The following is a 144,179-nucleotide window of genomic DNA, read 5'->3' as shown; positions in this document are numbered from 1 at the left end:
ATAAAGGCAACCATTTTGAGCTTTGAATTGTTGAATTCCGACAAGTTTCAGTTGAACACCACAAAATTCCAGCTCTGATTCCTCTTTATATGGAAGCCTAGAGTGAATTTGGTTGGTATAGGGGTGATGTACATCACCCCAGCTTTCATTTGATATATGGATCGTGTCATTTGGTGGAGTTTTATTCTCTGCAAATTTTGGCCGGCGCCGGAAGTTGGCCGGAGAAGACGGTGGTGCACACCACCGTCTGGTCTCCAGATTGAATCTCAACCGTGCATTTTGTTTTCCAGATTTAATCATAGCCACTCAATGTTATGACCTAATTAATGGCAAGGTGTGATTGCATTGACTAAAGAGCATGGTAGGCGCGCGCTCAGGAGCCATGTGATGTGCCAACTCAATTAATGAGCTTCATCCAACGCTCCACGTTTTTTGGCCTTTTTTATTTTCTGATTTCATTTTCTTTTATTTCTTTTAATTTCATTTCATTTAAAAATTCATATCTCTTTCATTATTGGTCCAAAAAATGTGAGACCAATTGCATTTTTCTTCTTTTAATTTCTAGTTTCTAAAACTGATTTTTAATATTTTTTATTTTATCATTTGATATTTTTTTATGAATTTTCTCTTTTCTGCTTATTTTTAATTCATTTTAAATAGTTTTTGATATTCAAAAAATACAAAAATATTTTTCCAACCTCTTTGAATGATGATAGATCTATGAAAAATATTCTCATCAATTTATTAATTGATTTGAGATTAATTTGAGATTTTAGTTCAATTAGGTTATTTTTTATGCATTTTAATTGATTAAAAATAGTTTCTGACTTCTAAAAATGCTGAAATTTTTTGTTAAACTTTGTTTGACCTTGTTGAACTTAGGATAATTCACTTGGACTTTTCAAAGTTGATTTGAAGTGAATTTGAAGTTTGACCTTTCTTTATTATTTTAATTCAAGTATTATTTTAATTTTGAAAAAATACCAAAAATATTTTATTTGTTTCTTGACTTCTAATCTTCATCTTGTTTCTGTTTACTATTGTTTGACCTTGATCTCACATATCTTTGGTTAATGCTTGTTGATTATCTCATTTCATTTCCATTATTGCACTTTATTATTCATCTTCTTCTTCTTCTTCTTCTTCTTCTTCTTCTTTTTCTTTTTGATCAATGAGTTAAAGTTTGGTGGTTAGCCTTGATGTATGAGAGGTTTAACCTTCCTTGATTCAAATCTAATTCATCTTGATCATGGATCAAGTGAATGGCTTTGCATTAAGGATAGGTTGCTTCCTAATCAAGCAAAGAACCTAAATCAATACAAGATCATTTCTCTTCTTCTTTGGGCATGGCAAGTTGTGGGAGCTTGATTCACTAATCAAGATCTCTAACTTGTGTTGTTGCCTACATTATTATTTACCGACCTCAGATAGTTGCGACTTCTAAATAAGTCCAATTACGATTGCTTAACATAGCGCTAATTTGCCTTATGGCACACTAATACTGACCATTAACCATTAACATTTAATTCTTGCACTTTACATTTATGCAATTTACTATTCTTGTACATATTATTCATTTTCTTTTTCCCTTTGCTCATTGGAGTACATGTTTATGTTAATGCAATTTGCCTTTTGCTCACTTGATTACATAATTGTGTATATACTATTGTGCTTGTGTTTTATTTTGATTGTTGTGAACCAAATGCAAAAATGGAAAAAAAGGACTTAGACTTTAGGACATTTCCTATGCAAAAATGGAGTCAAAGAGCAACTAGGCCTTAGGCCTTTAGAATGCTATAAAAGTCAAAGAGCAACTAGGCCTCCTGCTTTTAGAATGCTTAATGTTGAAGAGGAATTGAAAGAACCTATTCTCTAAACCCCTTCTTGTCTATTCCTTGTTTGTTTTATAGAACTTTTTGATGTGTGTGTTCTTGTGCTAGGGATTCCAACATTGAGCCTAAGTGAAGAACCATTGTCATGAGCTTCTAAGGAGAGAGATCTAAGAGTCATTGGAGGATCTTCTAAGAGGTTGCTTGATTGATTGATTGCTTGAGTATACACTTATTTGCTTGCTTATTCCAAAGAATGGGAGCTAATTGGATCATCAATATGATCTCAAGAAGGGAACTCCAATTGTGGTCTTATTTCTTCTCCTTCATCTCTTGTATGATTAGGACTTAGCCATTCTTCTTCTTCCCTCCACTCTAACCCAAGCCAAAACTTTTATGCAAACATTAACACTTCTTTTCAAACATTAGAAACCTAAGCATTATGCTTTTGATTTTCAAACTTTCTTTTCATAACACTTATTTTGAATTGAATCCTTAAGTCAACTTTGACCATATTTTGTAAATACTTTTCATTGGTAAATATAACCCATTCTAATGCTTTTGTGGTTTCAATGGCCACCTCTTATCAAAAACTTTTCATAACCTTTAGCTATTAGGTTTGAGTTATCCTTGAGGTAGATATAATACTCACCTATATCCTTAGTGATGGACAATGAGCCTTCCATGCTTATTATAGGGTTAACCCCTCACTAGCATGTTTAAGCTATCCTCACATGGTGGATTTGTGGTTTTAAGTTGAGTTTTCTCCCTTGGATAACAAAAGACCTTAAGGCTTTTGGACCAGTCAATTCACCAACTTGTTTTGAGATTTTTTACCCCGAACTATGAGGTTTTGATCCTAATCTTTTTTAAGATGGTACGTAGGCAATAGGTTTATCCATTCAAACACAAAATTGTAAATAACTTGTATATTCTCTTCTCATCTCCCCAATCATGTTTGCACAAACAAATTTTCACAAAAATATCAATCTTACAACAAGTGTGAAAAGGGCTCCCTAGGAGTACCTAGGATGTTTTGGGTGCTTAACACCTTCCCATTGCATAACCAACCCCCTTACCCCGATCTCTGACATTTTTATTAGTTTTTGATTCGATAAAATTTCTCGGTTTTTGTTCGCTTTCTAACCTTTCCTTTGGATAAATAGAAGTGTGGCGGCGACTCGACTTGTATGGTTTACTTTTGATTTAGTCAATAAATCTAAAGGTAACGAATACCCCGCTACAAGCAGATAACACAGATAGAAGCTTCCCATGACGTTGCTTGAAGTCCAAGGGATCTAATACAAAATATGATAGCTTCCTTAACTCTTTCAAATCCGGACATCTATAAATGTACTTCTTAGTGTTCCTTCTTCCATAATCCATGGTCTAAAAATATTTGTGTCATACCCCAATTTTATCCGGCCATTTGTGGTTTACCCATGAGATCTTTTTGTTTCAAAGGCCCATTTGCAAAAGTGTGTTCATAATCTAAAATGTGGTTTGAATCTTTTTACATTACTAATCCAAAACCTATTTTTTCTATTAGTAAGTATTAAGAGCCATGTTATTATTTCTATGATCACTATTTACTAGTCCATTTACACATCCAAAATATTTATGCCAAGTTCTAAGTTCTTCATAGGTGTCCAAATTAAATCTGCATTTTTTGAGGCATGTATGTGTTTGTTTTTAAATTAAAGTACCATATTTAGATTTATGTGTCGAAATTAGAATATGTGTTATTTTTTTAAAATTAAAAGTCTCATATTTAGATTTATGTGTTGAAATTAGAATATGTGTTGTTTTTTTTTAAATTAAAAGTCCCATATTTAGATTTTTATGTTTAAATTAGAATATGTGTTGTTTTTAAATTAAATCACTATATTTAGTTTCTTTGTACCTAAGTTAGAATTATGTTGTTTTTAGATTAAGTCATTATACTTAAGTTAAAAGTGTGTTGTTTTTAAAAGTTGAAATTGTTTAGCATGAATAAATATTGAGTTAAGTTTTGAAAGCTTAAAAGGTCAAAACCAACAAGTTACAATGGCCATGAGACTTCAAATCCAACAAATTGCAAATAGCCCAAATACACTTTAGTAATTCAATTCTTTTCAAATCCAACAAGTTACAATGACCATTAGACTTGTAATTCAATAAGTTACAAATACACATTTGTCTTTAAAGAAAAAATTAAGTAATTACATTTCTAATTAAATGAAAAAAAGTGTTGCTAATGACCAAGACCAGCGCGCCTCCAAGTTGGCATTCTTACAAGCCACCTTCATCAAATCATTTCAGAGTTGTAATCTGCAGAGAACAAAAATAACTTATTTTAAAAGCACTTTTCAAAAGCACTTAGAAAACTGAAAAACAACTAAAAAATTACTCAGATTAAAACTTTATCCATAAGGTTAACCTAAACATCCAAAAAGCACGTTTGGCATTAGCTTAAAACAGAACAAACCAAATCCCACATAATCTGGGATGAGAAATTCAAAAAAGGGAGAAGTTTTTCTAAGACTTAAAATTCTTCATAAACATAGAGAAGATAACAGAGTGTTTAATCATCAAGAACAAGAGAGCAAAATATTTTTCTCAAAAAAAACCAAACAAGAACCACACGGTAATTTTTTCAGAAAAAATCCTAAAGAACACAACAGCAAACACAGCAAGAACAACATAAACATAACAAAGATTTTTTTCAAAAAAACCTAAACCACAACAACAACAGCAAGAACAACATGACATTTTTCTAAAAAAAACCTAAAAACAAAAAAAAACAGAAGAAGGAAGCTTATCTGGAGACGGGAGAGAGAAGGCATCATCGCCGGCAACTTCATCCTCTTCTCCTTCCAACAAATCGTTCAAACACCTCTTCAACCGACTCCGACAACGAGTCGCTCTCGATCTCTTCTCGTTTCTCGCTTTACTCCTTATCTTCAAGCCACGACCACGACGATTTCTCACGACCCTCTCTCGATTTAGAAAAACCTAACCCGATTTCCATCCACCGTAATACCATCCTCACCGGCGCAACCTCCACCATTCCGACAACCACTTGCCGCCGCCAATAACGGCCTTCACCGTCGTACTCTCGCTCACGCCGTTGTGGAGGTCGGTTTTTCTCCTTCTCTCATTTCCTATCTCATTTTACTCCCACTCTCTGCAAACCTAATTTGTGACGTGTAACTTTGGAGTGGTTGATACTGTTTTTTTCATTTACCATCATTATTATTATTTTTATTTATTTACTTAAAATATGATAGGAAGAAGAAACACACAGGATGGGTTGATTCATTTTTATGAGTTTTGGGCCCAATCAATAGATACACCCCACTTCATTATCCATACCCCCCATACGATTGGTTGGTTCTTTTTAGGCCCATACTGATTGTTTTAGAATGTAAATTAGAAAAATATTTTAGAATTTAATTAGATTTCCTTTTTTAGGAATTATTGTAGATTAATTAGAATTATAAAGTGATTTAGAATTATTTTAGAATTTTTAATTTAATTTAGGATGATTTTAGAATTTAATCTTTGTTAATATTTTAGAATTTAATTAGATTCTTTTTTAGAAATGATTGTAAATTAATTAGAATTATAAGGTGATTTAGAATTGTTTTAGAATTTTAATTTAATTTAGAATGATTTTAAAATTTAATCTTTGTTAATATTTTAGAATTTAATTAGATTTCCTTTTTTAGAAATGATTGTAGATTAATTAGAATTATAAGGTGATTTAGAATTGTTTTAGAATTTTAATTTAATTTAGAATGATTTTTAGAATTTAATCTTTGTTAATATTTTAAAATTAATATTTTGGATAATAATTTAGAATCGAGATTTTCGATTGTTTAATATTGTTTTGAGTTTTAATTTAATGATACTTTTGTTAATTGTTTAAACTTTAGTTATTTGTTTTAGATTTAATATTTTTATTGCAATTCTCTTGCTATTTCATGTTGATTTCAATTAACACATAACATTTAACGATTAACTCTAATTTTTAATTTTCGCAATTAACATCTAACTCTTTTAAATTCCGCTTCTAACATTTATTTATTTTATATTTACTTTACTTCGCTTTATGCTATATCATTGTACATTCTTCATCTCATCTTAAAATGAACCTAAAAATGATAAAGACTTAAAAATACAAAAAGATTATAATTCCCATGCCATCAATTCAAACCAATTTTTAAAACAAATAGAACTTCTCGATTCAAAGTCGAGCCCATTTTAAATGCCTTTGTAAGTCGATCGCTTGAAAAAGCATCGCCATCAACCTCACATGGCTTACTCTTGGGCTTTCTTACAATGAGACCTATTCGGTTTTAATTAATCGATTAAATGGATTATTCATCAAATAAATTCAATTCATTCACAAGAATGCAAATTTTAAAACCTCGATCCGACATCGAAAGTTAAATTAAAATACTTAATCACATTTAAAACAACATTTCATTTGAAAATGAAAGTGGGATGGTTTTGAGTTTTCAACTCCTCTCCTCGATTATTTGAATACGAGTTTTCTTACTCGGTTAGTCAAATGGTCGTCATTTCTAATCCATTTAAACATAAGCAAGTCAAACCCTTTTATAACAAGAAACCAAAAGGGAGATAACTTTGAGTCTTCAATTTTTTCTCCGCGACTACTTGAATACAAGTTCTCTTACTTGGTTAGTCAAATTATTGTCGTTCCTCTACAAACTTCCAAACCCGATTAAATCAAATTATTTCCATAATAAGCTAAATGAAAAGGGAGATGACTTTGAGTTTTCAACTTCTCTCCTCAATTGTTTGAATACGAGTTCTCTTACTCGGTCAGTCGAACAATTGTCATTTTTTACAAACATACAACTTAATCAAATCATTTTCATAACAAACTGTACGAAAAGGAAGATGGTCTTGAGTTTTCAATTCCTCTTCTCAAATGCTTGGGTATGAGTTGTCTTACTTAGTCATTCAAGTACTTGTCGTTCATTCTAAAATACGTCAACCATATACAACCTTATTTCCATAAATATTCAGATGAAACAGAAAGCGGTCTAGAGTCTTCTATTCCTTTTCCCGATTATTAGGATACGAGTTGTTTTACTCGATTATCCGAGTATTCGTCATCCATTCAAAATACCTTAATTATTATCAAATCCTTTCTATAATTAAAGATGAAAAAGAAAGTTGGTTTAGAGCCTTCTATTCCCTTTCCCGACTGTTCGGATAACGAGTTATCTTACTCGACTATCCGAGTAATCATCATCGAAACCAATCAAAACATTCAACGCAATAACTCAACTCGTCACCCCCGTGTGCCCAAAACTCTTTTCAGAAAGAACATTATTTAATCCTTTCTAATGCGCACAACAAACTAGCGCTTAAGCCTCCGCCGAGAGTAGACAAGTCAACGTTTAGCCTTTAGAATGCGACCTAAATATATGTTCACTAAAAAACACCAACCAACCGTAGTTCCCCGAACTACGAGTGCTCTGATTTCCTTATTGCACCATAAGGATACGTATGCAGGAGATTGATATATCTTCGCGAGCACACTAATAAAAAACCTCCCCTTTCCTTTTCTGAGGTTCCCATCCATTTCTATTCTCAGTATATTTATAACCCAAAGATAACAAACATAAATCAACACTCGAAACACAAATTAGAACTAAAATGTTCCCGTTGAGTACAACGGACGCAAGGGGTGCTAATACCTTCCTCTTGTGTAATCCACTCCCGAACCCAAATATGGTTGCGACGACCATTATTCCATTTCCTAAAGGTTTTATCGATATTTTCCTATCCTTTTATTGGGATAAATAAAGTTCGATGGCGACTCTGTTCGAACATTAATTTTTTCCGCGACCATCGCGAGGAATCGTATTTTTCGAGATGCAACAATTTGCAAATAAAACCTTAGTTCCTTGACATTATTTTTTGTGTGATGAATGTCATGATGCGCATGAATACATGAATGCAGCAATCACAAATAAGGGATCACACACAGGGCAAACAAACAAAGGTCAATGGATGAATCAAGTCATTGTCAAGATCAATCATCCATTTTGGTGGATTATGGTTTTCACCTTATCAACACTCAAGTTCCATTGATATTGACAAGACTTGATTGGATAAACCAATAATCAAGGGTTTATGGTGAGTCACGAGCATGGAGTCGGGTTAAGGACCATCCCAAAGGAGTGAACTAAGGATAAAAACCTGTAGATGATGTTCTAAAAAGTTCTCAGAGTCTTAATTCCATCTATCAGATATTATAGGTTAGGATGACTGACTCATCAACCCATAATATTCTCAAGAGAAACTCGTCTGAGTGTAGTATCGTGTAACAACTGTTATCAAGTCTACACTTGAACAGTCTCCGCACTACGTCCTAAATACGCCAAGTTGGGTTAAATGTTCTACGGTCCTCAGCTTCTCGGACCCCAAATCAGAGAAAGTAATGTCTAACCACAAATAACTTGTGTGACATTAATAGCTCCAAAAGGGTCTCCACTGAGTAGATGGGTCTCAAGCCAACTTGTTAAGGACTACTCCACACAAGTTCAGTTTAGAACTTATCTCACCACTCAGAGATCACCAAGAATAAAAAGAAGATTATATCATACAAACAAATATACAAACACCAAATATACAATTATATACACATAAAAAGTAGGTTAAACCCACTAGGGACTACTCTCCAACAGATTCTTCACTTAATTTCTGTAGCGGTAAATTTATGGCCATTAAGTTATGGATAAACTTAACGTCAATAAAACCAGAGTCACTACCGTGCTTTTATTGTTTCCAAGGGAAAAGGCAAAAGTATGAACAAAACCCAAAGATAAGAAGTTTTCAAATCAAAAATAATAAAAAGGTAGAGATTACAGGTAAGGGGGTTGGTTACACAGAGGAAAGGTGTTAGCACCCAAAGTATCCTAGGTACTCCTAGGGATCCCTTTTTTATGTGTGTATGTGTTTTGGTATAAAACATGTTTGCAATAAATAGAGTGTGGGGATGAAAAAAGAATTCATTAATTATATTTTTGTGTTTGACAAGACCTTCGGACTTGTGCCTACGTACCAACATAGAATGAGGGATCAAAACCTCGTAGTTCGTGGTATCAATTTCAAAGTGAGTTAATTGCTTTTCTTTTTAACAAAAATTTAAGTTTAAAAGAGGAACAAAAGACCTAAAAGAGTTTGAATGAGTGTTATTTCTTTTTGTCTTTTGAAATTTTAAGTCAATATGATTAGATTCATTTACAAGTTTGATTAGGAAAAAGAGTTTGAAAATACAATGGCATAAGGCCAAAGTTTCTAATTTGCAATAAAGTCAAAGTTTAAAAATCACAAGTAAATAAGATTTTGAAAGGGGGAAGAGATTTGAAATTAAAGAAGTGGGAGGGGATGAAGAGACTAATCTTAAGCAAAAAATTAAAAGTTAAGAGTTGAAAAGATCTGACCAATGGGATGCAATCCAATAGACAAGAATGTCATATAGAACCCCAATTTTCCCTTGGACTTTGGAATCAAGCTATATCAATACACAAATAGCAAGATGAAGAGCAAGGCATCAAATAAAGATAGCCACATCCAAGCTAGCAGCTTCATAGTCTTCTTCTTAAGCTCCCATGTATCAGATGACATACTCCTTGAATGGCTCAGAATAAGGCATTAGACATAGGTTCAAAGTAACATTTGCATCAAGACCATGTAGCAGATGAACTCAAAAAGGATCTCAATACTTGCATCAGATGAAAGTTCAATTCACAAGCACTTGGTTTTTGAAAAGTTTGCATTGGCCAAGTCCTTTTGCATAGGGAATGTTGCCTAATTCTAAGTCCAAGTCTCAAATCAAATCCAACAGTCCACACAAACATTTTTTAAGGGTTTTTGTTGTTTATTATGTATTTCAAGGTCAAAAGACCACAAACACAAACAAAATACACAAACAAGTATATACAATCACAATATATGGCTCAAGTGAGCAAAGTGAAAAATGGCATTAAAATAAACAAGTTAAATGGGATGTATAATGTCAAATGATAAAAGGCTTAAATTTAAAGTGCATAAAAGTAAATGGCTTGAAATTAAAAGTTAGTCAAATGTTAGTTGGTTAGAAGTTAATGGAGTTTTGCTTTTTATTGTTTAAGTCATTCTTTAGAGAACACTCGACCCTCTATTCACAAGCATGGATTCTTGAACCAAGACATCTTCCAAAGGAAGGAAAAAAGGCCAAGTTTCCATACAATACCATGAAAGGGGGGAGACTTACAATCTCACTTACTAGAATGCTATGCTTCTGGGTCAAAATTTAGTGTTATGTTAAGCAATCGTAATTGGACATATATAGAACTCACAACTATTTGAGGTCGGGAAATAGAAATTTTAGTGTTAATGCATGTTAGATATGTGGTATAATAAACCACACTCCTAAAACATACCACACTTAAAAAGAAAATGGCAAAAGGGTGGACCTAATCTTGTCCATACTTATATTGGTTTATGAACCAATTAGCCTTAGGATATAGAGATATGATTGGTCAATGGAATGAATGGGATAAAATGGGATGGAAGATGAAGAGGGAGGGGAAATGGAATAAACACAAATTCGTCATCGAAGGAATTTTATCAAATTAAAATTATTCATTCATTTTGGGAGATGAAATGTACATTTCATCAATCCCCTAAATCCAATGATTTTAATCCAACAAAAGTCAACAAAAATGGCTCAACACAATTTATTCACAATTAAACAATAAAAAAAAATCAATTAAAAATGCATTAAATTAAATTATGTTTGATCAAAAACCTAAAACCTCTTCAAAACACCAAGTAAATGGCCAAGATATTTATCATAGGTCAAACAAGGTCAAAGGACCTTTGAGAAAAAAATTCATTATTTTTGGAGATTCAAAAATATTTTAAACAATTAAAAATTTTCACAAAAACAATTAAATCATGAAAAATATTAATATTGATCCAAAAAATGATTTCATTCAGAAAATGAAAGAGAAAAATATTTGAAAATATTTGGTGAAAGTCCCATATTTTTTTGGATCATTATTAAAATTAATATGAATTAATGAAAATAAAGCAATTAAAATGGAAATTCAGAAAATCAAAAATATGTGGACCATCTGATCTCCCTTATTAATTGAGGTGGCAGATCAGATGGTCCCAAGCGCGCGTTCCATGTGGTCTTGAGTCAACAGCGCAGCAAACATGGTAATTACAATGGACGCTTGAGATTAAAACAATTTGAATGGATCATGTGGTTTAAAGACCAGCCAACACATCGTCGGAGCCAGAGCTATGGTCTTCTTTTCCGGTGGACCTCATCGGACTGGTCCACCTTCAACCATCACCAAAATGAAAAAGCAAGACATGGATTTAAAGAAAAAATGCTCAGGAGCTCGAATCTGACCTCAATTTTGTCTAACTCCAAGTATATAGGAAGATACAGGGAGTTGAATTTTGAGGATCATGATCTGAGTTGCTTCGATTTGACCTCTAAGCAACTCAATCTTGTTTCCTACATTGGTAGGACTTCAGACAATCAAAAATCAACAAGAATAGTGGTGAAATAAGAGAGAATCGAAGAGTGGAAAATCTGGAAAAATAAACTTAAATGTAGCTTCAGATTGGCACAATCTTGCTCTCGATTATGCTTGGTCTTGCTTCAGATGCTTGATGAAGTGAAAATGGATCCAGGAAAGGGATGGACTCTTGGAGTTTCAATCTCAAAACGGTGGGAGATTTCAAACTCGATTTTCAAAGAAAATCTTCAAGCTTATCCTTTAATGGTGAGGGTTTAGGATTGCTGAATCAAAGCTTGGACATCAGGTCCTTATTCCTGAGCAAGAGGGCTTCTATTTATAGGCCAATGGGACTGATATTTGCACATTTCCATTTTTGGAAAAACTTGCAAATCTCTCTTGCATGCTGGCATAGGTGTGTGATAGGCCCATCAAGTGATGCACTTAGGTCCAAAATTGAGTGTAAGCAATGCTGAAATCATGTTGTCAAGCCATACATTCGTGTATGAAAAGTGGAACTTGAAATCTTCCACATGGTCCTTCAACTTTAAGCCATGCGCAAGTGCCTCATACTTTGTCCAAATGAGATGACTTTGGACTTTTTGGAAAGGTTAGATCAAGAGGAACAACTTTCATGTTGAACACCTTTTCGTTTAAAGCTTGGATTATGATGAATTTTGAGGTGGAAGTTTGGAAAATCAAACATATAAAAAAAACTCTAAGTACCAAGCCATATGTTCACTTCTTCCACCTGGAATATCTTTTTCTATGGAATTCAAATGAGAAACGGTCCATCATTAAAGTTGTAGATATTCAAAATCCCTTCAATTTGGTCACAAATTTGACCTCATTTGGATTTATCATGAAGGATTTATGCATTTTAGAAGTTGAGGAAAATCACTTATTCAATGGTATTGGCCCAAAATGACCTATAATGTTTCCTCTTGGCACATACATTTTCAAGTTGAATTTGAACTTTCTCCAAACATAAAATTTGAAGTATACACTTTGAATTTGATCATGCAACTTGAATGGATTTCATATCATACAAATTGAGCAAGTTATGATCTTGGGAAGTTGACCTTCAAACTAGGGTTTAGACAAAATGACCTATAATCTTTCACCATAAAAGATTACTTTCCAAGCAAAAATAGCTCTTGACTTCAACATGAAAGTTGTTTGGAATGTCACTTAGAGTAATATTTCTCTTGGAATCATTTTCATATGACAAAATATGTAGGAGAAAGGGTATAGGAAACCCCAGTTTTGACCAGTTGACTTTCTCTGGTTAACCACTATGAACCAACTTGCTAGCTTGACATTCTCTTGACTTTTGGTACTCATGGAGGATCATATATGTGTTGGTGTAAGCCCCAGAGGCCAATATTTTTGGTACTTGTATCGAATTATTTATTAATAATTAAAAGGTTTTTTCTTTATTATGTTTGATTAATAAAGTCCCTAGAATAGCTAGTCCGTTTAATGTATCAAGTATGACTTAATCATGAGATCACATTAAACATAAGGACACTATTCTTAAAGTATCCGTAGTCGAGCTTTATTGTGAAGTGGGGATAACACTAAAGCATTAAGACTATTATGTTTGTAGACTGATGATCACATCTCATGGATCATGGATAAAGAGTTATCAAGTCTTAAACATAGGTATGAATATTAAGAGTAATATTTATATCGGATTGACCCGCTATGAGAATACTATATAGAAAGTTATGCAAAGTGTCATAAGTTATTCTCATGGTAATAATGGTGTATACCACTCTTCGACCTGAAACCACTATGGATCCTAGATGTAGAGTCGAGTGCTTTGTTGTTGATCCAACGTTGTCCGTAATTGGATAACCATAAAGACAGTTGATGGGTACTCCACGAAGCATGCTGAGGGACATGAGTGTCCTAGATGGAATTTGCCCATCCTGCGTAACAGGATAAATATCTATGGGCCCAATATTGAACTGGACAAGGATGACACGGTCTATACCTTGTGTTCAATATAGACATAAGGGCAAAGGGGTAATTATACACATAATTATTATCACAGGAGGTTTTGTCAGATCACATGACATTTTCGTGACTTGGGTAGCAGTGATGTGTTGCTAGATACCACTCACTGTTTATTATGTTAAATGTGTGATTTAATATAATTGCCAACGTCGCGAAAACCTACAGGGTCACACACAAGGACGAATTGATGAGAAATAGAGTAACTAAGGAACACCGTAAGGTACGGTGCACGTAAGTGGGAGACGAAATATGGTAAGGTACCAAATACTTAAGTGATTTTGGCATATTATGAGATATGGGTCAAAATACACTTAAGTGGGCTTTTTAGCTTGAAGCCCACACAAGTGGTTCTATAAATAGAACCCTTGGGTAGAAGCATTGTCACTAAGAGTCAACTCAAGTGAAGACTTGGAATTTCATTTCCCTCTCTCTCTCACTCAAAGCCTTCATTCGTACCAGCTAGCACTGAGATTGAAGGAATCTGTTCGTGTGGACTGAGTAGAGACGTTGTCATCATTCAACGTTCGTGATCGCCACAAGAGGTAACGATTCTATCACTGGTCATGCCCATTCATAAGGATCACTAAATGGAGAAATTTTTAAATTCCGCTGCGCCTTGGATGGCAATTCTCCTTCAATATGCATAAGATGACGTAATATTAAGTATACCTTGAAATATTTGATCAATTGGTGAAGAAACTTGTTGAAGAAGTCACATAAGATACCCAGATGAATTAGGGTTTTCAAGGCAAACCAACTCCAAACTCTTGGTGATTTCTTCATCAAAATGACATGTGAAGATCATGGGGATCCATATATGGTAATTAGAGCCAATGTAGACCAATTATTGATTGAGGTCCTTGCATTAAGGGTGTTAAACTCTAGATATAAGCTTGATAGAACATATGATAGCATGTACACTACCTACAAAAGAGTTAAACTATATAATGACATATTTTTGGTATTTTGGTTAGTAAATAATGAAAAACAAAGTATGATACAATCAAATGTGCTTGGTGATCTCTCCCAATGAAAACTCAATGAATGAGGGGTAAGGAGAATGTCAAGGTGTGATCCTAATGCTAATGCGTATGATGAGATAGCATGAGGGATCTTAGGGTCAAAATTGGGGTCTTACAGTCAAGATTTCATTAGAGGCATTGTTTGTATTATGATGGGGAAGGTATTAAAGGTTTAGTTCTATAGTGCTTAACAAATTATTTAGTTACTCCACTGGCTCGTCCATCATGTTGGTCTTTATTTTTGGTTAGGTTAACCACCTCAATGTTGGGGTTTGACGGGTTTGAAGGATCATTTGTTTCATTTGCACGGGGGTTTGTGTTTGTCTTTAACTTGCATAGAATGCATCTTAAAGTCTCCCTTAGATGCCTTATGTTTATCCTGTTTTTTCTTCAAATCTTATTCACCTCTTGTAATTATCCATGGTGTGACCAATACAAACTTGGAAGTCTTTCATATTCAATTTCTACAAAGAGGGAAAAACCCACATGTTCTACCAAAATTTTATGGCCAAAAAGATATCAAAGGAAAGCTTATTGGAGGTTGAATCAATTAATATGGGTGTACATATGCTACTAGAAATTGTAAAAGTAATCTTCAGTCTCCAGTATTCTTGTGAAAGACCATGAATGTGACCAAACCTGAGCTGGAGAGTTATTGATCATTGAAGGTATGAAGCTCTTGTCCATGGAATAAGCTTAGACACTAGTGGATTTCGATTCAATTAGCTAATGAATCTAACTTTGTGGATATCCTCGATGCTTGAAAAAGAGAATTAGTAGATTTCCTTTCCTAAAGAACTGACTCCCCATTCGAAAATAGACGTCGAAAGTACCACAAGTTTTGCACGCATACTAACAATCGTGAATGGGTTGGTTCCTTTGGAAGATATGATTCTTCCATGTAGGTTCTGCTTGCAAGCTTCCAATAATTTATATTCATCTTCAGAATAGTGATTGTCAACCTATCACTTTTGACACATGGCGTAGGAAACTGACTGAGACATATGATATAAAAATTTATGAGTGATTAATGGTTTGTTTGGTTTGAGTGTTATATTTGGATTTGAAAGTGGTTGCGGGTTCATGTTGATACAGCTTTCCAGAAATAGCAAGGCATCCCTGATGCAGGACCGCTTTTGGGCCTGTTCAACCTGGCACGTTGTATGAGGCCTCCAAAAAAACGAGGACCTCGAACTTTAAGTAATAGGTTTTACAAATATAACATGATAATAATATTTTTTTTCAAATAAGATAATAAGTATTTAAAGTAGCCTACATGTAGCTTGTGAGTTTTGGGCCTAAAGGGCCTGGGTTCGAGCCTTCCTTTCTACATCTTTTAGAAAAGAAAGTTTTATCTCATACCCCTACCATTGTTCTTATACCCCTATATTTTATGAAAAATACCAACTTTGTCCTTGTATATTTTTAAATAATTAAAAAAAAAAATCACTTTTATTTTGTGTTCCGAAAGACTTTGCAAAAGAGTTCCGGTAGTCAATTTTTTAAACATTTTTTATTTTAATTTTGTATACCAGAAGACTTTTCAAAAGAGTTCAAGTGGTCGGTTTTTAACATTAAACTTTTATTTTGTGTACCAGAAGACTTTGCAAAAGAGTTTCAGTAGTCAACTTTTTAACTTTTATTTTGTGTACCGAAAGATTTTGCAAAAGAGTTCCAATAGTTTTTTTTTACTTTTTTTTGTGTACAGAAAGACTTTACAAAAGAGTTCCGATAGTCAATTTTTTAAATTTTATTTTACGTATCAAAAGACTTTGCAAAAGAGTTTTGGTAGTCATTTTTTACTTTTATTTTGTGTACCAGAAGACTTTGCAAAAAAAATCTGGTAGTCTGTTTTTTAAAATATTTTTGAACTTTTATTTTGTGTACCGGAAGAGTTTGCAAAAGAGTTCTGATAGTAAGTTTTTTTACATTTTTTAATTTTTATTTTGTGTATCGAAAGACTTTGCAAAAGAGTTCTGAGGATAATTTTAAAAAAAATAGCTTTTATTTTATGTGTCAGAAGACTTTGCAGCAGAGTTCTGGTGGTCAATTTTTAACATTCAATTTTTAACATTAACTTTTTTGTGTCCTGGAAATTTTTGAAAAAGAATTCCAATAGTTAATTTTTTAATTTTTATTTTTTTGTATGGAAAAACTTTCTAAAAGAGTTTCGGTAATCAATCCTTTTATATTTTTGATTATATTTTTTAATTTTTAATAAATTATTTATATAAGGGCATTTTGATAAAAAAAAATATAATATAAAAATAGAGGAATAAATGATGGGATATAGGGTCAAATTTTCTTTAAAAAAATTCAAAAAAAAAAGTATGTTTTCTTTTGGAAAAAAAGTTTGCACAAAAGCTATGAACAACCAAAACAATCAGATTTTCAATGACAGACTATTTTTTAAATGGAAGTTTATTATGGCGTTCAAAATCAAGATTTTCTCTTAATTAATATTTATTGTGAATATAAGTGATAATTATTTTTTTCTACCCATTAGTTCTTAAAAAACCTTTCAATTTTATTTTAATTGTTTTGATACAAATTTTAAATACTATTTATTATTAACATATTTATCACACAACTATTGAATTTATTATTAAAATTATGATAAAAGAGTTGATCTATTTCTTTATTTTATAGGAAAATATGTTGTTAAATTTTATTTTATAATAATATATTAAAACGTGGACAAGATTAATATTATTTTTAAGTCATTATAATTAAATAAATAATAAATTAATATATTAAATAATTAGGTTTAAATTATTAATTCATGAATAATTTAAAATTGGAGAATAAAATTGTAATTTACTCTTGTTGAATTGTAATTCTTTGTGTCGAAGCAGGTTGCTCGATAGAAGCAATGAAGTGTCGAATCACCTAGTGTGTTGAGTAGTCTTAGCTATTTTGGGCTTTTATAGTTTTGGGTTTTGACTTGAGGTCCAAGTTAACCTAAATCTATAAATAGAGGGAGTAACCATTATCTTGTAATAGAAGTGAATAGAGTATTCACAACATATTGTATTCACAGTATTTTGCAGTTGCAAAGTGAATAACAAGTTTTTTACAGTTTATGGGTAGAGAGAAACTCTGCAGAATTATATTACTCTTTTCCTTCATCGTTTTATACACACTCTCTTTCTCCATTGTTCTTCTCTTTTCGCTGTTACTGTGTGGGTAATTACAATCTTGTTCATCAAGATTGATTGAAATTCTCCATAGGTTTTGGGGGATTCCCAACATCTGGTATCAAGAGCTCCGGTTGAAACGATTCGTGAGAAGAAAATCACCATGGCAACGAATCATCCAAACGGGCATTTTCCAGCAAATCTTTTGATTCTCAAGAACAACAATTATGAGAATTGGTGCAAACAGATAAAGGTTGTGTTCTGTTATCAAGATCTTTGGGATCTCGTGAAGGAAGGAGTAACAACGCTTGCAGAAGCCGCGACGGATCAAGAAAAGGCTGCACATAAAGAACTGAAGAAGAAAGATTATAAAGCTCTCTTTATAATCCATCAATGTGTTGATGCAAATGACTTTGAAAAGGTTAGTGGTGCAGAGTCAGCGAAAGAAGCATGGGAAATTCTGGAGAAATCATTTGGAGGCGCGAAGAAGGTGAAAGAGGTGAGGTTACAAACTCACAAGAGAACATATGAATTGCTTCAGATGGAAGACAATGAAAGCGTAACTGATTTCTTCACCAAGATTGCGAAACTGGTGAATCAAATATAGGTATGTGGAGAAGTGTTGACATCAAGATCTGTTGTTGGAAAGATCTTGAGGTCGTTGGCTCCAAAGTTTGACCACGTGGTAGCAGCCATAGAAGAGTCGAAGGATATGTCAAAACTGACAAAGGAAGAGCTTCAAGGGACGCTTGAATCTCATGAACAAAGAATGATTGAAAGAGCTGCAGGAAAGTCGAAAAGTTATATGGCTTTGCAGGCTCAATCAGCGAAAGAAATAAAAGGCAAAGGAATCTGGAATGACAATAAAGGTAGATGAGGTTACAACAATTCGACTGGTCGAAATCAACAAGAAGGAAACTGGTCGAATCAGAGAAAACCCTGGAACCAAGGCAACCAAAGAGGTGGTGTTTGTTGGTACAGGGATAGAGTATCGGGATTTGTTATCGTCTCCACAGGGATTATGTGATATTGCCACCGTTCGACAGTTGTTAAGTTCTTAACTTATAGTGACAAGGGGGTTTTAGTTTTCGGTTACGGTAGCTTGCATAAAAAGTAAGAAATTGCGGTAAAAGTTTTGGTTTTATAATTTGAGAAAGATTGTCAAAGTTAGGGTTCGACGATCACTTTCCATGCATATGTTCGATTAAACAAAACTCATAAACTCCATTAGATGATAAACACATTCACAAAATCCTCTCAATGTGTTTATTTCTAACACACATTGTGGTTTTTCCCATTTTGATCCATTGTTGATTTCTCACACAATCTATCAAAATGACAACTTTTAGGTTCAACATTTTAGTGAACAAACTCATTCAATACTATCTCTAGCTAAAGAACAAGGATGGATGAAAACCTAGGTCAAGAGTTGGAAAACACCTTTCAATCATAAACCAACACAAAGAGTTATCAATAAAACAAGGTTTTCACCATACATTCATCATCAAAGAGTTTACAAATGAAGATCATCCCATATACATACAAAGCTTATGATCATCTACGTCTAACCTTGACAAAATGAAGGACTTAACTACTCATTTTCATGGTAGCTTGAACAACAAGTTTCGGTCGAAGGTTGATCAACATCCGAGTCGAAGAATCGAGATTGGATGGGAATCCACATTCTTTTTGTAAAATATTGTCAAGAGAAGAAGAAGAATGATAAAAATGGTTTCTAGGGCACAAAAATCACCCTTAAGCCAAAAACAAGTAAAAAGATGATCCCAAGAAAAATGAAGATAAAAAGATGCTGTTCCAAAAAGTAGCCCCTGCTACTTATAGTACTGGTTACTGAGCTGTCATGCTCGCTAGGCGAGCATAAAGGTTCGCCTAGAGAGCCCCAAAATAAGTCCAGAATAGCCTGCGTCCAGAGGAATCATCCCAGAAAAGTTTGCATATGTTCGTTAGGCGAACAATCCCTCGCTTCTCACATTCGCTCCAGCGAGTTTTGATGTATTTGCTACTGGAATTGCTCGCTACCTGCTCGCTGGATGCTCGCCTAGCAAATACTTAGCTGCTTCCCTCGCCACAGCGAGTAATTGATCTTTTTGGTTCTGTCCAAGTCTGGGAGTGTTCGTTGACATCTCGCTGAGTGCTCGCCTAGCGAGCACTTCGCTACCTCACTCGCCTGGCGAGCTTGCTAATGTTTGCTTTCTTTCTTGGTTCCTTTGCCATCTTTCTTGTGCCTTCATTTTCTACTCTTTCATGCCTAATTCCTGCACAATAACACACAAATTAAAGGTACCAAGATCATTTCCATAGTATTGCAAATCAACAAAAGCAAGGGCGGTTTCGAACACTTTTTCGACAAAAAGGAGTGAAAGATGCCCACATTTGATAGCTCAAATAAGCAAACTTGGGCATCTAACAACTCTCCCCAACTAGATTCTTGCTTGCCCTCAAGCAAAGTATGCCTCTTGAAGGACAAGAGGATCTGCTTAAAGAAAAAGATTTCTCCGAAATAGGATAAAATGGCTCAAACACAAGAGAATCAACCAGACACAAGTTCCCAATGGTTAGAATAACATAATACACAAGAACTAAAGCCTTATAGCAATGCAAAACATGTATCAATCCACAACAATGTTATCCTGAATGAATCACCCTATCTCTCCTCTTTGAATAAGGATTGAAGAAATTACGCGTTTGCAACCGCGAGGATAATCTCACTCTCCAACAAATAATGCAAAAGTCAATTCAATTCATACAATTTCTAACAATTATAAATGAAAATGCGGAAGCACGAAGATCACTAAGGTCTTTTCCGGTTGTAGCTTGGTCAGGTTTACAAACAAGGGTCATATCTAAGGCCATTAAAAACGAACTTGCCGACGCAAAAGAGACATTCACTGTACAAGCTATTCACACATCTCAACTTCGTTCCATTTGTTTCTCATTTGAAACCTTCACAACTCTTATTTCACAACTCAATTTTGTTTTTCACTATTTTTCTTCCAAGCAAGCATTCATTTTCATTTTCTCTATTTTTTTTTCACATCGTATTCAAAAAACAGATGTTTCTCTTTTCTAATTTTTTTTCAATGCTTGCTCGGTTATTCAAGAGTTGTGGCACCTACCGATTCTCATTTTCGTTCTCCCCAACTTATCTTGTACTCACCCTAAGTGAATGCTCTTGACTTTTTACGGCAAAAGAACAATTATCAAAAATTTCAGGGTTTCAAGAAAAAAGATTTTGACATCTCGCCTTATTTCAAGCTGAGATTCAACTGTTTAAGCTCAAAGGGGTTTACGAATACTCTCTGCTCACGAATAAGTTGTATTTGAAACTGGTTGTGCTCGAAAGAAAACAAGCGCCTTGATCATTTCTAATTGCTTCCACAAATTCACAATAATAAAAGACAAAGCATGAATCAAATGAATCAACACAGTTTATTAGAATCCAGCATTTTAGTGTACAATGGAGGTTTCCACACAACTTGTGGTTCTAAGTCCTAGGTGAATCATTCATTCAATTATGTTGCAAAAAGAACAATATTCAATTACGAAAAGAGTAAAGTTCTTAATGCATTCAAAAATTCTAACCGGAGGTAACCATGTACCTTAGCATTATTCGCTTGTTTATTTTTATCATTGCCATCCAAGCTCGGATGCACCTTCATTGGATACTTCTTTGAGGAGCAACCAACCTAGAAGGTTTGACCCTCAACAACCAAAAATTTATTAAACAAAAGAAATTTAAACCAAACACAATAATTTAAAACATAAACAACAATCATCACTTCAAAATATTAAAATGTGCGTGGGGGACAAAACACCCCAAAAAGTACATAACCAAAATACTAAATATCTGAAATACAAGAAAATAAAACATAACATGAAAAATAAAAATTATTCCTCATAGGACTCAGAACTCTCTTCACTACCGGCCTCAGAACCGGAACCATCATCATCATCATCATCAGCGCCACCAGAAGCACCAACACCCGCCCCCTCTCCGAAAACAGGCCTGTCCTCAGGCCAGCTAGCATGTTGCAGGAACTGCTCACGCGTCATCATAGGATGCTCTCTAGAAGGGCCACGTACCTGCAACTGTAATAACTGCATAGAGTCATGAATATCAATCATGGCGCGCTGAGTTGCCGCCATCCAATCCCAATTGTAATTACAAACAGCCTGCTGGAAAGGATCAAACCCCTGAGCAAAACCACCAGGACCATCAGAAGCCCCGGTATCATCAGCAGCTGTACTACCTCGGAAGTTCTTCGGCTTACAGTACTTGGCAACATATCGATCATCGATTGCGGACGGAATCCTTACCTGACTGCGGGAGGGTAGCTTCACCCTCGACTGTTGGCACAAAGCCATGATGAGACAAGGAAAAGCAAGGGGGTAGTTAACTCGTGCCCCCGACTTCAGCCCGCTCTCAATCACAGACTTCATCTCAATCGCAATGATTCGCGCCACATCGATCTGTATATTAGTAAGAATACAGTGGACCAAGTGTGCCACTAGGATCGACACGATTGACGTGTGTGACTTGGGCTTAATGTTAGTTAGAACCAGCATCAATATCAGCTGAGCCAAGGGAATCATATCCTCCCGATGGTACCTCACAAGAACCCCAGATGGGTTCACCTCAACTGACTTTCCCTCAAATAACAGGGCCGCAAAAATAGAATCAGTGTCCCTGTGGAGCCTCAGATCTCTGTGGTATGCATCCCTCTCATTAACTCCCAGATGGAGCGGTTCACCAAGCACTCGGTTAATAGCATCCCGATCAAAAACGACCTGACATCCTGACACTCTTGTAGTCCAAGTGAAAGGCTCGTTGTCATTTGGCAGCGCGTTCGCATAGAACTCGCGCACTATCTCAATATCATAGCTTTCGAGTGGAGAGATCAACCTGTCCCATTTCTTGCTATATATCAACCCTGCAAATGTCCAATAATCGCCTTCGGGGTTGATCAAAAACCTTTTCTCAAGTAAGATCTTCCTTTTCTCCAACGCCACATAACGTGTGGCTTGCTTCGGCCCAACGAATTTGTCGGTGTCAAATTGAATTGGCACAGTGCGGGAAGTGCTCTCGACCTTTCTCTTTTTTGAAGCGCTTGACCTGGATGCCATCTGTAAAATCATAGAAAAGAAACAGCACACAACCACAAAACAGATTAGAGATCAAAACAGAAAAACCAAATACTGTCATGGTCGCTACTGCTTCGCTTAGCGAGGACCCAGCGAAGATTCGCTACGGGTTTGCTTAGCGAAGTGGTAGCGAACGCTCGCCACAGATTCTCCTAGCGAGGATGCTAGCGAATGTTGCGAGATTCTGAGTTCTCCATTGTTAACAATCCAATTTTAGAAAACCCTAAGTCTAAGGATAGCCATTCCATAAATAAAGTAATTTAACATGCTAGGAATCGTTCTAAACATACATGCAAACCTAAAATTCAACCCAATCTCCCAAATTCAACCCTAATGACTCATTCTTCAGAATTTACAACATTGAAAGCACAAAGGAAGGGAGAAAGAACAAACCTGATTGAAGAGGTTGATTGATTTTAAAATGCAACAATTAGGGTTTGCACAAGGATGATTCTCAAAGAGATTGTGTGAGATGGAAGTGAAAAGTGTGAGAGTGAGAGTGAGTTCGTGAGGTTCAGACTAAAACAATTTAAAATGGTTTTGGGCCCAAATGAGTGGCCCTCTGAAAATTAAATGGGTTTCTGCCACGCTCGCTACTGTCTTCGCCTAGCGAGTAGCTAGCGAACATGACAGGATTTGGTTTTTTCAAAACAGCATGCACAACACATTTCAGCAAGGTTCCATCAATTTGAACACCAATACCACACAACACAAAGCTGTAAATACTTACAATGTTGGGGTGCCTCCCAACAAGCGCTTGTTTAACGTCGGATAAGCTCGACGGTTCGAGATGCTCACAGAGGAGCATCCAAGCAGATTGCACATCTTTCGCGATCCACAAGACCGCCAAGATAAATCTTCAACCGTTGGCCGTTAACCGTCCAACTATCTTTCTTCTCCAAGTCCTCAATGACAACAACTCCATACTCTTTGACTTCTTTGACACGATATGGCACGGACCATTTAGATTTCAATTTTCCGGGGAATAGCCTCAACCTAGAATTGACCAAAAGGACCAACTGTCCGGGCACAAATTCCTTCTTCCTAAGCTTTTTGTCATGATACTCTTTCACCTTTTCTTTGTACAACCAACTCGAGTGATATGCGGCATTGCGTATTTCTTCCAACTCAAGCAATTGCACTTTTCTTTTTTCACCGGCCAAATCCTTATCAAAGTTCAATAATTTCAGAGCCCCCAAAGCTTTGTGCTCCAATTCGACCGGCAAATGGCAAGTTTTACCAAATACCAATTGAAAAGGAGTTAGCCCAATTGGAGCTTTAAAAGCGATACGGTATGCCCATAAAGCTTCATCCAATTTTTGTGACCACTCTTTTTTAGAATTTGACACGGCTTTTTTCAAGAATTCTCTTAATCTCACGATTAGAGACTTCGGCTTGCCCGTTTGCTTGTGGGTGATACGGAGTCGCTACTCTATGTGATACATCGTAATGTTTCAAAACGCTTTCTAACGGTACATTACAAAAGTGAAGACCCTCCGTCACTAATCAACACACGGGGGGTTCCAAAATGGGAAAAGATGTTTTTCTTCAAAAAAATTATTACCGTTTTAGCATTCGCCCGAGGTGAGGCAATCGCCTCAACCCACTTAGAAACGTAGTCAACCGCCACAAGCATATATTCATTACCATATGAGGGTGGGAATGGTCCAACAAAGTCGATATCCCAACAATCGAATACTTCAACCTCTTGGATGTTTTAGAGAGGCATCTCGTCTCTCTTACCAATCCCACCACTTCTTTGGCAACTATCACAACTTTGCGCATGGGCATTTGCGTCTTTGAAAATAGTAGGCCAATAAAATCCTGACTGAAGGACTTTAGTGGCCGTTCTTACCCCATTGTAGTGTCCGCCGTAAGGCGAGTTGTGACAATGCCAAAGAATGCTTTGCGCTTCATCGCCAGTAACACACCTCCTCAAAAGGTTATCACCACTTAATTTAAACAAGTATGGGTCATCCCATACGTAGTACTTAGCATCCGAGAGAAATTTCCTTTTTTGGTTCGAAGTTAGGTCGGGAGGCACCAAACCACTAGCCTTATGGTTCGCAAAGTCTGCAAACCACGGCCTAACTTGAACTTTGAAAAGTTTTTTATCAGGAAACTCTTCCCGGATTTCCTTCTCGGAAGCGGTAACCTCGACATTAACTAAGCGAGATAAATGATCCGCCACCAAATTTTCCGATCCTTTCTTGTCTTTGATTTCAACATCAAATTCTTGCAACAAGAGGATCCAACGGATGAGCCTTTGCTTCGAGTCCGGTTTGGTGAGCAAATATTTAATCGCCGAGTGGTCGGTATACACTATGACCTTGGAACCAATAAGATAGGACCTAAATTTTTCAAGCGCATACACTATCGCAAGCAATTCTTTTTCAGTGGTGGCATAGTTAACTTGAGCCTCATTAAGAACTTTACTTGCGTAGTGTATCGCATGAAAAATTTTCTCTTTTCTTTGGCCTAATACCGCTCCGATTGCATAGTCGCCCGCATCACACATGAGCTCAAAATTTAAATTCCAATTTGGAGCGACTATAATCGGAGCGGCAACCAATTTTTCCTTAAAAATTTCAAAAGCTTGTAAACACTCATCAGTTAAAAGAAATACCTGATCCTTAGCTAGCAAGTTACTCAAAGGCTTAGCCACCTTTGAGAAGTCTTTGATAAAGCGTCGATAGAAACCGACGTGCCCCAGAAAGCTTCGGACTCCCTTCAAATTCACTGGAGGAGGCAACTTTTCAATCACTTCAACTTTAGCACGATCAACTTCAAGCCCTCTTGAAGAGACTTTATAGCCAAGCACTATCCCCTCGGTCACCATGAAGTGGCACTTCTCCCAATTAAGAACAAGATTTGTCTTCACACATCTTTCAAGAACCGTTTCCAAGTTGTCCAAGCATAGACCAAAGGAACCACCAAATACGGAGAAGTCGTCCATAAAGACTTCCATTGTTTTCTCGATAAGGTCGGAAAAAATAGCTTGCACACATCTTTGGAAAGTCGCCAGTGCATTGCACAACCCAAAGGGCATTTTACGGTATGCAAAAATTCCAAAAGGACGTGTGAAAGCCGTCTTTTCATGATCGTCCGGGTCAACCGCAATTTGGTTATACCCGGAATAGCCATCTAAGAAACAATTGTATTGTTGCCCAGAAAGTCTTTCTAGCATTTGATCCATGAACGGGAGTGGAAAGTGATCTTTTCGAGTTGCGGTATTCAACCGCCTATAATCAATGCACATATGTCACCCCGTTGCCACTTTTGTCGGGATCAACTCATCCTTTTCATTTTGAATTACGGTAATGCCACCTTTCTTCGGAACTACATGTACAGGACTAACCCATGGGCTATCCGAAATCGGGTAAATCATTCCTGCATCCAACAACTTAACAACCTTCTTTCTAACAACTTCCTTCATAGTAGGATTTAAGGGGCGTTGCGGTTGAGCTACTGGCTTAAAGTCCTCTTCCATTAAGATCTTGTGCATACAATAGGAAGGACTAATTCCTTTGAGATCGGAAAGAGTCCAACCCATGGCTTCTTGATTCTTTTTCAAAACATTGATCAAACGGGCTTCTTCATTCTTTGACAAAAGATTGCTTATGATAACCGGCTTTGCTTCGGTCTCGTCGAGGAATGCATACTTCAAATTAGAAGGTAACATTTTCAATTCAATCGGCAATTTTTCTTCATTAACCTTCTTCTTCAATACATCCTCCTCAACTTCCCACGGATGTAACTCTTTTAGACTATCAAGTTCCCTTAGGCATTCATCAAGAGCTTGCTCTTCTTCAACTGTGAAAACTTTAAATGAGTCATCAAGAGCTAACTCCATAGGAGATATCTCATGAATATGTTTAGAAACTTCAAAAGTTGCCTCTTCGATCACATCAATGTGAAAGCTATCACGACTATCCTTTGAACGCTTCATTGCTTCGAATAGATCAAAAGTAACTTCTTCATTCTGGACCCTTACTTTCATCAAACCGTCGTCAACGTCAATCATCACGCGTGCGGTTTTCATGAACGGTCGGCCAAGAATAAGCGGAGCATCGTCATCCTCTTCCATATCAATCACAATGAAATCAACCGGGAAGAAGAATTTGTCAACTTTAACCAATACATCTTGGGCTAACCCATGAGGATGTGTAGTCGACTTATCGGCCAATTGCAAAGTCATCCGGATGGCCTTCATTTCAATGTTGCCAAGTCTCTTCACAATAGACAATGGTATTAGATTAATGCTTGACCCCAAATCAATTAGCCCTTTTCCGACATAGAAATCACCAATTGTAACCGACAAAGTAACTCGTCCTGGGTCAACCTCTTTTCTCGGAAGCGTCCGTTGAATGATTGCACTATAACTAGCATCTAGGACAATTGTCTCCAGTTCCGTGTACCTCCGCTTTTTAGTAAGTATGTCTTTCATGAATTTCGCATACTTAGGCATTTGCTCCAATGCTTCGGCACACGGAATGTTCACTTGAAGTTGTTTGAATATATCCATGAACCGGGCGTAATGCCGTTCATTCTCCCTCTTAGATGGAGCATGTGAATACAGAAGGTTTTGGATTGGAGTAGCGCCCACTACCTCATTTCCTTTAGAAACTCTAGAATTCCTCTCTCTTTTCTTTTTTACTCCCTCCACCTTCACTTCATCACTCTTTTTTTTTCAACTTCCACACTTTCTTTATTTTCTACTTCACCATATTTTTCATTTTTTTCAACTTCTTCCTCACTCCACTCCCCAACTTCAACATCAATGCTATCCTCTATTTTTTTCTCCTCATATTTTTTCTCATCCTCTCTTTTTTCACTCTCATCTCTTTTTTTACTCTCACTAATCAACTCCCTTCCACTTCTCGTCGTTATCGCTTTACAATGCTTTTTTGGATTCGTTTGCGTGTTCACCGAAAAAGATGGTCCGGGTTGTTATTCCGCTAGTTGTTTAGCAAGTTGACCGACTTGAGTTTCGAGATTTTTGATTGCCGCATCGTTGCTCTTTTGATTAGCCATCGACAATTGCATAAATTGTGTCAATGTCTCTTCTAACTTTGAAGTCACGACCGACGGTTGTTGAGGTTGGTAAGGATTTTGACGGCTAGAAGTACCACCCCCATAACCTTGGTTATGGTAATAGTTAGCCCTTGGTTGGAACCCTTGATTCCCTTGAAAGTGTTGTTGTTGATTTTGAGGATGTTGTTGATACGGTTGTTGTTGTTGTTGCCTCGGTCGGTAGTCTCGTTGATTCGCCATGTAATTCACCTCTTCGAACCCGGGAGGTGGACAAAACCCGGTGTCATGATCACCCTTGCAAAGATCACAACAAGCTATTTGTTTCGCTTTTGAAGGCTCTCTCAACTCTTTTATTTGTTGAGTTAAGAGTTCAAATTGTTGTGAAATGAGTTTATTTTGGGCAAGAATAGCATCATTTGTCCCAAGTTCAAGCACTCCCGGTTTCTTCAAAGTGTTGTCTCTACTTTGACTTTGGAGGTCATTTAGAGCCATACGGTTAATGATATCAGTAGCTTCGTCGGAGCTTTTAGACAACAAAGAACCACCCGAGGTAGCATCCAATAAAGTCTTGCAATTAGGTTGAAGGCCATTCTTGAAAATGTGGATTTGCGTCAATTCGTCAAAACCATGCCCTTTGCACTTTCGAAGCATGGATTTAAATCTTTCCCATGCCTCATTCAATGATTCGTTGGCTCCTTGCAAAAACACAGAGATAGCCGTTTTGGATTCCATGAACCGGTTGTGGGAGAAAAATCTTTCAATGAACTTCTCTTCCAACACGTTCCAATCCGTCATGACTGCAGGTGTTTGATCCAAGTACCAATCTTTTGCTTTGCCGAGCAAAGCATGAGGAAATAGTCTTTTGAACAACGGTAGCTCTTGAGCTTGATCAACTCCGGCAGCCAATGCTATCTCGTAAAATTTGGTGAGAAAAGCAAAGGGGTCTTCATGGTCCATTCCGGTGAATGGACTTCCGTCTAGTAAGTTAAGAGTTCCCGTCTTCATCTCGGCTTGCCTTCCCGCGTGGTTGGCAAACTGAGCTGTATTCCTCGGACTGTTGACACATGGTGTGGAAACGGGCGGTGGTGGTGGTGGATCCATGATAGGTGTGAAAGGTGGTGGGTGTGTTGCAGAAGAACATTCTCCTTGTTCTTGTCGTTGTCTAGCTTGTTGCCTCCTTCGTCTCGTTCTACTATTCAGTCTCTTTGCGGTTCTTTCGATCTCGGGATCAAAAAGAAGTTGGTCCTCAGGAATCTGCCCTCGCATAAAACAAAACCTGCACACTAAACCAAACAAATTAACAAGCACAAGTCAAAAATTCGGAAGTTAAAAATTCAGCAACTATTGCGATGCTCGCAAAATCAATTCACAATCCCCCACAACGGCGCCATTTTGTTGGTACAGGGATAGAGTATCGGGATTTGTTATGGTCTCCACAAGGATTATGTGATATTGCCGCCGTTCGACAGTTGTTAAGTTCTTAACTTATAGTGACAAGGGGGTTTTAGTTTTCGGTTACGGTAGCTTGCATAAAAAGTAAGAAATTGCGGTAAAAGTTTTGGTTTTACAATTTGAGAAAGATTGTCAAAGTTAGGGTTTGACGATCACTTTGCATGCATATGTTCGATCAAACAAAACTCATAAACTCCATTAGATGATAAACACATTCACAAAATCCTCTCAATGTGTTTATTTCTAACACACATTGTGGTTTTTCCCATTTTGATCCATTGTTGATTTCTCACACAATCTATCAAAATGACAACTTTTAGGTTCAACATTTTAGTGAACAAACTCATTCAATACTATCTCTAGCTAAAGAACAAGGATGGATGAAAACCTAGGTCAAGAGTTGGAAAACACCTTTCAATCATAAACCAACACAAAGAGTTATCAATAAAACAAGGTTTTCACCATACATTCATCATCAAAGAGTTTAAAAATGAAGATCATCACATATACATACAAAGCTTATGATCATCTACATCTAACCTTGACAAAATGAAGGACTTAGCTACTCATTTTCATGGTAGCTTGAACAACAAGTTTCGGTCGAAGGTTGATCAACATCCGAGTCGAAGAATCGAGATTGGATGGGAATCCACCTTCTTTTTGTAAAATATTGTCAAGAGAAGAAGAAGAATGAGAAAAATGGTTTCTAGGGCACAAAAATCACCCATAAGCCAAAAACAAGTAAAAAGATTATCCCAAGAAAAATGAAGATAAAAAGATGTTGTTCCAAAAAGTAGCCCCTGCTACTTATAGTACTGGTTACTGAGTTGTCATGCTCGCTAGGAGAACATAAAGGTTCGCCTAGCGAGCCCCAAAATAAGTCCAGAATAGCCTGCGTCCAGAGGAATCATCCCAGAAAAGTTTGCATATGTTCGCTAGGCGAACAATCCTTCGCTAGGCGAAGCCCTCGCTTCTCACATTCGCTCCAGCGAGTTTTGATGTATTTGCTACTGGAATTGCTCGCTACCTGCTCGCTGGATGCTCGCCTAGCGAATACTTAGCTTCTTCCCTCGCCACAGCGAGTAATTGATCTTTTTGGTTCTGTCCAAGTCTGGGAGTGTTCGCTGGCATCTCGCTGAGTGCTCGCCTAGCGAGCACTTCGCTACCTCACTCGCCTGGCGAGCTTGCTAATGTTTGCTTTCTTTCTTGGTTCCTTTGCCATCTTTCTTGTGCCTTCATTTTCTACTCTTTCATGCCTAATTATTGCATAATAAACACAAATTAAAGGTACCAAGATCATTTCCATAGTATTGCAAATCAACAAAAGTAAGGGCGGTTTCGAACACGTTTTCGACAAAAAGGAGTGAAAGATGCCCACATTTGATAGCTCAAATAAGCAAACTTGGGCATCTAACAGTGTTGCAAGTAGAGGAAGAGGTGGTGGTAAAAAGCCAAACAAGAGTCACATTCAGTTTTACAATTGTCAAAGGTATGGTCACTATTCTAGTTATTGTCCATAAAAGCAGAAGAATCAAGAAACTTATGCAAAGCTAGCGAAACATGAAGAAGAAGAGACGTTGTTGATGGTTACAACAAGAGAAGAAGAGAGATTCAAGGACAAGTGGTACTTGGACTCAGGATGCTCATCACACATGTCTGGAATAAAAGATTGGTTTGTTAACATAAAGACCTCAATGAAGAACATGGTAAAATTTACAAATGACAACACTCTAGCAGCTGAAGGTGTTGGTGATATTCTGATTATGAGGAAAGATGACAAGAGGTCAGTAATTTCAAATGTGTTGTACATACCAGGCATGAAGAGTAATTTGCTCAGTATAGGGCAGTTGGTCGAAAATAACTACAAGGTGTCGATTAAAGATAAGATGATGAGAGTTCTCAACTCAAATGGAAAGTTGATCTTGAAGGCTCAAATGTCTCAAAATAGAACCTTCAAGATTGAACTAAATGTGATGGAGCATTAGTGCCTTGCAACAGCAGCCAACAGAGATGAATGGATATGGCATTACAGACTTGGCGATCTCAATTTCAAAGACATCATAGATTTGAAGAGAAGAAATATGGTTTCAGGATTACCAGAAATCGACATTCCAAATGAAGTGTGTGAAGAATGTGTGCAGGCAAAGCAGCATAAGAACAACTTCAGTAAGGATGCAGGAAGCCGGTCGAAGGCAATTCTTGAAGTCATATACTCTGATGTATGTGGTCCTCTCCAGGTGGATTCTATTGGAGGTAACAAATACTTTATTACATTCATAGATGAATTCAGTCGGAAACTAAGGGCTTACCTGATCCAGAAAAAAAGTGAAGTGATCGAGGTATTTTCCAAGTTTAAATCTATGGTCGAAATACAGAACGGTTGAAAGATCAAGATTTTGAGAACTGGTGGTGGTGGAGAATATATGTTAAAAGACTTCGATGCATTATGTGTGAAAGAAGGGATTGTGCATGAGGTGGTGCCACCCTACACTTCACAGCAGAATGGAGTCACAGAAAGAAAGAATAGAACCATTATAAATATGGTTAGAAGTATGTTGAAAGGCAAGCATCTACCCAAAGAATTATGGGGAGAAGATGTGTCGACTGGGACATATATTCTGAACAGATGTCCGACGAAGAAGCTAGAAGGAATAACACCAGAAGAATGTTGGTCTGGTGTCAAGCCTAGCTTGAGTCATCTGAGGGTGTTTGGATCTATAGTACATAGACATGTGTCAGATCAGATGAGAAGAAAACTTGATGACAAGTCCAGTTAGATGATCCTGATAGGATATCATTCAACTGAAGGATATAAGTTGTTCGGCCCAGTGAATAAGCAAGTAGTGATCAGCAGGGACGTGATCATAAATAAGCTTAAGGAGTGGGATTGGATTGAGAATGTCAAGAAAGATTCAGTGAAAATCTTTTGTGATGGACTAGCTAGTGAAGTCGAAAGAGAAGTTCAACAGGAGGAAGTCAGAGGTGAAGCAAGTACAAGCAGACCTCAAAGAAAGAGACACATGCTTGCAAAGTTGCAAGAATGTGTGATTACATCAAATGATGGGGTTGATGAAGAAGGTGAGCTGGTATATTATGCTTTCTACGCAGATGTTGAACCTGACAATGCAGCTGAGGCATTGAAATATTCGAAGTGGATGAAAGCAATGGACAAAGAGCTGAAGTCAATCGAAGTTAACAATACTTGGTCACTTGTCGAATTGCCCCAAGACAAGAAGGCAATCGATGTGAAGTGGGTATACAAGGTGAAGTTGAATCCCAAAGGAGAAGTGACTCGACACAAGGCGAGACTTGTGGCGGAAGGATTTCTTCAGAAAGAAGGAATCGACTTCGATGAAGTTTTTGCACCTGTTTCTAGGATCGAAACAATCAGGTTGGTTGTTGGTCTAGCAAACATGAACAACTAGCAGATGTGTTAGATGAATGTGAAATGTGCATTCCTTAATGGCCCCTTAGAAGAAGAAGTTTATGTTGCATAACCAGCTGGGTTTGTGAAACATGGTCGAAGCAAGCACATCGAAATGAGGTTTCATTATCTTCAAGAGCAGGTAAAAGATGGGAAGATGAACGTGGAACACTGCAGAACTGAGAATCAGATTGCAGACATCATGACGAAGGGAGTGCAGGTCGAAGTGTCCAAAAGACTAAGAGCTATGATGAGTATAGATAGCTTAGACACGATGAATTAGGTGGTGTGTTGAATTGTAATTCCTTGTGTCGAAGCAGGTTGCTCGACAAAAGCAAGGAAGTGTCCAACCACCTAGTGTGTTGAGTAGTGTTAGCTATTTTGAGCTTTTATAGTTTTGGGTTTTGACTTGACACTACGCCAAAAACTGGAATAGACAGCGCCCCTTAGAGGGCGCTTTATTACAAAAGCGCACTCTAAAGTGAAGAGAAAAAATAAGGAGCATACTATTGGAATAGACAACGCACTTTAGAGGGCGCTTTTGTAACAAAGCGCACTCTAAAGTGAAGCGAAAAATAATGAGGAAATGGAGGGACACCAATAGAGGACGCTTTATTGAAAGCGCCCTCTAAGGGTAACCTTAGAGGGCGCTTTTTAAAAAGTGCTCTCTATGTCCATGTACATTTCCAGTTTATAAGGCGCTTTTGGAAAGCCTTAGAGAGCGCTTTTAGAAGCGCCCTCTTAGGCCCCCTTTAGAGGGCGCTTTTGTAACAAAGCGCCCTCTAAAGTGAAGCAAAAAAAAATAATGAGGAAATGGAGGGACAACAATAGAGGGCGCTTTAGTGAAAGCGCCCTCTAAGGTTAACCTTAGAGGGCGCTTTTGAAAAAGCGCTCTCTAAGTCCATGTACATTTCCAGTTTAGAAGGCGCTTTTGGAAAGCCTTGGAGAGCGCTTTCAGAAGCGCCCTCTTAGGCCCCCTTTAGAGGGCGCTTTTTATACAAAAGCGCCCTCTAAGGTCCCCTTTAGTAAACATTAAAATTATAACATATACTGCATGTCTCTTTATTTTCCCTCTCTATAAGCTATTTCGTTTACGTAACTGGGTTTTCTCTCTACTGCGATTACTCTCGTCCTCCATTCGTTCTCCCTCCCTCACCGTCATCGTCGCCGTCGCCTTTTTCTGCTGCTGCGTTCACGTTCACTGAGTTATCTGCGTCCACCGTCACTGTTCACTTTCTTCTCCATCGTTACCGTCACCTTGAAGGTATTTCTCTTCTCCATCGTTACCGTTCACTTTCTTCATGTGTTTGATTAGGGCATTTTCTAAACTTAGTTTTACATTTTGTGCATTATGTTGATTAATGTTGTTTAGGGCAAACTGAGTTTTTTATTTCTGATTGAAAACTGATATCATTTGAAGTGTGTTTGAGCTTGTGCTTGGAAGTTTGATGATTATGGATGCAAGTTTGTTCATGTTCCAAACACCATAAGTTTGCATTGGTCTTTTGCATGCAGTAGGTGTGTGTGAGTTTGTATTCAATAATGATAAAAAAAAAGAGTTTAGATTGTTGTAACATGAGAGAAATGGAAGGTATATGAATGTGTTCACGTATTGAATCATTGTCTTACTTGGGTCTTATTGAATCATTTCTATATTACAGATAAAATGGCTAACCAAGACGATACCCATGTCGCGAATGGATCACGTAACAATGTTGAAAAAGAAATCAAACGAGGATTGACTGTTATGAAGTCAATCATTCGTGCAAGAGACAAGGGTGTAAAATTTGAAGTGCATTGGAGTGCTGAAGACCAACTAATTGAGCCTAACGGTTCAATGTTGGCAAGTTACATTGGTTTCCTTGTTCGACAACATATTCCGATTACATGTGATAATTAGAGAAGTCCGGACTTGAAGGTTGGCAAAGAAAAAATATGGTCGGAGATACAGGTACTTACCATATATTGTTATATGTTTTTTTTGTTGACTATTTGTTGACCATATATTGTTATAATATTACTTTATAATAACACACTCCATTTGTATGTTTTTTAGAGATCCTTTCACATCGATGAAAGCCGGCAAAAATATTGTATTCAATTGGCCGGAAAAAGACTCCGAGGATTTCGATCCTTTTTGTGCAACAAATTTCTCAAGGAGGGGGAAGGAAAATTTGTTGAAGGAGAACGGCCAATGAAGTATGCCGAGATTATTTCAGCCGATAAATGGGATAACTTTGTCGCCAAACGAAGAAACGAAAAATTCCATGTAATGTCTATTAATTATGGTATTATACAATTGTTAAGTTACTTGGTTCTAATATGCCTTAAACTTTTTTATCCAGGAAGTAAGCGACAAAAATAGGAAAAGGGCATCAAAACCCGCGTATCCGTACAAAAAAGGGCGTACGGGTTATGCACGGTTACAACAAAGAATTGTGAGTATATTCAAATGCTATGAGCTTATACATTGTCACAATATGTTATAATTGATGATCTTATAATCTAATTCAATGTGTAGCTAGCCGAGGAGAAAAGTGACGCAACATCTCTTCCGGAGCACGTATTATGGAAGGCTGCTCGGGTTGGGAAGGATGGGGCTGTCGTTGAAGCGGTCCAAAATGTTTATGACGAATGTGTAAGTATATGTAACATTATTTCTTTAATTATATCGAAAATTTTATTAGACATATAATTCATTTTTAATCTCCTCTAATAATATTTCAGGAGACTTTATCCCAAACCGTACCTTCAACCGAGGTCCAGGATTGCAGGAGCGTACTTAGTCGAGTACTAAATGTTCCTGAGTATTCCGGTCGTGTGAGGGGTAAGGGTTTTGGTGTGACTCCGTCGTCATTTTATAAAAAACCAAAAACAAAAAATCCTACCAACAAAGAGGTGATGGAGACCTTGGCGGAGTTAAGGGCACAAGTACTCCAACTGCAAAACGAGAATGCAAGGTATAGAGAGGAAAGGTGCGCTTCCGAGGCAAAAGATACTAGTGCCCGAGCTAGTATCAATTATCAACCGAAATTTCCCGAGGTAATTATATATGTTATTATGAAATTAAAATAGCACTTTTTTACTTGACACATATACACGTTAACAATAACATTTATTATTGGTTTAGGGCATTTCACCTTGTCAGCTGTATCTATCGTCACCAACTTATCGCATGGTTGGCAAGGGAAAAGTGCACAATACTTCGGGTGAATTACTTCACCATAATCCCCTCCCGGTGGGATTTATGAAAGTTTCAGTTGACCTTGTATTAGATACGGACGCCGTTCTACCATTACCTGACGTTGTTTCAGAGACAACGTTGATGCGAGATGCAGTCGGATCCTTTGTTGGTTGGCCGTCAGATCTAATTTTCCCTGATGCCGAGGTATATATGTTCTAAATGATTATGAATATTTAGTATTCACATTTCAATTCAGCTACAATTATGATATTTAATCAATCCTTATTACATGGTAATGTTAGACTCCTACAAGACCCACACATAAAGTTGGTAAAGGGATTTCAAGACGCATCGAGTCGGTTGCATCTCAAAAAGAGGTACAAATATATATACCCATTGAATTATATACGCAACGATTCTGTTGCATCACAAAAAGTCATGATTTATTTTATATGAATTTTTAGGTTTCCGGTCGAAAGTTGAAAAGCGCTGCTAAGGATATTCCAACGACGTCCGGGACAAAATCTCAAATTATGATGCGTCTTGAGAAAATGGTGGATGAGTCCGATATTATGCACGGGGCCATTCGTAGTATAGATTTTGATGAAGGTGTTTTCGGAGCTGCTCATTTCGAAATAATTGCAAAGGAGGACCTCCAACAACTTTTTGAACACGACGAATTGGGCATCGCTGTCATTCATACATACATATGGTACTCCGATCAATCTATAATTTACTTAGTTGAACAATTTATTTACACATTTCAATGAGTAGTCTAAAGTTTATTATGTTTCTATTTAAGGTATATGTATGTAACATTGATGCAGGGAACTGAATTGTGTAACCGTTTCAATTTTATTGCTGCTTCCCGTATCAACGCAACGTTAATAACGAAAAATCCAACATCCGTAAAGAATGATCTAGTCGATAGATTCATGGCGGCCGGCGATAATACTACACCCAGTTTGTATTTTTTACCGTTTAATTCTGGCAACGGGTTAGATTTTCTTTCTAATAATTTCATTCTAATCTATGTATATCTTTTACGTAGAAAATTTGCATTCATCTAAATTTTTGTTTTATTTTACAGTGGTCACTGGGTGTTGGTTGCTATGGATCTTTCGAGACTAATAGTGTATTATCTCGATTCGTTATCGGGTGATTGGAGTAAATATCCGAATATGAAGAAGACGGTTGACGCGTAAGTGAAATTCCCCTAAATATTCGTGTGTATTTGTATATTTAATTATGTCTGTCAGATTGATCTCAATATACGTTTTTATTTTGTTAGGGCAATAATAAAATTTAGATCGAAAAAGAATTACCGCAATAGGAAGGACATTACCTGGGTCAGAGTTGAGGTATATATTAAGTATCTTATTTTTGCTTATAATAGTTTTTGTTTTTTTGCTTATAATAGTGTTTGTAAGAAATTAACTATATATATATTGTTTGTTTTTCTGTGTAGTGTCCTCAGCAAAATAATTCGGTCGATTGCGGATTTTTTGTATTGAGATTTATGAGAGATATCATTGCGTTGAATTGTATAGACATCCCAAAAATGGTATGGAATAATAACTTAGGGTTTATTTTAATATTATCGGATATTTCATCTAATTTGTTACTAAATCATGAATATGTTTTATTCTCTTAATTGTAGTACTTTGAGGAATACAAATCTTACTCAAGAGCTCATTTGGATGAACTGAAGGATGAATTGTGTCAATTCATTGTTGATCAAAGAATCATATAGCTAGGTTGTATATTGTTGTACATATATGTATGGAATGTTGTTGTTGTATGCTGTTGTTGTATATATGTTGTATATTGTTGTTGTACTTTTACTAAATCATGAATATGTTGTTGTATATTGTTGATCAAAAAATCATATATTAATGTTGTATATATGGAGGATTAATGTTGTATATAAATGGATTCATGTTGTATATATCAATGGATTAATGGTGTATAACATTGGATTAAAGGATGAAATCAATATGAATTTTACACTTTTGCAGCATGCGAACAGGTTACCAATTAAATATCCACTGTTTTTCAAATAAATTTTTTTAAAATAACTAACACTTTAGAGGGCGCTTTGTCCAGAAAGCGCCCTCTAAACACTTTACATTGACAACTTTAGAGGGCGTTTTTTCCTGAAAGCGCCCTCTAAACACTTTACATTGACAACTTTAGAGGGCGCTTTTTCCTGAAAGCGCCCTCTAAACACTTTACATTGACAACTTTAGAGGGCGCTTTTTCCTGAAAGCGTCCTCTAAACACTTTACATTGACAACTTTAGAGGGCGCTTTATCCAGAGAGCGCCCTCTAAGGTGTCCCTTTATGGACCACTCCAGAGGGCGCTTTTTTCTGAAAGCGCACTATAATATGGCCACTTTAGACAACGCTTTCTCCAGGAAAACAAAGCGCTGTCTTTATCTATGCCAACGCCAGATTAGAGGGCGCTTTAAAGCGCTGTTATAGGCCAAAAAAAGCGCCCTCTTTTCCCTTATTTGGCGTAGTGTGAGGTCCAAGTTAACCTAAATCTATAAATAGAGGGAGTAACCTTTATCTTGTAATAGTGGTGAATAGAGTATTCACAACATATTGTATTCACAGTATTTTGCAGTTGCAAAGTGAATAACAAATTTTCCACATTTTGTGGGCAGAGAGAAACTCTGCAGAATTATATTACTTTTTTTCTTAATCGTTCTATACACTCTCTCTTTCTCAATTGTTCTTCTCTTTTCGTTGTTATTGTGTGGGTAATTACAATCTTGTTCATCAAGATTAATTGAAATTCTCCATAGATTTTGGGGGATTTCCAACCAATCTAAATCTTATTTATCATTTTAAAGATCATTCTATTTGAATTATCTGTTATCCTTATATTAAAGGTCAATTTCTTAAATTGAAACAAGACTTTTAAGTTGTTTGAAACGGCTCTACCATGATGGCAGTTGGATATCGGGAAGTATAATGAGTTAGGTCAATAGTAGTTCACAATAGCCATTCTCTCATGTTATGTAAAAAAAAAGAGTAGGAACTTTAAATACACCACCAACCAGAAAAATCACAACACTGATTATGAAATAGGAGCTAATATATCGAACAAAAGTTATGCATAAGCAACTTTGTAAATTGCAAAGCACAAACTTTTAATGCCATTTTATTGTTCACTCGTATTTTTTTCCTGTGTTTTTCTTTGGATTAGAATTAGGATTCTAGATATTAATTATTGGCTCACAAGAGAAATAAAATAAAGATGGAGAGAGAGAAAAGAGATTTTCTTTTAACAAATTCTAATAAAAAATGATTTCAAAACAGCTGCACAATTATTTAAATACGCAAAACGAAAATGTTACTTAGGCTAAGTTAAAAAACTATAAAAAATGAAATTACATGTTGTGTAAGTTTATAGTGATTTTACTATTTTGTCTACATAAAATGATATTATGAGACTATACTATAAATGCAAAGAAATATCATAATAATATAAATATATTTTTGATATATTTAAAATAAAGCGAAATGAACATAGCACAATATACTAATAATAAGAACAATAACAATTATCTTATACACAATATTGTAATGTTAATTCAAATAATTTGATTTAACATCACTATCCATCAACCAAAACAATACAATAATATATTTTTAAGTTATGCTTAATTTATTATTGATTTAATAAAAAGAAATTGAGGGAAAATTGTGCTAAAGAGTCTCACCTTAATTTTGATTGGGTTCTAGTGAAGACAAACACAACAATAAAAGAAGAAAATAATGAAGACAAGTACATCGACAGAAAAAGATAAAGATGAAGACATCAATTAATCAAAGATAATTGATAAAAATCTTCAAAATTTAGATTGAATATCTTAATCTTTAAAATATCATAATTAATTTTTTATATCACTTAAAAGTTCAAAAAATATTTCATAAACTTAAGCTAACATGTTTTCAAATTTAAAGCATAAAAATCATTGAATCATAATCTTTAAAAGTGAGTTTAGGCTTGATCTTTAAAATATCAAGATTCATCTATTATATAACATAAAAGTTTAATATCACATAAATACAAGCTAATATGTTTTCAAAGTTAAATAATAGAATCCATTGAAGTCGAACCTTTAGAAATGTGATTTTTCAAAACAAATTTTGGAAAGTTTTTAATAAAGAAAATAGGTCATCGATTACCATGATGGTGTAATCGAAAACACCATGAACAAATGCATTTTTCATGTATCAATGCATCTGAAAAGGAATGTAATGGTTCATGGTTCCTTTACAAAGTGTTACTTTGTTTCATGAAGATTTCTATGTGTCTATAGATATTGTTTTACAACAGAAAATCAAATAATAACTTCGAACAACTTTATAATCAGATTTCTAAGAATCAACATATCACTTTTAGATGATCCTCAATTTTCAAAGTGTTTAAAGCTATATAAACTTTAAAAAAAACAGAACAAGTTTATAAACATTAATACTTTATGAGCATTTAAGTGATATACATTTAAGAGGTGATACAGGTAAAAATCAACAATCCTAGTTTGGTTCTGATTATTGTACGGTGTACATACATTCTTCTTTTCTCAACAAATGAGTATAACTAGTTACACCATAGTGTTTAGTGAAGATCATCATAGTATTTTGTGTTTGTGGAAAAAGTTCTTTGAGCTGGGGTAATTTAAAATCCCCCATAGTATTTTTTTTTTGCTTGTAAAAAGAAAGTTGTGTACTTTATTATAAAGGAGATAAGTGTTCTTTATAGTGCTTTGTGTTTGACTGGTACATAACATTTTATCATAGTGGAAAATCCTCTAAGAAGATAGATGAACTGAATATACCCTTAAGTTAGAATGAAGAATCTAGATAAATATTTGTGTCTTTTTGCATTCTACACTTTATTTTGCATCACAACTTAGTATAATTTTTGAACAAGTCAACCAATCATAAACTCTCTTCTCACAAAATAATAGTTTCTGAAATTAGAAAATAAACTCATAAATATATAGAAAAGTTAATTCACCCCTTTTTAGATTGCATCTAATATTCACAGTCAGTATCAGAGAGAGACTTGGGTAAGTTATTCCTATATCCACTATATATGGTTTCCTCTAAAACATTTTTAAGAGGAAAATCTAGTATAAATAGACCACCATGCATCATCGGTGAATATTATGATTTCTATAAATATACGAATACAAATGTCCATTGAATATCATGATGTAGAAGTTTGGAATGTGGTTAAAAAATGATCCTTCATTTCTACTACTAATGTTGATGGTGTAGAACAAACAAAGCCAAAAGATGCATGGAATGAAGATGATAAAAATAAAGGTCAGTGTGACAAAAAAGAAAAGAATTTTCTATTATCATCCTTAGAAATGGATAAACTCTTTAGAGAATCAAATTGTAAAACTGTTAAAGAAAATGAGAAATTTTAGAAACAACATATTAAGGAACAAAAGAAGTAAAATGATCTAGACTAAACATTATTTCCCAAGAATATCAAATGTTTGGAATGTTAATGGGAGAGAGAATTCTAGATATACAAAAGAGATTCACCCACTTAAAAAATCATTTAACGGATTTTAGAAAAGAGTTTACAAAAATGATTTAATTTTTAAGGTTCTTAGATCATAAACAAGAGCATGGAAAGCAAACATGATGACCATTTCATAAAATAAGAGTTTATCAAAAATGAACTTGGTTGCATCATTCGGAGAATTACAAGAACTTGAAATGGAACTTGATCGATTGGAAAAATATGAAGGACATGAACATATTTAGTCAAAGATTATGATGAAGAAGAATTTCAATCTTATAATGAAGAAGATGAAGAAGATATAGAAGTACTAGTCAAGAAGTTAAAAAAATTCTTAAAGAGAGACAAGACAATAAAATTTAGTCAAGGAAAGAAGTTTGTAAAGAATGATCAAGAATCAACTTCATGACAAAAAAAAAATCCTTTGAATGTTTAAAACAAGGACATATTAAGATTGATTGTCCTTTTTCTCCAAAATAAGAATGGATTCAAAAATATGAAGGATAGAAAGTAAAAAAGAGCATATATCGCTTGGGGAGACAATGATGTTAACACAATCTCAAATTTTGAAACTGAAGCATGATTACATCTATTTGATGATTTTATGTCACTTTGATGATGATGAGGTTAATAATTTTAACCCAGGTGCTAAACATTCTAATGATGAATTACAAGGTGCTTTTAATGACCTGCATGACAAATATCTAAATCTTTAAATATTATGTACTATGAAAAAAAAAATTCATCTTTAGAAAGTAAATCTAAAAGCATGCAAGATGAGTTGGATAACTCTAAATTAGTCATTCAAGATAAAAGTAATAAATGTACATCTCTTAAAAACTAAAATAGATTTTCTACAAATACGAAAAAGGAAAACATGGTATGGATATTTTTCTAAGTAATCAAAGATATTCTAATCATATTAAAAATTAGAATAATCTAGTTAAATCAAAAAGATTATCTTTGTTAGTCTAAAAATACTTATAATAATATTCAATCAAGAAAAATATGTGATAACGTGCAATCTAGAAAGGCATATAATAAAAAGTATTTATATGATAAAAAAATGCTTAATATGGCACCTACTTAATTTATTGTAATATCATAGGACATATCCCTAAAACATCTTATATTAGAAAATTTGGCGTACCTAGTGCTAAATATATGTGAATTAAGAAAGGAAGTAACCCAAAATGACTCAAACAAAATTTGGATAACTAGAAAAAACTATTATTTTTTCCTTTTCAGGTTTACTTTGAAACCATATTCTAACAACATACAAATTTTGGTTATTCAGGACACAAAGAAAAACAACCAGTATTGGTAAGACTATGGTTGGATTTTAAAATATTTCAAAAATCTAACACATTTCAATCAACAAAATGAAAAAGAGTTTATGATTCAAAATATGTTAGTTTGATCGATAATATAATTGTCATAGCCTTAATTTGTATTCAAGCAAAGTGTATACTTTATCCCTAGATTAGTTTTTATGTATTGTATTATTTTTCTCTCCATTATATTCCCTTAGTTATTCTACTTTTTCTTCTTTTTAATGATGTCGAAAGGAGGAGAAATAGTAGAGAAATGTTCTTTTTATGTTTATGATATTTTCAAGGAGAGAATGTCTTAAATTGCAAAACATTAAAAACATATAAGATAAGGAGTGTTTCTATTTGTTGAACAAATTGCAATATTCATAATTATTAAAGCAACTCGTTGATGATCAAGATATTTCAAGAGATGTTTATCATCATAAAAAAGAGGATATTATAAAGAAGATCCCCTCTTTGACCTTGTCTAGGATTTTGATAAGGACAAATACATCAATAAAAAGAAGAAAAAGAGAAAGACAAATACATGAACAAAAGAAGATAAAAATGAAGAGAATGATTGATCAAAGACATTTGAAAAAGATCTTCAAGGTTTAGGTTAAATGTCTTGACTTTAAATTATGGAAATTCATCTCTTATATCACTTACAATCTCAGAAAATATAATATAAACTTAAGCTAGCATGTTTTCAATGTTAAATCATAAAAACTATTGAAGCAAAAACATTTAAAGTGAGTTTAAGCTAAATATCTTGATCTTTAAAATATCATAAGTCATCTCTTATATCATTTAAAAGTTTAGAAAATATAACATAAATTAAAGCTAACATGTTTTAAAAGTTAAAGCATATTAACCATTGAAATAGAACCTTTAAAAGTGTAATTTTTCAAAATAAACAATGCAATACTCAATTACCAAGAAGTTGTAATCGATTATCAGTGAAATTTTGGAATTCTATAACAGAGGAAATAGTTAATCGATTACCACCTGAATAAATGCATTTTTTCATGTATCCGTGCATCATAAATTATTTATAGTGATTTATGGTTCCTTTTCGAAGCGTTGCCTTGTTTAATGAAGGTTTTTATGCATGTATACATTTTTTTTATAATAGAAAACGAATTAATAACTTGGAACAACTTTAAAATCAAATTTCTTAGAATCAACATATCACTTTCATGTGATCCTGATTTTTCAAAGTGTTTGAAACTTTTTGAAGTTTCAAAAATCCAAATAAGTTTCTAAACATTAACACCTTTCGAGCATTAAATGATACACAGTCGAAAAGTGACATTGATAGTAATCAACAATCCTAGTTTGGATCTGATTATTGTATATTCTAGATAAGTTCTTATTTTATAAACAAAATGAGTGCAATATATTTCACCATAGGGTTTGGTGAAGATGATCATAGTGTTTTATGGTTGTGAAAAAAATTGCTTTAATTGGAGTGATTCAATGTCCACCATAGTATTTTGTGCTTGTAAAACGAATGTGGTGTGCTTTTTAGTCGGGAGATATGTGTTTTTTAGAGTGCTTGATGTGAAACTTGTAAAGAGCATTTGATCATAGTGAAAAATCCTCTAATGAGATAGAGGGACTGAATGTACCCTTAAGTTTGCAAGGGGAACCAAGATAAATATGTGCGTTTTTTACATTCTCCATTTTATTTTCAAGCACATAACTTAGTATAGTTTCTGAACAAGTTAAACAATCATAAATTCACTTTGACAAAATAATAGTTTCAAAATATAAACTCATAAATATACAGAAAATCTAATTCAACCTCTCTCTCCCTATTTTTTAATAGAATATCATATTAATAGAAAATGATTTGTTACTATTGCCTCATATTAATAGAAAATGACTCTGATCTCTATCTCTCTTGGTCCGCTCTATTCACCGTGCAAGTAAGTGTTCACAACATGCTTGATCACATCATACCACCTATTGACGAGCAAGCTCGTGCTGAGGCAGCCACCGTCAAAGCCAATGATCCCGACCTTTGGAATCGTCTAGATGTCGTTGTGTTGCAATGGATGTATGCAACTGTCACACAAGATATACTCCATTATGTTCTTGTGATTAACGACACCGCCGAACTATGTTGGAATCGTATCGCCGCTATGTTCAATGATAACATGCACTCACGGGCCGTTCAACTTGAAAACCAGTTTAGTAATACCAATCTGGCATATTTTTCCTCCACCAAAGCCTATTGCAACCGTCTCAAGCTCCTCTCCGATCAACTCGCAAACGTTGATTCTCCAGTCACAAATACTTGTTTGGTATTAAAAATGATCTCCGGTCTCACCGAGGCTTATGACGGGTTCGTAACTTACATCCAACAACACGGTCCTCTTCCAACCTTTGCAACCACAAAATCAAGACTTGAACTTGAAGAATCTACGATGCTTCAGCGAGCCGCTCGTGACTCTGGCTCTTCCTCCACTCCGGAGGCACTCATGGCCAAAACTCCACTGCCAAATGATGATGTCCCTCGCCATTCCTCTCCTGGTTACACTTATCAAAACCGTAACCCACCATCCAACACCTCTCGCGGAAACCGAGGCAAAAAGAACAACTGCAACAACGGTGGCCGGAACTACGGGACGGGCGATCGGATAGGTCCCAATCATTTCAACGACGGGGGTCGTGGTCAGGGTCAACAACAATGGCAACAATGGATTCCATGGCAATAATGGGCTTCATGGAATATACCACCTTACCCTTATCCATCTTACAATTAGAGTAGGCCCACTAATGTTACACAACCTCAACAAGGAGGAGTCCTTGGGCCAAGACCACAACAGGCTGCTTACAATGTTAATGCACCCAGCCCAACTGATATTGAAACTGCTTTACACACCCTCAATCTTGCTTAACCTGATCAATCTTGGTATATGGACACCGAATCCACTTCTCATATGACATCCTCGCAAGGTAATCTTTCGTCTTATGTTAAATTGAGCAAAAATAATAATATAATTGTCGGAAGTGGCCACTCTATTCCAATTTATGACCTTGGAAGTGCACACATAAAACCCCCACACCCCCCTTTTGTCCTAAACAATATACTACATGCTCCAAAGTTAATTAAAAACTTAGTATCGGTTCGTAAATTTACCACAAATAATAAGGTTTCAATTGAATTTGACCCGTTTGGTTTTTCTGTGAAGGACTTTCAGACGGGGATGGCTCTAATGAGATGTGAGAGTCGAGGTGATCTATACCCCATCACAACCAACACCAACTCCAAAAATAAATCCAAGCCTAATCTTTCTCTTGCAGCTTTATCACCTTCTCTATGGCATGATCGCTTGGGTCATCCGGAGAACACATTTTAAATTCTCTTAGACAAAATAAATTTATTGAATGTAATAAATCTAGACAAATACATTCTAGTTTATGTTGTTCTTGTCCTCTTGGTAAACATATCAAGTTCCCTTTCATGAATTCAAATAATCCTAGTTTTTTGCCGTTTGATATTTTACATAGCGATGTATGGACGTCTCCTGCTGTAAGCTCTTTAGGTCACAAATATTATGTTATTTTCTTGGATAATTACTCAAATTTTTTGTGGACTTTTCCAATGTCAAACAAATCTCAAGTATATTCTAATTTTCAAAAACTAAAGGCTTACATCAACACCCAATTTTAACGAGAAATTAAAACAATTCAATGTGACAAGGGTAGTGAATACGTCAATAATAATTTTCGAAACATGTGTGATATTAATGGAATGTCGTTTCGTTTGTCTTGCCCTTATACATCATCTCAAAATGGCAAATCCGAATGAAAAATACGCTCCATTAATAATAGTATTCGAACTTTATTAATTCACGCGTCTTTACCACCTACTTTTTGGCATCATGCTCTTGAAATGGCAACATATCTCTTAAACATTTTGCCAAACAAAACCATAAATTTTGAGTCACCACTTAAAATGTTATATCACAAAGAACCCTCTTACTCACATTTACGAGTGTTTGGTTGTTTATGTTATCCTCTATTTTCTTCCACTACGATACATAAGCTCCAACCTCGATCCACTCCGTGTGTCTTTCTTGGGTATCTGAAAAATCATCGAGGATATAAATGTCTAGATTTAACATCCAATAAAATTATTATTTGCCGCCATGTCCTATTTGAAGAAACTCATTTTCCATATGCAAAGTTGCACACCCCTAACCTACTACATATAACTTCCTTGAAAACGAGTTGTCCCCCTACTACATAAACCACATAATTACCCAAACACAAAATAACCCACACAACCATACAGACCCACCTCATCCCTCAAACCGGTCCACCTCATCCCATACGGACCCACCCACAACCATAACCTCGCCCACTCGATCTCACATCCCTATTCCTCCTCCACAACAACCCACCACATTATCAAATACAAACTCCCTCTCCCCACACCTCACAACAACAAATACTGAATCCATAAGTCAAAATACCATTCCTGCAATTTTCCAGCCCACCTTACAAACAGATACAAAACCTGTTACTAGAAGTCAACATGGAATTTTTAAGCCAAACCAAAAATATTATGGCCTCCACACCCATGTTACAAAATCTCCTATACCTAAAAACCTAGTGTCTGCACTTAAAGACTCAAATTGGAAAATGGCCATGGATGATGAATATAACGCTCTAATTAAAAATAAGACGTGGGATTTAGTTCCACGACCCACCGGTGTTAATGTTATTCGATCTATGTGGATTTTTAAACATAAAGAAAAATCTGACGGTTCTTTTGAGAGCCATAAAGCCCGACTTGTAGGTGATGGTGCAGGTCAACAGGTTGGCATCGATTGTGGAGAAACTTTTAGTCCCTTGGTCGAACCAGCTACTATTCGTACTGTCCTTAGTATTGCTATTTCAAAATCTTGGCAAATTCATCAGTTGGATGTCAAGAATGCGTTTCTCCATGGAGAACTAAAAGAAACGGTCTACATGCATCAACCGTTGGGATTTAAGGACCCAGTGAATCCCCATCATGTCTGTCTTCTCCGCAAATCACTATATGGGCTTAAACAAGCTCCTCGAGCTTGGTACAAGCGATTTGCAGATTATGTTTCTTCTATTGGCTTCTCTCAAAGCAAGTGTGATCACTCTCTTTTCATCTACAAGAAAGAACTCATATGGCTTACATCTTACTGTATGTTGATGACATTATTCTTACTACTTCTTCTGATGCTCTACGAAAATCTATCATTTCACTTCTTAGTTCAGAGTTTGCTATAATAGATTTGGGACTCTTGAGCTATTTTTTGGGTATTGCAGTCACCCGCCATCAAAGAGGTATTTTTCTCTCCCAAAAAAAGCATGCCAAAGACATCCTAGTACGCGTCGGCATGTCAACCTGCAAGTCTTGTCCAACCCCAGTTGACACAAAGCCAAATATGAGTGCCACACATAGCACTCCATATGAGGATCCATCACTTTATCGCAGTCTTGCAAGTGCTCTTCAGTATCTCACCTTCACTCGGCCCGATATCTCCTATGTCGTTCAACAGATATGTCTCTTTATGCATAATCCAATGGATGCTCACATGCATGCCCTACGACACGTCTTACGCTACATTCAGGGCACACGAAACTACGGTTTGAATCTCTATCCTTCATGTACTACCTTCCTAAAATCTTATACAAATGCCGATCGGGGAGGGTGTCCTGATATTAGGCGCTCTACTTCTGGTTATTGTGTGTTTCTAGGTGATAATTTGCTTTCTTGGTCATCAAAACGTCAACCCACTTTATCACGATCAAGTGCTGAAGCCGAATACCATGGTGTTGTTAACGTGGTTTCTGAATCTTGTTGGCTACGCAATCTCCTTCTCGAGTTACATTGTCCTATTCATAAGGCCATCTTAATTTACTGTGACAACGTAAGTGCAATATATCTCTCCGGTAATCCAGTTCAACATCAACGAACGAAACACATTAAGATGGATATACATTTCGTTCGCGAGAAAGTAGCTCGAGGCCATGTTCGGGTCCTCCACGTTCCCTCACGGTATTAAATTGTAGACATTTTTACCAAAGGCCTTCCATTAATACTCTTTTAGGACTTCCGGGACAATCTCAGCGTCAGTCAACCTCCCGCTTTGACTGCGGGGGAGTAATAGAATATCATATTAATAGAAAATGATTTGTTACTATTGCCTCATATTAATAGAAAATGATATGTCAATATCTCTATATATAATTATATTCATGAAACATCAATACCTTTCTAAACAGAGGGATTTGATAACAATTGTATATATTTATGATATCACATCAATGAAAAGCATGCAGTAATATTTCTTTATTCTTACGTTGAATCTAATATTTACAAAAACATCTAAAAAATTGTATTAAATTGTTGATTAAACTACTATAAAAAAATATATTAAAATTTGAGAGAGAGAGAGAAAATGTGTGGTAAGATTAAGTAAAAAGATATCTTATCAATAAACAAACTTTAAAAATACATTTAATTAGTATTTAAAAAAGAACGAAAATAGATAAATTATAAGTTTTGAACTATAGATTTTTTTAAATAACAATAAAAATATTATAATTAAGTAAATTGAACAATCAATGCATGAAAAAATAAATATTATAAAAACAAATATGTTAGTGTGTTTGTCGAGTAGATTATAATAGTGCAAAATACAAATAAGTTACATATTGAAAGAGAGGTCACAAGAAATATATTGGTTTTAAAAAATAAAATTATTAGTTTTTATAAAGAAAATTAGCAATAGATGAAGTGATAAAAAGGAATATCCAATATCACATCCAATAAAATTAAATCCATCATTTTAATTCATCTATCCGTTTACAGTTTTATTATTCATTTGGTTTTACTTATAAGAAAAAAATATTAATTTTCTTAATATATTTAATCTAAGTATTGTGTAGTTACATTAATTTATTTAATATATTTAAAAAATATATTTTTTTTTCTTATGGAGAGAGTATCGATCATTGCATCGACTTAATTAACCTTAAATCCTCCAACCACATTGTTATTCAACAAATATCTCATGATGACATCAATTGATTTGCATTTTCTTCATCTTCTATTAGTTTTTTATTAACACCTTATATTTTATATTTTGACAAAGTGATAGTGTACAATAGATGTCATGCGGACAACATTTTTTTTGAAATAAATAAATACTAAATTATAAGATAAAAATAATTACAAAAATGGAGGCTAGACCTCACCGTTCCCAAACAAGGTGAGTGATTCATTTCATGTCAAAGAGCTCAATGAAGAAAGAAACTCAAATGTTAGTCTGACACAAAATCCTCTCCAAAGATAAAACTGAATGATCTCTTTCACTTCAATGAGCAGAATGGTCCATGACATTCTTAGAACCAGTGCAACATATCAGATTATCATTTTTAGCCTGCTTGTTATTTTTTCTTTTTGAAACATATTGATGATCTCCTTCATGTCTGTCAAAATTTGTCTAATCACTGAATGTCATCTTTCATATATTATGCTATGTGTTCAATATATTTCCCCTATAATAATGGATCACTCCTTGCATGTTTCAACTGTGAGTCATTAGATTCATTTTCCGTTGAACGCAATTCAACAAGAACCTAATCTCCTTTCTTGTAGGCTCTTTTTGGGGAAGTATAGGTATGTCCCGGAGAGTGATCCTCCTTAACTCTGTCCTTAATGATATTCTTATTTTTTTTTTATCTTTTATTGAGATGCTTACTAAGGTTTAGAAGAAGATAATGAAGATCGAGCGAAGATTTCTTTGGGGAGGAGTAAAAGGGAAGTCTAAAATTCTATGGATCAAGTGGGTGTATAGGTTGGGTGTATAGGCCAAGTGGGTGAATGTTTGCAAGCTTAAAAAGCTTGAGGGCCTTGGGGTTTATGACCTTTGGCTGATCAATTTGGCTCTTGTGTGTAAGTGAAGGTGGCGCCTTCTTTGAGGGACTTATGGTATTCATTATAAGAAAAAAAGGAGACTTATCACACATGAGTCGTGACAGTTTTAGAAACTGTCCCCCTTCTTTATCTGCGATGGTTGTCATGGTGGTTAAAGTTAACCGTCGTCGATTCTTTGTACAAAATTTGATGTCTTCTCTGAAAGGGTTCAAGCAACATTTATTTGGTTAATTGTTGTTCACAAATTAATGTCTTCTCTGAAAGAGAAATACAAAATAGTCAAATCCCGGTTCGAATGGAACAAGAAACATTCAATAAAATAGTCAAAGGGAAGAGGCTTTTAACTGATCTAGGTTGCAACATTCATAAGGAATTAGATCAAATGAAATACAAGGCCCAACAAGTTGTGATCCAAAAGGCCCATAGCAAGGGAGGGGAGAGAAAATCTAGAAACCCAAGTAGGAGTAAAAAGGATTTAATCAGAAGAAGAAAGTATGAAAGCTCACATAACAAAATGGGAAAAAAGTCTAATTTGGAAGAAGGGGATAGAGATGAAGATAAAGTATAAGAAGAGGATATCAAGAAGATTCAAGGGATAATAAAAAAAAAATCCTATTTCATAGTGTTTATCCCAAACAAAAATAATAACAAGCAAAATTAGATCCTCAAATCTAAAGAACTAGCCAACCATCAACATTAACATCTAAGGATTCATCTTCACACTTTTTTTTTGGGGGGGGGGGGCATTCTATGTTGGAAACCATTGATCTATTCAGATGTATTGCGAGGAAACAAAAGATTTTGGGAAAGATTGAATAAATGAGTAGCAGAGAAGGTGTGGAACACAATTACTAAGTTATGTATTTTAATTTTAAGAGAGAAAAGAGACGAGATCTATGTGGAAGCAATCAGGGGTATGGACCAAGAAAGAAATAGGATATACGGAAAACCTAATTTAAAATCAAATTATTGTCATGAACAAAATCAAAAATTAAAAACATTAAAAATTAATATTTATGTTTATTGATAAACTAACAACAAAGATGAAAATTATATATGCAAAACAAAACTTAAAAAAAAAATTAAAAAAATATCAAATGAATACAACAACACAAACAAATAAGCAACAACATAAACAAATAAAGGGTAAAAATTAAATGAGGATTACAACTATTTCCATAATAAATTTCATAATTTCAAAAGTAAGTGTTAAAAAAAGTGTTACAACAATTCTGACAAATACCCGATTCATTACGGCAGTTATAACCGTCATTATTACAATATTTTATTTAATAACTTATAAGGTACACTAATTTATCGTACCATTATTCACTTTTAGTTTCCTCTAATTTTTAACTCACTAATTTTTTACTTTCCCTCTATTTTCTTCTTCTTTGTGTTTTTTATTTTAATTTTGTTTCCACATTAATTGTTGAATTGTAATTTCTTGTGTTGAAGCAAGTTGCTTGACAGAAGCAAGTAAGTGTCGAATCACATAGTGTGTTGAATTATATTAATTTGTCGAAGTGTCGAAGCATGTTGCTTCACACAGAATTTCGACTTAGGCTTATTTTAGTAGTCTTATCTATTTGAGACTTTTATAGTTTTGGGTTTTTGGTTTAGAGAGTAAGTTAACCTAAATATATAAATAGAGGGAGTAACCCTTATTCTTGTAAGAGAGAACTCATAACAATGTATTCACAGAATTTTACAGTTGCAAAGTGAATAAAGAATATTTTCATAGGTTGTTGGCAGAGAGAAAACTATGCAGAAAATATTCTACTTCTCCATCGTTCTTTCTTTTTTTTCTCAATTGTTCTTTTGTCTTTTCATTGTCATTGTGTGGGTGATAATAATATTGTTCATTAATATTGATAAAAATTCTTTGTAGGTTGTGGTAGATTTCTAATATCTGGTATCAAGAGCTCTGGTTGAAACGATTAGTGGAAAGAAAATCATGATGGCGATGAATCATTCAAACAATCATTTTCTAGCAAATCTTTTGATTCTCAAGAACAATAATTATGAGAATTGGTGCAAGCAGATAAATGTTGTGTTCTGTTATCAAGATCTTTGGGATCTTGTGAAGGAAGGAGTAACAACGCTTGTAGAAAATGCGACGGATCAAGAAAGGGCTGCACATAAAGAATTAAAAAAGAAAGATTATAAAGCTCTCTTTATAATCCATAACTTTGAAAATGTTAGTGATGTAGAGTCAGCGAAAGAAGCATAGAAAATTATGATGAATTCGTTTAGAGGCGAGGAGAAGGTGAAAGACATGAGGTTAAAAACTTACAAAAGGACTTATGAATTGTTTTAGATGGAAGACAATGAAAGCATAACTGATTTTTTTCACTAAGGTTACGAAACTGGTCAATTAAATAAAGGTATGTGGAGAAATTTTAACATCAAGATCTGTTGTTGGAAAGAGATCTTGAGGTTGTTGGCTCCAAAGTTCGACCACGTGGTAGTAGTAATAGAAGATTCAAAAGATTTGTCAAAACTGACAAAGGAAGAGTTTCAAGGGACGCTTGAATCTTATGAACAAATAATGGCTGAAAGAGTTGAAGGAAAGTACAAGCGTGATATGGCTTTGCAGGCGCAATCTGCAAAAGAGAGGAAAGGCAAAGGAAGTTGGAATGGCAACAAATGCAGAGGAGGCTACAACAATTCGACTGGTCGAAATCAGCAAGAAGGAGATTGGTCGAATCAGAGAAAACCCTGGAACCAAGGCAACCAAAGAAGTGGTGTTGCAGGTAGAGGAAGAGGTGGTGGTCAAAAGCCAGAGAAGAGTCGCATTCAGTGTTATAATTGTCAGACACATGGTCACTATTCTAGTGATTGTCCAGAAAAGAAGAAGTATCAAGAAACTTATGCAAAGTTGGTGAAACATGAAGAAGAAGAGATGTTGTTGATGGTTACAATGAGAGATGAAGAGAGATTCAAGGACCAGTGGTACTTGGACTCAGGATGCTCATCACACATGTCTGGAAGGAAAGATTGGTTTGCCAATATAAAGCCCTCAATGAAGAACATGGAAAAATTTGCAAATGAAAACACTCTAGCAGCTGAAGGTGTTGGTGATGATTTGATTATGAGGAAAGATGGAAAGTGTAACATCTAAGGCCAGAGAGGGCGGAGAATGGTTACATGTAATACCCGAGGGCGAGAGAGTGGATGTCGGTGCATGAGGTATGACAATGAGACACTCCTAGCAACTTCTAGGGAAAAACCGAATTCACGTCGGAATGAGAGGGATATTAAGGCTGTGCAGGTATGAGACTGCATGGTTGAAGAAAGGCTTATAAGGATTAATTGGTACTACCTATACCAACAAGATGCATCTTCTTTTCGGTAACTTAATAGATAAGAACTCCATAGTTAAGCGTGATTGACTTGGAGTAGTATTTGGATGGGTGACCTTCTGGGAAGTTTTCTGGAAAGCGTGTGAGTGAGGACAAAACATGTCGAAAAGACCCGTGTTAGTTTGTGGGGTCAGTCAGTAATTCCAAAAGATGTCTAGGGCGTTACAATTGGTATCAGAGCCAAACCTCTCCCAATACGATGTGGTTTGGGGACGAACCAAGTGGAAGCTGGTGGACATGTAACATCCGAGGCCAGAGAGGGAGGAGAATGGTTACATGTAATACCCGAGGGAAAGGGAGTGGTTGTCGGTGCATGAGGCATGACAATGAGACACTCCTAGCAGCTTCTAGGGAAAAAACGAGTTCACATCGAATGAGAGGGATGTTGAGGGTGTACAGGTATGAGATTGCATTTTTGAAGGAAGGCTTATAAGAATAAATTAGTACTACCTATACCAAGAAGATGTATCTTCTTTTCGGTAACCTAACAGATAAGAACTCCATAGTTAAGAGTGCTTGACTTGGAGTAGTATTTAGATGGGTGACCTTATGAGAAGTTTCCCGGAAAGCGTGTGAGTGAGGACAAAACATGTTGAAAAGACCCGTGTTGGTTTGTGGGGTCAATCGATAACTCCGAAAGAAGTCTGGGGCGTTACAGCAAGAGATCAGTAATTTTAAATGTGTTGTACATACCAGGCATGAAAAACAATTTTCTCAACATAGGCCAGTTAGTCGAAAATAACTACAAGGTGTCGATCAAAGACAAGATGATGAGAGTTATCGACTCAAATTGAAGGTTGATCTTGAAGGCTCCAATGTCTCATAATAGAACCTTCAAGATTGAGCTAAATGTGATGGAGCGTAAGTGCCTTGCAACAGTATCCAACGGAAATGAATGGATATGGCATTATAGACTTAGCCATCTCAATTTTAAAGAGATTAAAGATTTTAAGAGAAGAATGATGGTATTACCAGAAATCGACATTCCAAATGAAGTGTGTGAAGAATGTGTGCATGCAAAGCAGCACAAGAACAACTTCAGTAAGAATATAGGAAGCTGGTTGAAGGAAATTCTTGAAGTCATATACTTTGATGTATGTGGTTATATCTAGGTGGATTCGATTGGAGGTAACAAATACTTTGTTACATTCATAGATGATTTCAGTCGAAAACTGTGGGCTTATCTAATCAAGAAGAAAAGTGAACTGATCGAGGTATTTTCCAAGTTTAAATATATGGTCTAAAGACAAAGCGGTCGAAAGATCAAGATTCTGAGGACTAATGGTGGTGGAGAATATGTTTCGAAAGACTTCGACTAATGGTGGTGGAGAATATATGTCGAAAGACTTCAACATATGATGTGTGAAAGAAAGGATTATGCATGACGTATTGCCACCCTACACTCCACAACGTAATGGAGTCACAGAAAGGAAGAATAGAACCATCATGAATATAGTGAGAAGTATGTCGAAAGGAAAGCATCTACCCAAAGAATTATGGGGAGAAGTTGTGTCGACTGCAACATATATCCTGAACAGATGTCCAACGAACAAGCTAAAAGGAATCACGCCAGAAGAATGTTGGTCTGGTGTCGAGTCAGATGATCCTGATAGGATATCATTATACTAGAGGATACAAGTTGTTCTGCCCAGTGAACAAGTAAGTGGTGATCAGCAGAGACGTGATCATAGATAAGCTTAAGGAATAGGACTGGACTGAGAATGTTAAAAAGGATTAAGTGAAAATCTTATGTGATGAACCAGCTAATGAAGTCGAAAGAGAAGTTCGACAAGAAGCCATAGGTGAAGCAGGCCCAAGCAAACCTCAAAGAACAAGACACATGCCTACAAGGTTGAAAGAATGTGTGATTACATCAGATGATGTGGTCAATGAAGAAGGCCAACTGGTACATTATGCTTTCTACGCAGATGTCGAATCAATCAATGCAGCTGAGGCATTGAAAGATTCGAAGTGGGTGAAAGTGATGAACGAAGAACTGAATTCAGTCGAAGTCAACAACACTTAGTCGCTTTCCGAATTTCCCTAAGTCAAGAAGACAATCGATGTGAAGTGGGTATACAAGGTGAAGTTGAATCCCAAAGGAGAAGTGTCTCGACACAAGGCGAGACTTGCCGCAAAATAATTCTTCGAAAAGATGGAATCGACTTCAACATAGTTTTTGCACCTGTTGCTAGGATCGAAACAATCAGGTTGGTTGTTGGTATAGCAAACATGAATAACTGGAAGATGTGTCAGATGAATGTGAAATGTGCATTCCTGAATGACCCCTTAGAAGAAGAAGTTTATGTTGCACAACCAGTTGGGTTTTTGAAATAAGGCGAAGAAACAAAGGTGTACATGATGCATAAAGCCATGTACGGACTTAAACAAGCCCCAAAAGCTTGGAACAAGAAGATAGATGGCTTTCTAAGCGAGAAGGAATTTGTGAAGTGAAAAACTAAACATGGATTATATGTAATAAGAAGCAAGAGCATATTTCTTATACTATGTCTCTATGTCGATGACTTGTTGATAACAGGTAGCTACAAGAAGGAGATCGAAGACTTCAAAGTTAAAATGTCAGATCTGGGTGACATTTCATATTTCCTTGGAATCAAATTCTACAAGAGTGGTATAGGTTTCATGATGCATCAAATAAGGTATCCATGAGAAATACTCAAGAGATTTGAGATATAAGATTGCAACCCAATTTCGACTCCAACTGAGCCCATATTACAAATGTAGAAAGATTCAGATGAAGATGATGTTGACCCAATCCAATATAGAAGACTTATTGGGTCACTTTGATACTTTTGTCACACAAGGTCTGACTTAGCAAATAGTGTAGGTATGGTGAGTAGATTCATGCAGAAGTCAAAGGTATCACATCTAGCAGCGAGGAAGAGGATACTAAGGCATGTGAATGGAACTCTCGACTATGGCATTTTGTTTCCTGTAGATAATGAAGGAAAAGAATGCAAACTAATGGGATACACTGGCTCAAGTTGGTGTAGTGATGCTGAGGATAAAAAATTCACAGCTGACTATGTGTTTATGCTAGGTGGTGCACTAGTTACTTGGAGTTCGAGAAATGAGCCAGTAGTGGAATTATCATCGTGCGAAGCAGAATACATAGTTGCTTCCCTTTGTGCATGTCAAGAAACGTGGATGGTGAATCTGGTCGAAGAGATAATAGTGAAGAGTCATGGAGAAATTACCATGAAGATCGACATCATGTCGGCTATTAATCTGGCAAAGAATCCGATAACACATGGTCGAAGCAAGCACATAGAAATGAGGTTCCATTATCTTTGGGACCAGGTAGCATATGGGAAGATGAATGTGGAACACTGTAGAACTGGGAATCAGATTGCAGACATCGTGACGAATGGAGTGCAGGTCGAAGTGTTCAAAAGACTAAGAGCTATGATAAATGTAGATAGCTTAGACATAATGAATTAGGTGGTGTGTTGAATTGTAATTTCTTGTGTCGAAGCATCTTGCAAGATAGAAGCAAGGAAGTGTCAAATCAGCTAGTGTGTTGAGTTGTATTAGTATGTCGAAGTGTCGAAGCATGTTGCTTCACATAGGAACTCGACTTATGCCTATTTTAGTAGTCTTATCTATTTTGGAATTCTATAGTTTTGAGCTTTGATTTAGGGAGTAAGTTAACCTAAATCTATAAATAGAGGGAGTAACTCTTATTCTTGTAAGAGAGAACTCATAACATTGTATTCACAAAATTTTGCAGTTGTAAAGTGAATAAAGAGGGTTTCCACAGGTTGTGGGCAGAGAGAAAACTCTACATAAAATATTCTACTTCTCCATCTTTCTTTCTTTTCTTTATCAATTGTTCTTTTCTTTTTATTGTCATTGTGTGGATGCTAACAACCTTGTTCATCAAGATTGATAGAAATTCTCCATAGGTTGTGGTGGATTTCCAACATTAATATTACTGTTGTTAAAAAATGTGAAACATTCATTCCATTTCCTCTCAAACCCTAAGTAGTCATCGCCACTTCCTCTGTTTCCTCTCAAATCTTACATCTCTGTCGCCACTATGTTTCCTCTCAAACTCATGACCATTTTGTTACACTCTAATTATTTAGCTATTAGAAATTCAACAACGAATGTCAATGAAAAAACATTTGCTATGAAGAAGCATTAATGAATAGTTTTAAAGAGCATTAATGATGGAGCATCGACAGACTAATAACGAGGTGTCGATCGAGTTGTCGACACTAGGAAATATGGTTTGGAGGAATATCATGGATAAATCCCCAAGACGAGAATCGCTTGGAAACATGTCCAGAATTTCGAAAAGGGAAGTCGACAGAGGCCTTTATTTCAACAAGAAGACCAGTCGACTGAACCACGTAAGGTGGACGACTTAGTGAATTTACAAGTACAAATTCCTTGATAGGAAACGCCGACAACATGTTAGCATGGTTACCATCATGGATTCATGAGAAAGTCAAAAGCAGTTACAACTCAACATGGGTTTTAAATAGATAGAGTCGTGGATGACACGTAAACACGTTAGTGGGAGCCTGAAGATTGAACGTGGAGTAAATGGAGCAGTCCTCTAGTAGTCATAACTGTCGTCGATGGTTACATGGTACGTAGAAGAAATAGAAGACTCGTACATGGTATCAGAGGTCGCAAAATTTCATGCATACTCTCCATACCATTGGAGCCCCTGAGTCAAAGAGCGAAACAGTTGAGTGAGAAACATGTATGAGTCTGCATCGAGTCTCTTCATTAGTTATTTGTCTCCTTAAACGAATCATATACTTTAACTTTTTCTTTGTTTAGTGTCATTGACTTAATTTTTCCTTGTCATTTATCACAACTTGACTTCATTTAAAGTATATTTTCTATGTCGTTATCGTTAACGCGATGACTGCATTCAATTTACACGCACATGTGTTCACACAAATATTTTGCACAAATTGCTTTGGAGATTTTTCGAGTTAATTTCACAGACTTTCTAAACTCGTGATTATTTACCAAAACCATCAGTAAACACATTTCAACTAACTCCTCGATTATTATTAAATTAATGGGTAAAGTGACATCTTTTCATGAAGTCCTTCGTTACCTCATCTCTTTAATCGAGATTAAATCAACTTCACGTCTGAGGTTACATGTATTATATATATATATATATATATATATATATATATATATATATATATATATATATATATATATATATATATAGAGAGAGAGAGAGAGAGAGAGAGAGAGAGAGAGAGAGATCTATATCTATCTATCTCTCTCTCTCTCTCTCTCTCTCTCTCTCTCTCTCTCTCTATATATATATATATATATATATATATATATATATATATATATATATATATATATATATTATATATATATATATAATATTTATTAAAAATAGAATATATTATATATGTATATTTAAAACTAAATAAAATAGAATATAGTTATATTTTATTTATATATTAAAATAATAATATTTTAATTAAAAAATGATATGAAATAGTTTTTTTTTAAACCTAACTTTTTTTTTTCCAAATGGAGGCGTAAATGGCCATATGGAGGCGCAACAACGTCAAATAGAAGCAAGCTGACATGGAGAAGATGAAGCGGTAATTTATGCAATCAGAAGGGAGTGATAATCAATCATTTGGTGAAAATGAAGGAGTTGGTGATCAAGAACAAATGGATGACGAGGATGACGATAATCTTAAATTTGACGAGATTTTCGATTCCCATGATACATATGATTTATTTTTTTTAAATTTTAAATTTTAAATTTTTGTAAGATATTAATTATTCATTTTAGTATATTATTAATTTATTATTTAAAAATTTTGTTTATATTTATTTATATTTTAAATTTGATTATTAATTTTAGTATATATTTAAACGTAATATAATAATTATAGTTTTTAATTAAAAAAAAATTATGACGTGATTTTCACTTTCATAACTTTGTCACGTGAAAATCACGTCGCAAGTCACTGTCACCTTTTCTGCCATCCGTACTCTGAATTACAGCAGATAAAACTGAAAAAACGTGTTGTGAAGTGATTTTCATGTGATAAAGTTGCGACATGATTTTCATGACGCAACAAAGTTGTCACCCGTGCTCCTGCCGCATGAAAGTTCATGTCACCAAAAATATGTTGTGAAGTGATTTTTCACGTTGTGACGTGAATATCACGTGGTTACATACAATTTTTTTTGTTGTGAATATTAATATGTTGGAATTAATATATATATAATTTACGTAAATATTTTAAAGATATATTTATAATTGGTCTTTTTTAATTATTTTTTTCAAAAATTGTTTAAATACTTTTAAATGTTGGAATTGTTTCTTTAAATATATAATATATTTGATTTATATAAAAAAAATTAAGTATTTAGATTTATATTTGGTATTTGTTGATTTCTTTTTTGGAAATATTGTACAAATATTTTTATAAGTTGAAATATATTATTTATTTTATTTGTGTAAACATTTTAAATGATATAGTAATCTTATGTCTTTGTTGAATTATTATTTTTTAATTTGTTTAAATATTGTAATATGTTGCATTTGTTTATTTAAGTATATAAGACATTTAATTTATATAGGAAGTTTAAACGATATATATTGATATTTGGCCTTTTTTGAATTGTGGTTTTTGGCAATTATATTCTATTTTTATAAGTTGGTATTTATTATTGTAATATATTATATATTTGATTTGTGTAAACAATTTAAATGATATGTTTATATATGGTGTTTGTTGAATTTGTTTTTTTTTTGCATTGGTTAAAATATTTTTATATGTAATATATATGATATTTGATTTATATATAGAATTTAAATGATATTTTTTTAGTTTCTCTTTGCTGAATTGTTTTTTGGTAATGGTTTTAATATTTTATATTTTGGAATTTATTTTTGTAATATATAAGATATTTGATTGATATAGACATTTTAATGAAATATTTATAATTGGTCTTTGTTGAATTGATTTTTAGAAATTGTTTAACATTTTTTTATATTGGAATTTATTATTTAAATCTACAAGATATTTTATTTATATAAACATTTTAAATGAAATATTTGTCTTTATTAAATTGTTTTTTTTCTTCGCAATTGTCAAAAAAAAAATTTATCTTGGAATTCATTATTTTAATTTATAAGATATTTGATTTACATAAAGATTTTAATTGATTTATTTACATTTTTTTATTGAATTGCTTTTTTAAAATTGTTTAAATATTTTATATATTGGAATTTGTTATGGTAAGATACAAGATATTTATTTTATATAAATATGTTAAATGATTTATATATATTGTGCCTTTGTTGTAATGTCTTAAGAGCCAAACCAGAGCTCAAGTTGACAAGACATATAGTTGAACTAGTTGAAGGTTCATTTGATTAAATCAATTGAATCTAATGGTTAAACCGTGTTCTAAATATATAAATAAATAAATATAATCATAAGACGAGACTACATTTCATAGACGCGTCATACACAATTAAGTCTAGGTTTACAATTTAATAAATCAAAATTTCTAAAATCCGTAATAATTACAAAAGAAAATATCCATGACAAATGATTTAATCCATAACATAATTACAAAATTAAGCATCACAATAACCGTGAGTTTTAAAACATAAATACAAGATCCTACTATAGCTTAATAATCATTGTATAAAATTTGTACAAGGTTTTTTATGCATTGAAAGTGTTTTTAATAGCTTTCTTTTCTCTATGCATTACATCATACATATAAGAAAGTAATGGCATATCATCTCCATGAACATTCCTTAACAATCGAATAAGTGGTGCAACAATCTTGATAATAATAACAACATCTTTCTAATATCTAGAATCTAAGATAGTAGTAATTAAATCTCTAGATTTTGGTTCTCTATAGTACCTAGACTCAATAAAAGTTATGCTAGTTACCAAAATTTGAAGATAACGTTGGTGTTGGTAAATACTCTTCAATGTTACGAAGGTTGTAGAAAAACATGTTGGATCGTGAAGTTTAATATATGTCCACCATTCCTTCTTCCTCAACAAACTAGCAAAAATTTGTGCTTATATACAAACTGTGTAATCAATGATGCACGTTTTTCTAGACTGTTCCATTTTTCCTATATTGCTTAAAATCATATTTAGGCAGTGTGCAGCGCATGGTGGCCAACAGACATTAGTATCCTTATCATGTATCATTCTTTTGGTGGCTTTATAATTAGATGAATTATTTGTGACAAGATGCACAATGTTCTTTAGGCCAACGTATTTAACCAACTTAACAAACAGATTACGAAGAGTGGTCGCATCCTTAACAACATTTGAAGCATATATTTATCTAACAACATTTGAAACATCTATTTATCTAATAAAACTTATTCCTTCGGGAAATATACTGGAAAATTAATCAACTTCTTATTTTTTTTATCTTTTCATCCATCACCCGTGATAGTAAATCCAGTATCAACCCAAAGACTACGACAATAATCTACAAATGATTCAACATTTTTTTTCATATCAGACAATAAATTAGTTCTAATAGCATGATAGTTTAGCCCTTTATAACTACGTTCAAAATAAGTAATTGCATCAATCATCCTCTAATAAGATTGAATTAAAAACATTCATAGGGATGCATTAATAATCTCATATCTCATCATTCCTAGTGTAGGTTCTCCTATCTTTGTTACATCTTCCTTTCAATCTTCTTCTTCAACATCTTTGTGATCAAGTCAACACATGGTAGACATATCCCTTTTTTTTTCTAGCCAACATGTGTTTTATTTTTATGTTAAACGAAAGTGGTTCTAGATCAACACTCGTCTATTCCAAATCGTTATCGGAAGAATCAGATATGCGTATTAAACCGTATGAAATGAAATTAACGTATTTTTTTTCAAAATAATTTTTGAATAATTTTACACTTTGATATTCGATTTCCAATGAGATTTAAGAAACAAAAATTGACTAATAAAATTTATCAAACCCTTGGATTGCAATGAACACCAAGCTTATTTTTACTTTGTGTTGTTGATGTGAAAACCAATTATAATTTTATAGATTGTAATTATCTTACAAAACAGTTTGAAATATTTCAACACAAAAAGAATTATCAGTATATTAAATTGTACAGCAAACATCTAGTATATGTATAGTATATGGGATATGGAATGTGAATAAGCAATTGAAAATTCAGATCATCCTTATCACACCTTATAGTTATACAAAAGATTCAAATCACACTACATTCACACCAGTACTCAAAACATTAAAAAGGACATTATTCAAGTACAAACAAAGCTTCTTAGTTTCAATTCTCATAGCAATCACAACAAAGCAAACACCTCTAGAGATGAACACCCTTAACACTTGGTGGTGGAACCTTCTTCCAAATAACCATAACAAGATCAACAAATAACGAAAACTGCACAGCTGCATATAATATGATAGGCAAGGAAATGGAAATATATAAATAGAACACGATAACTCTCTTGTTATATTTATCACTAAGCACAGAGAAATGTCCTGCACAGAAAGAAACAAACATGGCAACAATAGACACGAAGAGAGAACTCAAGGCGAAAAGAAGCTTCATTGGCAATTTTTGACGAAAGTCTTCGATTTCTTTTCGAGAAGAGAGTATAGAAAGGAACATTATGAGTGCACCAACAGAGAAGTAGAGTCCAATTAATGAAGATATAGTGAATCCTTCAACTGCTAGATGTCCTTCTGATGTTGGATCACTTGTTTTTTGATCTCCACTAGGGGCACTAGCTGATGTAGCAAAGGACGCACCGGCAATGAGAGTCGCTACAACCGAGTTTGACTGTGCTGTTTCATTCATCCATTTAATACTCTTTTCAAGGAGTTCTTTGTGTTGCTCCTTAAAGATTTGACTTGGAGTTTTTCCTTCTACGTTGAGTCTATGATTGAAATGCTCTGGTACTAGTCCTTTTATGTACTATACAAGAAAATATATGTTAATGATACTTTAAATCCGTAGAAAAAACTATAAATTTAGGGTGTAACCTAAGTTGCACACCCTTATAAATGTACCTTGTACCACTTGATGTCCCATATAAGTTGCATGGCAACACCGGATATCCTCCAATTATTTTCTCTTTGGATTGATGTATATGCTGCCAAGTGTAATATGGTATTCTCATTTTTATCAACTTCTAGATTTAGTTGGTGAAAAACTTCTTTACGTAAACTCTTCATCAACCATTGAATAACATGTGGTTGCCTGTTCTTTACAGCCAAATGAAATGCATTTTCTTTGTTAGAGTTGATATCATGGATCACACTTCTTATCCGTGATTCAAGTATTGTCATCATCTCAACTATTCCATGACTTGCTGCAATCAAATATGCTGTGTTCTTTCCATCAATATTTGTTGAATCTTCAAAGTTTTTGTTTTCATTTTTCTCTTGCGTTGAAGTTTCACCTGCAAATATACAATTTCTGATTACTTTATTCTTTACATATTAATTATATATCTTCATTAATTTTTTGTACTTACTATTATTTACCTTCTTCCCGTGCGGCAATAATAAACTCTGAAAAACTTTCAAACTCATCGTCAATGTTACTTATTGATTCAAACCCACCACCAATGTATGACTCGTAAGGATTTTTCATAAATTCATCCAAGAGCTGACCACCATATATGTGCTTCTTTTTAATAGCCATTGTTGAATTTAAGCCTGCAAAATTAATTGAGCAAGAGAGTAATGGTGACTTATTGAATGAGTTGTGCACTATAAATGTAGACACAAATCAAATCATATAAAATTAGAGTAACAGGAGTTCAATATACATACATGATAGGATTGGCCATCTGAATACATACTTTTGAATGCGGTTACATAAAATCTTAACACGACTAAAAAAATGTAGTGGAGCAGCAGTATGTTGTACATTGTATGCCTTTTCTAATTCCTCAGCATGGTATAAAGGTATTGATACTTCACCAAAATCATCATTTTCTGCAATATTGTTATTTCCATTCATCAAAATTCTCAGAAAAATGGAAGAGAAAAAACTCGGATATGTTCTGACCACTATTTTCAAATTAAATACTAAAATAATCATATTTTTAAATTATTTATCAAACTAACAATTTAAAAAAAATAATTACACCACAAAAACAGACGTCACTACCTATGGTGCATGCATTGCTTATTTGCACTAAAGCGCCACTGCCTATGACACATGCATGTACAAGACTAATATTGTATGCATGCGCCACTCCTCTTGACGCTACTACTTATTATTTTTTATAAATATTGCATGCATGCGTCACTCCTCCATTCGCATGTTCAATATTATTTTGCATGCATGCGTCATTCCTCCCTTTACTACATGCGCAGTGTATTTTTTAAATAATTAAAAAAATAAAGCATGTGCCACTGACAGTGGAGCCTGTATTTATTAATAATGTGTATGCATGCGCCACTAGGGTTGACGTCTTAGTATAAAAAAACATACATGTGTCATAGACAATGACGCCCGCTCTTGTCGTATAATTTGTTTTTTAAATATTTAATTTAATAAATAATTTATAAATATGATTATTTTAATATTTAATTTAAAAATAAAGATTATTTAAAAAAAATCAAATAGTGTTATTAACTACACTCTCTACTATTAATGAAACATTAGTATCTTTTAATAGTTCACTAACTGAAACAATAAATAATAATGGAAAAGGGATCATAAGAGATATAAATTATTATAAGCATACCATTCTGTAATCTTCTTATAGATATAGCCTTCTTTCGATACAACTCCATGGTAGTTTTTGCATCCTGGTTGCTTACAGAAAGACCTTTGACACCAAATTTATATAAAGAACGTTAGACGTTTCTTTCATGACATTTGACAGAAGAGTAAAAATAATGGAAGCAAATATCATATAAATTTTCAAGAGAGACCGATTTAACCGGTGCTTCTTTACTTTATTTCACCTATATGACCTTTTCTTTTGAACAACAAACAATGCATGAATATTGTTAGAAAAACAATCAATATAAACGTTCTTCAAAGGTATCCTAATGGTAGAATTTGGACACTTTTGAACCCAAATCTTAAACGTGGACCGAACATGAATAATTGAAGTTGTACAACAAAAAAAAAGTTAAGGGAGTTATCGTAATTTTATTTTAAAAAATGTTATTTTGACATAAAATTTCTAGTGTGCAAAACTTTGCTTAATTCAATGAATAGTTTGGCCAATATAGTATAATAAATTAATTAATATGGTTTTTATATAATTGTTTTTATAGCCTAACATCAGAAAACAAAATCTTATGTGGTAAATTTAGTTAATGAAATATATAGATTGATTAATATAGTTTATAATTTAGTTAATGAATTCGCAAACATAAAAATAAAAATAAATAGTAAAATAAAAGTGGTTAATACATAATTAAATAAATTTTCAATTTGGTCTCTTATTTTTAAAATATTGTGTTTTAATAACATCCATATGTATCTGTCACTTACAGTAGTACAAAATTTGTTTCCACCATGATAGCCTAGTTCCACTCTTAAAGGCTGATGTTCTAGTAGCAAGAATTTCGAGAGGAATGATATCATCATTGTCCTTCATATAGATAAGACCTTCGTAGCAATACATTATTATAGTTGCCAAATCTGTTGCACAAAATACATATATTATTATGTTGACAAGATGCAATGTTCACTATTACTTTAAGTTCAATCAATGTGATTTAGCTAATCGTTTTAATTAAAAATGTAAATGTTTCAAAATGACAAAATTATAACGACAATTGTTTAAATGAACATATAATAAAAAATATCAAAATTTAGTATTTCATTTGATAATTCAGTATATATATATATATATATATATATATATATATATATATATATATATATATATATATATATATATATATATATATATATATATATATATATATATATATATATATATATATATATATATATATATATATATATAATATATATATATATATATATATATATATATTATATATATATATATATATATATATATATATATATATATATATATATATATGCACGATGAAAAACACTACCATATGGTCATTCACTATAAGTAATACTCAAAATTTAGATTTAGTTTTGAATAATTTTTATTCATGGTTAAATTTTATCAACATGTAGAGTCTCTACAAGAAAAACATTGTATAGTTAGGGGATTTTGTCGGGGGTAAAACCCTTCACTAAAAAAACAACGTTGTTTGGGGTTAAATCCCTCGCAACACTCAAAATATAAAAACAAAATTATATTAAAAAAAACGTGGGGTTACCCCTTGCAAACATGGAAGAATTTTTTTTAATTTTAAAATTGCACTATGTTACGGGTCACCCGTCGCAAACAAAAGTATTTCTGATGTCCTGTTTAACTGAGGTTATATCCCCTTGCAAATCTTTGTTTTCTGATGGATTTTTTATATTAGTGGGGGGGGGGGGGGGGGGGGGGTTAACTGTTGGTGTAAGCCCCAGAGGCCAATACTTTTGGTACTTGTATCAAATTATTTATTAATAATAAAAGACTCTTTTCTTTATTATGTTTGTTTAATAAAGTCCCTAGATTAGATAATCCGTTTAATGTATCAAGTGTAACTTAATCATGAGATCCCATTAAACATAAGAACACTATTCTTAAAGTATCTGTAGTCGAACTTTGTGGTGAAGTGGGATAACATTAAAGCATTAAGACTATTATGTATATAGACTGATGATCACATCTCATGGATCATGGATAAGGAGTTATCAAGTCTTAAACATAGGTATGAATATTAGGAGTAATATTTATACTGGATTGACCCGCTATGAGAACACCATATAGAATGTTATGCAAAGTGTCATAAGTTATTCTCATGGTGATAATAGTGTATACTACCCTTCGATCTGAAACCACTATGGACCCTAGATGTAAAGTCGAGTGCTTTATTGCTGATCAAACGTTGTTCATAACTGGATGACCATAAAGACAGTTGATGGGTACTCCATGAAGCATGCTGAGGGACATGAGTGACCTAGATGGAATTTGTCCATCCTACGTAACAGGACAAATGTCTACGGGCCCAATATTGAACTGGACAAGGATGACACTGTCTATGCCTTATGTTCAATATAGACATAGGGGCAAAAGGGTAATTATATACATAAGTATTATCACAAAAGGATTTGTCAGATCATATGACATTTTCGTGTCTTGGGTAGCAGTGATGTGTTGCTAGATACCGCTCACTGTTTATTATGTTAAATACGTGATTTAATATAATTTCCAATGCCACGAAAACCTACAGGGTCACACACAAAAAGGATGGATTGATGAGAGATAGAGTAAATAAGGAACACCGTAAGGTACGGTGCACTTAAGTGAATTGTAGAACATCATAAGGTACAATGCATTTAAGTAGAATACGAAATATGGTATGGTACCACGCGCTTAATTGATTTTGGTATATCATAAGATATGGGCCACATACACTTAAGTGGTATTTTTAGCTTGCATCCCACACAAGTGGTTCTATAAATAGAACCCTTGTGCAGAAGCATTTGTTCAGTTGAAATTTCGTTTCTCTCTCTCTCTCTCTCTCTCTCACTCTCTCTCTCTCTCACTCACTCAAAACCTTCATTCGTAGCAGCTAGCACTGAGATTGAAGGAATTCATTCGTGTGGACTGAGTAGAGGCGTTATCACCATTCAACGTTCGTGATCACTCCTTATATCGACATCAAAGGTTTCAATCGCCACAAGAGGTAACGATTCTATCATTGATCATGCCCATTCGTAAGGATCAGTAAAGGATAAAATTTTAATTTCCGCTGCGTTTTGGATCGCTATTCTCCTTCAGTGGTATCAGAGCCACTTACGAAACCATGTATCTGATAACTAGTTATTTTATGTATTTTCTGTATTAATACGATTAAAATATAGAATGAATCAAAGAATAAACGGGTAATTAAATTTGGCATCATGTGTGTACGATTTGGACGATTAATGTTGACTATGCTTCGGAATCAGACGTTAGTATGGTGAAACAACGACACATCGATCGTCCATAGGTTACACAATTGAGATCGATCAAGTTATATATATGATATTAGTAATTCTGATGCAAAATATGGTATATATGATATACTGTTTATCTTTCGTTCATTCAAACACTTAATGGTTGTTTTCCTTTGAGCGATCAATGGTCATTTGCTTTGGAATCCGACGAAAGTATGGTGAAGCAATGACGTGTTGATCAATCATACTGAATTAACAATCGAGGTGTGTTTGACGATATGAAATTGGTGCATTAGGGTTCATGACGGTACAAGGGTTGTACTGTCAAAGAGTTGTGTGATTAGGGTTATGACTACGCAAGAGTTGTGCTTTAAAGTATCAAGTATTGATGCGAAAATCGAAGTCGATTTCAAATGAATTGTTCATTAAAATTTTGTGTCGGGGCGTTGCCCCCTTGACCCCTGTCCGCTGAACGGTCAGCGGAACCCCGACTAACTCTGCGTAATGTGATCAGTCGCTGCAATTTAATTTGGTTTATTTAATTAACAAAATTTAAATTAATAATAATAATAATTTGTTTATTATTATCTTGTGGTGATCGGTTATGACCTTAGTTTTCCTTTATTTTGTTTTGGGATTTTAAAATACGACCTGCGTGTCGTGCCTCTCTTTTAATCTCTTAATGTAACTTCTTTTCTCATCTCACTCCTTTGTATGTAAAACAAGTTTCTTTTATGTAATATAATATTATGAAGAAAGAGAAGAATACAATATCAAAGGAGGACAACCTTGAAGATCTTGCTTGGAGAAACGTAGATCGTTATTTGGTTAGCTTAGGTTCTCTCATTGGCTTGGGAGAACAATTGCGCTAGGGGCCATAACTGTTTCATTTTGTATGTATGTTGATGCATGTGAATGTATGTTGATGCATTTGAGAGACAATTTATATGATAAATAAGCTGGTGAGATCAGAATAATTGCAAATTCCCTCAAATTAAATATTAAGTTTATGCTTTCCAAGTTTTAGCACTCATGAAGACTAGTATCGAATAATGTAGGTTTCGCCTATGCGTGGTGCATATTCTATATTAGTAAGGTGCGATGGGATAATTGTAATATCCAATTGCTAAAACAATGGGTCAAACTTAACTAAACAAATTATAATAAGATTATATACGTTTAGAAGCATGAGTTGGAAATGATCCATGTGATGGATTGGAATAAGGAGTTATTCGCCCAACTAAAATATTCGAGAGTTGTATTAGATATAATTGGAAGGAGCTCCTACCTAAATAACCTAGTTTTTTGTAATCTTCCTATGTGAACTTAAAACAAAGTGAAATGTGGATCTCGACCCACTAGAAAATATTCCAACGGGATTTTCCGATTCAAATGGTGAGGGTCATTTGTTTTGAGTAAAATAGTGGGAGCATATTTAATTAAAGCCCTAATTAAATATGTTATTGATACTTATATTTTCATTATCTTCATGTAGATTACCATGACAACAAACACATCTAACAACATTTTAAGATCAATCCTTGATAAGGAAAAATTGTTTGGGACAAATTTTCTGGATTGACGCCGAAATCCGAGGATTATCCTCAAACATGATAGAAAGTTGTATGTCTTGGAGAAACCTGTTCTTGAAGAGGAACCTCGTAGTTCTGCACCTAAGAAAGAAAGAGATTCTTATAAGAAGCATGTTGTTGATGTCAATGAAACTGCTTGCCTCATGCTAGCTACCATGAACTCAGAGTTGCAAAAGCAACATGAGAACATGGCAGCGTTCAATATGATCGAACACCTAAAGATGCTCTATCAAGAGAAGGCAAGGCATGAAAGGTTTGAAGTTTCAAAAGCCCTTTTTCAAGGCAAGTTAGCTGAGGGAGCCCCTGTAGGTCCCCGTGTGCTCAAGATGACTGGGTATGTGGAGAACCTTGAGAGGTTGGGTTTTCCCCTCGGAAAGGAACTTGGGACTAATTTGATCTTGCAATTTTTTCCAGATAGATTCAGTCAATTTGTCCTTAATTTCATTATGAATGATATGGACAAATCTCTTCCTGAACTGCTAGTCATGTTGAGAACTGCTGAGCTGAATTTAAAGTCAAAAGGGAAGTCCATTCTGATGATCGGAAATGGAAAGAGACAGAATAAAAGACCCACCAAGCAGGGTGATAAAGGGAAAGGTAAGGAAGTTGCCAAACCAAAAACCCACTGCTCCTGCTTTGAAGCCTAGTGGAGGCATAACAAAGAAAGGCACCTGCTTCCATTGCGGTAAGACCGGACATTGGAAGAGAAACTTCCCAAAGTACCTGGAAGATAAGAAGAATGGAGTAGAGACTTCAAATTCAGGTATTTTTGTTATTGAAATTAATTTATCTACTTCTGCATCATGGGTATTAGATACTGGATGCGGTTCTCAAATTTTTACCAATGTGCAAGGGCTAAAAAGGAGTAGAGATTTGGCAAAAGGTGAAGTTGACCTACGAGTTGGCAATGGAGCAAAGGTTGCTGCTTTAGCCGTAGGAATTTATGTATTGACTTTACCTAGTGGTTTAATAATTCAGTTAAAGAACTATTATTATGTACATGCAATTAGCAGGAATATTATTTCCGTTTCTTGTTTGGACAAGTTTGGTTTTTCATTTATAATAAAGAACAATTGTTGCTCCATTTATTTGAATGATATATTCTATGCTACTGCACAAATGAACAATGAACTATATGTCCTTGATCTTGAAATGATTATTTATAACATTAATACTAAAAGGATGAAACATAATGTGTTAAATACAACTTACCTTTGACATTGTCGATTATGCCACATAAATGAGAAACGTATTTCCAAACTCCATAAATATGGACTCTTGGACTCTTTTGATTATGAATCATATGAGACATGCAGATCTTGTTTAATTGGAAAGATGAAAAAATCTCCATTCACAGGAAAAGGTGAAAGAGCTAATGATCTTTTGGCCCTCATACATACTGATGTATATGGACCACTGAACATACCAGCCAGAGGAGGTTTTTAGTACTTCATCATATTTACTGATGATTTCAATAGATATGGTTATGTGTATTTAATGAAACATAAATCAGAGTCCTTTGAAAAGTTCAAGGAATTCAAGAATGAAGTACAAAACCAACTAGGTAAGAATATTAAAACTCTTCGATCAGATCGAGGTGGTGAGTATTTAAGCCTAGAGTTTGATGACCATTTGAAAGAGTATGGGATCCTATCCTAACTTACTCCTCCTGGAACACCCCAATGGAACGGTGTATCTGAGAGAAGAAATCGAACCTTGTTAGACATGGTCCGATCCATGATGAGTCACGTCGATCTTCCAAAATCCTTTTGGGGACATACACTGTTGATAACAGCTTACACACTTAACCGTGTTCCATCCAAAAAGGCTGAGAAGACACCATATGAAATATGGAGTGGTAAGAAACCACATATGTCTTACATGAAGATATGGGGTTGTGAAGTTTATGTGAAACGACAAATTTCAACTAAGCTTGAGCCTAAATCTGACAAATGCTTATTTGTGGGATATCCTAAAGAAACAAGAGGGTATTACTTCTAAAGCCTTGATACACCTGTGGAGGAATTATAGCAGGAAACACAAGTAGTTGTGGAAGAGCAACCTACTCAAGTAGAACAAGACCAGTGTAGGTCAAGCAGGATACGTCACCTACCTAAGAGATATGGATATCTCATAATTGATCAAGGTGATGTATTACTCATGGATTAAGATGAGCCTGTGACCTACCAAGAGGCCATAACTGGTCCCGAGTCTGAGAAGTGGCTAGAAGCCATGAAATCTGAAATGGATTCCATGTAAACAAACCATGTTTGAACCTTGGTAGAGCCTCCTGTAGGAGTTAACCCTATAGGATGCAAGTGGGTCTTCAAAAAGAAGATTGATATGGATGGTAAGGTACATACCTATAAGGCAAGACTGGTTGCAAAAGGATATAAACAAATTCATGGGGTTGACTATCATGAAACCTTTTCACCAGTTGCAATGCTTAAATCTATTCGGATTTTACTTGCTATCGCTGCATATCAAGATTATGAAATATGGCAGATGGATGTCAAAACTTCTTTCCTTAATGGGAATCTTCTTGAGGATATGTACATGACACAACCTGAAGGATTTGACATACCAGAAGAAGCCCAAAAGATATGTAAGTTACAAAAATAGATCTATGGATTGAAGCAAGCTTCCAGAAGCTGGAATCTTTGTTTTGGTGAAATAGTAAAACAATATGGATTCATCAAGAATGAAGATGAGCTTTGTGTCTACAAGAAGGTTAGTGGGAGCATGATCGTCTTCCTGGTATTATATGTAGATGACATATTACTCATTGGAAACGATGTCCCTACCCTACAACAAGTAAAGTCTTGGTTGGGGAAATGCTTTTCTATGAAGGACCTAGATGAAGCAGCCTATATATTAGGAATCATGATCTATAAAGATAGATCACAAAAACTGCTTGGCCTAAGTTAGAGTACGTACATACACAAAGTGATGAGACGCTTTAATATGCATGATTCCAAGAAAGGATTCATACCTATGCAACATGGCATGTGTCTGTCAAAAACACAATCCCCTTCAATTAAGGAAGAAAGGGATCGCATGAATAAGATTCCATATGCATCAACAATAGGATCTATCATGTATGTCATGGTATATACTCGACCAGATGTATCATATGCTTTAAGTGCAACGAGTAGGTACCAATCTGATCCCGGTGATGCTCATTGGGTAGCCGTCAATAATATCCTTAAGTATTTTAGAAGACTAAGGATCATTCTTGATATATGGAGGTCAGTAAGAGCTTGTTGTAATTGGACATACCGATGCTAGCTTCCATACAGATAAGGATGACTTTAGATCGTAATCTAGTTATGTGTTTTGCTTACACGGTGGCGCTGTGAGCTGGAAAAGTTCAAAGTAAGATACAATTGCTGATTCTACAACCGAGGCCGAGTATATTGCTGCCTCAAGTGCAACACAGGAAGTTGTTTGGATCAAAAAGTTCATTAGTGAACTTGGCATATTCCTATAATTGTGGATCCCGTTGATCTCTATTGTGATAACAATGGTGCTATCGCACAAGCTAAAGAGCCTAGATCTAACCAACGATCCAAACACATACTTAGGCGTTATCACCTTATTTGAGAGATAATAGATAGAGGAGATGTGAAAATATGCAGAGTACCTACACTTGACAATATTGCTGACCCACTGACAAAACCTCTTGCGCAGCAGAAGCATGATGGCCATAATAGATCTATGGGCATTAGGGGTATGCCTGATTGGCTCTAGTGCTAATGGAAGATTGTTGGTGTATGCCCTAGAGGCCAATACTTTTGGTACTAATATTGAATTATTTTTTAATTATAAAATTTCACTATGTTACGGGTCACCCATCACAAACAAAATTATTTTTGATGTCCTGTTTAACTAGGGGTTATATCCCCTTGTAAATTTTTGTTTTCTGATGGATTTTTTATATTAGTGGGGGGTTTAACTGTTGGTGTAAGCCCTAGAGGCTAATACTTTCGGTACTTGTATCGAATTATTTATTAATAATAAAAGGCTTTTTTCTTTATTATGTTTATTTAATAAAGTCCCTAGAATAGATAGTCTGTTTAATGTATCAAGCGTGTCTTGATTATGAGATCCCATTAAACATAAGGACACTATTCTTAAAGTATCTGTAGTTGAGCTTTATTGTGAAGTGGGATAACATTAAAACATTAAGACTATTATGTATATAGACTGATGATCACATCTCATGGATCATGGATAAAGAGTTATCAAGTCTTAAACATAGGTATGAATATTAGGAGTAATATTTATACTGGATTGACCCGCTATGAGAATACCATATAGAATTTTATGCAAAGTGTCATAAGTTATTCTCATGGTGATAGTGGTGTATACCACCCTTCGACCTGAAACCACTATGGACCCTAGATGTAAAGTCAAATGCTTTATTGCTGATCAAACATTGTCTGTAACTAGATGACCATAAAGACAGTTGATGGATACTCCACGAAGCATGCTGAGGGACATGAGTGACCTAGATGGAATTTGCCCATCCTACGTAACAGGATAAATGTCTAGGGGGCCAATATTGAACTGGACAAGGATGACATGGTCCATGGCTTATGTTCAATATAGACATAGGGGCAAAAGGGTAATTATACACATAAGTATTATCACAAAAGGATTTGTCAGATCACATGACATTTTCGTGTCTTGGGTAGTAGTGATGTGTTGCTAGATATCACTAACTGTTTATTATGTTAAATACGTGATTTAATATAATTGCTAATGTCGCGAAAACCTACAGGATCACACACAAAAGGACAGATTGATGAGAGATAGAGTAAATAAGGAACACCATAAGGTACGGTGCACTTAAGTGAATTGTAGAACATCGTAAAGTACGATGTACTTAAGTAGAATACAAAATATGGTAAGGTACCACGCGCTTAAGTGATTTTGGCATATCATAAGATATGGGCCACTTACACTTAAGTGAAATTTTTAGCTTGCAGCCCACACAAGTGGTTCTATAAATAGAACCCTTGTGCAGAAGCATTTGTTCAGTTGAAATTTTGTTTCTCTCTCTCTCTCTCAAAGCCTTCATTCGTAGCAGCTAACACTAAGATTGAAGAAATCCGTTCGCGTGGACTGAGTAGAGGCGTTGTAACCATTCAATGTTCGTGATCACTCCTTAGATCTGCATCAAAGGTTTCAATCGTCACAAGAGGTAATGATTCTATCACTGATCATGCCCATTCATAAGGATCACTAAAGGAGAAAATTTTAATTTTCGCTATGTTTTTGATCGCTTTTCTCTTTCATTAACCACTAGCTAAAAACACTTTTTCTTGTAATGAGTTGTGGAGGGATATCATTTCATGTCTCGTAATGGAAGAATAAAAAACCAAAGTTCTTCTTTCTAAAAGTAAGTATTACTTGTGTATTTTGACATTCTTTTATTTTTGCTAATGTATTCCTTATGTTTTGTTGTGTAGATATATATATATATATATATATATATATATATATATATATATATATATATATATATATATATATATATATATATATATATATATATATATATATAAAGTTATTGGTAGACACTGAAACAACCAACTGACATTCGTGCATATACTATGTTATGAAACATATGTTGGATATTGAATTCAGGGGTATTAAAGATTCATGGGTTAAGGTATTATATTTATTCATATGCATGTAAATTGGTTATGTTAGTCGTTAGGTTAATGTTGTTGTTGTTAGCTAGTCAAACGTTTAAGTTAAAAGGCTTATGTTTTTTTTGTGTGGAGATTAAATCTTTAATGTTGTTGTAGAAAGGTTATCCTAGTTTTTTTTTTAATTATAGGTGTTTTATGACCTAACATCATTCCCATAAGAAGATATACTTGACATCCGTTCACATTTGAGCAGTTGCTTCCTATCATTTTATAAACCTTAATAACACTAGTTTCTCGTGGTTGTTGTCAAAAATCTCTATGTTTTGTGTTACACATATTATTTGAATTTTTCATTTTGAATCTGTTATCAAATATGTATATTGATTCTTGTGGTGTGCCATTTTGAGTATGTGTATATTAGGTTATGTTATAAATTTTATAAACAATGTAATTTGGTATTCTGTGTATATTAGGTTATGTTCTGTTATAAAAAAATATTATGACTCTGTCACAAAATGTGTATATAGATTATGTCTAAAAAAATACATCTGACTCATAACGGAACCATTTGTCTTCTACCAAGTAAATTTCCCCCCAACAAAAGGAAGATCTACGAGATCACTCCTATCGATAAACTCTCTAAATTCCCTTATTTCGCCTATTGACAATCAAACTTCTACCTTTCCTCTCATTCACCCTTTTGACAGAGTTGAAATCGCCACCATTACATAATTCTCCCATAACAAACTTCGCCTTACACTCCAACAACTCCTTCCAAAATAAGCATTTCGAGTTAAGATGACACGAAGAGTATACATTCACAAGGTAAACAATAATATCCTTCCACACAAAAGAGATACCAATAAAACATTCCCCAAGGAAACTGAAATTACTTAAGAACACACCTGCTTTCCACATAATTAATGATCCTCCAGCTCTACCAACCGCTGCGTTAGCCGACCACGCAACATCCCCACCCCCCTAAAACACCCTCACCAAATCATCATCACACTGATCCAGTTTTGTTTCCCTTATAAAACAAACACCACATTTGTCCTTTTTAATCAATTTTCTAATCGCTTATTTCTTCAAGGGGCTAGCGATCCCTCTAATATTAAGAGAAAGACAATTAATTTTCCACCAATTGATTTAACATTCCCCTAATCATCCCTAACTTTAATTATTCTGATAGCATGTAAATATGCTTCAATCTCATCACGACTATTAACCCCCAAAGTTTCCATCCTTTCCAAAATTTGAATCGCCAGTCGCTCATTCTAAGCATCCAAGAACCTCTTATTCCCTTGCACCACATCGTCATCAAAAAATTCTTTGCAACATAACACACTACATCTAGATAAATTAGTAGAAGAAGAAATGAATTGAAAGTCTACAGAGAAATGATGATTATTTACATAACTGACTGGAGGTCTAAGTGGAGAGAAGTATGATTGCTTACCACACCCCTCATCCCACATCTTCGTAATTGTTCCCTCAAAACACATTTAGGCTTCACAAGTTTCTACTATCACCACCCCCTTCTTTGAAACCACACCCAAAATGTGATCCCTTATGGCCCACCAGCTTGCCCAAATGGTCATCAAAGGATAATTCGTTAATCACCTTTGAAGTGACTAGTAAATGAGTAACTTTCTTTTAACTTAACCTTCTTGGAAACAACATCCTTTCTTACTTAACATAATAGCTTATCCATCCCTCTAACTTCCATATGATCACAAAACGTTGACTTAAAAGAATTAACCAATTCCCCTATCCCATTTGCATCAACACACTCTACTTTATCACATTCATTCTAAATAGCCACATGCAAATCTTCTTTATTCTGCACAAACCATATACTCTCTTTCCCACCATTAACCTTCAAACAAGCTACAATGCTATTTATTTGACCTGACTCATCCACTTCATGCGTCAGTTTTTAAATCCATGTCTTAGAAAACCTAAGACATGAAACATCACCATCACCCTCAAGCAGAAAACTCGAGGTATCACCTTCCTTTTCATCGAAAAACTCATCACCTTCACGATATCAGAGCATCTGTCGTAATCCGATGATTCAATTGGTTGTTTTTGTTATCTTGGTAAATCAACTCTAAGAGGACCATAAAAATCTTCCATAACCTTTAAATGAAAGATAGTGCCATCAATACGAACTTTCAAATCCTTATTCAACATCATGATGCAGCTAGTTCTCACGAACAACCTTACGACATCCATTTTTACTCAAAGTTTAATGCCTTCGTCAGCACACAAAAACGCTCTCACCGACTTAGAAATAAACTGAAAGAATTTAGAATTTCAAGCATGTCAAGGAATCTCTTTGGCACGCAACCAAGTAATCCTCTCATTGTCCACCTCCAAAGGCTTCCATCTTCTAATATCCTTAAACCACTTACCTATCCAATAACGTCTTCATCTAGATCATTGAGAAGCGATAGAGTCACCCCCTCTTGATGATGCTCTCCGGAAGAGTTAATACTTCGATAGTCTCAATTTCCTTCTGCATGAGACCTTCCCTAACTAAGGACCTGGTCAAAGGATTTGGACCGTCTAAAACCTTCCTTCGCCTCCATCCTTATTGTCTTCCTCTGCAAAAAAATCTGAGAAGGGACCCCCTTCACCCAGGCGCTTTCATTTCCTTTCTGACTCTTAAACTTAAAGAGGACCTCGCAAATGTAGGGAGGTTCAACTGAATCTCACATTTCCCAAAAAGATGTTGTCGAACTCAGTCACCAACATCCTTTCATCAGTCACCCAGAAGGACCTAACAAATATGTACCTTCTTCCACTTACATCCATCTTTATCGGAATGGTTACCTCATCCATTGCGCCATCGCTCTTGAATACATCGATTAACTCCCTAACCCTCATTTTTTCAAGAAAAGATGTGAAGAAGAAAGTTGAAACCGCCACATCCCTCTCATCTCTTGACTTCAAATTTCTTGCATTATCCCACGCCTTCCCCCGCTTTGATTTGACTGCGTTCCACCATCCGCCATCGTCCCCGCTTAACCCCTCGGTTTACTTCATTGTATAACTAATGTCATTTAGTATACTTTTAAAGCTTAAAAAACTTAACTAAATTACTTATCTTATCGCAAATAAATAAGTGACATCTTGTGGGTTGATTTGCAACTCATCCGTCAAAACTATCTCAATACATTTTACCATATATATTCTTACCACACTCGGTCATTATATATTTCTTTCCTTATCAGATATCACCCGTTCTATATTAAAACAATGGAAGAATTTCACTTTTTCTTTGAATATAATTATTTCCTTTTCTTACTTTAGAAAACTATTTTAAAGAAAGTCCAAAAGAAAAAAAAAGAAATGAATAAATAAATAAATAGAGTAAGAGATAAAAGAAACTAACCAAACATTTCACTCTGTATGGCAACATGAAGGATGCTAGTATCATTGTTATTGATAGCAACATTGATATCATATGGATAAAACTGTTGTAGATAAACAAACACTAATCTTTTACGAGCACGCACAGCCCAAAAAAGTGGCGTTTCTCCATTAGCATTTTTAATTTGAATCAAATATTTCCTTTCACCGTATTCTCCAATAATACATTCACACAGATCCGTGAATCCTCTGTATGCTGCAAGGTGAAGAGGAGTTGCACCTTTTTCATTCACCATTCCCAAACTAGTTTCATCTCCAAGCTTTTCTATTGCTCTTACAAGACTTTTCACTTCTTTTTTGCATCCATTGCTTACTGCGACGTGCAATGCTGTTCCTCTTCCCTTTATTTCTATCTTGTGAAACTTACTATCAGCGTTGTATATTTCAATTACTTCTTCCCATTTGTCTTCCATTACTAGCCTTCTGAAGTCCAAAGCTACATATTTTCATTTTGGAACTTGCGTTAATTAATAATAAAAATGTGGACAAGATATTGAGTGTCAATTATAAGGAAACTTTAGACTTACCTTCGTGATCGTTAAAAGATTGAGCTACGCGAGTAGGGAATAAATTAGGTGCCATTAACTTCAAGATTGAAATGTAGAATGAAAATAAGAATAAGAATGGATGAGAGTTAGGTAGTGTTGCTGTAAGGTACTAGGCAGAACTAGTGCAAGCTTAACTGTCTTATATAAGAAAAGAAATGAATCTGATACTTAGGAAAAACATTGATCATACTACACGAGTTTCACATTAGGAGTGTTATTTAGAAACATATGATATGATGGCAAAAGCAAAGTGCAATATGTTTACTGCTGAGTGAGACTCAAGCTTAAGCAAAACCTTCTTTTATATTTTACGTTGGTTCAAAGTAAAGGCTACCTTCTTTTTTACTTTAGCCTAATATAAGGCTTCTAATATCTCGACATGTAGAATCCTACAGTGTGAAGCACAAAACAGAAATCTTATACACTACAGACACGTTGTAAAAAAATTACACAACTTAAAAATAATAGAAATGTTGGGCTAAAGAAGGGATCGAACCTGTGACTCAAGATTTTTTCCTGTCATCCCACCTATTAAATCTGACACCCCTCCATTGTATATGAAAACACAACATTGCCCTTGCAAATACATTTCACTTATTTCCAAACTTTATAGAACTCCCACGAATTTTTGAAAATTATGGGCCAACGTCAGAAGTTTTGAGACAATTACCGGAAATTTCAAAAGCAGCATGTTTTTTAACCAAATTTCTGAAATTTTGTATAGAAAATTCCAAAACTTGCGGTATTAATTCTAATAATATTATCGGAAATTTCAAAATTTCCGGTACAAAATCTCATTTCTTTTCCCATAAATTTCAGAATTTTCAGTAGTTATAAACACTTTGTTTCTTACCGGAAATTTTGAATATTCCGATATGGATAAAAACATTGTTTTTGTCAGATATTCTGAAATTTTCGATAGTTATTAAATTTTTTTTTAATTTTTTCTTCTTTTACAGTAAAATATAGAGGCAAAGACAACACTATTACAGGAAAAGCTATTGATAGAGCGCCCCTAGATGATTGTTGGGCCTTTTGATGTTGGGGTATATATTGATGACGTGTCGCCGCTGCCTCATATAGTTGATGCCGATGATCAGTAGCGTCTCCAGATGATTGCAGTTATTATGGATAACCCTATTGACTTGGTGAACCCAGATGACGAAGTTTATACTGGATTTCCTCTGACGGTTAGACAATCCAGTATATCGGACAACATTCATTCAACTTCGACGTCATACCAACGAGAGATATGGTGTCTTCTGGAAGTCGTAACTCTACAAGAGGTGAAGCTTCGTTGAAGCACACTTCTATCTTATTCAAAAATTAAGGAAGAGACATTTTTTGAGATGGTTTTATCAGACAACATGTCACCCCCTATTTATACAACTTTGTATTTATTCTGGATCACACAAAATTGTCGGTGCAATCACAATCATCTGAAATTGTCGGCAAAATTCTGAGCGTTTAAAATTTCAAACAAATAACACTACCCGAAATTTCACTTCGATTGAAATTTTTGGTATTAACTAATAAATTTCAAATTTTTAGAATTATTTGTGAAATTTTGAAATTTCCAGTATAACGGAAATTTACATTACACTGTCGGAAATTTTCTCGTTATCGGAAATTTCATTTTTGACTAATAAAAATTTTAAATGTAAATTTCATTTAAATTCAATCGGGGACAATTTTGATAATATGAAAACAAGGGATGTCAGTTTTAATTGGGGGTGTAAAGTTAAATACTCCTGTGACTCTTTGATAGCTCAAAACCTTGCATAGTATCATTAACCACTACAAAGCAACAATTTTTTTGAGATATTTTGTTTATTTTCCCTCATTTCACTCTTTCCTTTTCCATCATGACTTTATATTTTCCTCTACATTTCCCCCCTTTATTTCACTTTCCCTTCCTTTTATTTCACAAAACCTAATCTCTCCCCCTAATATCTCTCCTTTTTTCCGAAATCGTGAATCACTTTTTCTCTAATCCGTGAATCGAGTTGAACTAAAATCCCTAATTTGTGAATCAAATCTAACCGAGAATCAATTGAAGAAGCCATTTTTGTTTCAAACTCTTTCCATAGAGTTTAAGGATTTCTGATTCATCAGAGGTAATGCCTCTGCTTTGAAGAATTCATTTTCATTTCGATTCATTTCCATGGGGTTCTGGTTTGTGTTTATGAGATAGTGATATGTTTTGAATTTTTTAATATTAGGTTTTCAAGAACTCTCAGCTTAGTGAATGCAGGAAGCAAACTTTTCTTTGCAAATTGATTGTTGTTTTCAAATATATTTAAAGTCTCTTTCTCAAATCATGATCAAATGATTTTCTAATGGTTTTTTTAAAGGTAGGTTTTCGAGAACACTCAGCTTACTTATTAAATGCAATGCAAGTGAATTTTTTTTTTCCCGTAAGGTTAAAGTCACTTTAAGTTTGAAATTTAGCTAATAAATTTTTAAGTGAAAAAACAAAAAATATTAAGATTTTAGAGTGAGCATTTTGGTTTTTGTTGATTGATAGTGTCACAATGTTCGATGAACTTGATATTTGTGAGTTTGTCAAAGTGAACAAACACATGTACAAATCTTTTAAAAGTCTACCAGTTTTCGGTTTTTTATATGATACATGGCTTTCTGAAATAATTGGAGTATTGTGAAATGGGTTGCTCTTGTACCAATTACTTTAAATTTATTATATAGTGACTTTGAAGCTCTCGAAATTATGGTGGGATCACTGGAATAATTAGTGTTCATCTCTATACTGATATAAACATAGTGAGGTTGGTTAGATTGTATTATGCACACACATTACATGTTTGATGATTGTGTTTATAAATAGAGTATGTATATAGTTGGTATAAATAGAATTTTTTGTTTTGTTTGTTTCAAAAGAAGTTATTGACAGAAGAAGCGAGTAGTTTTATGAACTTCTGTATTTTATTGGAATGTAAAAAGGACTTTATACATACAAAATAAACTTTAGCTATTCTACTAATAATGACAAATAGTAAATACTCTTAATTTTCCCACTGTCTCTTAACCTTCCAAAACTCTCCATTAACTTATTATTAAAACCCACTAACTCTAGCATTTAAGTTTATTCAACAAAACTCCTCTGTAAACTTAAATGTTTCTTCTATTCATCATTCCTATCAACTTCTTGCCTCTGTCGAAGATTTCCTTCGATAGTGGTTTTGTGAAAATATCTGCTGCTTGGTCCTTACTTGCTACAAAATAAACTTTAGCTATTCTACTAATAATGACAAATAGTAAATACTCTTAATTTTCCCACTGTCTCTTAACCTTCCAAAACTCTCCATTAACTTATTATTAAAACCCACTAACTCTAGCATTTAAGTTTATTCAACAAAACTCCTCTGTAAACTTAAATGTTTCTTCTATTCATCATTCCTATCAACTTCTTGCCTCTGTCGAAGATTTCCTTCGATAGTGGTTTTGTGAAAATATCTGCTGCTTGGTCCTTACTTGCTACAAAATAAACTTTAGCTATTCTACTAATAATGACAAATAGTAAATACTCTTAATTTTCCCACTGTCTCTTAACCTTCCAAAACTCTCCATTAACTTATTATTAAAACCCACTAACTCTAGCATTTAAGTTTATTCAACAAAACTCCTCTGTAAACTTAAATGTTTCTTCTATTCATCATTCCTATCAACTTCTTGCCTCTGTCGAAGATTTCCTTCGATAGTGGTTTTGTGAAAATATCTGCTGCTTGGTCCTTACTTGCTACAAAATAAACTTTAGCTATTCTACTAATAATGACAAATAGTAAATACTCTTAATTTTCCCACTGTCTCTTAACCTTCCAAAACTCTCCATTAACTTATTATTAAAACCCACTAACTCTAGCATTTAAGTTTATTCAACAAAACTCCTCTGTAAACTTAAATGTTTCTTCTATTCATCATTCCTATCAACTTCTTGCCTCTGTCGAAGATTTCCTTCGATAGTGGTTTTGTGAAAATATCTGCTGCTTGGTCCTTACTTGCTACAAAATAAACTTTAGCTATTCTACTAATAATGACAAATAGTAAATACTCTTAATTTTCCCACTGTCTCTTAACCTTCCAAAACTCTCCATTAACTTATTATTAAAACCCACTAACTCTAGCATTTAAGTTTATTCAACAAAACTCCTCTGTAAACTTAAATGTTTCTTCTATTCATCATTCCTATCAACTTCTTGCCTCTGTCGAAGATTTCCTTCGATAGTGGTTTTGTGAAAATATCTGCTGCTTGGTCCTTACTTGCTACATGCTTCAATTCGACACTTCCTTCCTTCACGTGTTCTCGAATAAAGTGAAAACGAACGTCAATGTGTTTGCTCCTTTCATGGTTTACTGGATTCTTTGCTAACTCAATTGTTGATCTGTTGTCAACTTGTATTATTGTAGCATCTTTCTGTTCTAGCTCCATTTTACTCATCAATCTTCTGAGCCATATTGCATGACAAACACACCAGGATGCTGCTACATATTCTGCTTCACATGTCGAAAGTGTTACTATTGGCTGCTTTTTAGAAAGCCAAGTAAATGCAGTATTTCCCATGAAAAACACATATCCAGAAGTGCTTTTTCGATCATCTATGTCTCCGCACCAATCACTGTCAGAGTAACCAACCAACTTGTATTTCTCTGACTTCGAGTAAAACATCCCAAGTGACACTGTTCCTTGGATGTACCTCAGAATTCGCTTCAATGCCTTCCAATGTGTGTAAACTGGCTCCTCTATGAATCGACTTACAATGCCTACACTTAATGAGATATCTGGTCTTGTACATGTGAGATAGCGAAGACTTCCTACCAAACTTCGATATTTTCCTGCTTCGACACGTTCTCCTCCATCAAATTTCGACAGTTTTGTTCCTGGTTCCATTGGCGTCGAAGCCGGATTACAACTTTCCATCTTATATCTTTTCAAGATTTCTTTTGCATATTTTTCTTGTGAGATGAAGATTCCTGTTTCTTCTTGTCGAACTTCCAGACCAAGAAAGAATCTCATCAGGCCTAAATCTGTCATCTCGAATTCACGTGTCATTGTGCTTTTGAATTCTTCTATCATCTGATCATTACTGCCCAGAAAAATAAGATCATCAACATAGAGAGCAACAAGTAATACATTCATTCCTTTTTTCTTCACATAGAGGGCATGTTCGTACGGACATTGCTCGAACCCGTTCTCCTTGAAGTATGTGTCGATACGTGTGTTCCATGCCCGCGGTGCTTGCTTCAGCCCATATAGCGCTTTCTTCAATTTCAGTACCTTCTTCTCTTCTCCAGCTTTCATGTACCCGAGTGGTTGTTCGACATAGACTTCTTCTTCTAGTACACCATTCAGAAAAGCTGTTTTGACATCCATTTGAAATATTGGTCATTTGAATTGAGCAGCTTGAGATATGAGTAGTCGAATTGTCTCCATTCTTGCAACAGGTGCAAATACTTCGTCATAATCAACTCCTGCTTTCTGTTTGTATCCCTTCGCAACAAGTCTCGCTTTGTATCGTTCTATTTCTCCTTGAGCGTTCATCTTTTTCTTGAATACCCACTTTACACCAATGGGTTGACTACCTTTTGGCAATTCAACTAGCTCCCAAGTGTTGTTGTGGATAATCGCCCTCATCTCTTCGTCCATGGCACTTTTCCACTTCTTGTCTCGTACTGCTTCTTCAAAACTGATGTTTTCAGCATCTGCCAAGAGACATACAAGGTGCACTTCACTTGTCGAATCATACAGATCTTGCAAACTTCGCATTCTGGGTTGTGTAGGTTCATCTTCATCGTCAGAATCTTCAAGTTTTGTCGAATTGTTTGATGGTACAGCGACAGATGATTCTTCAACTTCGACAACAGCTTCTGTCGAACTGTTCCAGTCCCACTTACTTGCTTCGTTTATTCGAACGTCTCTACTCACTATCACCTTCTTTCTTATGGGATCAAATAGCTTGTACCCTTTTGTTTTCTCATCATACCCAATGAGTATGTATTTCTGACTTTTGTCTTCAAGTTTCGTTCTTCGTTGATCTGGTACGTGTGCATAAGCAACACTTCCAAATACTTTGAGATGAGAGACTGTCGGCTTCTGTCCGCTCCACGCTTCTTGTGGTGTTTGATCTTCTAACTTCGAATGTGGACATCGATTTTGAACATAAATGGCACATTTTACAGCTTCTGCCCAAAACTCCTTTGGCATGTTCTTGCTTTTAAGCATTGAACGAACCATGTCAAGGACTGTTCGATTTTTCCTTTCAGCCACCCCATTTTGTTGAGGTGAGTATGCTGCAGTTAGAAATCTCCTTATACCCTGCTCTTCACAATACTTCATAAAAGCTGTCGAAGTATACTCACCACCTCTATCTGATCGAACTGCTTTAATGTGTCTGTCAGTCTCCTTCTCCACCATTACTTTGAACCTTTTGAACACCTCGAATGCTTCAGACTTTTCTTTCAAGAAATAAACCCATGTCTTCCGTGAGTAATCGTCGATAAAGGAAATAAAGTACCTTTTGCCACTGAAAGATTCTGGCATGATTGGCCCACATATGTCGGTGTGAATCAAATCAAGGATATGCTTAGCTTGATATTCTGCCTTCTTTTGGAATGAAGTTCTTGTTTGTTTGCTCAGCACACATTCTTCACAGAACTTTCCTTCATAATCCATATCCGGTAGTCCATGCACCATGTTCTTTTTCGCCAACCTTCTCAAACCAGCATGATGTAGATGACCAAAGCGTAGATGCCATAGTGACGCTTTGTCTTCGACATTTACTTGTAAACATTTTTCTCGAACATTTATCAGATTCAGTTTGTACATTCGATTTCTCTCCATTTCGACACGAGCAATCAGATGTCCCAGCTTGTCCTTCAAATACAGTATCCGTTCTTTTATCAGTATCGAATAACCTTTTTCTGTAAGTTGTCCCAAACTCAAGATGTTGGTCTTAAGATTTGGTACATAATAAACATCTTGAATTGATCCAATCAACCCATCTTTCTGCAGGTAACGAATCGTTCCTTTGCCTTCGACCTTCACTTTCGATGCATCTCCGAAAGACACATTGCCATCTTCAATCTTTCTCATTTCTTTAAACAGGTGTTTGTGACCACACATATGGTTACTTGCTCCTGAGTCAAGATACCAAACGTTGTCATTTGTGTTGATCTCATTTTGAGCCATCAAGAGAAAACCTTCATTTGCTTCAGCTTCCAAGGTTAGATTGGTTGTTTCTTCTACCTTCTTTTCGATTCGACAATCTTTTGCAAGATGTCCCATTTTATCACAGTTATAGCATTTGAATGAGTTACAATCCTTCGCATAATGGCCATACTTCCCACACTTGTAGCATTCAAAGTTGGAATGGTTCGACCTACCACCTCTTTGACCACGTCCTCTGCCACGCCAATTTTGCTGGATCGACTGTCCTCTGTCGAAGTTGCTGCCTCTACCACTTCGACCATTGTCACGTCCTCCACGACCACGTCCTCTTCCTCGAAAGTTTTGAGAAAAGAGTACCTTTTCGTCTTTGATTTGCTCCTTGGTTTGATTTGCATCCTCTACTCCTTCTTCCTTCTTTTTCATCTTACGTTGTTCGTGTGCTTCGAGGGAACCTGCAAGCTCTTCGACTGCGAGCGTCGAAAGGTCCTTCGAATCTTCTATTGCACACACAATATTCTCAAACTTATCTGTTAAAGATCTCAAAATCTTTTCGACAACTCGTGCATCAGTTACTGTTTCGCCATTTCTGTTGAGTTGGTTCACCACTTTTTGTACACGCGTGATGTAGTCAGATACATTTTTTGACTCCTTCATCTGCATCCTCTCCAATTCGCCACGAAGAGTTTGGAGTCGAACTTGCTTTACTCGATCTGCTCCTTTGAACACTTTCTCCAGTGTGTCCCACGCTTCTTTCGACGTAGTCGAACCGACAATCTTTTCGAAGCCTGATTCATCAACAGCCCTAAACAGCATGTAAAGTGCCGTTTTATCCTTCGATCGCGTCTCTTTCAACGCCTTGTTTTGAGCTGCCGTATATCCCTCAGTATCTGTTGGTTCTTCAAACCCATCTTTGGTCACCTCCCACGCGTCTAGAGATTCGAGGAGAGCTTTCATATGGATACTCCAGTTTTCATAATTCAACTTCGTTAGCCGTGGTAACGGCATTTGATTCATCATATTTGCCATTAGCTCTGATGCCAATTTGACAGAAGAAGCGAGTAGTTTTATGAACTTCTGTATTTTATTGGAATGTAAAAAGGACTTTATACATACAAAATAAACTTTAGCTATTCTACTAATAATGACAAATAGTAAATACTCTTAATTTTCCCACTGTCTCTTAACCTTCCAAAACTCTCCATTAACTTATTATTAAAACCCACTAACTCTAGCATTTAAGTTTATTCAACAGTTATATAGTTTTTCTCTACAAGAGCATAAGAGAGTTGTCATAACTTAATTAAAATGAAAATAAACAACTTAAGAACGACACAATCTGCATTTGGAGTTGTAGACATCATGAATCAAGAACAAAAGAAGATAATGCCACTTTTCTTGAATGTTCTTTTTCATGAAGCTTATGTTTCTTTTCTGCAGTAACGTCCTTGGTGCTTTTTTCAGTGTTGTACGTTGTCGATAACTATTCCAAACTGGGATTCTGGAATTTGTTTTTTACTCAGAAGCATATGCATTTAGATCAAATGTTTTTACATTTTCAATTTTATTTTACAATCTTGTTTTTAATTTATTTGTACATTTTTAGGCAAAATTGAATAACTATCAATTTAATTTGAAGGCAATAGTTAAGAGTCTCAGATTCACTACATCCATGGTGCATTCAGTGTTGTGTGTTGCCGAAAATAACTTGGATATGATATTCTGGCATTCGTCTTTGTTTAATCACATGCTTATGCATTCAAATGTTCCTACATACTTAAAATCTAAATTTTAATTTATCTACTTTAATAAAATTTAAAGCCATTTTGCAGAGAAAGAGCGTCAATTAACAGATGTTTCTTGCATTGAAGGTTGGCAATAATAAACTCTAGCGATTCTCCCTGCCTATCTAATTTATTAGTTTTGAATATGACCTCGAACAAGTCGCTACATTTTAAACTTTTCGTTAAAGTTTTGAGCTACATACATAAACTGATTAATTATTATGAAGTATTTTCAAAAAGACTTAAAATTATAAGCCAAAATGAAATTGTAGAAAGTTTTAATAGCACTAAGTAAGCATAATAATATATATTTTCAACAGTATTGTCTCTAGTCAAAATGGGTTAGCATCTGCTCCATTTCAAAAACAAATTCCATAACATATTTCTTATATATGGTTCTTCTCTAGTCGTAGGACAATTATATCAGTCATTCGTTTTTGTCAAATATATGTTTTAATGTTTAGTGGCCGATGAGTTAATTGTTTGTCTTATAGAAAATGAATCGTAGTTGGATGTATGATAGAGTATATTCCAATATGCATAAATTGAAAGAAGAATATGTTTGTGGGGTTAAAGACTTCGTAAAGAGGGCTTTGAAATAACCCATTTGTAAATCTGAGGGAGGGATAAGGAGTCAGGGCATAACTTGCAAGTGTCTCAAGATATTGTAAGACCCCAATTTTGACCCTAAAATCCTTCATGCAATTTCATCATATGCATTAACATTGGGATCATACCTTGACATCCTCCTTACCCCTCTCTCATTTGGTTTATTTTGGAAGAGATCACCAAGCACCATGTGATTGTATCATACTTGTATATTATCATTTTACTAACCAAAATAACAAAAAAATGTCTTTTCATTTGCCTAACTTTTTGTAGGTAGGGCATGATCCTCATTGATCTATCAAGTCCATATCAAGGGTTTGAGACCCTCATGACTAAAAGCACAACCATGGATTGACCCATAAATATTTCAAAGCATCATATATGAGTCCCAATGATCTCTAAATGTTATATTGATCAAGTTTTCTTCAAGAGTTTGGAGGTGATTTGCCTTGGAAACCCTAGTTTGATTGGGTATCTTGAGTAACTTCTCCAATAAGCTATTTCACCAATTGATCAAATTTCTCAAGGGATACTTCAAAGTTCATCATCTTATGCATATATGATCTACCATGAGCCTAGAAATCCAAGAGAAATGAAGGTTAGCAAGATGGTTGGTGGTGGTTGGCCAGATGAATTCATCTGATCAAAACTGGGTCTCCCTAGATCCTATCTCCTACAATTTTCACTATATGAAAATGATTCAAAGATAAAAGTTACTCTAAATGACATTCCAAACAACTTTCATGTTGAGACCTAGAGCTAGTTTTGCTTGAAAAATCATTTTCTATGTTGAAATATTATAGGTCATTTTGTCTAAACCCTAATTTGAAAGTCAACTTCCCAAGGCCATAACTTGCTCAATTTTTATGAGATGAAATATTTCTAAGTTGCACAATCAAATTCAAGATGTCTATTTCAACTTTTATGTTTTGAGTAAGAGCTAATTGAACTTTTGTGAGCATGTGATATGAGGATACATTATAGGTCATTTTTGACCTATACCATTGAACAAGTGATTTTCCTCAACTTCAAAAATGCATAACTTTATCATTCTAAATCCAAATGACATGAAATTGGTCACAATTTTGAAGGTATTTGAAATATCTATAACTTTTATGAAGATACTTTTCTCATTTGAAGCTCACATAAAACGTTAAGCAAGGTGGAATGTTGAGATATATGGCTTGACACTTAGAAAAAATTTCAACATGTTGAAATTTCCAAACTTCCACCTTAAAATTCACCATGATCCAAGTTCCAAATGAAAAAGTGTCCAACATCAAAGTTGTTCCCCTTGATCTATGCTTTCCAAAGAACACAAGTTCATGCATTTTGGATAAAGTTTACTAGGGCTACGCATGACTTTAACCGGTCTGCATGATTGGAAGAAATCAAATGCCAAAAATCCCATTTCACATTGCCTTGACATCCAACCCTCATTTGAACTTCAGAACAGTTGCAAGTGGATCAAATTAGATTGCTTCATGGGCCTGTACACGCTCATGCAAGCTTGTGCATGAAATGTCCAAATTTAACAATTTTTCAAGTGTGCAAATATCAGTCCCAATTGCTATAAATACAGGCCCTTAGAGCTCAATTCAAACACACCTTGCGCACCAGCTTTTCCCCTCAATTGAAACCCTCACCATTCAAAGGAAAACCTAAGAATTTTTAACTTGAAAATTGAGTTTGAATCTTACTATTTGGAGATTCAGAAACTCCAGGATCCAAAGCTTTGTACCATTGCCAAACCTCTCCTGTAAGCTTCTCAAGTGTGATCATATCAAGGTTGAAGCAAGCAAGATCCATTTCTGCACAACATTGAAGGTAAATTTTAGAAAACTTCATCTCTTCGATTCTCACTCAATTCTCATCAATTCTCTTGGATCTTTGGTTGTCTGAAGTCCTACCAATGTAGGCAAGAAGATTGAGTTGCTTTGAGGTCAAATCAAAGCAACTAAGTTGTCACACCTCAAAATTCAACATCTCATATCTTTTTATATATTTGGAGTTAGTTGAAATTGAGGTCAGATTCGTGCTCTACGCCATTTTTACTTTCAGATCATGTCCTCCTTTTTTGTTTTGGTGATGGTTAAGGGTGGACCAGTCCGGTGAGGTCCACCGGAGAAGAAGACCGGAACTCTGGCTCCGGCGGTGTGTTGGCACGTCTCCAGACTACAGGATCCATTTGAAATATTTCAATCTTAGCCGTTGGTTTTGATTACCACGCGTGTGGCGCGCTGACTAAGGTCCACCATGGAACGCGTGTTTCCAGCCACTTGATCTGCCACCTCAATTAATGAGGGAGATCAAGTGGCTCACATTTATTTGATTATTTGATTTTTGTTTTAATTCATTTGATTTTCATAAATTCATACTAATTTTAATATTGATCCAAAAAATATGAGAGTTTCACCAAATTTTTTTAAATAAATTCCTCTTTCATATTCTGAATTAAAATTATTTTTTGGGTCATTATTAATATTTTCATGATTTAATTGATTTTGTGATTATTTTTAATTATTTAGAAATACTTTTAAGTCTTTAAAAATTCTGAATTTTTTTCTCCAAGGTCCTTTGACCTTGTTTGATCTATGATAAATCTCATGACCATTTCTTTGGTGTTTTGATGAGGTTTTAGGAATTTGACAAACCATATTTAATTTAAATGCATTATTTTAGTATTTTTAAATTGAATAAATGCCAAATAATTGTGTTGACCTCTTGTGATGGTTTGTGTAAGTTTGACTTGTGTTGTTGGGCCTTGGTCAAGGTTGATTTGACTTTGCTAGGTTAATATCATTGGATTTAGGGGATTGATGGAATGTACATCCCATCTCCCAAAATGAATGAATGATATTAACTTGGTAAAAGTCCTCCTTTGACCAATTTGATTTATGATCCATTCCCCTTCCTCTTCATCTAATTTCCCTTCTTTATGCATTCATTTCATTTGGCCTATGACATCTCAAAATCCTAAGGCTAGTTGATTGCAAAATCAACATAAGTATGGATGAGATTAAGCCACCTCTTTTGCATATTCTTTTTGTGTGTGGTATATTTCATGAGCATAGTCCATTATACTATATCTCTAACATGCATTAACACCAAAACTCTATTGCCCGACTGTTAGGGACCAATTAGTACTACTTTTCATATATTTTTATTGGTCCCTTTTACCATTTTCTTATTGAATTACACACTTTTACCCTCACAATTTTGTATAAATGCAATTAAGTTTAAGTGATTATGTTTTAAGTAGATATTTCACGTATTTGTTAGTTTTGTAGAGTTTTTGGACAAGAGAGCATTGGAGTGCATAAGCATAATTTGGAAGAAGTTTCAATGGCAATTTGGAAGCATAATTTGGAAGAATAACACTTGGGAGAATTATTAAATGAAACTTGCAAGGCAAGTGTCATACGGTGAACTGACTTTGATGTGTTTTTAATCGCAATGTCGCGGTTAGCAAGAGTCGCCACCGACTTTTCTTTTATCCAATAAGGAAAGGTGGAAAAGAACAGGAAAGACCTTAATTTAAATTCTTAGGTTCGGGAGGTACATTATACAAAGGGAAGGTGTTAGCACCCTTTGTATCCATGGTTATCCATGGGCTCTTAATTGCTCAATCATTTATGTTTTTCTCGTTTGAACAAGTGTTTGAGAAATGTGTAGGAAATGTTTTGAAAAGGAGAATTTAACTTTGTAATGATTCTTGTATGAATGTATACAAAGTGGTTATCTCGTTTAGTTTTGAAAGTCGTTTAGAAAAATATAACCCGGCAATGATTCTAGTGCGAATGTATGCCAAATGGTGATCTTCTAATGGAGGTTTTGAAGGGTGTAAGGTGTGAAAAATAATTTTAAATTGTGAATAAGCAATTAAGAGTTATACCTATCCGAGGTCTTTCCGGGCATTTCCTATCCTCATGAGGGTAAAACTATCCTTACTATTGAGAAGTAAGTAGTTTTATCCTTTGGATGTGAAGGGTCATCGTAGGGTCATCGATTGGTCATTGAAGGCAACAGTTGTGAGGATACCTTAGCATTCGAAGGGACGATCATCATTTAACCGTAGGCTACACCGAAGGGTCATCGAGGGACAAAATCATATATTCGAAGGCAACATCCGAGGGACTATGATTTATTTTATGATGATTTAATCGAAGGGCCATTGCTAAGTGTATCCCCACGTTCGCGGGACATGACCATAATACCGTAATCGTGGAGTAACAAAGAGAGGTCCGATATCACTTATTTAAGGGCAAAGTTTTACATTCAATTAAGTAGCCGTAATCAAGTAGGTAATTAGGTCCATATTAGAAACAATACATTAAGAACAATTAAGCCATTAGGGTGGATCTTCGCCATAAAATACATAAGAATTAATTGAATAATTCGGAATAAATCTCCATAAGGGTATCCCACACATAAGGTGGAATACCTGGCCGGCCGTTTCTTCGAGAATAAGTAAGCCCTTACACAATTCAACACACGGATTAGAGCATTGAGATAAAGCATAATTGTGAGTGGCACCATAAAATAAACATAACAGTCATGAACTCAGGCCAAATGATGCAGAACTATAATAAATCATGATTTGATAAACCTAAGATAGAACAGCAAAGAGACAAAGCAGCCACTGTCCCGTTCGCCTCTGCTTCGCCTAGCGAAGGCCTAGCGAGTACTCGCTACTGTCTCGCTTAGCGATGTGCTAGCGAGCGGCTGCTGGTTTTGAATTTCAGTACAGTATAATCTCAGCATGCTGCAAGCCTTGTGGTATTCAATTACATAAATGACATGGTCGCACATTCGGGATAGGCATGCATACTTAAACTCACATGCAAAATCTAACTACATATCCAAAAATTCGATCATAATGCATTATGTATTTAGAGATTACAACTTGGAAGCATAAAACAATAGTGACGAGCAAACCTGTTGCAGCTGAATTGTAACACTGAACTGGCGGATTGCTTTTGGTATCGGGCGGTGCTGGGCGGCGGTAGCTTCGGAGCGAATGAGCGGCCTTCAGGGTTTCCTTACTCGGACGCTTTCAAGTTGATCTCCAGGGTTTCTATGCCAGGGTTTCCGTCCGTCTTCTTCTGTCCATTTTCGTGGCTGAAGCTTGGCTATTTATAGTGATTATGATGACCTAATGGGCTCAGAATGAAGCCCAGAAATTCTGGTATTCGCAAGCTTCGCTAAGCGAAGGAGTTGCTCGCCTAGCGAGCAAGCTATTTTGGGCCTTTACTGGATCTGGCGCCTCGCTGGGGCGAGTGTCATGACGAGGAGTTCGCTAGGCGAAGGAATTGCTCGCCTAGCGAGCAAGCTATTTTGGGCCTTTTTCTTGGATTGGGCCTATTGTGAGCTGGGCTTTTGTTCCATTAGAGTCAGTTCCCTGCAAAATAAGTCGGGGGGTCCTGTAAAATGTCTTGCAATATCAACGGGCAAATTTTGGGGTATGACAGCTGCCCCTGTTCAATATTCTTGAACCGAGAGAGTTAGGATGGCAAGTATGCCGTTCGTGGTCTGGAGGGGAAAGATTATTGAACACTAGAATGTCCCAACAATTTGCACTTGTCACTCGAGGGGTGGGCTTTGAAGATGCCATCCAGGAAGTTTGATGATGAGAGCTTCAGAGTGCGTCGTACATGAGACGATATCTGAAGGCAGGGGCGTCATATTGGGTCGTACGTTAGACCGTATAGTGGGTCCTCCGTTATGCTGTCGATTTTACTGGAGAGTCAGAGTGGGTTATACGTTACTGGGGATAAGGGATCAGAATAGATCGTACGCTAGATCGTATCTGAGTGAATTATCCATTAGGCGGATGACTTTGCTGGGGATGAACGATCAGAATGGATCCTACGCTAGATCGTATCTGAGTTGCAGACTGTGCCATCCATTAGGCTGTATCCGAAGCAGGTGGAATTAGAATAGATCGTACGCTAGATCGTATCTGAGTTGAAGGTCCAAATAGGTCGTATGTTAGGCCCCATTGGAGTTGCGGAATGAGTCGTCTGTCAGGCCGCGTCTGAGGATGAAAGGGGTAGTCGTACGCTGGACTACACTTCAGAAATGTACCGTACACTAGGCAGCATCTGAGGAGATGAATATCCGAATGGGTCGTATGCTAGACCGTCTTGAAACATTTGAAGGAATCATAGGTTGGGCTGAATCAGAATGAACCGTACGTCGGGCTATATCCGATGAAATTTGCATAGGTTGTATCCGCAATAAATGTCTGGGATCAGAAGGATGTCAGGATGAATGCTGACATGGAGTATATCTGAAAGATATATCTGAAGAAGAAAGTAGTCGTACGCTAGACTACACCTCGGAATATACCATACGCTAGGCAGTATCTGAGGGTTATAGTTGAATCTTGAATGTAATTGATAAAGATGTCCGTCTGAATGGATATTTGTTTTGACTGTGTCAGGAGGATACTTGACCTGAATAATAAAGTTAGCTTCATGCCATGTCATGATGCATGAGATGCAAATGATGTACGCGTGCGTGTGCTGTGAAATGATGTAATGAGTGAATTATGCGTCTGGAATAAATGAGAGCCTTGTATACACGTATAATGTTATGAAAGGATGTAATGTATATGATGCGGAATGAAACTTGTACGTAGGTATGTGATGTGAAATGAGGTAATGAGTGAATTATGTGTCTGAACGTTCTTCCAGGGGACTCTATTGGGGAAATAGATCTAGTCTTCTGGTCGGAGATATTTGTATTGATGACCCGGTCTCAGCTGGGGGTATTTGATTTCCGTCTGATGGCGGAAAATACTCAACAGGGCCGGCTGGGGATGGAAGAGATGACCTGTCTGTCTGGTGGTGCCGACCTCTTCTGGGGAATAATTGGCGTTGCCGGGGAATCGAATTAGCAACGGATTCATTGGAAAGCGTGGTTAGACCTTCTCCTTGGTCCTGAAGTCTTGTAGTAATTGCTATTTCTATTTTAGGCATGTATTTTTGTAAACATTGATCATATTCAAAATGCATATATTAATTCAAATTAAATCAATGGACGTTTGTGCAAGCAAAGCAGAGGAAGTAAGACAACCGCATTTTTTCGACATAAAATTGTATTGATTTTGAAAGAGGGCCTATAAACAGGCAATTTGTACAAAGAGACAGAAATCCTAGTAAGAGGAAATCGTCAAGAAAACAGAGAGAAAGCTATGCAGAAAAAGTCCTATCGATTCTAATTCCACTACTGTCATTATGTCTTTAAGCATCTCATCCCTTGCTGTCGAATGGAAGTGATTAGCTTGTTCAGTCCCTTGAACTTGGTTGAAGCTGACAGAGAACGGGACATAGTCATACGCTTTAATCCCTAATTTTTGCCTGGACCGCCTTTTCAGGTTTTCAGTCCACCAGGATACCCTTTTTTGCCCAAGCCGCCTTTTCAGGTTTTCGACTTGCCGGGTGTACGTCTTTATATGTTTATCCCTAATTTTTGCCCGAACCCTTTTGGTTCGCCGGGATGCCTTTACTTTTGCCTAGGTACGTCGACCTAGCGGGTCTCTTTTATGCGTAGTATTTTTTAACGATGTCTGCGTTCACGGGATGTGGGAAGTCTTCGCCATCCATCGTAGCAAGTATCATGGCTCCACCAGAGAATACTTTCTTAACCACAAATGGCCCTTCGTATGTGGGAGTCCACTTGCCTCTGGGATCACCTTGTGGTAGAATGATACGCTTGACCACCAAGTCGCCGATTTGATACACCTGTCTCTTGACTCTTTTGTTAAATGCCTGGGTCATGCGCTTCTGATATATCTGTCCATGACACACAGCTGCAAGTCTCTTCTCATCGATCAAGTTTATCTGGTCGAGTCGAGTCTGAATCCATTCATCTTCATCTAAGCCCGCCTCTTTCATGATTCGTAGAGAGGGAATCTGAACTTCCACTGGTAAAACGGCTTCCATTCCGTAGACTAAAGAGAAAGGAGTTGCTCCTGTCGAAGTGCGTACTGAAGTGCGATAACCGTGAAGAGCAAACGGTAACATCTCATGCCAGTCTTTGTACGTCACCGTCATCTTTTGTATGATCTTCTTGATATTCTTATTATCAGCTTCTACAGCGCCATTCATCTTTGGTCGGTACGGAGAAGAGTTATGGTGCTTTACGTTGAACTACGTGCAGAGTTCAGTAATCATCTTGTTGTTCAAATTAGTACCATTGTGAGTAATAATTCTTTCAGGGATGCCATATCGACAAATGAGATTATTCTTGATGAATCGTGCCACCACATTCTTGGTGACAGAAGCGAATGAGGCGGCCTCTACCCATTTTGTAAAGTAATCAATAGCAACAAGGATGAGACGATGCCCGTTAGAAGCAGTGGGTTTAATCTCTCCAATCATATCAATGCCCCACATTGCAAAGGGCCAAGGTGCTGTCAACACGTTCAATGGAGCAAGAGGCACATGTACTCTATCCGCATATATCTGGCACTTGTGACAGGTTCTGGAGTGATGATGGCAATCAGCTTCCATGGTAGACCAATAATACCCTGATCTCAAAATCTTCTTGGCCATCGTATGTCCACTAGAATGAGTCCCGAAAATACCGTCGTGCATGTCTTCCATAATCTCTTCTGCTTCCTTTTTATCCACACAGCGAAGCAAAGTTGAGTCATGATTACGTTTGTATAATACTCCATTACTCAAAAAGAATTTAGCAGAGAACTTCCTCAGGAATTTTCTATCATTGATAGATGCCCCCTCAGGGTACTCCTGAGTTTCTAAATATCTTTTCACTTCGTGGAACCAAGGTTTTTCCCGTACTCCCTCAGTGTTAAGTTCATAACAGTATGCCGGTTCATCTAGTCGCTCAATGGTGATCCTGGGAGCTTCATTGTCCCATCTGACTCTGAACATAGATGACATGGTAGCTAATGCGTCTGCCAACTGATTCTCTTCTCGTGGGATATGTTCGAATGTAATCTCTTCAAAGTATGGGATTAATGTCATCACCCGTTCTCGGTAAGGGATGAGATTCGGATGCTTAGTGTCCCATTCTCCTTTGATCTGACTGATTACCAAGGCTGAGTCTCCGTACACACTCAACAACTTGATTCGCCGGTCTATAGCAGTCTTGAGTCCCAAAATACATGCTTCATACTCAGCCATATTATCGGTACAATGAAAGCATAATCTAGCAGTGAAAGGTGTATGGTAACCTCCGGGAGAAATAATTACAACCCCAACACCATGGCCCAATGCATTAGAAGATCCATCAAAGACCATAGTCCATCGGGATCCCAGTTCGGGTCCTTCATCCGGTTTAGGTTTTTCATCCTCGGTGACAAGCATGACATCCTCATCTGGGAACTCAAAATTCATAGATTGGTAATCGTCCACCGCTTGATGAGCCAAATGATCAGCTAGCACGCTTCCTTTGATTGCTTTCTGGGTAGTATACTGGATATCGTACTCTGTTAAGATCATCTGCCATCTCGCTATTCTTCCGGAGAGGGCAGGTTTCTCGAATATGTATTTGATGGGATCCATCTTAGAAATCAACAAAGTGGTATGATTCAACATATACTGTCTTAGTCGGCGAGCAGCCCAGGCCAAAACACAGCAAGTTCTCTCGAGCAGTGAGTATCTTGTTTCACAGTCGGTGAACTTTTTGCTAAGGTAGTATATGGCGTGCTCTTTTCGACCAGACTCGTCATGTTGCCCCAATACACACCCCATTGAATTTTCTAACACGGTCAAATACATGATTAGAGGTCTTCCTTCAACGGGTGGTACCAGAATTGGAGGTTCCTGGAGATATTTCTTGATTTTGTCAAAAGCTTCTTGACATTCCTCATTCCATATCATCTCTGGATTTTTTCTCAATAGCTTGAAGATGGGTTTGCAGGTAGCGGTCAAATGGGAGATAAATCGGGCAATGTAGTTCAAGCGTCCCAAGAAACCTCTGACTTCCTTCTCCGTACGGGGAACTGGCATTTCTTGAATAGCTCTCACCTTAGCCGGGTCGACTTCAATTCCTTTACCACTGACAATAAAGCCTAAGAGTTTACCGGATCTTACGCCAAAGGTGCATTTGTTCGGGTTCAATCTCAACTTGTACTTCTTCAACCTCTCGAATAGTTTGTATAAACGATCGAGATGTTCTTCTTCAGTATGAGATCTGGCTATCATGTCATCCACATATACTTCTATTTCATGATGAATCATATCATGGAACAAGACTACCATAGCACGCTGGTACGTTGCCCCGACGTTCTTTAAACCGAATGGCATTACTTTGTAACAGAAAGTCCCCCATTGCGTCACAAACGTAGTTTTCTCCATGTCCTCAGGTGCCATTTTAATCTGGTTATAACCCGAGAATCCATCCATGAAGGAGAATACTTTGTGTTGAGCGGTGTTATCTACCAGAACATCAATGTGCGGAAGTGGAAAGTCGTCTTTGGGACTTGCTTTATTCAAATCTCTGTAGTCTACACACATTCGCACCTTGCCATCCTTCTTCGGCACTGGTACTACATTAGCAACCCATTGAGGATAAGAAGTAACAGCTAGAAAACCGGCATTGAATTGTTTCATAACTTCGGCTTTGATTTTCTCAGACATTTCGGGACGCATGCGGCGGACCTTTTGCTTGACAGGACGACAGTCTTCCTTCGTTGGCAGACGATGCACTACTATGTCAGTATCCAATCCGGGCATGTCTTCATAAGACCAAGCCAAAATCTCTACGTAGTCACGTAACATCTGAATCAATCTTTCTTTGATACTGTCTTCCAAACCTGCTCCTAGTCTGACTACTTTCTTGTCTACTTCAGTACCCAGATTTACACTTTCGATTGACTCTTCATGCGGCTGTATAGTCCTTTCCTCTTGCAGTAACAGTCTGGCAAGCTCTCCAGGTACTTCACAATCTTCCTCACTTCCATCTTCGGCTCGGTAGATCGGATTTTCAAAGTCATGATGAACAGTAGCGGAATTATTATCAATAGGATCCAGAGTGGATACGGATCTGCAATTTGTTACGTGAGTGTGTGTAAGAAAACATAGCTTGTTTGAAAGACGACATGAAAGATAAAGAGCGCAATATTTGAATGCAAAAAGTCCATTGATTTATTGAACATGAATATGCTTATGAAATGACAAAACCCTTAACAAATTAGCTATTGTGCCCCGGGCGTAGACACAAGGCTTTAAGAATTTCAATTGAAAAATTAAAAATTGCAACACTAAAACAGACAATAGCAATTACTCCTGACTAAAGGAAATCGGGATAGTGTCTTCAGCCTTCCAATTATTGGGTCCGTCACCAATTGTCGGGAAAATCCAGCTATCCAGGTCGCAATCGCTGTCAGCATCTTCTACAGCATTGATCTGGTCTTTGACCATCTTTTCAGAATTGAATCCCAGGCCAAATTTATCAGACTTGTATGGTATGTTGATCAGTTGACCCCAGCCAGTACGACCACCATCTTCAACCACAGCTTGAGCGTCCTTCAGGGAAATCATGGCAGGAGGAGCTCGAACAACCTCGGGCACATGGGGAGTTGGCTTAAGGACAGGACGGGGCGGAGGAACCACTTCAAATGACTGAGACGGAGTCTCGAAGAATTCGCCATCCATCTCAACGTATCTGAAGGTATGCACACTACTGACGATATACTCTTCTTCCCCACACACAGTGACGATCTTACCATCTATTGGATATCTCAGTTTTTGATGGAGAGACGAAGCTACAGCACTTGCCCCGTGAATCCAAGGGCGTCCCAGCAAGCAGGAATAGGCAGGACGAATGTTCATTACGTGAAAGGTAGTGTCGAAGACTTGAGGTCCTATCTTGATAGGGAGAACCACTTCACCATGGACAACACTCTTCGCACCATCATAAGCACGCACCACAATGTCACTAGGCTTCAGTTCAATGCTCTTGCAGTCAAGTTTATCGAGCACGGCTTTCGGTAGCACGTTCAAAGAAGAGCCATTATCGATCAACACATGAGACAGGGTGCTCCCTTTACACTCAATGGAGATATGCAGAGCTTTATTGTGATTCTTCCCTGCTGGTGTCAGGTCAGCATTGGAAAAACCTAGGCCATTGTCCACAGTCAGGTTAGCAACATAGTTTTCGAACTGATCGACGGAGGTCTCCTGAGGTACATGAGCATTCTTCAAGAACTTTATCAAGGCATTGGCATGAGATTCAGAAGATAACAACAAGGATAACATCGATATCTTAGAAGGAGTATGCCCCAACTGTTCTACCACATCAAAATCACTCTTGCGGATGATTTTCAGTACTTCTTCCATTTCTTGCTTGGCAACATCCTCAGTAGTAACTTCGATCGGTGTCTCTGACTGAGAAGGGTGGACTGGTTCCTTTCCTCGAGTTTCAGGGACAGGAGGTGAGATTTTTGGAGAGAAGATCCTTCCACTTCGAGTAATTTTACTAGTCCCAACAATGCCACTAGTATTAGCAGCATTATCCGCTTGCTTCACGCCATGGACATAAACATCACCGCCATAATTCCACGGAATAGCTTTGCTTGAGGAATACGGGATCGGGCCAGGTGCAGTGATGATTAGGGGAGCAACCCTGGGCTCAGCAGTAATCTTCACAGGTACTCTGGGGGCAGTAATTTTCACTGGAACTTTGGACCTCGCAATCACAGATACCTCTTCAATAGGGTTCTTCGCCTTGGGAATCTTTTCGAAGAGGATCGTACGATCATCTATCAGCCGTTGAATACCATTTCTCAACTTCAAGCAATCACTGGGTCGAAGTATGCAGAGATCGCAATTTTCAGCACAACCTGGAAATAAACCAGCTTGTAACAAATTCTTCTTGATGATCAGAAGAGAAGATGTTAAGTCTGCTACAGTAGTGATGAGAGAATCGTCATTGACAACATTAACAACCTTGTCATGATTAGGCATAGGTGCAGTGATGACGTTAGGAGTCTCCGGAGGCTCAAATTCAATTTCTCCAGCTTCGATCATATCCTGTATTTTGTTCTTCAACGACCAACAATCGTTTGTATCATGCCCGGGGCTATCGGAGTGATACGCACACTTGGCATTGGGATTATAACGAGAAGAAGCAGTGTTGGGTTTCATAGGAGGATCTCTGAGGGTGATCAGATTTGCCTTTAGCATACTTTGCAGTGCTTGTGCTAAGGTCATATTGATCCTGGTAAACTGTCTTCTTGGCCTGTCTTGTTTGGGATGGAAGTTTTGAGATGGTGGTGCTGCAATCGTAACCGCTCCAATGGTATGGTCACGATTTTTCTTGTTACGACCCTTTTGACCGTACACAGCATTTGATTCATTCCTTCCCTGATAGGACCTTTTGGTGCTTGCAGAGGTGGCCGCCTGTATCTTTCCACTTCGGATGCCACTTTCAACACGCTCACCTGTCAATATAAGTTCAGTGAAACCTGATGAAGAACTTCCCAGTAGATGGCTGTAGAATGGGCCGGTCAGTGTGCCCATGAACATATCCACCAATTCTCTGTCAGTCATAGGGGGTTTGACCCCGCCCTCCAAATCTCTCCATTTCTAAGCGTACTCTTTGAAGCTTTCTTTGGATCCCATGGTCATATTCTGCAACTGTAGCCGGGTAGGCGCTAGTTCAGAATTATACTGGTACTGCTTATAGAAGGCTGTTGCTAAATCAGTCCAGGTGCAGATGTCAGAGCTCTCGAGCTGATAGTACCACTCCAACTATGTGCCAGACAGACTCTCTTGGAAGAAATGGATCCATAGCTTCTTATCAATGGTATGCGGCTGGATCTTTCTCACATAAGCTCTCAGATGCATCTGAGGACAGGATGCACCATCGTACTTAGTGAAAGTGGGGATCTTGAATTTGCGAGGAATGGTCACATCGGAGACCAGACCCAAACTTTCGAAATCCAGACCGGGCGCCTTCTGACCCTCCATGGCTAGCATACGTTCTTCCAGCAGTTTGTACTTATCATCTCTTGGAGAGTACTGTTCATTTTCATAATCTTCATCGTCATCCTCAGGGTTGGAGAAATCAGCATTCTCTTCCTCTGAATCATTCTCCGCCCCCTCTTCTGGACCATTCGGGATTCCAAACTTGACTCCTGCGGTTTGTCCTTTACGCCTTCTTCCCGGGTTAATGAAACTCACAACTTTCTTGTCTTTCTTCTTTTCGACCAAAAGAGCCTTCAGTTCCTCCTGCCCCTTGGATAAGCTTAGCATCATCTCCTTGAATTGAGCATTCTGAGTCTGGAGATCTTTGACAGTTTATTCGAGATCCATTTTTCTGTTTAAGAGGAAGACCGTGAGAATATGGTCTTTTGGAATACCTGTTATGCAATGTTATGTTATGCTATGCAATGCATGAAATGTTTTCAAGGACTTTTGGAATTTAACTTTGCGTAAACTACCAAAGGAGGGACACTTTTATTAATAATTTTTTAATCAATGTTCATTACAAAAAATAATAAAAATACAATGAAAGCTTAAGTTTCCCAGGGATGGCTTCTTTTTGGGCGAAGATATGTATTGAGTCTTCGTTCCTCATTAAGCTGGCTGGTAAGCTCTAGTACTTTCTTCTTTTCCGCATTGAACTGAGCTTCAAAAGCATCTCTTTCCTCTCTCAACTGGGTCCAGGATCTCTTCAATTCCTCAACATCAGTAGGCATATCTGGATAAGGAATGATCTGAGAAGTACCTCCTTCGACCCCTGATTCAACAATCAATGGTCCAACCGCAAGATAGGGCATGACAAGTTCACGGGCTCTTGCGCGTACCCATCTGAGATAAGGCTCCATAGGAATAGAATTTTTCTGTCCTAAAGCGCTTCTTTTCACCATGCCCCAGGCTCGTACAAATCTTTGACGGAGACCTTGAGAGTCGTCGTCATAGTCGAACACAGTGCCTTGAAGTATCATCTCATGCGGACCATCTCTTCGAGCGTACCCAAACTGACGTAAGGCTAAAGCTGGGTTATAAGTAATACCCCCTCTTATCCCCAGGAGTGGTACGTTAGAGAATTCTCCACAACGGTCAATGATGATAATATTTTCTTTGAGATGAGGACACCAGCGGATGTCTGAATGGGAGAGCGACATTATCCTTTGAGACCATTTCAGATGTTGGTCATTCTTCAAGACTGATTGAGGAAGGTGCGAAATAAACCACCTAGACAACAGAGGTACGCAGCACATGAGAGTCCCTTGCCTTTTCATAGTACGAGTGTGAAGGGAATGCAAAACATCTCCAAGCAAGGTAGGCACAGGGTTATGAGTGAGGAATATCTTAATAGCATTCATGTCTATGAATTGGTCTGGATTAGGGAATAACACCAACCCATAGATCAGTAATGCTAGGACATCTTCAAAAGCATGGACATTCATAACTTTTAGGAATTCTCGGGCCTTATTCACCAGAAATTTGGCAAGTAAACCCTTAACTCCACTTCTTGTTACCCAATTAGTTTCAATGTCAGACTTTGTCATGTGTAAAGCTGCGGCAACTTCTTCAGACTTCGGAATCTTTTCCAGACCACTGAAAGGTATTTGATCAAGGATAGGTATCCCAAGCAACTTGGAGAATTCTTCTAACGTGGGTACCAACTGATAATCTGGGAAGGTGAAGCAATGATGTTTAGGGTCGAAGAACTGGAATAGGGCTCTCATCATATCTTCTTTGAAACCGGTGGTAACCAAATTGAGGAGAGAACCATGCTTCTGGATGAACTGAGCATGATCGGGAAGTTCTGACACTAAATCCTTGAGTTGAGGAGAGATCGTTATGAGATTGATCCGGATAGTCTTCCGGGAAGCCATAACCTGTTTAACAGAGCAAAGCTAAATTCCTAAGTCCTTGAAATGGTTAGTACAATGCCGTGATGTTATGATGTTATGATGTTATGCAAATAACAAGCATAAACGAGTCACACAATCATTCCTAGGTTTTAAGGCTTGCATGAATTCCATAGGTAAGTACCCTCCCCACTGAAATTTGGTTGGTTCAACCTGTCCTAGAATAGTAATCGGGTTCTAGAAGGATCTCAAATCATCGACCTTCCCTTAAGTCCACTTCAGTGCAACACCAAGTGGTTGACCAAAGCTTCCCTAAAGTCCAATCTCAAAGAGTGTAGTATCAAGTATCAACCAACCCCAGTCGGAACCGAAGTCAGTTATCTCACTACTTTCTAATGGCTAGGATGAGTCAATTAGGGTTCTAAAGGTCTGGTTAATGCTTTGATGACACCACGCGAATGCCAAATTTTCCTCAAGTAAACATGAGGAACATCAGGACATCCAAAGTGTCACATTAACCGTAGCCATCATTTTAACCATTCCAGTATACGCCGGATAGTCGCGATGATTTATTGCTACTTACCTAAGGTACACTAGATCCGGGTGTAGGATCTTTCACTCAACAATACCCTTAAAAGCAGGAACAATGGGAGAACATAAATGATTCTTTTTTTTTGAAGATGGACCTCTCTTTGGAATTCCCCAGCAGAGTCGCCAGTTCTGTCATACGGTGAACTGACTTTGATGTGTTTTTAATCGCAATGTCGCGGTTAGCAAGAGTCGCCACCGACTTTTCTTTTATCCAATAAGGAAAGGTGGAAAAGAACAGGAAAGACCTTAATTTAAATTCTTAGGTTCGGGAGGTACATTATACAAAGGGAAGGTGTTAGCACCCTTTGTATCCATGGTTATCCATGGGCTCTTAATTGCTCAATCATTTATGTTTTTCTCGTTTGAACAAGTGTTTGAGAAATGTGTAGGAAATGTTTTGAAAAGGAGAATTTAACTTTGTAATGATTCTTGTATGAATGTATACAAAGTGGTTATCTCGTTTAGTTTTGAAAGTCGTTTAGAAAAATATAACCCGGCAATGATTCTAGTGCGAATGTATGCCAAGTGGTGATCTTCTAATGGAGGTTTTGAAGGGTGTAAGGTGTGAAAAATAATTTTAAATTGTGAATAAGCAATTAAGAGTTATACCTATCCGAGGTCTTTCCGGGCATTTCCTATCCTCATGAGGGTAAAACTATCCTTACTATTGAGAAGTAAGTAGTTTTATCCTTTGGATGTGAAGGGTCATCGTAGGGTCATCGATTGGTCATTGAAGGCAACAGTTGTGAGGATACCTTAGCATTCGAAGGGACGATCATCATTTAACCGTAGGCTACACCGAAGGATCATCGAGGGACAAAATCATATATTCGAAGGCAACATCCGAGGGACTATGATTTATTTTATGATGATTTAATCGAAGGGCCATTGCTAAGTGTATCCCCACGTTCGCGGGACATGACCATAATACTGTAATCGTGGAGTAACAAAGAGAGGTCCGATATCACTTATTTAAGGGCAAAGTTTTACATTCAATTAAGTAGCCGTAATCAAGTAGGTAATTAGGTCCATATTAGAAACAATACATTAAGAACAATTAAGCCATTAGGGTGGATCTTCGCCATAAAATACATAAGAATTAATTGAATAATTCGGAATAAATCTCCATAAGGGTATCCCACACATAAGGTGGAATACCTGGCCGGCCGTTTCTTCGAGAATAAGTAAGCCCTTACACAATTCAACACACGGATTAGAGCATTGAGATAAAGCATAATTGTGAGTGGCACCATAAAATAAACATAACAGTCATGAACTCAGGCCAAATGATGCAGAACTATAATAAATCATGATTTGATAAACCTAAGATAGAACAGCAAAGAGACAAAGCAGCCACTGTCCCGTTCGCCTCTGCTTCGCCTAGCGAAGGCCTAGCGAGTACTCGCTACTGTCTCGCTTAGCGATGTGCTAGCGAGCGGCTGCTGGTTTTGAATTTCAGTACAGTATAATCTCAGCATGCTGCAAGCCTTGTGGTATTCAATTACATAAATGACATGGTCGCACATTCGGGATAGGCATGCATACTTAAACTCACATGCAAAATCTAACTACATATCCAAAAATTCGATCATAATGCATTATGTATTTAGAGATTACAACTTGGAAGCATAAAACAATAGTGACGAGCAAACCTGTTGCAGCTGAATTGTAACACTGAACTGGCGGATTGCTTTTGGTATCGGGCGGTGCTGGGCGGCGGTAGCTTCGGAGCGAATGAGCGGCCTTCAGGGTTTCCTTACTCGGACGCTTTCAAGTTGATCTCCAGGGTTTCTATGTCAGGGTTTCCGTCCGTCTTCGTCTGTCCATTTTCGTGGCTGAAGCTTGGCTATTTATAGTGATTATGATGACCTAATGGGCTCAGAATGAAGCCCAGAAATTCTGGTATTCGCAAGCTTCGCTAAGCGAAGGAGTTGCTCGCCTAGCGAGCAAGCTATTTTGGGCCTTTACTGGATCTGGCGCCTCGCTGGGGCGAGTGTCATGACGAGGAGTTCGCTAGGCGAAGGAATTGCTCGCCTAGCGAGCAAGCTATTTTGGGCCTTTTTCTTGGATTGGGCCTGTTGTGAGCTGGGCTTTTGTTCCATTAGAGTCAGTGCCCTGCAAAATAAGTCGGGGGGTCCTGTAAAATATCTTGCAATATCAACGGGCAAATTTTGGGTTATGACAGCAAGGAAGCTGAATTTGCTTCAGTTCGCGCCGCGACCAGGGATGGCGCCGCGAACCTTGCGAAACCAGCAAGCATTTTGTTTGGGTCAAGTGTTCTGTTTTCAACCCAACTCTAGTGTGACAGTTTTGTATCTTTTATAAAGTGCTTTTCAGTTTGAGATGAAAATGAATATTTTAGGAAATGTTAAACTCTTTAAGGAAACATAATGGAAAAAATAGATTATTCATTGATTGATACACACATTGTAAAAGAAAAACAGAGTTTAGTTTGCTATTGCATTTTGCTGTCCAAAATGATGATGAGGAGTTAAACCCCATTTTGTCAAGATTGGAGGTAGTAGCTATTCCTATTTGTTTATGTATTCCATTTGACCCTTGTATATGACAAAAGGTTATTGATGTATTGAATGATATTTTTGCCCTTTTTTGAATATTTAGATTTGAGTAGTTGTTGAGAAAGATTATTCAAGTCTTGACCTAAAATATACTTTCAAGTAGTGAATGAGTTGTAGAAATAGATTTATACACTACTCTTCTTTTGTATCAAACATTAAAGATTTCTATATTGATAGTTAGGTAGAGAAATCATTTAACCATTAATATAGTGATTATCACACTATCATTTAGAGATAAATGATATTGAGAGGATACTTGAATATCATCAATAATTTTAAGTCTATATAGTTGTCATAAGGAATCATAAGAAATTTGAATAGTGAACTCCAATCTTGCCAAGCCTTTTACATTTGATTAAAACTATTTTATTATTTTAGTGACATTTTACTTAAAAGATAACTTTTCAAACAAAACAACTTGGTTACATTTTAAACTTATAACAATTTGGATTATAGAACGGCGGTAATAACAACCAATCTCTGTGGATACGATAGTAAAATATTTGCCGAAAATATACTTTTCAACACCGACCTCAAATAGTTGTGACTTCTACATAAGTCCAATTACGATTGATTAACATAGCGCTAAATTTTTGACACAAGGCATAACATTCTAGTTAGTGAGATTGTAAGTCTCCCCTCTTTCATGGTATTGTGTGGAAACTTGGCCTTTTTTCCTTCCTTTGGAAGATGTCTTGGCTTAAGGATCCATGGTTGTGATAAGTGGGTTGAGTGTTCTCCAAAGAATGACTTAAAACAAAAAAAAAGCAAAAAGCAAAACAATACTAACTTCTAACTCATTAACAACTAACATTTAATTTCAAGCCATTTACTTTAATGCCATTTAATATCAAGTCTGTATTCATTTGCCATTATTCATACCGTTCTAATTGTTTATGTTAATGCCATTTTCACTTTGTCCATTTGGACCATATTGTCTGATATATCTTACTTGTGTATATTTTGTTTGTTTGTGTGGTCTTTGACCATTAATGTACATAATAACAACAAAAACCCTAAAAAAAATTTGTCGGGACTGTTGACTTGATATTGGACAATTGGACTTAGAATTTAGGCAACATTCATATGCTAAAGGATTTTGCCAATGCCAACTTTTGAAACCAAGTGCTTGCAATTTGAAACTTCATCTGATACATCTTTGAAGATCCCTTTGAGTTCATCTGCAACATGATCATTATGAAGCTGTTATTTTGAACCTGTGACTTGTGGAATTCATCTGCTTCATGGGCTAATTTGAAGAAGATCATGGTGTGGCTAAGCTTGGATGTGGCCTTCTTTATTTGATGCCTTGCTCTTCAAGATTCATATAATATGCATTGTGTGTTTCTTGATTCTAAATGTCCAAGAGATTTTAGGTTTCTATATGACATTCTTGTCTATTGGATTGTTACCCATTGGTCAGATCTTTTCAACTCTTAACTTTTAATTTTGTGCATAGGATTAGTATCTTCATCTCCTCCCCACTTCTTTAATTTCAAAATCTCTCACTCCTTTTAAAAATTCCTCTTTTCTTGAACTAGTTTTATTCTAAACTTTGACCACTTTGCAAACTAGAAACTTTGGCCTTATGCCATTGCATTTTCAAACTTCTTTTCTTAATCAAACTTGTAAATAGACTTAATTATACTTGACCTAAACTTTCAAAAATCCAAAAAGAACTAACTCATTCAAACCATTTTTATGCCTTTGTGCCTTTAAAACTTAATTTTTGTTAAAAACAATGCATCCACTTTGAAATTTATACCACGAACTACGAGATTTTGATCCCTCATTTTTTATGTTGGTACACAGGAACAAGTCCGAAGGTCTTGTCAAACACAAAAAATATAATTAATGAATTCTTTTCTCATCCCCCCATTCTATTCGTTTGTAAACATCACTTTGTACAAAATACATATGCACACAAAAAGGGCTCCCTAGGAGTACTTAGGACACTTTGGGTGCTAACACCTTCCCTCTGTGTAACCAACCCCCTTACTTGTAATCTCGGACATTTTATTAGTTTTGATTTGAAAACTTCTTACTTTTTGGTTTTGTTCGTACTTTTCCCCTTTCCCTTGAAACCAATAAAAGCGCGGTGGCGACTCTGGTTTTATTAATGTCTAGCTTATCCATAGATTGATGATCATGAATTTACTGCTACAGAAATTAAGTGGCGACTCTGTTGGGGAGTAGTCTCTAGTGGGTTTAGCCTACTTTTTGTGTGTATATATTTGTATATATGTGATGTATGTTTGTTTGTATGATATAATCTGCTTGTTGTGCTTGGTGATCTCTGAGTGGTGAGATAAGTTCTAACCCGAACTTGAGTGCACTTAAGATATGAGGATGGTATAGTCATGTTTGACTTGTGTGGAGTAGTCCTTAACAAGTTGGCTTGAGATCCATCTGCTCAATGGGGACCCTTTTGGATTTGGAGATGTCACACAAGTATTTGTGGTTAGGCATTACTATCTCTAATTTGGGTCCGAGAAGCTGATGACCGTAGAACATTTACCCCTTTTGGCCTATTTAGGACGTAGTGCGAAGACTTTTCAAGTGTAGACTTGATAACAATTGTTACGTGATACTACACTCAGACGAGTTTCTCTTGAGAATATTATGGGTCGATGAGTCAGTCATCTTAACCTGTAATATCTGATAGATGGAATTAAGACTCTGGGAACTTTTTAGAACATGATCTACATGTTTTTATCCTTAGTTCACTTCTTTGGGATGGTTCTTACCCAGACTCCATGCTCGTGACTTACAACAAACCCTTGATTCTTGGTTGAGCCAATCAAGTCTTGTCAATATCAATGGAACTTGGGTGTTGATAAGGTGAAAACCGTAATCCACCAAAATGGATGATTGATCTTGACAATGACTTGATTCATCCCTTGACCTTTGTTTGTTTGCCTTGTGTGTGATCCCTTATCTGTGATTGTTGCATCCATGCATTCATGCGCATCATAACATTCATCACATGAAAATTTCAAGGAACTGAGGTATTATTTGCAAATATTTTCAGACCATGGATTATGGACGAAGGAACACTAAGAAGTACAGTTTCAGATGTCCCGACTTGAAAGAGTTAAGGAAGCTAGCATATTTTGTATTAGATCCCTTGGACTTCAAACAACGTCATGGGAAGCTATTGTCTATCTTGTCTGCTAATGTGGTTGAAGGACATCTGAATGTACTGGTACAGTTTTATTATCCTCTCTACCGTTGCTTATCTTTCCCAGATTATCAGCTTGTGCCTACATTGGAGGAGTATTCCTATCTCTTGGGGATACTTGTTTCTAGTAGGGTGCCATTTAGTGGATTGGAGGAGATTCCCTGATCTAATCTTATTGCTGAAGCTCTTCACTTGAAGAAGTCTGAGATAGAGGCTCATTGGGTGAAGAAAGGAGGTTTATTTGGGTTGCCATCTGATTTCCTCATTAAGGAAGCTACTGCCTTTGCTCAGGCCGATAGTATGGACACTTTTGAAGCTATCTTTATGTTGCTCATCTATGGATTAGCTTTGTTCCCTAACATTGACGGTTTTGTTGATTTTAACACCATTAGAATTTTCTTGATTGGGAATCCCGTGCCTACTTTGTTGGCTGATATGTACTTCTCTTTGCATCTAAGGAATTCTAAGGGTGGTGGAACGATTTTCTGTTGCATTCCTCTTCTGTACAAGTGGTTTATTTCGCACTTGCCTCAAACACCTACTTTTATGGAGAACAAACAATGTCTACGGTGGTCTCAGAGACTTATGTCTCTCACTAATGATGATATAGTTTGGTATGATCCGTCTTTGAGCAGTTTGGAGATTATTGATTTTTGTGGTGAATTCTCTAATGTGCCTCTCATTGGTACACAAGGAGGAATTAACTACAATCCTGCTTTGGCTCGTCGTCAACTTGGGTTCCCCTTGAGAGACAAACCTAATAACACTTTGTTAGAAGGTCTTTTCTATCAAAAGGGTAAAGATCCCCAACATTTGAAGCAGAAGATTATGCATGCTTGGCATAATGTGCATAGGAAAGGAAGATCCGAGCTTGGTCCGTGCAATTGTGTAGCTTTGGAAGCTTACACTCTTTGGGTGAGGAAGAGAGCTATGGAGTTGAAGATGCCCTATCCTTTTGAGAGACCTATGTCTATGGGTGTGGTTGAGCCATTAACTCTCCCTAACCAAGATGTATATGAGTTGGAAGACGCACTCGCCAAGATGAAGCAATAGAAGGACATGTGGGAAGAGCGTTTCCATGCTCTGAGCAAGAAGCATGAAGAATTGCAGTTGGAGTCTAAGGATAAAGATGCACTTATTGAGCTACTTGAAGACCGAGGGACAAAGAGACAGAGAGAGCCGAAGGTTTCATCTTCTGGTATGCCTCAACCTTCCGTCGCTTGGAAGAAGATTGTTGATCAGCTGGTCCTCGAGAAGACTCAGATGAAGGCTTCTTTCGAGACCGAGATTCGACGCATTCGAAGGAAGTACGCGCCTTTATCCAGATCTTCTGACATTGTTGTTAGGGATCCTTAGGATGACTAGTCTGCTTTTCTCTTGTATTTTTTTATTTTTGGTTTCTGAAGTTGTACTCAGTGTAATCCTTCCAATTATATAAATGAAAAGAGATTTTTATGGTCATATCAAATTGTTGCAATTGTTGTTAAGTATATATATATATTTGTAAATGATATAGTAAGTTCCTTGAGAATAAACATAAACACACAAGCATTGCATTTCATGCATCATTTACATAAGCAAATTTCTCTTCCGCCAGATGTCTCATTGGTGTTTCTTCTGTGCTTCAGCCTAGCTGACTCATCAGTACAACACTCACGCCAATCATCTGAGAATCATGGAACATCTTGAGCAAGAGAACAAAGAGTTAAGGGACGAGATCGCTCGAGTGACTGCCATGATGGAGTCAGTGTTGGCTGCTCAGAGTCAATCTTCTCTAACGCCCGCAACTCTTCCTCCTCAGAAGACTGTTATTTCATAGGTGGCTACCTCTACCATGCCCGCTGCTACCGCCCACTTTGCGCCTGCTATGCTTGCCGGATTCCCATGGGGAATGTCGCCGAACTTCATGCATGAAGGTTTTGCGCCTGCTTTTGCTTCTATGTCGGCATCTAGCCTGGTCATGTCTGTGCCACCTCCCGTTGTGCACACTTTACCTCGTGTAGAGGACACCATTTATCATTCCGAGCCGTCTGAAGGTCCGGATGTTTATGAGCAAATGGACGAAATGAAGGATCAATTTCTTGAGTTACGCAAGGAATTGAAGACGTTGAGAGGTAAGGACTTGTTTGGGAAGAGCGCTGCCGAGTTATGTCTGGTGCCGAATGTGAAGATTCCAGTGAAGTTCAAAGTGCCTGATTTTGAAAAATACAAAGGGAACACATGTCCGTTCAACCATCTAGTGATGTATGCCCGCAAGATGTCTACCCAAACTGACAACGATCAACTATTGATACACTACTTCCAAGACAGTTTGATTGGTGTTACGCTCCGTTGGTATATGGGGTTGGACAGTGCAAGCATTCACACTTTCAACGACTTGGGATAAGCTTTTGTCAAACAATATAAGTACAATGTGGATATGGAACCTGATAGAGACCAGCTGAGATCTATGTCTCAGAAGGATAAAGAGACATTCAAAGAGTATGTGCAGAGGTGGAGAGAATTGGCTGTTCAGATCATTCCTCCTTTAGAGGAGAAGGAAATGACAAAAATCTTTTTAAAGACCCGGAGTTCATTCTATTATGAACGTATGATTGTCAGTTCCCCCAGTGACTTTACCGAAATGGTAAATATGGGGATGAGGCTTGAGGAAGGTGTCCGAGAAGGATGTTTGTCAAAGGAGGAAGCATAATCAAGTAAGAGATATGGCAGTAGTTTTGGGAAGAAGAAAGATAGCGAAGCTAATGCAATTTCTAATGGGAGGCAAAGGAGGCCTCAGATCAGAAAGAATCAACCATCCTGTCAACACCATCATCAAGTATCTTAAGTAATTCCAGTATTTTCGAATAATCAATCAATAACAATTCAACATCAACAGCAACAACCACGACAACGAACAAACACCTACAACAACAACAATACGAACAATTACCATCAACAAAACTTTGAGAGGAAGGATGTCTCTTTTGACCCAATTCCTATGACGTACACTGAACTATACCCATTGTTGGTTCTCAAGAACCTACTCCAACCAAGAAACCCTCCACAAATTCCAGAACCACTTCCATGGTGGTACAAGCCTGAACTCCGTTGTCCTTTTCACCAAGGAGCACCTGGACATGACATTGAAAACTGCTATCCGCTCAAGTATGAGGTTCAGAAGCTGATAAAGAGTGGAATAATGTCCTTCAAGGACCGTGCACCCAACGTGAAAGCAAATCCATTGCCCGCTCATGGGAATTCTTCTGTTAATATGGTGTACGGTTGTCCTGGGGAGTTTAAAGTGTTTAATGTGTGTTTTATTCGGAGGTCCTTAGTGGCAATTCATAAGGACATTTATATGGTGAGTGATTATGAGCACGACCATGATGGTTGTGCTATTTGCAGTGTCAACCCGAGAGGTTGTGAGGTTCTGAAAAGGGACATCCAGCGGTTGATGGATGAAGGCATGATTCAAATTGTTCAATCCCGTCATGTAGATGACGATGTGAATGTCATAGTGCCCGTTTTCAAGAATCCCGAGAGAGTGGTGATTCAATACGACAAGAGTAATAGTAACAGCGTCAGCAACAAATCAGTATCGTCGTTGGTCATACGGTTAGCGGGTCCAGTCTTGTATTCATCCGATAAAGTTGTTCCGTATCAGTACAATGCACCAATGATGAAGGATGGTCAATAGGTCCCGTAGCCTACGACCAGCTCTGTAGTGAGCATTGCTGATGTTACCAAGGTGACTCGAAGTGGTCGTGTGTTTGGGATAGTGTTCCCAAAAGATAAAGAAGAATTAACTGTCAGTAAGAAAGTGGAAGTGCCTGCTGTAGATCCGATTAGTGCTTCAAAAGGTCAGTCTGGTGAATCCAGCAATTTGAAGGCTAATGATGATGATGAGGTACTTCGTTTGATCAAAAAGAGCGAGTTTAATATGGTGGAGCAGCTGCTCCAAACCCCCTCAAAATTTTTAGTATTGCTCTGCTTATGAATTCAGAAGCGCACAGAGAAGCACTGCAAAAAGTTCTTGAGCAAGCATTTGTGGAACATGATGTTATGGTGGATCAATTCAATCATATTGTGGCTAACATCACTTCCTGCAACAATCTCAGTTTCTGTGATGAAGAACTCCATGAGGAGGGTAGAAATCATAACTTGGCTTTGCATATCTCTATGAATTGCAAAGATGATGCTTTGTCTAATGTGCTTGTTGACACCGGGTTGTCACTGAATGTGCTGCCAAAGTTAACTCTGTCAAACCTATCATATCAAGGAGAGCCTATGAGGTATAGCGGTGTAATCATCAAAGCTTTTGACGGTTAACGCAAAACAGTTATGTTGAATCATTATAGGTCATTTTGTCTAAACCCTAATTTGAAAGTCAACTTCCCAAGGCCATAACTTGCTCAATTTTTATGAGATGAAATATTTCTAAGTTGCACAATCAAATTCAAGATGTCTATTTCAACTTTTATGTTTTGAGTAAGAGCTAATTGAACTTTTGTGAGCATGTGATATGAGGATACATTATAGGTCATTTTTGACCTATACCATTGAACAAGTGATTTTCCTCAACTTCAAAAATGCATAACTCGATCATTATAAATCCAAATGACATGTAATTAGTGACTATTTTGAAGGTCTTTGAAATAGATACAATTTTTATGAAGACACTTTTCTCATTTGGAGCTCACATGAAAAGTGTAGTAAGGTGGAACATTGAGGTATATGGCTTGACACTTAGAATTTTTTTTAACATGTTGAAATTTCCAAACTTCCACCTCAAAATTCACCTTGATCCAAGTTCCAAATGGAAAAGTGTTCAACATAATAGTTATTCCCCTTGATCTTAGATTTCCAAAGAGTCCTACTTCATCCATTTTGGACAAGGTTTGCTAGGGCTGCGCATGGTCTTAACAGGTTTGCATCAAGTGGAAAGATCAAATGTTCAAAACATCACATAGCATTGCCTTGCCATTCAAGCTTCATTTCAGATGCATTTGGACCAAAATGGTTTGCTTCATGGGCCTGTACACGCCCATGCAAGCATGTGCATGACATTGCCAAATTTGGAAGCAAATTCAAGTGTGCAAATTACATTCCCAATTGCTATAAATACAAGCCCTCTGAGCTCATTTGAAGGATCCCTTGCACGCCATCTTTGCCCCCTTTTTTCAAACCCTCACAATTCAAAGGAAAACCTGAGAATTTTCAATCTGAAAATTGAGTTTGAATCTCACTGTTTGGAGATTCAAAAACTCCAGGATCCAAAGCTTTGTTCCATTTACAAACCACTTCTGCAAGTTCCCTTAGTGTGATCAAGCAAGGTTTGAAGAAAGCAAGATCAAGTTCTGCACAGCATTGATGGTATTTTCCAAAAAATTTCTTCTCTTCGATTCTCACTCAATTCTCATCAATTCTCTTGGATCTTTGGTTGCCTGAAGTCCTACCAATATAGGCCAGAAGATTGAGTTGCTTTGAGGTCAAATCGAGGCAACTCAGTTGACACACCTCAAAGTTCAACTCCTCATATCTTTCTATATATGTGGAGTTAGTTAAAATTGAGGTCAGATTCGTGCTCTACGCTATTTTTTCTTTCAGATCATGTCCTCCTTTTTCATTTATGTGATGGTGATGACTGAACCAGTCCAACGAGGTTCGCCTGAGAAGGTGACCAGAGGTTTAGCGCTTGTGATGTGTTGGACAGGTTCTGAGCCACATGATCAATTCAAATTGTTTTAATCTCACACGTTGGTTTTGATTACCATCCCTGTGGCATACTGACTTAAGTCCATGGTGGAAAGCGCGTTGATGACCACTTGATCTGCCACCTCAATTAATGAGGGAGATCAAGTTGTCCATGTTTTTTTGTATTTTCTGATTTTCATTTTATTCCTTTAATTTTCAATAATTCATATTAATTTTAATATTGATCCAAAAAATATGAGAGTTTCACCAAAAAAATTTAAATAAAATCCTTTTTCATATTTTGAATTAAAATTATTTTTTGGATCATTATTAATATTTTTCATGATTTAATTGATTTTGTGAATATTTTTAATTGTTGAAAAATACTTTTAAGTCTCTAAAAATTCTGAATTTTTTTCTCCAAGGTCCTTTGACTTTGTTTTACCTATGATAAATCTCATGGCCATTTCTTTGGTGTTTTGATGAGGTTTTAGGAATTTGACAAACCATATTTAATTTAATGCATTATTTTTAGTATTTTTAAATTGAATAAATGCCAAATAATTGTGTTGAGCCATTTTAATTGTTTGTATGAGTTTGACTTGTGTTGTTGGGTCTTGTAAAGGTTGATTTGACTTTGCTAGGTTAAGATCATTGGATTTAGGGGATTGATGGAATATACCTTCCATCTCCCAAAATGAATGAATGATCTTAATTTGGTAAAACTCCTCCTTTGTCCAATTTGAGTTTTGATCTATTCCCCTCCCTCTTCATATTATTCCCCTTCTTTATGCATTCATGTCATGGTCCTATGATATCTCAAGGTCCTAAGTATAGTTGATTGAAAATCAACATAAGTATGGATGAGATTAGGTCACCTCTTTTGCATATTCTTTTTGTGTGTGGTATGTTTCATGAGCATAGTCCATTATACTATGTCTCTAACATGCATTAGCACGAAAATTCTATTGCCTGACCTCAAATAGTTGTGACTTTTACATAAGTCCAATTACGATTGCTTAACATAGCGCTAAATTCTTTGACACAAAAGGCATAACATTCTAGTTAGTGAGATTGTAAGTCTCCCCTCTTTCATGGTATTGTATGGAAACTTGGCCTTTTTTCCTTCCTTTGGAAGATGTCTTGGTTCAAGGATCCATGCTTGTGATAAGTGGGTTGAGTATTCTCCAAAGAATCACTTAAAAGAAAAAAGCAAAAGCAATACTAACCTCTAACTCATTAACAACTAACATTTATTTTCAAGTTATTTACTTTAATGCGCTTTACTTTTAAGCCCTATTCATTTGCCATTATTCATACCATTCTAATTATTTATATTAATGTCCTTTTCACTTTGTCCATTTGGACCATATTTTGTGATATATTTTGCGATATATTTTGCTTGTGTATATTGTGTGTTTGTGTGGTCTTTGACCATTAATTTACATAATAAGAACAAAAACCCTAAAAAACATCTTGTGTGGACTGTTGGTTTGATCTGAGACAATTGGACTTAGACTTTAGGAAACACTCCCTATGCAAAGGACTTGGCCAATGTCAACTTTCTTGTAACCAAGTGCTTGTAATCTGAAACTTCATCTGATACATCATTAAAGATCCATTTGAGCTCATCTGCAACATAATCATTGTGAAGCTGTTATTTTGAACCTGTGACTTATGGCATTATGGAATTCATCTGCTACATGGGAAAATTTGAAGAAAGATCATGGAATGGCTAAGCTTGGATGTGGCTATATTTATTTGATGCCTTACTCTTCAAGTTAATATTGTGTGCCTTGTTTGTTGCTTGATTCTAATGTCCAAGGGAATTTGGGTTTCTATATGACATTCTTGTCTATTGGATTGCAGCCCATTGGTTAGATCTTTTCAACTCTTAACTTTTAATTTTGTGCTTAGGATTAGTCTCTTCATCTCCTCCCCATCTCTTTAATTTCATAATCTCTCCCTCCTTTAAAAAACTTCTTTGTTCGAACTTGTTTTTTTCTAAACTTAGACCCTTTGCAAATTAGAAACTTTGGCCTTATGCCATTGCATTTTTAAACTTCTTTTCTTAAATCAAACTTGTAAATAAACTTAACTATACTTGACTTAAAATTTTCAAAAAGCCAAAAAGAACTAACTAATTCAAACCATTTTCTAGGCCTTTGTGCCTTTCAAACCTAACTTTTTTGTTAAAAGCAATGCATCCACTTTGAAATTTGTATCACGAACTACGAGGTTTTGATCCCTCATTTTTATGTTGGTACGTAGGCACAACTCCAAAGGTCTTGTCAAACACAAAAATATAATTAATGAATTCTTTTCTCACCCCCTCATTCTATTTGTTTGTAAACATCATTTTGTACAAAATACATATGCACACAAGAAAGGGCTCCCTAGGAGTACCTAGGAGACTTTGGGTGCTAACACCTTCCCTCTGTATAACCAACCCCCTTACCTGTAATCTCTGGCATTTTATTAGTTTGGATTTGAAAACTTCTTATTTTTGGGTTTTGTTCGTACTTTTCCCTTTTCCCTTGGAAACAATAAAAGCGCGGTGGTGACTCTTGTTATTTGATGTCTTGCTTATCCATAGCTTGATGATCATGAATTTCCCGCTATAGAAATTAAGTGGCGACTCTGCTTGGGAGTAGTCTCCAGTGGGTTTAACCTACTTTTTTGTGTGTATGTAATTCTATGTTTGATGTATGTATATTTGTTTGTGTGACATAATCTTCTTGTTGTGCTTGGAGATCTCTGAGCGGTGAGATACGTTCTAACCCGAACTTGAGTGCAATTAAGATAGGAGGATGGTATAATCATGTCCGACTTGTGTGGAATAGTCCTTAACAAGTTGGCTTGAGATCCATCTGCTCAGTGGACACCCTTTTGGATTTGGAAATGTCACACAAGTATTTGTGGTTAGGCATTACTCTCTCTAATTTGGGGTCCGAGAAGCTGAGGACCGTAGAACCTTTAACCCGACTTGGCCTATTTAGGACGTAGTGCGGAGGCTGTTCAAGTGTAGACTTGATAACAGTTGTCACGCGAAACTACACTCAGATGACTTTCTCTTGAGAATATTATGGGTCGATAGTCATTCATCTTAACCTGTAATAATCGATAGATGGAATTAAGATTCTTGGAACTTTTTAGCACATGATCTACAGGTTGTTCCCCTTAGTTTACTCCCTTGGGATGGTTCTTACCCAGACTCCATGCTCGTGACTTACAACAAACCCTTGATTCTTGGTTGATCCAATCAAGTCTTGTCAATATCAATGGAACTTGGGTGTTGATAAGGTGTAAACCATAATCCACCAAAATGGATGATTGATCTTGACAATGACTTGATTCATCCCTTGACCTTTGTTTGTTTACCTTGTGTGTGATCCCTTGTTTGTGATTGTTGCATTCATGCATTCATGCGCATCATGAAATTCATCACATGAGAATTTCAAGGAACTGAGGTGTTATTTGCAAATATTTTTAGACCATGGATTATGGACGAAGGAACACTAAGAAGTACAGTTTCAGATGTCCCGACTTGAAATAGTTAAGGAAGCTAGCATCTTTTGTATTAGATCCCTTGGATTTCAAACAACGCCATGTGTAGCTTGGTCCGTGCAATTGTGTAGCTTTGGAGGCATACACTCTTTGGGTGAAGAAGAGAGATTTGGAGTTGAATATGCCTTATCCTTGTGAGAGACCTATGTCTATGGTTGTGGTTGAGCCATTAACTCTCCCTAACCAAGATGTAGAGGAGTTGGAAGACGCACTTGCCAAGATGAAGCAAGAGAAGGATATGTGGGAAGAGTGTTTCCATGATTTGAGCAAAAAGTATGAGGAGTTGCAGTTGGAGTCTAAGGACAAGGATGCACTTATTAAGTTACTTGAAGACCGAGTGACAAAGAGACAGAGATAGTCGGAGGTTTCATCTTCTAGCATGCCTCAACCTTCCGTTGCTTGAAAGAGGATTGTTGATCAGCTTGTCCTCGAGAAGACTCAGATGAAGGCTTCTTTTGAGACCGAGATTCGACGCATTCGAAGGAAGTATGCACCTGCAGCCAGATCTTCGGACGTTGTTGTTAGGGATCCTTAGGATGACTAGTCTCCTTTTCTCTTGTATTTTTCATTTGGTTTCTGAAATTGTACTCAGTGTAATCCTTCCAATTATATAAATAAAAGAGATTTTTATGGTCATATAAATTTTTTGCAAATAATATAGTAAGTTCCTTGAAAATAAAAATAAACAAGCATTGCATTTCATGCATCATTTGTATAAGTAGGTTTCTCTTTCGCCAGATGTCTCATTGGTGTTTCTTCTGTGCTTCAGCCAAGCTGACTCATCGATACAATACTCGCGTCAATCACTCCAGGATTATGGAACATCTTGAGAAAGAGAATAGACATCTGAAAGAGGAGATCGCCCACTTGGCTGCCATGATGGAGTCAGTTCTAGCCGCGCAGAGCCAGTCTTCTCCAACACCTGCAACTCCTCCTCCTCAGAGAACTGTTATTTTATAGGTGGCTACCTCTACCATGCCTGCTGCTACCACTCCTTTCGCGCCTGTTATGCCTATGGATTCCCATGGGGAATGCCACCAAACTTCATGCCTGAGGGCTTTGCGCCCACATTTGCTTACATGCCGGCATCTAGCCCGGTCATGTCTGTGCCACCACCTGTAGTGCATACCTTACCTCGTGTGGAAGACACCATTTATCATTTCGAGCCATCTGAGGGTCCAAACGTTTATGAGAAAATGGATGAGATGAAAGATCAATTTCTTGAGTTGCGCAAGGAGTTGAAGACTTTGAAAGGTAAGGACCTTTTTGGGAAGAGTGCTCCTGAATTATGTCTGGTGCCGAATGTGAAGATTTCGGTGAAGTTCAAAGTGCCTAACTTTGAAAAATACAAAGGGAACACATGTCTTATCAGTCATTTGGTGATGTATGCCCGTAAGATGTCTACCCAAACAGACAATGATTAGTTGTTAATCCACTACTTCCAAGACAGTCTGATCGGCGCCGCGCTAAGATGGTATATGGGGTTGGATAGTGCAAGCATTCACACTTTCAACGATTTAGGCAAAGCATTTGTTAAGCAGTACAAGTACAACGTTGATATGGCTCTGGGACGAGATTAGTTGAGATCACTATCTCAGAAGGACAAGGAAACGTTTAAGGAGTATGCGCAGAGGTGGAGAGAACTCGCTGCTCATATCAACCCTCCTTTAGAGGAAAAGGAGATGACCAAGATTTTTCTGAAGACCCTTATCTCATTTTATCATGAGAAGATGATCATCAGTGCCCCTAATGATTTTATCGAGATGGTAAACATGGGGATGAGGCTAGAAGAAGGTCTCTGAGAAGGACGGTTGTCAAAGGAGGAGGTATCATCCAACAAAAGATATGGAAGCAGTTTCAGTAAGAAGAAGGACAGTGAAACCAACGCAATTTCCAGTGGGAGGAAAAGGAGGCCTCAAATCAGAAGAAGTCAACCAACCCGTCAACACCATCATCAAGTATCTTCAGTAATTCTCGTTTTCTCAGCAAATCAATCAACACCAATTCAACAACAACAACGTCAACAACAACAACCACAACAAAGAACAAACACCTAGAACAACAACAATACCAACAATCATCAGCAACAAGCTTTTGAGAGGAAGAAGGTCTCTTTCGACCCAATTCCTATGACATTTGTAGAGCTTTATCCATCATTGGTTCTCAAGAACCTAATACAACCAAGAAATCTGCCACCAATTCCTGAACCACTTCCATGGTGGTACAACCCTGACCTTCGTTGTGCTTTTCATCAAGGAGCACCCGGACATGACATTGAGAACTGCTATCCACTTAAATATGAAGTTTAGAAGCTAGTGAAGAGTGGAATGGTGTCCTTTGAGGACCGCGCACCTAATGTGAAAGCAAACCCACTACCCGCTCATGGAAATTCATCTGTTAATATGGTAGGCGGCTACCCTAGGGAGTTCAAAGTGTTTGATGTCCGTTTCATAAGGAGATCCTTGGTGTCGATGCACAATGATATTTGCTTGGTTACTGAATGTGAGTATGACCATGACGGTTGTGTTATTTGCAGTGTTAATTCAAGGGGTTGTGAGATTGTGAAAAGGGACATCCAGGAGTTGATGGATGAGGGTATGATTCAGATTGTTCAATCCTGTCATGTAGATGACGATGTGAATGTGATCGTTCCAGTGTTTAAGAATCCTGAGAGAGTGGTGATTCAATATGCTAGCAGCAACAATAATAGTATCAGTCAAAGATCGGTATCGCTGTTGGTCATACGGTTGGCGGGTCCAGTACCGTATGCATCAGATATGGTTGTTCCTTATTAGTATAATGCAACTATGTTGAAAGATGGTCAAGAGGTTCCATTACCTACGACCAGTTCTATCATGAGAATTGTTGATGTTACTAAGGTGACCTGTAGCGGTCGAGTGTTTGGGCCGGTGTTCACAAAAGATATAGAAGATTCAACGATTGGAAAGAAAGTGGAAGAGCCTGCAGCAGATCCAGTTAGTGCTTCAAAGCGTCAGTCTGGTGAATCCAGCAATTTGAAACTAATGATGATGATGAGGTGTAATACCCCAAAATTTACCCTTCATTTTTCCTGAAAAAAAAAGAGTTAAAAATAAATAAATAAATAAAATTAATTAAATAAATAAATAAAATATAACAAATTTTTTTTGGACTTGGGTCTCCCTCATTTGAGCCCACTACCCACGAAAATCAGTCTATAAATACTGAAGTTTCAGTAGAGGAAAACACTTGGAGTTACACTGGGAGATTCACTGGAGAAAGATTTTGAGAGAAGGAAACCTAGGAACTACTCTGCAGCGACCTTCAGGCAGCCCTGAGAAGTTCACTCCGCCTCACACAAACCCTAGTATTACTTTACAGATCCGGCCGTACCATTCAATCTTAGTCAATCTCTCCAATCAGTTTTGCCATATATCCATCATCTTTATGCCTTTAATTTGAATGCTCTAAATGTATGAGGTATTATGGGTGAATTTGATACCCTTTTGATGCATGTGTTTGACAAGAGGTTTAGGCCTCCTACCCTTGATTGCTTTTTGTGAGCTTTTTGTGTATTTTGATGGAATTATTCATGTGGTTACATTTTGATTTAGGGGCAACTCTTGGTTACCCTATTTTGTTTCTCTAACCTGTCTTTGTGTTGCCATGGCATTGTTTTCCCTGGATTTCACCTTGTTTGTCTAACCTTTCTGTTGAGTTTTCGTGAGGGCTCACATACTCGTGCAGGGATACCATCCGGAGGTTTATCCTGATTAATCGTGTTGACTGATTTTCTTTGATGGTCTAGCTGGAGAGATCTCAGGGTTGCTAATCCTTTAATTGCTGTAACTTCGGATCTTTATCCGTGTGGTAATTTTTTCCCTTTCTCGTACTTTATCGCTTTCTTAGCTGGAAGACCTCGATAGGAGGCAATGTTTGAGCCCCTTGGTGGCATTTTACTCTAAGATACATGTTTTGTGTGGTGTGATTGTTCCCCCGTGGGACACGAGGCTTCGGATAGTCTCCCGTCTGCTTGCCAATTAAGGTAGCACTGTTCCTTCGCCTAGGACTTCCTTTTTGCATGCGCGTTCCTACAACGCAAACAAACCCTAAAACCCAAAGCAACACGTTATCTCCTTCTACTACAGGCGAGTAAGTCTCCAAAGGTCGAGCATCCGGTAGATTGCGTAGTAACGTTGTTCGTCCAAAACCCAATCCATAACCCCGTAGTTAGCCGAACTACGACTTGCTCTGATTCTTATTCCATATGAGATACGTAGGCATAAGACGCGATGTCTTAGCGAGCACACATCCCCCAACCCATAGGTCAGCCGAGCTACGAAGACTCTGATTCTCATATTCAGATGAGATACGTATGCAGTGGATGCGACATCCGCGCGAGTCATTTCTCTTAACTTTTTTAGTAAATAAACACATTAGGTAAACTCACACCCTTTAGACAAAAACCACAAAAGTGGATCCCGTAGAGTACTATGGATGCGTAGGGGTGCTAATACCTTCCCTTCGCATAACCGACTCCCGAACCCAAAATTTGGTTGCGAGACCCCGTCTTGTCCTTTCCTTTTTCAGGTTTACTTCGAGCGTTTCCTTTCCCTCCTTTGGGATGAATAACGCACGGTGGCGACTCTTCTGTCTTTTTCTTTCGCCGATTGTTTTTTTCGCGCACTGTATTTTTCAGGTTGCGACAGCTGGCGACTCTGATGGGGACATGAGAAGTTGACCTCTTGCTGGTCCATCTTCCTTAAGCGAGTCCCTCCTAGCTCGTGTGATTTCTTGTTTATTGGGTGTTCATGCTTTTGTACATTTATTTACTTACTTGCTTGCATGCATCTGTTGTATCTGTTGGATCTGTTTGTTTGTTGGGATGGGGTGTTCTACGAGAGATAAGCCCATTACCCAGGCTTGAGTGTACACACAGGTTTTAGAGTGGATGATCATAAGGCTTGCGTGGCATGTTGCTACGTTAAGTCGTTCGTGAAGAACCACACCCAGACGAGGTTTCTCTTGGATATATTATGTCCTACGGATGTTCCGTAACGACATGATGTTCCTTTAGAAATCGTCGACTTTGGTGACCATTTCTCGAGAACTCAGTCGAGGCCTCTCCTCCGAGACATGATTACGTTAGCTCTGGTGGGCGCATTCTCGCTGATCAATCCGAGGACCCCGAGACTGGGAACTTGCTTTAGGATGTCCTGTTGAGGGGAGTCAGTGGAGGTCTTTTATCCCGTAATAATGCCAAACCTTCAGCGGTAAACGTATTATTCGCGACTGAAGGGCTGAAGTTGACGAACTTCTGTTCTTAGAACCTACCAGTGAGGGGCGGGCTAAATTCAGGAAACCTTAACCTCCAACCAACCCGGTTTTCTGGAGCAGAGCTTTGATCTTGTATTATATTCCTCAGTGGTTTTCTCTTCAGACAGTGTAACCCGACAGATGTTCAAGCAGATACAGCAACCCTGATTGACATGCCACTGCATTGCATTCACATCATCACATCATTTGCATTCATATCATTTAACACATGTTTATCCTTTTCAAGGGGGTTTAAATCTTCTTCTTGATTCTAGTCGGGGTTTTCTTCTTACACTGTTTATCAAATGTGAGACTGGAATCAAGGGGGTAGAATGCCTTTTGGAATTGATAAACATGTCATTGCATTTGCATAGTCATCCGCATGTCTTGCATAACAGGTACCGCCACAGTGTTCTCAGTTTGTTTGGTGTCCCACTAGCAGGATAGCTGACTCAGGCATTCACCGATACGGTACCCGAAGGAATCAACAGAGAGCGATGGAGAGCCTACAAGCAGAGCTCGCCGAGATGAAGATTCGCATGAATCAGTTCATGGATTTGGTTCAAGGGGTGGCTCAAGGACAGCAGGAGCTTAGATTGTTGGTGCAGAGGGATCCCCTTATTACTCAACCGGAGACGTTGGCTGATCCTCCAGCTGGAGAGGCTAATGGTCCCAATGGACCGGGGCCTATCCCGATCCCGCATGTCAACCTAGATCAACAACCCATTCAGGATGGTCAGGATGATCAGTTCCCCTTGCTTCAGGAAGATTTTGGCATGGACCCCATGTTTAGAAGATTGGAAGAGAGGTTGAAAGCAGTGGAAGGACAGAATCTTCTGGGAGTAGATGTTGCTGACTTGGGCTTGGTCCCAGGTGTGAGAGTGCCACCGAAATTCAAGGTCCCGGTATTTGACAAATACCATGGCAACTCTTGCCCCAAAACCCACGTGCAAGCCTATTTCCGTAAAATGGTTGCATACTCTGATGACGAGAAGCTACTTATGTACTTCTTCCAGGATAGCCTAGCTGGGGCATCCTTGGAATGGTATATGAGGCTGGACAGAGCCCACATCCGTTGCTGGAGGGATTTGGCAGAGGCTTTTGTGAAGCAGTATCAGTATAATGCAGACATGGCTTCGGACAGAACTCAACTTCAGAATCTGTCTCTTAAAAGCAATGAGTGCTTCAGGGAATACGCTCAACGCTGGAGGGATACAGCTTCCCGTGTTCAACCTCCTATGTTGGAAAAGGAAATGGCCAACATGTTCATGAATACGCTGCCTGGACCTTATCTGGAGCGTCTGGTGGGGTGCAATGTTTCCAACTTTGCTGATGTGGTCTCTACTGGAGAAAGGGTGGAGAATTACCTAAAGACCTATAAGAGCCAGAGTGGAGGTGGATCCTCATCAGGGGTGAAGAAGTCGTTCATTCAGGGACAGAAGAGGAGAGAAGGGGATGCAAATGCCATATCTTCTTATCAGAACAGGGATAACCAGAGGAATAATTTTCAGAATTATCATCAGCAACCGTATGTTGCGGCTGTGACCATTCCAGCTGCAGCGCCACTACAACAACAACAATCACAACGTCAACCAGCTCAGTATCAACAGCAGCAGCAATCGGGTAACAGACCCGCTTATCAACAGAGGCAAAGGATGATGTACCGGCGTTTCGACACCCTTCCAATGTCGTACGCTCAGTTGCTTTCTAATCTTCAACAACTACAACTTGTGCAACTGCGCACTCTGGCTCCTCCTGTTGGTAGACTTCCGGTGGGTTACGACGCCAACGCTAGGTGTAGCTTCCACTCTGGGGCACCTGGCCACAATATTGAGAACTGCAAAGCTTTTAAGCACGTAGTTCAAGACCTCATAGATTCAAAGGCCATCGACCTTGCACCGGCTCCGAATGTCGTTAACAATCCCATGCCCCAGCATGGTGGTGCGAACGTTAACATGATAGAGGGAAAAGCCAAGTCCATTAAGGATGTGTTGAAGTTGAAGACTCCATTGTTGGATATCAAAGGATGCTTGCTGAAGGCCGATGTTTTCCCCGGTTATGGGAAGGGTTGTTTGGATTGTGCCACTCAGAGTGGAGGTTGTTTGAAGCTACAGCAGGGTATCCAGGCCTTGCTCGACAAGGGTATCCTCCAGGTTGAAGATTTGTCTGTCCAAGAGTCTGTGAAAGAGGTTAAAGCGGGTGCCTCTATCTCATCCTTTAAGTAGGCACGGGCCGTGGTGGATTCAGGTGTTGCTCCCGGTTGGGGGCGTCTGTTGGAATTACCAGTGAAAGAAGATAAGTTCGGGATTGGGTATCAGCCAGTTTTGACTTCTACAACACTTCAGAGGCCGATCACTTTCTCCAGTGCTGGCATCATTCAGTATGGTCAAGTCTCAGCAGTCAATGAAGAGGGTGGGGATAATGATTGTGACATCGACAACTGGGTGCGTCCGAGGATCCCGGGTGAAGTCATCAACAATTGGTCTTCTGAGGAGATTGTCCAAGTCACTTTTCTGAAGGAGTAATTTTCCTTGTTTATTCATGCATGTCCAAGTCTTACGTTCCGCCCAGGGCATAATGACTCATTGTAGGGCCCATCTATGTGTCACTTGCATTTTTATCATAAATAAAGGACGTATTTTTGCATTCAAATATTTCGTTCCCTGTCTTTCTATTTTTGCAGTTTTTCAAAATAAAAAATGGCAATGTTTTGTTTAGTTTTCACTTCTTGTTCACACTCATAAGCACATACCATCACTCATGCAGATGCACATCACCGGATCCTATTGATAACGTTTCTGCTACGGCTCGTTTCGACTTTGAAAATCCAATCTTTCAAGCTGAAGAAGAGGGTGATGAAGACTGTGAACTCCCTGAAGAGCTTACCAGGTTATTAAAACAAGAGGAAAGGGTTATTCAACCGCATCAAGAGTCTGTTGAAGTGATTAATCTCGACACCGAGGACGCCAAGAGAGAAATCAAGATAGGGGCTGCTTTAGAAGACAATGTGAAGAAAGGGCTGATTGAATTGCTGCAAGAATACGTTGACATCTTCGCCTGGTCTTATCAGGACATGCCTGGGCTGGACACAGACATCGTGGTACACCGCTTGCCTCTCAAAGAAGGTTGTCCTCCGGTCAAGCAGAAGCTCAGAAGAACAAGACCAGAGATGGCTGTCAAGATAAAGGAAGAAGTGCAAAAGCAGTTGGATGCAGGGTTTCTAGCAGTCACCAATTATCCGCCATGGGTTGCAAACATCGTCCCAGTACCTAAGAAGGATGGAAAGGTACGGACGTGTGTCGACTACCAGGATCTGAACAGAGCTAGCCCTAAAGATGATTTCCCATTACCTCACATCGACGTTTTGGTGGATAATACAACTCAGTTCTCGGTATTCTCCTTCATGGATGGCTTTTCTGGCTATAACCAAATCAAGATGGCACCAGAAGACATGGAAAAGACAACTTTCATAACCCCACGGGGCACCTTCTGCTACAAGGTGATGCCGTTTGGTATGAAAAATGCTGGAGCAACATATCAACGAGCTATGGTGACTCTGTTTCATGATATGATTCATCATGAAATCGAGGTTTATGTGGACGATATGATTGCCAAATCTCAGACAGAAGAAGAACATTTGGTGACTTTACAGAAACTGTTTGAGCGTTTGAGGAAATTCAAACTGAGACTTAATCCGAACAAGTGCACTTTCGGGGTGAGATCGGGAAAGTTGTTGGGTTTTATTGTTAGCGGAAAAGGGATTGAGGTGGATCCCGACAAAGTGAAAGCGATACAGGAAATGCCTGAGCCAAGAACAGAGAAACAAGTCCGTGGTTTCTTAGGAAGGTTGAACTACATCGCAAGGTTCATCTCTCACCTAACAGCCACGTGTGAGCCAATTTTCAAATTGCTGAGGAAAGATCAGGCTATCAGGTGGAATGAAGATTGTCAAAGGGCTTTCGAGAAGATAAAAGAGTATCTATAGAAACCTCCGATCCTTATACCTCCAGTTCCTGGGAGACCTCTGATAATGTACCTATCAGTGACTGAGAACTCGATGGGGTGTGTATTGGGACAGCATGACGAGTCTGGTCGAAAAGAGCATGCCATATACTACCTTAGCAAAAAGTTTACCGACTGTGAAGTCAAATATTCGCAGCTTGAGAAAACTTGCTGTGCTTTGGCCTGGGCTGCTCGCCGACTGAGGCAGTATATGTTGAACCATACTACCTTGTTGATTTCTAAGATGGATCCAGTCAAATACATATTCGAGAAGCCAGCTCTCACCGGAAGGGTTGCTCGTTGGCAAATGGTACTAACAGAGTACGATATCCAGTATACATCCCAGAAAGCCATCAAAGGGAGTATTCTGTCAGACTATCTTGCTCAGCAGCCGATTGATGATTATGAGCCGATGAAGTTTGATTTTCCAGATGAAGACATCATGTTCCTCAAGATGAAAGACTGTGAAGAGCCAGTTGTTGAGGAGGGACCTGATCCAAACGAAAAGTGGACTTTGTTGTTTGATGGGGCTGTCAATGCTAGAGGAAGTGGAATTGGCGCTGTTATTACTACTCCGAAAGGTGCCCACGTACCTTTCACCGCTCGTTTGACTTTTGAGTGCACAAATAATGAAGCTGAGTACGAGGCCTGTATCTTGGGTATTGAGCAAGCCATTGATTTGAGAATCAAGACTTTGGACATCTTCGGAGATTCAGCTTTGGTGATCAATCAAGTGAATGGTGATTGGAATACTCTCCAGCCCACTCTGGTCCCCTACAGAGATTACACGAGAAGACTGTTGACTTTCTTCACAACAGTAAAATTGTATCATATACCTCGTGATGAGAACCAGATGGCAGACGCACTTGCTACTCTATCCTCCATGATCAAGGTAATTCGTTGGAACCATGCTCCCAGGATCGATGTTATGCGCCTTGATAGGGCCGCAAATGTGTTTGCCGCTGAACTGGTAGTCGATGACAAGCCCTGGTATCACGATATTAAGTGCTTTTTGAAGAATCAAGAGTACCCTGCAGGGGTATCCAACAACGACAAAAAGACTTTGAGAAGATTGGCAGGCAGTTTCTTCTTGAACAAAGACGATGTGCTGTATAAGAGGAACTTCGACATGGTTTTGCTCAGATGCGTGGGACAGACACGAGGCGGACATGTTAATGCAGGAAGTTCATGAAGGTTCCTTCGGTACTCATGCCGGCGGACATGCACTGGCTAAGAAATTGTTGAGAGCGGGTTATTACTGGATAACCATGGAATCAGATTGCTTCAAATATGCTCGGAAGTGTCATGAATGCCAGATTTATGCTGATAAGGTGCATGTACCGCCGAACCCTCTGAATGTGATGTCTTCGCCGTGGCCGTTTTCTATGTGGGGTATTGACATGATTGGAAAGATTGAGCCGACTGCTTCCAATGGGCATCGCTTCATCCTTGTTGCCATCGACTATTTCACCAAGTGGGTCGAGGCAGCGTCGTTCGCGAATGTCACCAGACATGTGGTTGCCCGTTTCATCAAGAAAGAAATCATTTGTCGCTATGGGATTCCCGAAAGAATCATTACTGATAATGGTTCTAATCTCAACAACAAAATGATGAAGGAGTTGTGTCAGAACTTCAACATTCAGCATCACAATTCTTCCCCTTACCGCCCTAAGATGAACGACGCTGTTGAGGCGGCAAATAAGAACATAAAGAAGATTGTGCAGAAGATGGTCGTCACGTACAGAGATTGGCATGAGATGCTACCTTTTGCCTTGCATGGGTACCGCACTTCAGTACGTACATCGACCGGGGCAACCCCTTACTCCCTGGTGTATGGTATGGAAGCAGTCCTACCTGTTGAAGTGGAGATTCCTTCTCTAAGAGTCCTGTTGGATGTCAAGTTAGACGAAGCCGAATGGATTCGGACAAGGTTCAATGAGTTGAGTCTTATCGAAGAGAAGCGAATGGCAGCCATTTGTCATGGGCAGTTGTATCAGAGTTGGATGAAGAGAGCCTTTGATCAGAAAGTGCGTCCTTGTTGTTTCCAAGTCGGAGATTTAGTGTTGAAAATGATCCTTCCTCCTCAGACAGATCACAGGGGCAAGTGGACTCCTAACTATGATGGACCGTATATTGTCACCAAGGTTTTTGATGGTGGGGCTTTAATGCTTGCAACTATGGATGGTGAAAACTTCACTTCCCCTGTGAACTCAGACGCAGTTAAAAAATACTTCGCATAAAATAGACCCGCTGGACAGTAAAAAGAATAGTCCATGCAAAAATGGGCATCCCGACGAACCAAGAAAATGAAAAGGTTCGGGCAAAAATTAGGGATTAAAAATGAAAAGATCGTACACCCGGTAAGTTGAAAACCTGAAAAGGCAACTTAGGCAAAAATGGGTATCCCGGTGGATTGAAAACCCGAAAAGGGCGATCCAGGCAAAAGTTAGGGATTAAGCGAATGACTGCGTTCTGAGTTAGTTCTGAATCTCATCTCATGTCGATGACTGGAAATTTTCGAAAGGTAGGAAACAGTCCAATCACCTTTTCAGAAGGCTGATCATCTGGAGGATCTTGAAGACGGGCAAGTCATAGCAGAATTGGAACCCAATAGAAATCCATTTCACATTGCCATTAGATTAATTTCTGTTTTTATCTTTTGTGCGATTACCTCTTTCCAGGGATTGCTTCCTGATGTAAATGCCTATTCAGAGGCCATTCAATCAATAAAATCATGTTATTCAGTATATCTCTGTTTTCATTTTCATTTTACTGTTTTGTTTGCAAAAATGACGTCCGAATTTTTGATAAACATTGCATCATGACACATAAGGGCTTTACAGGTACATGCTTAATAAACATTTAAAATTGCTGTAAATTTTAAGTGCTTTGGATCGTCTATTCAGAACAGATACCCTCGGGGCATTTCCTTAAAATCCCCTGCAGATGATCGTGAATATCTTCCCCAGTGAAGTCGCCAACAGACGAATCCGGTGTCTTATCCCTGCAGAGCTGATCAGAGTGTTGGATTCTTCAATCCCCAGCAGGTTCTCACCACTGTACATCCCCAAGCGTTTGTTTCAGGACATACACTCCCCAGTAGAGTTGACAGTGCCAGACTATATATCCCCAGCGGAGTTGACAGTGCCAGACTGTATCTTCCCAGCAGAAGTGGCTGCTCCTTAGAGTTCGAGGCCAGATCGATAATCCCAATGCCAGATCCATATTTTCTTTCCTTGAAGCAGAACCTCGGTACCGTATCAGTGTTTGCTTCCCCTGCTGAGTCATCTCCCGTAGATCGTGGTTGCCAGAACCACTATCGCTTTCCCCAACAGCAGGTGCTCAGTTTCGTTCTCTCCCTAGTCAGAATCTCGGCATTTCATCATTGCTAGAACACCGTGTGGCGGGTCATTTCCCCACAGAATTCTTTGCGCTAGGCATCTCCAACAGCCTTGCCAGGGTCCAGAAGATGGTGATCATTTCCCTAGTAGACCCCCTTGCCTCAACTTGGCATTCTACCCAGCATTTCGCATCCCTGCATGTAGAATCATATTACATTGCATCTTTCCAAATCGCGTAGCATTTCCATTTTCATGGAGCATTACGCCATTGAAAAATTCAAACATACGCATGTAAGCATGAAACATTCTCGGTATCCCAAGTGATAAGCTAGAAGTTGTTTCTAGTACTCAGACTGAAGATTGTTCATGACTTACCTTTGTTATCCCTAGCAAGTGTCATTGGCCCATGCGCCGCCTCTATTATCTTTCCCTATTTCTGCCGATGCTGACAGGCATGAAGTTTTCCGGTATTCAGACCAAGTGGCATTCAGGCCAATTTTCCGGTATTCAGACCGAAGTGGCGTTCAGGCTAATTTCCGATATTCAGATCGAAGTGGCGTTCAGGCCAGTTTCCGGTATTTAGACCGAAGTGGCGTTCAGACCAGTTTCCGGTATTTAGACCGAAGTGGCGTTCAGGCCAATTTCCGATATTCAGATCGAAGTGGCGTTCAGGCCAATTTCCGATATTCAGATCGAAGTGGCGTTCAGGCCAATTTCCGATATTCAGATCGAAGTGGCGTTCAGGCCAATTTCTGATATTCAGATCGAAGTGGCGTTCAGGCCAATTTCCGATATTCAGATCGAAGTGGCGTTCAGGCCAATTTCCGATATTCAGATCGAAGTGGCGTTCAGGCCAATTTCCGGTATTCAGACCGAAGTGGCGTTCAGGCCAGTTTTCCGATGTTCAGATCGAAGAAGTTTCCGACGTTCAGGTCCATGCAACTTGTGGCATTCAGGCCAATTTTCTGATGTTCAGATCGAAGAAGTTTCCGACGTTCAGGTCGACGCAACTTATGGCATTCAGGCCAACCTCTCGGTGTTCAGACCGATATTAATAATCTCATATCTCCCGATGTTCAGATCGAAGTCATTTCCAGCATTCAGACTGATGAGCGGCATTCAGGCCATGGTTATTTCTGTGTTACCATTTATTTAGGTATCCAAGTTAACATTCTTTTTCGGTATTCAGACTGACTCTCACCGTACCAGACGGATTCTTCTTTCAAGACCACCTCTTTGCCGATTCTGACAGACATTGTTACTTCACTTCACTTCAGTGCAAGTTTTTGGGCTTTTATTGTATTCAATCCCTTGATACCTCGAAAGTACGAAAGCAGCTGCCATCTTCTTTCCGGGTCTCCAGTTGATTGAATAGGGGCAACTGTAATACCCCAAAATTTACCCTTCATTTTTCCTGAAAAAAAAAGTTAAAAATAAATAAATAAATAAAATATAACAAAATTTTTTTGGACTTGGGTCTCCCTCATTTGAGCCCACTACCCATGAAAATCAGTCTATAAATACTAAAGTTTCAGTAGAGGAAAACACTTGGAGTTACACTGGGAGATTCACTGGAGAAAGATTTTGAGAGAAGGAAACCTAGGAACTACTCTGCAGCGACCTTCAGGCAGCCCTGAGAAGTTCAGTCCGCCTCACACAAACCCTAGTATTACTTTGCAGATCCGGCCGTACCATTCAATCTTAGTCAATCTCTCCAATCAGGTTTTCCATATATCCATCATCTTTATGCCTTTAATTTGAATGCTCTAAATGTATGAGGTATTATGGGTGAATTTGATACCCTTTTGATGCATGTGTTTGACAAGAGGTTTAGGCCTCCTACCCTTGATTGCTTTTTGTGAGCTTTTTGTGAATTTTGATGGAATTATTCATGTGGTTACATTTTGATTTAGGGGAAACTCTTGGTTACCCTATTTTGTTTCTCTAACCTGTCTTTGTGTTGCCATGGCATTGTTTTCCCTGGATTTCACCTTGTTTGTCTAACCTTTCTGTTGAGTTTTCGTGAGGGCTCACATACTCGTGCAGGGATACCATCCGGAGGTTTATCCTGATTAATCGTGTTGACTGATTTTCTTTGATGGTCTAGCTGGAGAGATCTCAGGGTTGCTAATCCTTTAATTGCTGTAACTTCGGATCTTTATCCGTGTGGTAATTTTTTCCCTTTCTCGTACTTTATCGCTTTCTTAGCTGGAAGACCTCAATAGGAGGCAATGTTTGAGCCCCTTGGTGGCATTTTACTCTAAGATACATGTTTTGTGTGGTGTGATTGTTCCCCCGTGGGACACGAGGCTTCAGATAGTCTCCCGTCTGCTTGCCAATTAAGGTAGCACTGTTCCTTCGCCTAGGACTTCCTTTTTGCATGCGCGTTCCTACAACGCAAACAAACCCTAAAACCCAAAGCAACACGTTATCTCCTTCTACTACAGGCGAGTAAGTCTCCAAAGGTCGAGCATCCGGTAGATTGCGTAGTAACGTTGTTCGTCCAAAACCCAATCCATAACCCCGTAGTTAGCCGAACTACGACTTGCTCTGATTCTTATTCCATATGAGATACGTAGGCATAAGACGCGATGTCTTAGCGAGCACACATCCCCCAACCCATAGGTCAGCCGAGCTACGAAGACTCTGATTCTCATATTCAGATGAGATACGTATGCAGTGGATGCGACATCCGCGCGAGTCATTTCTCTTAACTTTTTTAGTAAATAAACACATTAGGTAAACTCACACCCTTTAGACAAAAACCATAAAAGTGGATCCCGTAGAGTACTATGGATGCGTAGGGGTGCTAATACCTTCCCTTCGCATAACCGACTCCCGAACCCAAAATTTGGTTGCGAGACCCCGTCTTGTCCTTTCCTTTTTCAGGTTTACTTCGAGCGTTTCCTTTCCCTCCTTTGGGATGAATAACGCACGGTGGCGACTCTTCTGTCTTTTTCTTTCGCCGATTGCTTTTTTCGCGCACTGTATTTTTCAGGTTGCGACATGTGGTACTTAGGTTGATAAAGAAAAGTGAGTTTAACGTGGTAGAGCAACTGCTCCAAACCCCCTCAAAGATTTCAGTGTTGTCTTTGCTCATGAATTCAGAAGCACATAGAGAAGCACTACAAAGAGTTTTTGAGCAAGCTTTCATGGAACATGATGTTACGGTGGATCAGTTTGATCATATTGTAGCTAAATCACTTCCTGCAACAATCTCAGTTTCTGTGAAGAAGAACTCCCTGAGGAGGGTAGGAATCATAATTTGGCTTTGCATATCTCCATGAATTGTAAAGATGACGCTTTATCCAATGTTCTAGTTGGCACCGGATCATCGTTGAATGTGCTTCCGAAGTCAACATTATCAAAGTTGTCATATCAAGGAGCGCCTATGAGGTATAGTGGTGTAATCATCAAAGCTTTTGACGGTTCACGTAAAATAGTGATAGGTGAAGTGGACCTTCCAGTAAAGATAGGTCCGAGTGACTTCCAGATTACTTTTCAAGTAATGGATATCCACCTGGCCTACAGTTGTCTCTTGGGAAGGCCATGGATCCACGAGATAGGAGCTGTTACCTCCACATTGCATTAGAAACTCAAATTCGACAAGAACGGAAAATTAGTCATTATTGGTTGGGAAAAGGCGTTGTTGGTTAGCCATCTATCATCTTTCTTTTACGTTGAAGTTGAGGATGAGGTTGGAACTCCATTCCAAGCCTTATCTATTGTTGTTGAAAAGAGAGTTGGGGCACTTATGTCCTCATTGAAAGATGCAAGGAAGATTGTTGAAGAGGGCATTGTTGATCAGTGGGGGCGAGTGGTAGAGGTCTCCGATAACAAGAATAGAACCGGTCTGGGTTTTCAACAAGGTCCATCAACTGCTAGATCAGAGGATATATAACTTAGCTTCCATAGCGGAGGGTTCATTCATGGCAATGAACAACACTTAGCTGATGTGCTAGAGGATGACGAAGAGGAAGACTTAACCAATTTTGTGACGCATGTAAAGGCTTGCAACAGTTGGACTGCTGTTGATATTCCTGTTATTTTGCATCGATCTAAGTAATTGCTTCTATTTTTTTTTAAAAATCCTTCTCCTAGGCCTAAGGGAGAAGTGAACATTGTTGGGCATTTCAAATTTGATCATCAATAAAATTAATTCTATTCATCCACATCTATGATGTTTGTTTTTACTTTTTGCTTTATTCTGAAAATGCTAATCACAAAAAAACATAAATAAATAATATAATTGTCCATCTGGATAATATTTGGTCACAAATTCACTTCTCTAAAATCAAAATATCAAATCATTATGCAGGTTAGTTTCTAACCCCATTGAATACAATGCTCCTTCTCCTTCTCCAAATTTTGAATTCCCTGTGTTTGAGGATGAGGAGGAAAGTGATGAAGAAGTAAGTGATGAATTGTCCAGTCTTCTTGAGCATGAAGGAAAAGCCATTCAGCCATTCGAAGAGCAGATTGAGCTAGTCAACTTGGGTTCCGAGGATGAAGTGAAGGAAGTCAAGATTGGATCTCGACTTTGTCCAGACATTAAGAAGGGGTTGATTGATCTTCTTCGAGAGTATTCAGATGTGTTTGTTTGGTCATATCAAGACATGCTTGGTTTAGATTCCGAGATAGTGGAGCATAGATTGTCGTTGAAGCCAGAATGCCCGCCAGTCAAGCAGAAGTTGAGAAGAACGCATCCTGATATGGCAGTGAAGATCAAAGAAGAAGTGCAGAAGCAGATTGATGTCGGTTGCCTTGTGACTGCTGAGTATCCGCAATGGGAGGCCAATATCCTGCCTGTGCCGAAGAAAGATGGAAAAGTCTGCATGTGTGTTGATTACCGAGATTTGAATAAAGTCAGTCTGAAAGATGATTTCCCTCTACCACACATTGATATGTTGGTAGACAATACTGCTAAATTGAAAGTCTTTTCATTTATGGATGGATTTTTCGGATATACTCAAATCAAGATGGCACCTGAAGATATGGAGAATACCACATTCATTACACCTTGGGGAACATTCTGTTATAGAGGGATGCCTTTCGGTTTAATGAATGCTGGTGCAACTTACCAAAGAGCAATGACTACTCTTTTTCATGATATGATGCATAAAGAGATTGGAGTTTATGTTGATGATATGATTTCTAAATCAACTGATGAAGAGGAACATGTTGAGCATCTATTGAAGCTTTTCCAGCGTTTGAGGAAGTATAAACTCTGCTTGAATCCCAATAATTGTACTTTTGGTGTCCGTTCTCGTAAGTTGTTAAGCTTTATTGTCAGCAAGAAAGGTATTGAAGTTGATCCCGCCAAGGTCAAAGCAATACAAGAGATGCCTGCGCCAAAAACTGAGAAGTAAGTCAGAGGTTTCCTCGGCCGCTTGAATTATATCTCAAGATTAATTTCACACATGACTGCCACATGTACGCCTATATTCAAGCTTCTTCGGAAATATCAGTCTTGTGATTGGACCGAAGACTGCCAGAAAGCTTTTGATAGTATCAAAGAGTATCTGCTTTAACCTCTGATTCTGTTTCCACATGTTGAAGGAAGACCATTGATTATGTATGTGGCTGTGGTTGAAGATAGTATGGGTTGTGTTCTTGGTCAGCAAGATGATACTGGAAAGAAAGAATTTGCAATTTACTACCTCAGTAAAAAGTTCACCGAATGTGAGACTCGATATTCTATGCTAGAGAAGACTTGTTGCGCATTGGCTTAGGCTGCTAAGCGTCTGCGTCACTATATGTTGAATCATACCACTTGGTTGATATCCAAAATGGATACAATCAAGTATATATTTGAGAAGCCTGCTTTAACTAGGAGGATTGCCCGTTGGTAAATGTTGTTATCAGAATATGATATTGAATACTGATCTCAAAAAGCAATCAAAGGTAGTGTCTTGGCTGACCATTTGGCTCATAAACTAATTGAAGATTACCAGTCAGTGCAGTATGATTTTCCTGATGAAGAGATCTTGTACTTGAAAATGAAGGATTATGATGAACCATTGCTTGAAGAAGGGCCAAAACTTGGTTCCAGTTGGGGCATGGTATTTGATGAAGCTGTTAATCAATATGGTAATGGCACTGGGGCAGTGATTATTACTCCTCAAGGCACAAATTTTCCATTTAGAGCTAGATTGACTTTCAAGTGTACAAACAATATGGCAGAATATGAAGCTTGCATTATGGGGCTTGAGGAGGCCATTGATCTCAGAATCAAGCATTTAGATGTCTTTGGAGATTCAGCTTTGGTTATGAATCAAATTAAAGGTGAATGGGAGACGAATCAACCCGGTTTGATACCATATAGAGATTATGCGAGGAGGATTTCAACTTTCTTTACCAAGGTTGAGTTTCATCATATCCCTCGAGATAAAAATCGGATGGCAGATGCTCTTGCAACGTTGACATCAATGATTGTAGTGAAGTATTGGAATGAGGTTCCCAATTTGACCGAGATGCGTCTTGATAGGCCAGCTCATGTGTTTGTTGTTGAAGAGATCAAAGACGAGAAGCCATGGTGTTATTGTTGGTGTAAGCCCTAGAGGCCAATACTTTTGGTACTTGTATCGAATTGTTTATTAATAATAAAAGGCTTTTTCTTTATTATGTTTGTTTAATAAAGTCCCTAGAATAGATAGTCCGTTTAATGAATCAAGTGTGACTTAATCATGGGATCACATTAAACATAAGGACACTATTCTTAAAGTATCCGTAGTCGAGCTTTATTGTGAAGTGGGATAACATTAACGCATGAAGACTATTATGTTTATAGACTGATGATCACATCTCATGGATAATGGATAAGGAGTTATCAAGTCTTAAACATAGGTATGAATATTAAGAGTAATATTTATACTGGATTGACCCGCTATGAGAATACTATATAGAATGTTATGCAAAGTGTCATAAGTTATTCTCATGGTGATAATGGTGTATACCACCCTTCGACCTGAAACCACTATGGACCCTAGATGTAGAGTCGAGTGCCTTATTGCTGATCAAACGTTGTCCGTAACTGGATGACCATAAAGACATTTGATGGGTACTCCACGAAGCATGCTAAGGGACATGAGTGACCTAGATGGAATTTGTCCATCCTGCGTAACAGGATAAATGTCTATGGCCCAATATTGAACTGGACAAGGATGACACGGTCTATGCCTTGTGTTCAATATAGACATAAGGGTAAAAGGATAATTATACACATAATTATTATCACAAAAGGATTTGTCAGATCACATGACATTTTCGTGTCTTGGGTAGCAGTGATGTATTGCTAGATACCATTCACTGTTTATTATGGTAAATACGTTATTTAATATAATTGTCAATGCCGCGGAAACCTATAGGGTCACACACAAAGGACAGATTGATGAGAGATAAAATAACTAAGAAATACCGTAATGTACGGTGCCCTTAAGTGAATTGTAGAACATTGTAAGGTACGATATACTTAAGTAGAATACGAAATATGGTAAGGTACCATGCGCTTAAGTGATTTTGGCATATTATAAGATATGAGCCATATACACTTGAGTGGGATTTTTTTAGCTTGCAGCTCACACAAGTGGTTCTATAAATAGAACCCTTGTGTAGAAGTATTAGTGCAGTTGCAATTTCGTTTCTCTCTCTCTCTCTCACACTCAAAGCCTTCATTCGTAGCAACTAGCACTGAGATTGAAGGAATCCGTTCGTGTGGACTGAGTAGAGGCGTTGTCATTGTTCAACGTTCGTGATCGCTCTGTAGATCTGCATCAAAGGTTACAATTGTCACAAGAGGTAACGATTCTATCACTGATCATGCCCATTCTTAAGTATCATTAAAGGAGAAATTTTAAATTTCGTTGCGTTTTGGATCGCCCTTCTCCTTCAGTGGTATCAGAGCCACTTATGAAACCCTGCATCTGATAGCTGTTTATTTTCTGTATTTTCTATATTAATACGATTAAAAGACAGAATGAATCAAAGAATAAACGAGTAATTAAATTGAGATCGATCAAGTTATATATATGATATAAGTAATCTTGATGCAAAATATGGTATATATGATATATTGTTTTTGTTTCATTCGTTCAAACACTTAATGGTTGTTTTCCTTTGAGCGATCAATGGTCGTTTGCTTCTTGATCTGACATTAGTATGGTGAAGCAATGACGTATTGGTCAATCATACTGAATCAACAATCGAGATGTGTTTGACGGTCTGAAATTGGTGCATTAGGGTTAATGACGGCACAAGGGTTGTGTTGTCAAAGAGTTATGCGATTAGGGTTGTGACTGCACAAGAGTTGTGCTTTAAAGTATCAAGTGTTGATGCGAAAAAAGACGTCGATTTCAAATGAATTGACCCCCGTCCGCTGACCGGGCAGCGGAACACCCGTTCCCGCTGACTGGGCAGTGGACCCCCGGCTAACTCTGCGTAGTGTGATCGGTCGCCGAAATTTAATTTGGTTTTAATTAATTAAAATAATTAAAATTAATAATAATAATGTGTTTATTATTATTGTCTTGTGGTGATCGGTTATTGCCTTAGTTTTCCTTTATTTTGTTTTGGGTTTTAAAATACGACCTGCGTGTCGTGCCTCTCTTTTAATCTCTTAATGTAACTTCTTTTCTCATCTCACTCCCTCGTATGTAAAACGAGTTTCTTTTATGTAATGTAATGTTATGAAGAAAGAGAAGAATTCAATATCAAAAGAGGACAACCTTGAAGATCTTGCTTGGAGAAGCTTAGATCGTTATTAGGTTAGCTTAGGTTCTCTCATTGGCTTGGGAGAACAGTTGCGCTAGGGGCCATAACTGTTTCATTATGTATGTATGTTGATGCATGTGAATGTATGTTGATGCATGTGAGAGACGATTTATATGATAAATAAGCCGGTGAGATCAGAATAATTGTAAATTCCCTCAAATTAAATATTAAGTTTATGCTTTCCAAGTTTTAACACTCATCAAGACTAGTATCGGATAATGTAGGTTTTGCCTACGCGAGGTGCATGTTCTATATTAGTAAGGTGCGATGGGATAATTGTAATATCCAATTGTTAAAACAATGGGTCAAACTTAACTAAACAAATTATAATAAGATTATATATGTTTAGAAGCAAGAGTTGGAAATGATCCATGTGATGGATTGGAATAAGGAGTTATTCACCCAACTAAAATATTCGAGAGTTGTATTAGATACAATTGGAAGGAGTTCCTACCTAAATAACCTAGTTTTGTGTAATCCTCCTACGCGGACTTAAAACAAAGTGAAATATGGATCTCGACCCACTAGAAAATCTTCCAACGGGATTTTCCGAATCAAATGGTGAGGGTCATTTGTTTTGAGTAAAATAGTGGGAGCATATATAATTAAAGGCCTAATTAAATATGTTATTGATACTTATATTTTCATTATTTTTATGTAGATTACCATGACAACAAACACCTCTAACAACATTTTGCGATCAATCCTTGACAAGGAAAAATTGTCTGGGACAAATTTTCTGGATTGGCACCGAAATCTGAGGATTGTCCTCAAACATGATAGAAAGTTGTATGTCTTGGAGAAGCCTGTTCTTGAAGAGGAACCTCCTAGTTCTGCACCTAAGGCAGAAAGAGATGCTTATAAGAAGCATTTCGATGATGCCAATGAAACTGCTTGTCTCATGCTAGCTACCATGAACTCAGAGTTGCAAAAGCAACATGAGAACATGGCAGCGTTCGATATGATCGAACACCTCAAGATGCTCTATCAAGAGCAAGCAAGGCATGAAAGGTTTGAAGTTTCAAAAGCCCTTTTTCAAGGAAAGTTAGCTGAGGGAGCCCCTATAGGTCCCCATGTGCTCAAGATGATTGGGTATGTGGAAAACCTTGAGAGGTTGGGTTTTCCCCTCGTAAAGGAACTTGCGACTGATTTGATCTTGCAATCGTTGCCAGATAGATTCAATCAATTTGTCCTAAATTTCAATATGAATGATATGGACAAATCTCTTCCTGAACTGCTAGCCATGTTAAGAACTGCTGAGCAGAATCTGAAGTCAAAAGGGAAGTCCATTCTGATGATCGGAAATGGAAAGGGACAAAACAAAAGGCCCACCAAGCAGGGTGATAAAGGCAAAGGCAAGGAAGTTGCCATACCCAAACCCACTGTTGCTGCTTTGAAGCCTAGTGGGGGCATAGCAAAAGAAGGCACCTGCTTCCATTGCGGTAAGACCGAACACTGGAAGAGAAACTGCCCAAAGTACCTGGAAGATAAGAAGAATGGAGTAGAGACTTCAACTTCAGGTATTTTTGTTATTGAAATT

At 37.1% G+C, this 144,179-nt stretch overlaps 2 protein-coding genes and 1 non-coding gene across 3 annotated transcripts; 2 read left to right on the top strand and 1 right to left on the bottom strand.

The window, feature by feature from the left end:
• Positions 1-44,622: 44,622 nt before the first annotated feature.
• LOC127080883 (uncharacterized) lies at positions 44,623-45,399 on the top strand. Its single transcript, XM_051021174.1, has one exon. It carries the CDS (start codon positions 44,623-44,625, stop codon positions 45,397-45,399), a length of 777 nt encoding a protein of 258 aa, XP_050877131.1.
• Positions 45,400-63,170: 17,771 nt separating this feature from the next.
• Positions 63,171-80,433, bottom strand: LOC127084961 (uncharacterized). The gene is made up of 8 exons (XM_051025498.1): positions 80,246-80,433; positions 79,681-80,154; positions 66,500-66,649; positions 65,739-65,822; positions 64,816-64,980; positions 64,525-64,698; positions 64,048-64,439; positions 63,171-63,952 (listed from the first exon to the last, which is right to left on the bottom strand). Exons 1-8 carry the CDS (start codon positions 80,298-80,300, stop codon positions 63,338-63,340), a joined length of 2,109 nt encoding a protein of 702 aa, XP_050881455.1. The 5' UTR covers positions 80,301-80,433; the 3' UTR covers positions 63,171-63,337.
• An 8,844-nt stretch (positions 80,434-89,277) lies between these two features.
• LOC127089773 (small nucleolar RNA snoR86) lies at positions 89,278-89,400 on the top strand. Its single transcript, XR_007791327.1, has one exon. It is a non-coding gene; the product is annotated as a small nucleolar RNA snoR86 (small nucleolar RNA).
• The last annotated feature ends 54,779 nt before the right edge of the window (positions 89,401-144,179 follow it).

This window comes from Lathyrus oleraceus, chromosome 5, assembly GCF_024323335.1.
Source record: "Lathyrus oleraceus cultivar Zhongwan6 chromosome 5, CAAS_Psat_ZW6_1.0, whole genome shotgun sequence".
NCBI classification, from domain to species: domain Eukaryota; kingdom Viridiplantae; phylum Streptophyta; class Magnoliopsida; order Fabales; family Fabaceae; genus Lathyrus; species Lathyrus oleraceus.
Note: the sequence above shows the minus strand (reverse complement) of the source record. Positions and strands in the feature narration are given on the sequence as shown.

Excerpts from the sequence above, each read along its gene's own strand:
- LOC127080883 (XM_051021174.1), top strand. The coding sequence starts at position 44,623 with ATGCTTGATCACATCATACCACCTATTGACGAGCAAGCTCGTGCTGAG.
- LOC127084961 (XM_051025498.1), bottom strand. The coding sequence starts at position 80,300 with ATGGCACCTAATTTATTCCCTACTCGCGTAGCTCAATCTTTTAACGAT. Across the intron at positions 66,650-79,680 it reads CATACAGAGTGAAATGTTTG|ATTTGGCAACTATAATAATG; the intron begins GTTAGTTTCTTT and ends TTTGTGCAACAG. Across the intron at positions 63,953-64,047 it reads GGGACATCAAGTGGTACAAG|TACATAAAAGGACTAGTACC; the intron begins GTACATTTATAA and ends TTTCTTGTATAG.